This window comes from Ceratotherium simum, chromosome 17 (genome assembly GCF_057802395.1).
Source record: "Ceratotherium simum simum isolate JZ-2026a chromosome 17, ASM5780239v1, whole genome shotgun sequence".
Lineage (NCBI taxonomy): Eukaryota > Metazoa > Chordata > Mammalia > Perissodactyla > Rhinocerotidae > Ceratotherium > Ceratotherium simum.
The window spans coordinates 44,407,104-44,537,116 of record NC_141916.1 but is presented as its reverse complement, the minus strand read 5'-3'; the positions used below and the strand labels follow the sequence as shown (position 1 = coordinate 44,537,116).

General features: G+C 37.2%; 1 protein-coding gene across 1 annotated transcript; it reads right to left on the bottom strand.

Moving 5' to 3' along the window:
* Positions 1-24,309: 24,309 nt before the first annotated feature.
* On the bottom strand, positions 24,310-116,743 carry SLC15A5 (solute carrier family 15 member 5). The gene is given in 13 exon segments (XM_004435506.1): positions 24,310-24,457; positions 29,302-29,410; positions 49,738-49,824; positions 49,827-49,868; positions 59,580-59,768; positions 82,903-83,013; positions 83,016-83,088; positions 87,149-87,252; positions 87,255-87,367; positions 96,899-97,073; positions 109,066-109,286; positions 114,165-114,537; positions 116,704-116,743. Coding segments are annotated over 13 exon segments (1,785 nt in total).
* Positions 116,744-130,013: the final 13,270 nt, after the last annotated feature.

Here is a 130,013-nt window from a genome sequence, read left to right as displayed (position 1 = left end):
CCTGATTTCATTTCTTTTGGATAAATACCCAGGGGTGGATAGCTGGATCATATAGTGGTTCTATTTTTAATTTTTTGAGGAACCTCCATAATGTTTTCCATAGCAGCTGCACCATTTTGCTTTCCCACCAACAGTGTGCAAGGGTTTAAATTTCTCTACATCCTCACTAACACTTGCTATCTTTCGCTTTTTTGATACTAGTCATCCTGACAGGTGGGAGGTGATATCTCATTGTGGTTTTGACTTGCATTTCCCTGATGATTAGTGGTGTTGAACATTTTTTCATATACTTGTTGGCCACTTGTTTGTCTTCTTTGGAGAAGTGTCTATTTAGTTCCTTTGCCTATATTTTAATCAAAGGATTAGTTTTTTTTACTATTGAGTTGTAGGAGTACCTTACATGTTTTGGTGTTTAACTCCTTATCAAGTATGTGGTTTGTAAATATTTTCCCCCATTCTGTAGCTTCCTTTTTCATTTTGTTGACAGTTTCCTTTGCTGTGCAGAAGCTTTTGAGTTTGATATAGTCTCTCTTGTTTATTTCTGTTTCTATTGTCTGCGCTTTTGATGTCATATCCATGAAATCATTTACAGACCAACGTCGTGAAGGTTTTCCTCTATATTTTCTCCTAGGAGTTTTACAGATTCAGGTCTTATGTTTAAGTGTGTAATCCATTTTGATTGATTTTTATGTATGGTGTAAGATAAGGGTCCAACTTCATTCTTTTGCTTGTGGATATCCAGTTTTTCCAACGTCATTTGTTGAAGAGACCATTATTTCCCCATTGTGTGCTCTGGGCACCCTTGTCGAGGATCAGTTGGCCCCAGAAATGTAGATCTATTTCTGGGCTCCCTATTCTGTTTCATTGGTCTATATGTCTGTCTTTATGCCAATATCATACTGATTTGATTACTGTAGCTTTGTAATATATTTTGAAATCAGGAAATTTGATGCCTCCAGTTTTGTTCTTTGTCAAGACTGATTTGGCTATTCATGGTCTTTTGTGGTTCCAGTGAATTTTAGAATTGTTTTTTCTATTTCTGTAAAAATTGCCATTGAGATTTTTTTTTCTGTCCCTATGTATTTGTTTATTGTTGTTATTATCTACTACTTAATGAAGGAAATCATACGGTATTTGACCTTCTCCCTCTGACTTATTTCACTTTGCATTATACCCTCAATGTCCATCCATATTGTCACAAATGGCTGGATTTCATCGGTTCTTATAACTGTGTAGTATTCCATAGCTTCTTTATCCATTCGTCCCTTGATGGGCACTTAGGTTGCTTCTAAGTCTTGGCTATTGTGCATAATGCTGCAATGAAAACAGGGGTGCATGTACCTTTACAAATTGGTGTTTTCAAGTTCTTTGGATAAATACCCAACAGTGGAATAGCTGGATCATATGGTAGTTCTATCCTTGATTTTTTGAGGAATCTCCATACTGTTTTCCATAGTGGCTGCACCAGTTTGTACTCCCACCAGCAGTGTATGAGAGTTCCCTTCTCTCCACATCCTCTCCAACACATGTTGTTTCCTGTCTTGTTAATTATAGCCATTCTGACGGGCGTGAGGTGATATCTCATTGTAGTTTTGATTTGAATTTCCCTGATAGTTAATGATTTTGAACATCTTTTCATGTGCCTGTTGGCCATCTGTATATCTTCTTTTGAGAAATGTCTGTTCAGGTCTTTTGCCCATTTTTTAATTGGGTTGGTAGTTTTTTTGTTGTTGAGATGCATGAGTTCTTTATATATTTTGGAGATTAAGCCCTTCTCAGAAGTATGGTTTGCAAATATCTCCTCCCATTGTTAGGTTGTCTTTTCGTTTTGTTGATGGTTTCCTTTGCTGTGCAGAAGCTTTTTAGTTTGATGTAGTCCTATTTGTTTATTTTTTCTATTGTTTCTCTTGCCCGGTCAGACGTGGTGTTTGAAAAGATGTTGCTAAGACCGATGACGAAGAGCATACTGCCTATGTTTTCTTCTAGAACTTTCACAGTTTCAGGTCTTACATTCAAGTCTTTAATCCATTTGGAGTTAATTTTTGTGGATGGTGTAAGGTAAGGGTCTACTTTCATTTTTTTGCATGTGGCTATCCAGTTTTCCCAACACCATTTGTTGAAGAGACTTTCTTTTCCCCATTGTATGTTCTTGGCTCCTTTGTCAAAGATTAGCTGTCCATAGATGTGTGGGTTTATTTCTGGGCTTTCAATTCTATTCCATTGATCTGTTTGTCTGTTTTTGTGCCAGTACCATGCTGTTTTGGTTACTATAGCTTTGTAGTATATTTTGAAATCAGGGAGTGTGATACCTCCAGCTTTGTTCTTTTCTCTCAGGATTCCTTTAGCTATTCGGGGTCTTTTGTTGTTCCATATAAAATTTAGGATTCTTTGTTCTATTTCTGTGAAAAATGTTGTTGGAACTTTGATAGGGATTGCATTGAATCTATAGATGGCTTTAGGAAGTATGGACATCTTAACTATGTTAATTCTTCCAATCCAAGAGCACGGAATATCTTTCCATTTCTTTGTGTCTTCTTCAATATCTTTCAGAAATGTTTTATAGTTTTCGGTGTACAGATCTTTCACCTCTTTGGTTAAGTTTATTCCTAGGTATTTTATTCTTTTTGTTGCAATTGTAAATGGGATGGTATTCTTAATTTCTCTTTCTGCTAGTTCGTTGTTTGTGTACAGAAATGCAACTGATTTTTGTATGTTGATTTTGTATCCTGCAACTTGACCATATTTGTTTATTACTTCTAAAAGTTTTCTGGTGGATTCTTTAGGGTTTTCTATATATAAAATCATGTCATCTGCAAATAGTGACAGTTTCACTTCTTCCTTTCCAATTTGGATCCCTTTTATTTCTTTCTCTTGCCTGATTGCTCTGGCTAGGACTTCCAGTACTATGTTAAATAGGAGTGGTGAGAGTGGGCATCCTTGTCTGGTTCCTGTTCTTTGAGGGATGGCTTTTAGTTTTTCACCATTGAGGATCATATTAGCTGTGGGTTTCTCATATATGGTCTTTATTATGTTGAGGTACTTTCCTTCTATACCCATTTTATTCAGAGTTTTTATCATAAATGGATGCTGGATCTTGTCAAATGCTTTCTCTGCATCTATTGAGATGATCATGTGATTTTTGTTCTTCATTTTATTAATGTGGTGTATTACGTTGATTGATTTGCGAATGTTAAACCATCCCTGCATCCCTGGAATAAATCTCACTTGATCATGGTGTGTAATCTTTTTAACGTATTGTTGTATGCGATTTGCTAGTATTTTGTTGAGGATTTTTGCATCGATGTTCATCAGTGATATTGCCCTGTAATTTTCTTTTTTTGTGTTGTCCTTGTCTGGTTTTGGTATCAGGGTAATGTCAGCTTCGTAGAATGAGTGAGGGAGCTTCCCCCCCTCCTCAATTTTTTGGAAGAGTTTGAGAAGGATAGGTATTAAGTCTTCTTTGAATGTTTGGTAGAATTCACCAGGGAAACCGTCTGGTCCTGGACTTTTATTTTTGGGGAGGTTTGTGATTACTGTTTCGATCTCCTTACTGGTGATTGGTCTATTCAAATTCTCTACTTCTTCTTGATCCAGTTTTGGAAGGTTGTATGATTCTAAGAATTTATCCATTTCTTCCAGATTGTCGAATTGGTTGGCATACAGCTTTTCATAGTATTCTCTTATAATCTTTTGTATTTCTGAGGTGTCTGTTGTAACCTCTCCTCTTTCATTTCTGATTTTACTTATTTGTGCCTTCTCTCTTTTTTTCTTGGTGAGTCTAGCTAAAGATTTGTCAATTTTGTTGATCTTTTCAAAGAACCAGCTCTTGGTTTTATTAATTTTTTCTATTGTTTTTTGGTCTCTATTTCATTTATTTCTGCTCTGATTTTTATTATTTCCCTTCTTCTACTGATTTTGGGCTTTGTTTGTTCTTCTTTTTCCAGTTCCTTTAGGTGCATTGTTAGATTGTTTATTTGAGATTTTTCTTGTTTGTTGAGATAGGCCTGTATCGCTATAAACTTCCCTCTTAGAACCGCTTTTGCTGTATCCCATAAATTCTGGCATGACGTATTTTCATTTTCATTTGTCTGCAGGTATTTTTTGATTTCTTCTTTGATTTCTTCATTAACCCAGTCGTTGTTCAGTAGCATTTTGTTTAATCTCCACGTATTTGTGGCTTTTCGGATTTTCTTCCTATAGTTGATTTCTAGTTTCATACCGTTGTGGTCAGAAAAGATGCATGGTATTATTTCAATCTTCTTAAATTTATGGAGACTTGTTTTGTGGCCTAATATGTGATCAATCCTGGAGAATGTTCCATGTGCATTTGAAAAGAACGTGTATTCTTCGGTTTTTGGATGGAATGCTCTGTATATATCTACTAGGTCCATCTGTTCTAGTGTGTCGTTTAAGGCCAATTGTTCCTTATTGGCCTTCTGTTTGGATGATCTATCCGTTGGTGTAAGTGGAGTGTTAAAGTCCCCTACTATTATTGTGTTACTGTCTATTTCTGTTTTTATGTCTGTTAATAATTGCTTTATATATTTAGGTGCACCTACGTTGGGTGCATAGATATTTACAAGTGTTATATCCTCTTGTTGGATTGTTCCCTTGATCATTATGTAATGCCCTTCTTTGTCTCTTTTTACAGTTTTTGTTTTAAAGTCTATTTTGTCTGATATGAGTACTGCTACCCCAGTTTTCTTTTCATTGCCATTTGCATGGAGTATCTTTTTCCATCCCTTCACTTTCAGTTTGTGAGTGTCTTTAGGTCTGAAGTGTGTCTCTTGTATGCAGCATATATATGGGTCTTGTTTTTTTATCCAGTCAGCCACCCTATGCCTTTTAACTGGAGCATTTAGTCCACTGACGTTTAAAGTAGCTATTGATAAGTATGTACTTACTGCCCTTTTTTAACTTTTTGTTTTTTTCTCAGTATTTTAGTTGTCCTTCTCTGTTCCTTTCTTCTTCTATACAGAATTGATGGTCACTTTAGTTTTACCTCTGTCTGAAAGCTGTACTCTTAACTCCCCTCCTCCCTCCTTTTATGTTTTTGATATCATATCTAACCTCTTTTTTGTGTATTTGTATCCATTACGTTCTAATTATAGAAATAGATAAGTTTTCCTATTTGTGGTCTTTCTTTTCCCCTTAAATCAGTCCCTTTAACATTTCTTGTAGCACTGGTTTCTTGGTGACAAACTCCTTTAATTTTTGCTTGTCTGAGAAACTTTTGATCTCTCCTTCCATTCTGAATGATAACCTTGCTGGCTAGAGTATTCTTGGCTGTAAGTTTTTTCCTTTTAGCACTTTAAATATATCATGCCATTCTTTTCTATTCTGTAAGGTTTCTGCTGAGAAGCCCGCTGATAGCCTTATGGGGTTTCCTTTGTATGTAACTTGACTTTCTCTTGTGGCTTTTAGGATTCTCTCTTTATCTTTAATTCTGGGCATTTTGATTATGATGTGTCTTGGTGTGGGCCTCTTTGGGTTTATCTTGTTTGGGGCTCTCTGTGCTTCCTGTACCTGGATGTCTGTTTCCTTCCTTAGGTTAGGGAAATTTTCATCTATTATTTCTTGAAATAGATTCTCTGCCCCCTTGTCTTGCTCTTCTCCTTCCGGGACACCTATAACACGGATGTTAGTGCGCTTGATGTCCCAGAGGTCCCTTAGACTGTCCTCGGTCTTTTTAATTCTTTTCTCTTTTACCTGTTCACCTTGGGTAATTTCTTCTAGTCTTTCTTCTAGCTCACAGATCCGTTCTTCTGTATCCTCTACTCTGCTTTTGAGTACCTTTAATGAATTTTTTATTTCCAGTATTGTATTCTTCATTTCTGATTAGTTCTTTTTTATATCTTCCATTTCTTTGTTGACATTCTCACTGAGTTCATCTATTCTTCTCCCCAGATCAGTGAGCATCCTTAACATTCTTAGTTTGAACTCTCTGTCAGGTAGGTTGCTCATTTCTGTTTCACTTAGTGCCTTTTCTGGGGTTTTGTCCTGTTCCCTTACTTGGAATGTATTCTTTTGCCTCCTCATTTTGCCTCTTTCCCTGTGCTTGTGTCTACGTATTAGGTAGGTCAGCTACGTCTCCTCTTCTTGGATAGGTGACCTTATGTAAGTGATGCCTTAGGAGGCTTCCAGTGTGCTTCCCTCAGTTCTCAATGTTCCAGGGGTGACCCCTATGTGGGCTACGTGTGTCCTTCTGTTCTGGCCTGTTTGCTCTCCCTGTAGGTGCCTAGGGAGGCTGAGTTATGCTCCTGGCCAGCTGTTGTAATGCTCAGCTGCTTGTAGTTGTTGTGGGCCCTTCAGTCTCTTTATCAGATGTGGGGAACCCCAGCACATTTGGCTGCAAGTTCTAATACCACATTTGTGTTGCAGTATTTCTTTTAAGTGAGTAGTCCCCCAGGATGGCAGGTTGTTAGGCTCAGGGCCTTACAATTGCTGTAAGCCTCTAGCCTATTAGGTCTCTTGTCAGCTCTCTGAGGATTGCAGCTGGGTGGGGCTGGCCTCAGGCACAGGAGCACCCAATTGTTTCAGGCCTTGCAAGGTGGGGCAAGCCTCCTATCTGGGTCTTTGAGAAGCACAAGTTTTCTGCAGCTGACAAGCCCTGCCGCCCACAGGTCCACACACACAGTCAACACAGTCCTGCCCTGTGTGAGCGCCCCGAACTCCCCAAGTGGACCCAGTCTCTCCATGGCGGGAGCCCCACACACTCCGCCACTGCCCCACACTCTCCACCCGCTCCTTGTGCACACCCTGCCCCGCTCAAGTCGGCTCAGTTGCCAGGCTGCAGAGAATCCAGTCACCAATCTATGCAGGCCCACACGTTGCCTGAGGGCTTGTTATTGGGTGGGGCCAGTCTCTAGGGAGGGCTGCCTGCCCTGGCTGAGCTGGATTAAATCGGTGCTCTAGCGGGTGGGGCAGACCCTGGGCTAGTAGGCCCCAGGGAGAACTCCAATGGCGTCTGTGTCAGCATGCCCACACCAGGCCACAACAATGGCCGCCGCCAATGTCCCAGTCCCTGGAGAGGTCTCACCCCTCACCAAGATACACTCAGGGCCTATTAGGTGATTCTCTTGTCACCGAAGCACTGTTCACCTTTCTTCCTGGTGATTTTAGGATGCTTTCTGAAACGGGTGAGTTTGTGCGTGGGCCCTTTAAGAGCCAGTTTTAGTTTCTTTGTGAACCGGGTTTTCTGGGGGTGCTCCCCAATGCTTTAGTAGCAGGCAAAGTCAGATGTTATGCCACTGGTCTCAATTGTGCTTGGTCCACAAAATGCCCACAGTGGGGGCGCTCCCCGACTCAGGGCCCTGCGCCTCCAGGGAGGCTGCGTACCTGTGAGCTGCTCCCGGCGGCCGTGACGCTGGCGGCTTGTGAAGGCGGCGTTTTTCCTCTCCAGAAGGGAGTCTCTGCCTCTTCCACCTCAGTTAGGATTGTCCATTGTTGCAGGAGTTCCTCTTATCCAGTTTTCAGTTCTGTCTCAGGGGTAATTTTTCCACCAGTAGTTGTAAATTGGCTGTGTCCACGGGAGGAGGGGAGGAGGTGAGTTCCGAGTCTGCTTACGCCGCCATCTTGACTCCGCCCACCATTGAGATTTTGAAAGTGATTGCACTCAATCTGTGGATTGCTTTGGGTAGTATGGATATTTTAACAATATTAAGTCTTCCAATCCGTGAATATGGATTGTCTTTCCATTTGTTTGTGTTTTCTTTAATTTCTTTCATTAATGTTTTATAGTTTACCGTATGCAAATCTTTTGCCTCTTTATTTAAATTTATTTTCAAGTATTTTATTCTTTTTGTTGCTATTATAAATGGGATTGTTTTTCTAATTTCCTTTTCTTATAGTTTGTTGTTACTTTATAGAAATGGAACTGATTTTCGTTGATTTTGTATCCTGAAAATTTACTTTGTTTGTATAAATTCAAAAATTGAATTTGTTTATCAGTTCTAATGTTTTTTTTTTTTTTTATGGAGTCTTTGATGTTTTCTGTACATGAGATCATGTCATCTGCAAACAAGGAAAATTTTACTTCTTCCTTTCTGATTTAGATATCTTTTATTTCTTTTTTCCCCTATTTGCTCTGGTTAGGGCTTCCTATACTATGTTGAATAGAAGTGGTGAGAGTGGGCATCCTTGCCAAGGCCTGATCTTAGAGGAAAAGCTTTCAGTTTTTCACTATTGAGTTGATATTAGCTGTGGGCTTTTCATATATGGCCTTATTGTATTGAGGTAATTTCTTTCTATCCCTACTTTGTTGAGAATTTTAACCGTGAAAAGGTGTTAATTTTGTCAAATGCTTTTTTACATCTGTTGAGATAATCATATGATTTTTACCCTTTATTCTGTTAACGTGGGGTATCAAATTAATTGATTTCCATATGTTGATCTATCCTTGCATCCCAAGGATACATCCTTCTTGGTTATGGTGATCCTTTTAATATGCTGTAGGATTTGGTTTGGTAGTATTTTGTTGAGGATTTTTGCATCTGTATTTATCAGGAATATTGGCCTGTAATTTTCTTCTCTTGTGGTGTTTTTGTCTGGCTTTGCTGGCAGGGTAATATTGGCCTCATAAAATGACCTTAAGGAGTTCTCGCCTCTTTAGGTATTTGGAAGAATTTGAAAAGCATTGGTGTTAATTCTTCCTTGAGTGTTTGGTGAAACTCACCAGTGAAGCTATCTGTCCTGTGCTTTTCTTTGTTGGGAGGTTTTGGTTACGAATTCAACCTTCAAACTAGTTGTAGGTCTCTTCAGACTTTCTATCTCTGCATGACTTAGACTTGGTAGGTTGTATGTTTCTAGGAGTTATCCATTTCCTCTAGGCTATCCAGTTTGTTGCTGTCTAATTGTACACAGTAGTCCCTTCTGATCCTTTTAATTTCTGCAACATAAATTGTGATATTTCTTGTTTTCATTTCTGGTTTTGTTTATCTGAATCTTCTCTCTTTTTTTCTTAGTTAGTCTAACTAAGGGTTTGTCAATTGTTTTAATCTTTTCAAGAAACCAATTCTTACTTTCGTTGATGTTTTCTATTGTCTTCTATTTTCTATTTCAGTTGCTTCTGCTCTCATTTTTATTTCCTTCCTTTTGCTAATTTTGAGCTTAGTCTGTTCTTTTTCTACTTGCTGGAGATGTAAAGTTAGATTGAGATCTTTCTTCTTTTTTTAATGTAGGCATTTATTGTTATGAAGTCCCTCTTAGCAGTGCTTTTGCTGTATCCCATAAGTTTTGGTATGTTGTGTTTTCATTTTCATTTGTCTCGAGGTGTTGTCTAATTTTCTTTTTTGATTTCTTCTTTGACCGAATGGTTGTTCAAGAGTGTTTTATTTAATTTTTATGTATTTGTGAATTTTCCAGTTTTCCTTCAGCTACTGATATCTAGCTTAATTGCATTGTGGTCAGAAAAGATATGTGGCATAATTTCACACTTTTTAAATTTGTTAACACTTGTTTTGTGACCTAACATGTGATCTATCCTGGAAAAAATCCATGTGCACTTGAGAAAAATGTTTATTTTGCTGCTGTTGGGTACAGTGTTCTGTATAAGCCTATTTGGTCTGTAGTGTTATTCAAGTCTTTTGTTTCTGTATTTATTTATTTATTTTTTCTTTTAAGAATAAATTTTATTTATTTTGAAAACTCTCTTAGGAACAGCTGATTCTTTTTTCTGGTGCATTTTAAAAATTTTTACATTTTTTATTGAGGTAAAATTGACATAGCATTCTATTAGTTTCAGATGCGTAACATAATGATTCAATATTTGTATACACTGTGACGTGATCACCGCAATAAGTCTAGTTAATGTCTGTCGCCATATATAGTTACAAAAAGTATTTTTTCCCTGTTTTTTCTTGTGATGAGGACTTTTAAGATCTACTCTCTTAGCAACTTTCAAATATGCAATACAGTATTGTTAACTATAGTCTGCATGCTGTACATTACATCCCCATGACTTATTTGTTTTATAAGTGAAAGTTTGTACCTTTTGATCACCTTCAGCCATTTCACCTACTCCTTACCCCTCACCTCTTTTTGGCAGCCACCAATTTGTTCTCTGCATCTATGAACTTGTTTTTGTTGTTGTTTGCTTTGTTTTTTTTAGATTCTGCATTTTAGTGAGATTATGTGCTATTTCTCTTTCTCTGTCTGACTTACTTCACTTAGCAAAATGCCCTTGAGGTCTACCCATGCTGTTGCAAATGGCAAGATTTCATTCTTTTTTATGGCTGAATAGTATTCCATTGTATATATATACCACATCTTCTTTATCCATTCATCCATTGATGGACACTTACGTGGTTTCCATATCTTGGCTATTATAAATAATGCTGCAATGAACATAGGGGTGCACATATCTTTTTGAATTAGTGTTTTTCTTTTTTTGGATAAATATTCAGAGGTGGAATTGCTGGAACATATAGTAGTTCTATTTTTAACTTTTTGTGCAACCTCTATACTATTTTCCATAGTGGCTGCACCAATTTGCATTCCCACCAACAGTGCACAAGGGTTCTCTTTTCTCCACATCCTCACCAACACTTGTTATCTCTTGTCTTTTTGGTAATAGCCATTATAACAGGTATGGAGTGATATATCATTGTGATTTTGACTTGCATTTCCCTGATGGTTAGTGATGTTGAGCATCTTTTCATGTGCCTGTTGGTCATTTGTATGCCTTCTTTGTCTATTCAGATCCTCTGCACATTTTTTAATTGGAGTGTTTGGGTTCTTTTTGCTATTGAGTGGTATGAGTTCTTTTTATGTTTTGGATATTAACCTCTTATCATATATATGACTTGCAAATATTTTCTCCCATTCCATAGGTTGCCTTTCATTTTGTTGATGGTTTCCTTTGCTGTGCAGAAGCTTTTTAGTTTGATGTAGTCCTACTTGTTTATTTTTTCTTTTGTTGCCTTTGCTTTTGGAGTTAGATCCAAAAAATCATCACCAAGATCAATGTCAAGGAGCTTACCACCTATGTTTTCTTCTAGGAGTTTTATTTTTTCAGGTCTTACATTCAACCCTTCAATTCATTTGAGTTAATTTTTGTGTATGGTGTAAGACAGTAATCTAGTTTCATTCTTTTGCATGTGGACATCTGGTTTTCCCAATGCCATTTACGGAAGAGGCTGTCCTTTCCCCATTGTATATTCTCTTTTGCCATAAATTAATTGACCATGTATGTGTGGGTTTATTTCTGGGCTCTCTGTTCTGTTTAATTGATCTATGTGTTTGTTTTTATGCCAATACCATACTGTTTTGATTACTATAGCTTTGTGATATAGTTTGAAATCAGGAAGCATAATACCTACGCTTGTTCTTCTTTCTCAAAATAGCTTTGGCCATTCAGGGTCTTTTGTGGTTCTGCACAAATTTTAGGATTGTTTATTTCTGTGATAATGCCATTGGAATTTTCATAGGGATTGCATTGAATCTGTAGACTGTTTTGGGTAGTATGGACATTTTAACAATATTAATTCTTCCAATCCATGAGCAGGGAATATCTTTCCATTTATTTGTGTCTTCTTCAATTCCTATGTTTCCTTATTGATCTTCTGTTTGGATGTTCTATCCATTATTGGATGTAGGGTATTGAAGTATCCTACTATTATTGTATTGCTATCTCTCCCTTCATTTCTGTCAATGTTTGCTTTATATATTTAGGTGCTCTGTTGTTGGATGCATACATATTTATACTTGTCATATCTTCCTGTTGAATTGACCCTTTTATCATTATGTAATGTCCTCCTTTTTCTCTTGTGACAGTTTGGGACTTAAAATCTATTTTGTCTGATATAAATATAGCCACCCTTGCTCTGTTTTGGTTACTATTTGCATGGAATATCTTTTTTTCATCCCTTCACTTTCAGCTTAAAGTGAGTTTCTTATAGACAGCATATAATTTGGTCTTGTTTCTTTTTTTTGTTGTGAGGGAGATCAGCCTTGAGCTAACATTCATGCCAATCCTCCTCTTTTTTGCTGAGGAAGACTGGCCCTGGGCTAACACCTGTGCGCATCTTTCTCCACTTTATATGGAATGCCGCCACAGCATGGCCTGACAAGTGGTGCATCTGTGTGCACCCAGGATCCAAACCCGGGCCGCCAGCAGCAGAGCACACACACTTAACCCCTACGCCATGGGGCCGGCCCTGGTCTTGTTGGTTTTTTATTCATTCTGCCACTCTATGTCTTTTGATTGGGGAATTTAATCCATTTACATTTAAAGTAATTATAGATTGGGAAGGATTTATTATGGTCATTTGTTTTCTGTTAGTCTTGTAGTTCTTTTGCCCGTATTTTGTTTTCTTGCCATCTTCCTTTGTGTTTTGGTGATTTTTTAATTTTTTTGTATTGATATCTGTCTTTTGTACAGGCAAAATAAGAGAGTCGAATGAGGATGTGGTGGGAATCACCACCCCTGCATCTTTCACATCCTTGATGGTGGCACTAATTTCTGCAATCCCTCCAGGAATGTAGCATTGCTTTCAGTTTACTATTTTTCTATGTAGAAGCAGTTCTAATGGCTTCCACTTGGCCTTTCCTACCATAATAACCCTCACTGTACAGGTCGGTGGGGATTCTATCGGCTGCTAAGTTCCATATTCCAATTATGCATTCTGGAACTGGGGAAATAATCACAGGATGGATTTGGAGACACATTGGACCCACTGTGAGACAGATCTGAGCTGAAACTCCATTGATCATCTGGCCTCCATAAGACCCTACCCAGATTTGTGGGCCACAGTGACATTTTGGGTTTCCACAATGTCTGTTCAGAACCAGTGTCCAGTAGTCTCCAAAAGGTTGATTATTTTCTTTTCCCCAATGTACAGCTACTCTGGTAAAAGGCAGTGGGTCCCTTTTGGGGAAGGCTAGGAGGAAAATTAACAATATAAAACTTCTGTAGTGTGCTGGGGTCATTTCTCAAGGGGACCTGGCCTCCCCTTCATCAAAGTGGTTCTGGGTCTATAAATTGGCCCAAGCCTGAGAATTAATTGAATGGCTGTGACTCTATTTTTATGATTCAGGTTAGACTTTTGTTCATTTGACCAGAAATTTTCTGCCTATATAGATCAAGTAAGAATTTAGCATTTCTCATTTAAGAATACCATTATCAGCCAGCCAATGCTATAGGTCTGCATGAGTCAGGTTATTCTGATTGCTGCTTTGATCTTCTGTACATTATGGTAATCATGCCTACCTTGACTTTGTTGGTTGAGTGCTGCCACTTGGGCCCTGCCACCCTGGGATCTAATCACTCTCATTGCATTTATGTTTTCCAATTCAGTGACTGAAGTTCCCACTCTAAGGTCTGGCCTACAGAGGATAATGATCACAAAGTTCTTCAAAGATACTGGGGCTCCCTCACAAATTCATTTCTTATAGTACTGGTGCTTTACCAATGCCTTATGGACCCTCCCAGTGTGGATGAGTAGGTCTTAAATAACAAGTCCACACTAACATTCTAATCTCCCTAAGTCTTTGAATCCCTTCCTATACATTAAACCAAAGCAGGTTGGGCTTTTCCAGTTTGCTCACTGTGGACCACCTTTGGTTGATGTTTCAGCCAACCAACTGAACAAACTGTTAGAGAGCCCTTTCTAATTCTCTGAGCTGCAACATTAAAAGCAGAATCTTGGTTTAATGAACCCATATCAATAAATTCTGCCTTATCCAACTTTACATTCCTTCTACCATTATCCTGTATCCTTAGTATCCATACCCACACATGTTCTCTGATTTTCTGACTGTATAAACTAGAAAACTCAGGTACACTCTTCTAGGGTGTAGTATATCTCCTCCTGGGTCACACCTTGTCCTGAGGATACTCAGCATTGTCTTGGATGGCAACTACCTCAGGGGAGGCCATTACAATTTCCTCAGGGAATGCAGGGTGAATCCTCTCAGACTGAAGTGGGAAGTGGAAAGGGCAATACTATTATGGATAGGGAGGCTGATTCCACTGGGAATGGGGAGGCCTTTTCCATTGGCAAAGGCTCATCAGAATTTAGAGACTCAATGTCCCCAGCTTCATCAGGGTCTTTCCACATGGTCTAATTCCCATTTATAGACATCCATTCATTCCCAATCAATGCTCTCATGTTAACAGTAGACACTCTGCAAGGCTAGGAGTTCAACTTGCATTGTAATTCAATCAGTCACAGGATGGTTCTGCATTTGATTTCCAGCAATTTCAACCCTGCAGCTACAAGAGATAAGGATCTTCTTCAGGGCACTCATAGAAACTCTTAGGTCATTTATGTGGTGCTTGAACTGGCAGTTCAAACCCCTGAGCTCATTCTTTTCTTGCAGTATTTTGTCTAGCAACATTAGCAGCAACCAGTCAATGTCATTATATTCATTACTTTTTCTAAAATATTTTAAAGTATCATATACAGTTACCTAGATTCTTGATTCTTATAATTAGGAGTATCCAATGCAGATGCTTTGCATATCTCTATTGCCAGATCATGCCATAGACTATCAGTGCTCTCTTAACTACTAGGTACAGGGTCATTAGCATCTTTAAATCTAATCAGGTTAGACAGCCAATTCCAAATCAGATTAGACAGCCAATTCCAGAAACTCCAGAACCAATTACAAAAACTCATTTGTAACATTCTGTTCCTCTAGAACCACTCTCAGTTCTGTAGGGGAAGAATACAAATCCTCTACCCTCTGGGTCCTTCTGCCTAGGCTACAAATTAAACTGACATGAGACAGAATAACAGGAGAAAATCAAACAAAGCTTTATAACATGTACACATGAGAGAGACCCAGGAAAACTGAGTAACTCAGCCAGAATGGCAGAGATTGTCATCTTAAATGGCATCTTCAACTAAAGACAAAGGAGGATGGTTGAGGGTAGTGGTTTTCGACTTCAAAGAGGAGGAAGGGAATTCATGTGGAAATGGAGAAGCAAATGTTTGGTAAACAGAACTCTGATAAGGATTAGCTTAGCAAGGACCCTCAGTCTACCCAATACCCAGTGTTATCTATGGTGATGGCCTGTCCTGGGGACAGGGCTTTTATCTTAAATTCTTTTAGGCAGCTGGGGGGAAGGCCAAAGTCTCTTTCAGAGTCTTTTGTTCTTAAAAATAATCAAGCCAAGGCAAAGAGACACATTTTGGGATGGTCAATTCTGACCCCCCACAGTACCAAAACCTGTATTAGTCAGAGTTCTCAGGGAAATAGAACCAGTAGAATACACATATGGAGATTTATTATGAGGAATTGGCTCACACAGTTATGGAGGCTGAGAAGTCCCACAACCTGCTGTCTGCAAGTTGAAGACCCAGGAAAGCCAGTGGTATAATTCCAGTCCAAGTCTGAAGGCCTGGGAAGCAGGGGAGTGATGGTGAAAGTCTCAGTTCAAGGACAAGAGACCAATGACCCAGCTCAAGTAGTCAGGTAGGAAAGGGATGAATTCTCCCTTCCTCTACTTTTTGTTTTATTTTGGGCCCTAAGTGGATTGGATGGTGCCCAACCACATCAGGGAAGATAATCTACTTTACAGAGCTCACTGATTCAAATGCTAATCTCATCCAGAAACACCCTCATAGACACACCTACAAATAACGTTTAATCTGGCCACCTTATGGCCCAGTCAAGTTGACACATAAATTAAACCATCATGGTTTCTTTCTATCTTTTATAGTGATGATCTGTATGAAGCTCTAACTCCATTTATAATTCAATTATGAGTACCAGGGAAGAAGAGACTTGTTAATTGTATATCTGGAGAAATTCCAAATTCCATGAAGTGTAGACTTGTTATGATGAACCATCAGGGACTTCTTGTTCTGACAAAAGAGATTTCTGCTTCTCCATCTCTTCTAGCCCCCAATTGGAAGAATTTGGGGTCCAGTAGCAAAGTGATTGGTATTAATGGATAAAAAATTTATTTGGAGTAAAATAAATAGAAAAGACTAGATGCTTTTAGTTTTTCTGAAATAATAGTGAGGAATATAATATTAATATATATTGTGAATGATTTGGGGAGTATAGAAGATATCCCATAAATGTTTGCTGGTTGAAGAAGAAGAAACAATAGTAGGTGTCTAATTTATGTTGACCATGTTCATGTCTGAGGGTCTTTGCCACATGCATTATATATGTTGGTGTACAAAGTACCGTGAAGAGTATGTTCTTACCCTATTTTGCAGATGTAGATGCTAAGGCTCAGAGAGATTAAATAATATGTCCAAGGCTTCCCAGCTGCTACTCAGTGGAAACTTAGTTCAAATCTGGTCCTATCTGATTTCAAAGCCTATGTATTTTCCACCCTACCAGGATTTCCAATGCATAGCAAGAAATTCAGTGCTGAGAAGTGTTTTCTGAATAAAGGATGGTGTGAACGCGTGAATTTAGAAAATTTTGAATAGCAAATCTGTTTCTTAGCAATTTCCAATGTACATAATAAAGCTTCTGAGAAGTCTTGAAAAAATCAAACTAAATTGTTAAATCCAGCATTTGACTATGGACACTTTTCTTCTTCCCTAATAATTCTTTGGAGAATCCCTACTCTACTGAGCTAGACTGAAAGTCAGAAGTCATGGAAGCTGTACCAGCTAAATAGGTATTTATCTATGGGCAAGTTGCATCACCTCTCTGGGCCTAGATTTCCCCATTTATAAAATAAAAATTTGGGTAGATGTTCCTTAAGGTCCTTTTTAATTATAAATATTTGATGACTCTGATTCATTTCTATATGAACAAAACCCAGTATGCCTTGTATAGATCACAACAGGGTTTGTTGTGATTCTAAATCTCCACTCAGTTTCCTACAGACACCTCAAATTCATTGTCTAGAAACATGTTCATATCCTTTCCACTACCCTGTTCCCCCATCCTCTTGTATTTCCTTATCTAGTTACACGGCATTAACAGTCACTTAGTTACTCAAGTCAGAAAACTGGTGATGATCCTGGACTCATTTTCTTCTGTCATCACCACATTCAACCAGTATAGCTTAGTAATTAAATATGTGGGCTTCAGCATCAGACTATGAATCCTAATTCTAGTCGTGGGAAAATGGGCAAGTAGCTTGGCTTCTCTGTGTCTGAGTTTCCTTATGTATAAAATGAAGACAATAATAATTCCAAGACCGTAGACTTATTGTGAAAATTACATGAGATAATTAAATGCACAGTGGAAATTCAATAAATAGTTTATTCCTGTTATTCTGCCTTTGACCCTCTTGTGTTCTTCCCTTTTCTCCCTTCTCAGTACCATCACCCTAACCCCAGACCTCACTATCTCCTACCAATATTCACTTATAGATAGTCACCTAACTGGGTGAACTCTGGTCTAGTTAGTCCCAGCCAATTTATCCTCTACATTTTTGACTGAGTGTTCTTTTGGAAACACAAATCTATCGTATTCTGCCCTTGAGTCTTGTGCTCCAGTCGACCAACTGCTCGTCAAAAGTCCAAATGACTTGCAGTTCTCAGGATAAGCTGTGCTGTTTCACACTTTGGTGTTTTGCTTATGCTACTTCCTAATGTTACCTGAGATGCTCCTGCCACTACCCTTTGTCAAACAGATATCTGTTTATCTTTAAACTTTAAACGTCCACGGCAACATTTCTGGTCCCAGATGAATTTCTAGAATCTTGCTACTTCTCATGAAGAGATGAAACCTATTTCCTGTCTCCTTAAATCCAGACAGGACTTTCTGATTGCCTCAACAAATAGAATGCAGTAGAAGTGATGCTGTGTAGCCCCTGAGGCTAGGTCATAAAAGGCAATAGAGTTTCTGCCTGGCTTTCTTTCTTTTTTGGGATACTTGCCCTTGGATACCAGCTTCCAAGCTCCAAAGAAGCCCAAAGTAGCCCATGTAGAGACACAACATGAAGAGGCCCACATGCAGAAAAGCAGAGACTCCTAGTGGCTAGCCAGCATCAACTACTGGCTGGAACTCTTTATCTATCTATCTATCTATCTATCTATCTATCTATCTATCTATCCATCTGCCTATCTATCTATGTATATGTGTATGTATATATGTGGAGATATATAGCTCTGCAAAAATCTGTGCCTTCATGGACCACATATTCTCTATAATCTTGTGGCCAGGTGTCGGAAATAAGGATACTGTCGTAAAAGAGATGTCCTCAATGAGGCAAGAAGAGAAAAAGTATCCTTTTAGATAGACTTACTCATTAATGTAAAAGACCATTTACAATTTAGCATGCATTAGAAGAGAGAGCTGGAGGGAGGGAAGCCCTTGGATTTCTTCCACCTGTTCATCTAACCAGTGAACTTCAGGGGCAGTTATGCAGTCAAGCTTCTTTGTAATTTAAGTCTTCTCTTGTGTGCTGCGTATGGCGATCTGGGCTAGCCGTCTGGGATGTGACTCTTGCTTCAAGAGTAATGATCAAGTTTCCAGCACTCACTGTCATTGTGGAAAGCAGACTGTTGTTGAAGTGTTATTATTATTGAGAATTACTGCTGGACAGCTTGAACTCGAGGATAATTTATTCTCCGTGAACTTCTAATTGCAGTAACACGGCTCGTTCACTGCCACACTTGTCCATCTTGTTTGTTCCTGTCTTTCAGGCGCGGTTGGCTGCAGTGAAATAAGGCAGAACTGCACAGGCTGCACGAGAAACAAAAGTCTGCATTTCTGGATACGCCGTGGAAACTGGTCAGAAAGGTTTAACTCGTGTGAGAGAGGCTCGGGAAAATGGTACAAGGCATTCTGGCATGCTCAAGGGGGTCATAATCAATTCACGTGAATCAAGGCAACCTACTACGTGCAATGCATTATGCCGAAATGGGAAACCAGTGCTTCCAGATGGCCTCTCACTGCTCTTGCTTTTGAAGCTCACACTTCCTCTCCGGCATTTCTGGTAGAAGAGCTCTTTCTCTCATTCCAAAATTTAGCATCTCCTCTCTCTCTTTCTTGTTTTTCTTTAAGAAATTGCTTTGGGAAAATGAAAACTGTCCGTGATGACGTGTGTGCTTTTTTGGTAGTATCTTTGATGTTATGGAGACTTCTCCTTGTTTTTTGCCAAATTTACGCTTCCCACTGATTCCATTTTTCTCCATCTTTTGTCTCTGCTAGAACTGCTGCCTTGCTTTTTCTGTAAATGTCATTAAATGTGCTCCTGACTTGCTGCTACCGTAGTAATAGACACTTTTCATAGGCTATTGACTCATTACTGTATTTATATGAGATTTGGTCACTTGTGGTTTAACAGGCTTAAGAAACAACCTGATTCCCAGCCAGTAAGTGGATTCAAACCTGTCCAAGATGGATGATAGATTAGCATTTGGGTGCTATTATTATCTAACAGTTAGTAAGGTCTCTGATTTGTCTAATGACAGTGTATCACCTGGGGAAATGATCTTGGCTGTCAGATAGCATCCATTCTACTGTAGACAACCTTAGTGGGACACACAGCCAGAGAGAGAGAGAGAGAGAGAGAGAGAGAAAGACACACACAGAGAGACAGAGAGACTGAGTCTTGTCATTACTATCCTTGATTATCTTTGGCAATTTTACACTCGCTGAAGAACAGGGCTGGAGGAATCCCAGGGAATATCTGTGCAGATGCTAAGGAAGTGAAGAGCCTAGTTGACCTCAGGTTCCATCTTGATCTAATGATGACTGTTTTATTTGAGGAACAGATGGCTTACATTGTGATTTTAGGAACACTGGAAAAGTCCTCATACAACTATTCTTAGATAGATGTACAAACTCACTGCCACAGAGCCTGAAATTCTGCCCTTAGAGTCATGCCTTTGGGTTAAAGCAGGAGTCAGTAATTTTCACGGAAGGAGAGGGAAGGGACACCACCCAGGGGTGTTAAGAATCACTGTTGTTGTTGGGGCCGGCCTGGTGGCACAAGCGGTTAAGTGTGTGCGCTCCGCTGTGGCGGCCCGGGGTTTGCTGGTTCGGATCCCGGGCGCGCACCGACGCACCGCTTGTCAAGCCATGCTGTGGCAGCGTCCCATATAAAGTGGAGGAAGATGGGCATAGATGTTAGCCCAGGGCCAGTCTTCCTCAGCAAAAAGAGAAGGATTGGCAGATGTTAGCTCAGGGCTGATCTTCCTCACACACACACACACAAAAGAAGCGCTGTTGTTTCAATCTAGCAATTACTGGTGGAGGAATTCATATTGTGCGTTGAGACAGAAAAAGACAAATCCATGGGGCTAAAGCATGTTCTTCCCTAGAATCACCCTGAGAATACATAAAAATCCATTGTAGACATCACCTATACTGAGAGGCAGTTATATAGAGAGGGCTAGCCCCCAGAATTTGTAATCAGACTCCCTAGGTCCAAATTTTTACTCTGTCCACACTGCTTGTATAACTTTTGCAAAGTTATGAACTCCTCTATGCTTCATGTTTCTTATCTGTAAAATGGGGTTAACAATTGTACTTAGCTCATAGGGCTGTTGTGATGATTAAGTGAGCTAATATACCAAAAGACACTTAGAACACTGTCTTGCACTTAGCAAGTCCTACAGGAGTCTTCACAATTACTAATAATATTCTTTGGGGTAGATTTGTTTTTCTCACATTGTTCTTTTCTAAGGCAGTTTGGAACTGACTGTAGCACATCTAGGGCATTTTGATAAAAGGAGAAGGAAAGGACATTTTTGAGCCTGAGACATCCCCCCAGTGTGGTCATTGTGGGTGGATCTTTTCATTGGGTGCTTCTCACAGCCTGAGGTCCACACGTGGCCAGTGTATGGCTCCTTAGAGGAAGTGGAGTGAGGGGGAAGAGATGGTAGAAAGGTGCTTGTTTTGGTTACCCACTTTGTCAGGATCTCTAATCTTGACATGGTCTCTCCTCTCATTCTTGTTCCCTTTTGGATGACGTAGAGAGTGCTTTGCCTAAGTGGTTGGGGATGATCCAGTGTTGGTGACAGTATGAGTGCTGTTTGTAGAAGGAGCTGGCACTTTAGAGACACACAGACCAAGGTTCAAGTCCTGTCTGTGCCATCTACTATCTCTGTGACTTGACAAACCACTTAATGTCTCAGAGGTACAATTTCTCATTTACAAGATGGGCATGCCAAAATGTGCCGACCTCCCAGGGGTGTGGCACTAATCAGATGTGATGATACGTGTGATGGCAACTTGTAAACTGTAAAGGGTGACATAGATATGAGTTATTATTAGTGGTTCCTGTTTTTTTTTTTTTTTTTAAAGATTTTATTTATTTTATTTTTCCCCCCAAAGCCCCAGTGGATAGTTGTGTGTCGTAGCTGCACATCCTTCTAGTTGCTGTATGTGGGACTCGGCCTCAGGATGAACGGAGAAGTGGTGCCTCGATGCGCACCCGGGATCCGAACCCGGGCCACCAGCATCGCAGCGCGCGCACTTAACCACCAAGCCACAGGGCCGGCCCATATTAGTGGTTCCTTTAATTCCCCTGCTCCCTACAAGCAGACCTGAATTTTAGCAGCACCTGTGTGCTGTCATCACTTGGCTGTTGATTTTATTTGAGGGCTTTACTCATAAGCCTGTGACAGGTAATTGTACGCCAGCTTCTCTTGCAGGGGAGGTAGTATATGCCCATTGCTGGACTGGTTGAAGCTACTAATGCTGAAGCTCTCTTCTTGTAAAACAAGGAATCTTGACAGTGTTCAGCAGGGGTGGTTCTCCTTCCTTCAATTTGTAAATCACACAATATTAATAGGAAACTTTTTGGAATCATGAGCTATTTTTTGATGATTTTGTTACTCTGATAGTCGATAAAACACTTTCAGAAACCAAGAGAACTAGAGGTTGGCCAGGGTGGAATGAATGCTATAAATCAAGATTACCTGAAGGGGATATGAGAGATAAGGGATTAAGCTGAGTAAAGAGATAACAAGAGGAAGTATCCTAGGAGCTTGGAAAAACTGACCAACTTCCAGGAACAGATTTCTGAGTGTTATTAAAAAAATCACTCTAATGGAAACCTTTTCACTAGCAAATTTGTGTAATAAGAATATGGTTTTCTCAATTTCGTATACAGGCTCAGTGTAATAGACTTTTGGATGTATTGGATTAAAGTGTTACAAAAAAAAGGAAGAGGAAAGAGATGTCACTGTCAGTTGTGGACAGAATCAGATGGGGTCAGACCTGTGCTCTGCGGGTCACAAAAAACATTTTCAAATACCTTGCCTTTCAGGTCTCAATCATGGACAGAAATAGAGCACAGAAGGTACTTCTTAGGGAAGACTTCATTTTTCCAATCTTTCACAACTGAAAAATGGAGCAAATGAGTGGCTGGGGTACAGACCCTTGGCATCAAGTAACTGAGAGTAAATGGAACACTGCAGGGACACAGAACTTTGCCTGCCACTGAGCATGTTACTGGAGAAATACAGTACAGACCCAGCAGGCTTCTGCAAACAACGCATCCCTTTAAGTTAATTGGTGTTATATAGAAGCTGAAATGCTCTGCTTATTTACAAAGCTACAGATTTATGGAAGGCAAAACCAATTACACTTAATGCCTAAACTATTCCAGGTGCTCAATGATCATGTTGCTAGGCACTAGAGAAGAAACTGCTGTGTGAATGCATCCTGTTCCGAATGGAAGCATGTTGTAGTTACTGCAATTTAGCTAATCACGAGTGTCAACCTCAATGTGAGAATTCTAAGCTCTTCTGGTCTTTGCTTTGGGTCAACTTTATAATTCTGTAGATCTCTTTTCATCTCTAAGGACGAGTGAAAGCATAATGAGTACTTTTTTCTATTATGATGTAGAAATTAAGGAGACGAAGGCAAAGTTTAGGGGAAAAAACAACAAAAGGCAGACCCTTCTAACGGTAAGAGAGACTGATAGAGTTTCTCACTTGTACTGAGGTGAGGTGTTTAAAGACTTCTTGATCTTTTGAGTGTTCATTAACCCAAAATGCAAACTTGGCATTTAACCATTTGTGGCAAAGAAAGCTTTGATGGGCATATCAGGGGTTGGCTTCATTGTTTTGTCAGAGAACAAATACTAAGAAAAGAAGGATTTGAAAAAGTTACAGGGCAAGAATTTATGTCTGTAAGAGCTAGTCTTTTTATTTGTCCTCACAACAAACAAGCAAATAAACAAAAAATAGTTGGAGTAAGAGAAACACCTGGTGCTTTACAGCTGCTCTTTTGCAATTAAAAATGCATATCATATCTAATCAAGATGAATAAATTTTTTATTCTGCAGGTCTAAAATATTTTACATATGCACAAGGGAGGTGCTTAATTGCAGGATCATTTGCAATCAGCTGATAAACCTACCCATCCTATCCAGCATGAACTGTCTGGAAGGCAGTGGTGCTCCAATTTTAGGGAGCCTAAGAATGATTGGTGTGTTCGTTAAAACCGCTGATTCCTGGAAAAAGAGTTATGTTAAGGCAATCTTTGGTAGGGGCCAGAAAGATTCGCCTGGAGCAGGTGGTTCTCAACCAAACTTTGACAAGAGCTGCTACAAAGGTACAGGACATTAGTTTTATTTGACACTAGTCTATTATTATTATTATTATTATTGATAAGTTTCCACATTTCTTTGCTTTTATGGGAAGACTCTCTTTTGGAAGACGATTTTCTGAATGCATCTGAAATGACAGCAGTAGAGACCAAAAGATGTCATTTGGGTTAGAGGATCCCTTTAAGCTTCTCCATTTGATTTGATCCCTAACCCTCCCTTCCACACTCATTTAATCTTTCTTAATTTTCTTCTTTCCTCTAATCTCAATAATTCCATCGTTTACATTTATTTTGTAACTTCTTCAGTATGTGAATATTCTCTCTTTGTTAAGGACCTCTATTTTAGTAATGTTGCTTTTCAATTCAGAGAAAATTTCCTTAATCAATTCATATCTTGATAGTGTCATATCAAGATCAAATATATTAAAATCATATATAGATTGATTATTTACTCAGACAGCATATGATCACGATGCCCGACATGTAATAAGTACTCAATAAATGTATTGAAAGGAAGAATATTAGCATACTGTTATTTTGATTCTAATGGCACGTTAAAACTAAAAAATATCATATATGTTGCTTTTAATGGCTGAACCGTTGTAAAAAGTTGTAAAATATTGTGATGTATAGGAAACTGACATTTTATTGTCATAGAGTAATCACGGAGACTTTGAAATTACTTTATTAATTCTAATGCATAACATGTCAATGCAAAAGCATAATAGTTCACTAGAGGAGTCATAATTAGTCTTTGTAAATAAAGCACATAGATGATATTCATAAAGCCACTCCCATACATATTAGCTCTTAAACTGAAATCCATAAAGTGTTCAGCTGAAGAAAACTTTGCGCATAAGACAGGTAGAGTCAAATATAGTTTCATTGGGCTGTCTCCTAAAGATCAATACTTGAAGAAAATTCCTGTGTACTGCCATAAAATTTCAGAGACTTTTCATGGAGGAGAAATGTTTCTTCAAGATTACTTCCACTGACGTTCTGGGCATTAAAATGATTTAGATTACAACATCTAAAAAAGCAAGCAAGCAAGCTTTTTTTAGGACCACATGCAGATGACTGGATAAATCATTTGCTTTGCTCTCGTGCTTGTCTATCTTTTATTACGGGCCCATAGATACTGGCGCAACAGTGATGATTATTTAAGAGCGCTCCTCACCAGAACAGTCTTTATGAAATAACAAAGAGTTTTAGTAAATATTAAGGTGTCTCATAAGGACCTTTAGATGGCACTCTTACAACCTGCAGTGAGTCTGTTAGTGAGAGAGACGGGAAAGTCTGGAACCCTATCAACTTTACAGATTCATGGTGGCCAGCACTCATGAAAAGTTTTTCAGATGTACTGGGAATTTGTAAATTGGGTGCTGAGACTATGTGGAAAAGACCATTGTCAAGAAGAAATCAATGAATATATTTGTAGAATGTGTACTCTCCACCCCACCCCGACCCAAGAAAAACCTTGTTTTCCTGAGTGTCTTCTAGGTACCAGGCACCACGCTAGGGTACTACACTCACCCTAACTAATTGAATTCTCACTACGACCCTGGAGGGATGGAATCACCTGCATTTCACAGATGGGGAAACTGAAGTTCTTTTTTTGTGTGTGAGGAAGATCAGCCCTGAGCTAACATCCATGCCAATCCTCCTCTTTTTTGCTGAGGAAGATTGGCTCTGAGCTAGCATCTATTGCCCATCCTCCTCTTTTTTTTCCCCAAAGCCCCAGTAGATAGTTGTATGTCATAGTTGCACATCCTTCTAGTTGCTGTATGTGGGACGCGGCCTCAGCATGGCCAGAGAAGGGGTGTGTGGGTGCGCGCCCGGGATCCAAACCCGGCTGCCAGTAGCAGAGTGCGTGCACTTAACCGCTAAGCCACGGGGCCGGCCCTGAAACTGAAGTTCTGAGAGGTTAAATTACTTGTTTAGGGTTCATATGAATAGTAGTTGGCAGAGCCTGGGTTTAGAACCAGAACTCTCTTATTCTGAATCCTGGCCTTTTCCTTCTATGGCATCTAAAGACAAATTATTTTCTTAAACACTTTTGAGCAAGCTCCAGGAGGGTAGGAATTTCAGAGTCCTTTATTCACTGCTGTATTCCTAGTGCCTTGATCAGTGCCTGGTAATAGCAGATGTCCAGTATGTATTTGTTGAATGAACAAATGAATATGGGCTACAAGTTTTATTTTATCAAAAATATATAAGTTCTGGGGTCAGATATCTATTTTTTTATTTGTGAAGGTTTCCAAAGCTAATTTTACCTTCTTTTCCTTCTCTCGATATATCACTAAAAATAACTGTAAGAGGAGAATATGCTTGAATAACTGGTCATTTGCCTCTGATTTATATTGCTTTCGATAATTGTTACAGGTTATGCACAAAAAATTACTGATATCATTGACAAAATAAGTGCAATGATATCAACTTTATAAGATGTGTTTAACAACACTGGAGGGACAATGGTGTCGTTATAAAAACAAATATCCTTCTGTTCGCTTCCCCCAGAAACATCTGTAATACCTTTTTATTTTAGCATCCAATGTAGGATTCATATTTATATTAAGCACTCTAGAGATGTTTATATAAAACTTTTCAGCAAGGAAAACACATTTCATCTACGTACTTCCTTCTCCCCCAAGCTGGAGAGCCTTGAATATGACATGCCACCATTGCTCTCTTTCAGATTTGACTGAGGAGAAGTCTAACATAGACAGAGGCGAGGGGCTGGGGCTTTTTGGCTACAAATGAAAGGTAAGTCTGGCCTGACATTCATGGATAATTTTAACTGTATTCAGGTGATATCCCAGTGGCCCTCACAAGATTAGTTTGGTTCTAGAACTTAGACTAGGATTGCATCACACTAATATAAACTTGGTATGGGGGTACCCTCAGGACTAACCAGACCTAATTCCATGTGTATATTGGTAAGGATGCTGTTTTATAATTAATCTACTGCCCTCAAGATCTTGGGCACAAGAATAACTTGGGACTGTCCTGTTCTTGATAGATATTTCACAATTATCCAGCTTTGAACAGATACGCCTTTGAGTTTGGTAAAAACTGGATGTGTATTGAGATCAAACACTATCTGATTCATAAATAGTATGTTTCAATAGTGCTGTCCCCGGGACACCTGTGTTTCCTCCTGTTTCTTTGCATACTTATTGTTCATTCATGTTTGACAATAACAATCGGTACAGAAATAAATCGGAATCAGGCACGCCACACTGTAGACACTGATCTTACTGCCTTAGATTCCATACAATATCTTGTCTAACCCTTCTGTCTTGGCTCATCCAATCCCACTGGCAAATAGATCCTTATGTGTGCTTTTGCACGAATGTAGTTGGTTTTAACTACTTAATCTCTGCTGGCAAATTTTCCAGACTCTTCTTTCTTCTGATATGTGACATCCATTCTTTTCCCGTGGAGTGGCTGATTAACAGGTGGTGGTGAGTATAGTTACTTTAACTGAAAGGACTGGTTTCCTCCCTACCCACCAGAGTTAGGGGGCTGTCAGAGAGCAGGTAGAGGTCTCCTCTATGGCACCTAGAAGCAGCACAGTACAGGAGAAAGTGTATGGGCTTTGGAGACAAACAAACTTGGGTTTGAATCCTAGTTGTGTGTAGTAAATTTACTTACCCAAATTTTCACTTTAGTTTTCTTATATATAAAGTAGAGTGATAAGATCTATGTAACAGGAAGGTGGTGGACATTAAATGAGGTTATTGGTGTGTCTAAAATGCTGCCTAAGACACAGGAGTGCTCAACTCATGCACAATTAATTTATTTCCTTTCTGCTTTGTTTCATCCTCTCTCTCTTTTTTCCTTCTCTCAAAAAGTATGCAAGAGAAAAGAAAGTATATCGGAGATGGAGAAGATTTTGTAAGAATCAGATTTACTTCTAAATAAATCCTGCATTATTACTTAGTCCCTTCTCATCTTTGGTTCCTCCGGTCTCTGGTGCTTTTATATTTTTATTTTTGCCTCCTTCTCTGTACCACATTCTACCATCCTTCAGTTCTTTATAGTAACTCACTTGCTTGATAGTCATAGAAAAAGAATCACACTTAAATATTTTAATTTGAGCACTAGATGTTAGCTCCATGTAGACTGGTACTTTGCTTTCTTCAATTCTATTTTTCTAGTGCCTGGAACAATGCTCAGTATATTGGTTGAATGAATGGATGAAAGAATAAATGAATAAGCTAATAGATTCTGGTTCCAGTGCTAATTCTACCTGAACTCAGCCCCTAATTATGGTCATTTTGGCCACACTTCAGTATGAGTCTAGAAGAAGAATAAAAAGGAGGAAGAAGGGAGCATAAGGCATAGTATGAGGCCGTTATTATTACTATTGCTAACATTTTTAAGCCTTTACTCACCCTCGCAGCAACTTTATCGCACAGCTACTATTCTTATTGTTTCTAGTTTAGAAATGAAGAAACTGAGGCTTAGCAAGGTTAAACAGCTTGCTGAAATTTGCACAATTAAGTTATGGAACTGGATTCAACGGAGCTGACTCTAGAGATTGCCTTTTAAACTACTTCATGCAAGACAAGGGTCAAACCTTACAGTGGGAGAAAAAGTAGCAATTGAGAAACAGTACAGGTCTGTGAGAATTGGCAGTTGGGCACCACTGGTGTGTTTGGAGGCAACGGATGGAGGGGCAAGAGGCCTTGCTTTCAGCTTCCGTTTTCCTTGTTGACTGTATTTTGCCATAAAGCTAAGGACATTCCTGCTGGATCCTTCTGCAAGGTTCTCTGATTTTCTGATTTGGTTTTCAGTCTAAGAATGAGATGGGCATTTTAGAAAAATTATACACTGTGGAGAGTCCATTTGATAACTTATACACTTTGGAAGGTAAGAAATTTAAAAATTCAAGGAGCCATTAAAACTTTTGATTTTGTCATTAATTCTGCCTTGAATGGGATTTAAATGCCTCTCTCTTATATTGGATCATAAGCTCCATGAGAGCAGGAACATAGGTGGCACTAAACATTTATTGACTTACCGACTTTGTGTTCTTCTAGTTGACTGCAGTACCCATCACATGACTGATGTTCCAAAAGAGATTTATTAGATGAATAAAAGAATGACTTAGGCAAGGGAGAAGTGACAACAGATGGGATAAAATACTACTACATAGATAAATGAATGGAGGAAAGTGAGGAAAATGAAGATCTGTTTAGTTCCCACTATGTGGCAGACATTGTGCTCTGCCCTTTATCAAAATTCATCTCCCTAAAGTCCTCAAAAGGTTGGTATTACTGTCTTTATTTTATATGTGTAAAAACAGAAGCTCAGAGAGGTTAGACAGTTTGCTCAAAAGCACACAGCCATCCAAGAATATGTCAGTGAGAGAGAGAGGTGGGCTGGCGATGGACGAATGGTAGATGATACATATTAAGTCACTGAATGGTCTCAGGTGACTGACTAAATGATTTTGCATAGTGATTGACCTTGAAATGCTACTGCTGATTTAAAGGCCTGAATGGAATCCAAATCCTAAGCATCATTACATTTCTAGCTATTTGTTTAATGATATTTGCTTTTAATGATAATGACTCATTCATTCTTGTTATCATTATGGTTATTTCTAATTCTAAAATGGTACTAGATAGTTGGAAAAAAATCTTGTTTTAGAACATGTTTTAGAATTGAGTAAAGCACTCTTTTATTATAAGGATCGAAGGAAAAAGCAAAGTCTAAATTGAAATTTCTTGCTCTGAATAATCTGTTAAATTTCTCTAATATGCTAATTTGTCCAGTCATGGTGTACGGGATTCCCATTGGCTCAGTGATGGTTCCCAGATCAATATTTCATAGATTCAGAAATTGTTCATCTTACCACACACTTACCTTTGTGAAACACTCCAGAATCCCAAGATGTTCAACAATGTTAATGATGCCAAGAAGAAGAAGAAGCTTTCTAAATTGCCTTTGTTTAATGTGTTTGGAAACCAATTGCCTGTTTGGAACAAATGTAATTGTTATTCAACTGCAGAATTGTAAGTTTCTGTGAATATTTTATCATTCCACAATTCATAGAGCCTTATTCGCTTCAATAATATCTACAAAGCAAAAAAGCTGATTTGAAACTCATAGTCAAAATTCACTTAATTCTGTAATTAACAGTAAAATGACAAGCAAAGCACCCCAAATATTTTGAAGGTCAAAAAAATTTAATTTGCATAGCACAATGTAGGTGTCAGAAGAACTGGGCTGTAAAAGTAACCCTGATTATGCTATTAATTTGCAGGAACCATGTTTGTCTTATTCATCCTTGTATTTCTAGTAACTATAACAGTGCCTGGCACATAGGGATTGTTCAGTAAATATACATTGACTGAATGAAAAATATTTGCCATGACCGGAAAGTCTATTGCATATGCTAATTGTAAGGTTAGTGAGATAATATGTGTAGATGTCAGATGTTACATTATTTTGACAACTTAGATAAATCCAATGTTACCTTATTATAATATCATAGACCCTATTGGTCAAATTACTTGTAATCTCTGGTTGCCATGAAAATATTCTTTTGACCTGATGAGTAATTCCTTCAATTTAATACTTCAAAATAAAATGTCTCCACTTCCTTATGATATCAAACTGGTATATATGAAACTATTACATGAGTATATATGAAACGATTACATGAGTATATATGAAACTATTTAGGATTCAAGGTAATTGCTTTTACTTTGCTCCTAAGTTTTGACTTTTGCTTTGGATCTTTGCTAGAGTGCTCTCTCTCTTTCCATATCCAAATCTATATCTATATCAATATCATCTGTATCTCTATCTTTACACACACACTCAATTTTTCTTCAGTGGGTTTTGAGATATTATTATTTAACACATTATATGAAATATAATGTATTATGCATGCAACACTTATATACTATACTTTTAAAACAGCAATGGTATCTCAATATTAACAAATATATTACAGATATATAGTATTACAGAATGTTTAAAAGGCAAAATCTATGTTCACCGAGAGAACTTAAATTCAATGCTGTTCTGAATGGGCAGAATATTTCCAAAAAATATTATGCATTATGAGAACAGGCACTGATCATCTTTGAATAGTCAGATGCCAAGGTTTTTGGCATTTTCTTTCTTTTTTATAAGAGCAGCTCCTACAATAAGTTGTGAAGAGGGGTGTGGGGCCAGAGCAATCATTCTATGTGCCAACAGACGTGGTCTTCAGTGCCATCTTTGGCACAAGGGTTGCAGCTTGCTTCCTGAACTAGAAAATGGTTCTTTGCCTCTCCCTTGACAGTGCATACTTTTAAATGGGATTTGAATTAAATGCTCTGTTCAAGGTTGATAGTCAGCAAGTGCATAAGTATGACATCTATGATTAATTGTGGCACTTCCCATTTAAAGCTGTTTCTCGTCTGTCCTTTAAATTCCCAATGACTATTATTATGAATCAACTATGAAAATTAGCTTGTGCCCATTATAGTCTTGGACCTATAAATGGAATCTGGTATTGAGTTTAAAGCTATTTTGTAGTTTTGTCTTCCCCATTTTATTAATTTGTGTTCCATTACAATAGAAACTTATGATTTTATTGCTATATTGACATGATGCCTTCATCTGTATTTAGGAGCAGTTTCACTGAATGTTTCTCTCTATGTCCTTCTATTGGGTATTGTATAGTCCTCTTAATGTATGTGTGTGTGTGTAGAAACTAAACATTTGATTGTTCTTGAATGGGGGACGTTGGGGTGGATGTAGAGGTAAGATGAGATAACATCACACTTATTTTCATGAAGAATTAAACCATCCTTCTAAGCCTATTCAAACAGTCCTATTTTCTTATTTCTCTTGAATTAATATCCCAACCATATTTCTCTCCTTTTCATTTCACATCAGCACTTTGTGTGCCATGCGATTATACCATTTTATCACTGTGTTTCTCTGGCAAGAGTAAGACGAGTTTGCACAGAGTATGTGAAGTCTCAGAATTAACATGACATTAATTCTTCTTGGAGCATGAATTTTGGTCCATAATAAGTAATTGAAAAGACTATCTTTATGTTATAACAAAGTCAGATGAGGGAGAAGAATATAAATTTTATAAGATCTTTAAAGGTAAAACATAATATTTCTAAGAAATTGTGCAATTACAACAATTACCAGCGTATCAGGAGACAGAACCTCTGGGCATGCCAGTGTGCTTGTGTCTGTCATTGCCGATACTGTGGTAGGCACAAACGAGAAGCATTGTGGCTTGGTGTTACGGGCATGTGAGGTGACAGAAGGATGTTATACTAGAAAAGTTAGAGAAAGGCAGTGGAAATTTACTAGTAACACAAAACATTTTTTGAGTGGAGTTATTTAAAAAATAAAATGAAAGATTGCCATATCAACTACTCAAATGCCTGATAACGCTCTTATATTTCTTCTTGAATATCATTTTTAGTGCTCAGCTTTCTTCCTAATGCTGATCTTCATTCTAGTCCCCCCTTTTTTTGCCTTATTTAGCTATAATTTAACATTCTCTATGTAGCTAATTCGTATGGTGGGCTTCTTGGTAAAGAGAACAATCACTTGAATTGATAACGTGGAACAAACACTAGCATCAAGTTGAACAGAGAGATTCTTCATGAAACATAAAATTTGCTTTATTTATGTAGAAATTATCTGTCTATGTAAAGAGATAACATTGAGTATAAAAAGATATAGAAAGAGCATGGGCTTCAGAGTCAGGGAGAGTTTTGAAGTCATTGTTTCTATTATTTAATAGTTTTGTTGTTGGGCATTTGCCCAGCTGGATCACTTCAACATCGGTTTCTCCTCTCTAAAATGACAATACCTCTCTCACGGAGCTGTTATGAGAAGTAAAAGAGATAATAGATGTTAAGGGTTGGAGACACTCCATTAATATTAGATGATCATCTCTCCCTCCCCACTTTAGAGGAGCTCATACAAAATCATGGAGACTGCGCTTGATCTTGGGCCCATTTCCTGTCAGATATTTCTTCATGTTCTGTCTGCTATTTTTTTTTTTTTTTATCATTATCCCAGGACTGGTCGTAAAATGTTTCATTTAACATTGTCAGTTGACTCAGCTCTTAGGTACTATAACTTTATTTTAGTAGCTTATAAACTTTTATTGTCATAATTCACATTTGTGCCATTTTTCACCTGACATTTCTCGCAGCTGATTGAAATCAGGAGCATCTTTGCAAAAAGGAGACAAAGTGAAGACTTTAGCTCTAGAATGGGACTAGCTAAACTCCAGATCATAGCTTGGGTGGACAGGAAGGTTAACAACATGAGAAAAAAATGTGCCACACAAAGATTCTGGGGGATCACCAAGTGCTATTTGTTACTGCTCACGGCGAAGCCTGGTTATATGCTTTAATAGTGTAACCAGCTAATTAGCAACGATTGTTAGACTATTGAGGTGATAGAACACTCCCAAAATATATGGCATTGTTAGAATTCCCCCAAATATCCTCTCCTCAGCTAGATTTATTTGTCCATTTGAAAATCATTTGTTAAGAAATTTTCATGTACCAGGGAGGGAATGGGCATTCCAAGTTGCTTAAGAAAAGGAGCTCATCACTCCAATGAATCTTCATTTATACCTCAAAAAAAAAAAAACAAAAAAAAAAAAAAGGAAAAGAAAAAGAGCTCATAGATTAGTAGGGGAGACATGCTAACAGGTAATTACTATGGAGTATTAGACCTTATAGATATGAAATAGAATGTTTCTATTCATCTTAAATTATCATGGTCATTTTAGAGACAAAAGGACTACAGAATTATCTAGACTAGTTCTTGTATTTTACAGATTAAAGAGTAAGAGCACAGAGAGGTAAAGTGAAGCATTGCTCAGTAGAACCCTCATCTTCTTACTCTTACAGCAAGAGTTTTACGACTTTTATGACTTTCTTTAACATCTTCTCAACAGTTTAAAAACGTCTGGACAGAAGTCTTTGAAATAACCTATCCATATACCTCTAAAATACCTGAGACAACGTTTCTACCTAAATCCTAGGATTGACATTCAACCTATTGTGAGATTCTTGGAGTAATTTACCCTAAATTTAAGGCTGTTGAAATTGGATTAGGAAACACATATAGTGATCCCCACATGCCAAGATATTATAAACAGCACAAAGTTGCTAATATGAAAGAGGAATATACTTTATTCCTGTCCCATATTATGCCCTACATTGTAAGACCCCAAAATTCATGTGCTGCCTTTATGTCTTTGAGTCTCACAGGGCCCCAAAGGCCTAAGCGTGTGTTTCCCTGCTCTTGTCAGGTATGCTCCCCACCCAGCGGGAAATTCTCCCCACCTGGCTAGCTCCCCTATTAGCCAGACAAGCTACACTCTACCCAGTCCTCAACCTAACAGGTTTCACTTCTCTACCAGCCTTCAAATTGTTCAAACAAGCAATCAGATCCTCCTGCAGGAACCAGAGATCACCTCACCTTTTTGTTACTACAAAGCCTGCCCCCCACAGACCCTGCTTGTTCACTCTGTTCCCAAGTACAACCCCCGTGTGGCTCTGCAAGGCATGTTCTCCTCCTTGGGCTGTGACTATATGTGACTAAGAAACTGCTGTCAGTCTCATCTGTCCAGTGTCAGGTGTCATGTTTTCAGCCATTTTATACTATTTAGGGTGGAGGATCCCTCCCTTACCAATGCGGTGGATAGAAAGTAATCAGAGCATGCCCTCACCACAGAAGTAAAGGTCAGTTCTAGACAGAATACTAGTAGCTGCTGTTCCTCTACGCATAATTACTGTTTTGGAGAAGAGAAGATCCCTCCCATATAGCCATCTAACCAGTACCTGGCACCAAGTACCTCTGCTTCTAAACTACACTGGGGAGTGCAGCTCCCATAAACCATGAGACAAGAAGTAACGGGAGCATGCCATGGTCGGGGGGACACTGCATCAGGAAGTGTAGTTCCCAGAAGTAGAGCATTATAGATGAAGTGAGTTCTGGGGAGCACCTGATAGTCATGCATGCTTATTACTGCAGTGTATAATCACACCACTGATCCGAGTGTTGCAGAATGAGAATATGGTGTAAAGTTCTCACTTCAGCCCAGCAGTCTGCCTGTTGCAGTAACTTGGGTTTTAATGGGTCACTTTAACAGAAGACTTTAGCAAAAATATGGAAAATGACTAGGGCTAAGGAAATCCATTCACATTCTCAGCTGATAAATACTGCCTCTCAGCAACTCTCCTCTTCCGAGGATAAGTATTAGAATAAAGGCCAATATGAGGAAGGAAAAGTGACTATAATATATATTATAACTGTTGCCTCCAAAAAAATGCCCCTAACACAAAATGACAAAGGTTAAAATAAATAATAATAATAATAAGGAGGAACTCGTAAGGAAAAGACAAAAATGAAATAGTGGAAAATACTAATTTTAGGCAAAGTGATTCAAATAAAAAATCATGTCAAAGGGACATTAAGGACCTTTGATATTCATAAAAAACCATCCAAATTGAAGATATATCAATTAACATTCCTTAAGTAATGAAAACATAACAAAATCTGTTGGAAATACAGGGATAAAAACAGATAAATAATTCTTGTGAATGAGTGATATTACACTTTGATCAATTTTTCATAGAATAGGCAGAAAATGAAATGATGGAGGAAATTAGAATAATGTAGTTGATAAGAGTTTGATAAAGATTACAACATCGTTTAGTCCAAAGAAAGAATATACTCTCTAATAGAAGTTTAAATAACATCAGAAACAAACCAAATCTCCTAGAAATTGAAGATACTGCTCCTAAATAACTAGTTGGTCCAAGAGGAAATGAAACCCACAATCACAAATTACTTAGAAAATAAAGAAATGAGGAAATTGCATGTACAACTTTAGGGATACTGATATAACTTCTACTCAGAGGCACATTTAAAGGCACACATGTTCTCATTTTTAAAGTAAGAATGAAAATAAATAAACTAAACATTCAACACAAAAAAACTAGAAAACAAGACAAATCTAAGGAAAGTAGGAGAAAGGAAATAACAAAGAAGAGAGCAGAAAATAAATATATTAAAGTATATTACATATCATAGTTCTAAGAACTAATTTATTGCAGGAAAATGTAACCAAAAAAAATAAAACTGACAAATCCAGTCAGAATACATACCAGAAGGATGGGAGGAGATAAAATGTTTAGTTTTGAGTATGCTATGTTAGTGTCAAAAATCTTATTGTAAATGCAGTGCTTATTTAGGAAAGCATTAATTATGAAAATTAAACCAAGAAAAAATGAAAACTCTTAATGGCAAGAAATAGTGGGGAAAAGTTACCAAGAATTATTTCTAAAAGAGACATTAGGTCCTGAATGTGTCTTTTAATGTTCATGGAAGAAATGAATCTTTCCTCTAGATCTTTCCAGAGAGCATAGCAAAAGGATCATCAAATATTGACACTACCAAGTATTGTTGATCCCATGTATGTAAAGATGATTTAATATTGAAAATCTATTAATTACATATAATATAATGTGAGAATCAGTAAGAAAACCAAAAGATGATCTCAAGAGCTGCTTAAGAAGCATTCAATAAAATTTAACCTGATTTGTTTAAATCTTAGAAAGCAAGAAATAGAAATTTTCCTATGATAAAGAATATCTTTTAAGATTATCTTTATAAACCTACAAATATGCTTACTAGACAAATAAGAGAGATTCATATTAAGGTCGTATTAAGATTATGATCATGAGATCATATCTTTAGAAACCTACAAATATGCCTACAAGACAAATAAGAGAGATCCATATTAAGGTTATATTAAGATCATGATCATGAGACCATATCTTTATAAACCTACAAATATGCTTACTAGAAAAATAAGAGAGATTCACATTAAGATCATAAGATAAAACATGACTGTATTCTTGTATTAACATTACCCTGGAAGTTCTGTGTCTTGATAAAGAAGCAACGCATAGGAGTTAATATTGGAAATGAGGATAAAAAATTATATTTATCTTTAGATAATTTTGCTGTAAACTTAAAAGGATCAACTGAAACACTCTCACAAATTTACTGAGAAAGTTTATGAAGTTGGATGCAAGATAAAGACATAAACATTAGTAATCTCTCCATATAATAGTGATTATCTCAGTGAATTGTGATGAGGCAAACCGATTCAATTCATAATAGCAAAAAGAAAAAGAGCATAAAATGCCTATAATAGCTCCGACAAGAAATGTTCAGGATATAGGTAAAGAAAAGAAAATCTTACTGAACTGAGTTTGTAAACATTGAATAAATTAAAAAGTTATGTTATATACTTAAATGGAACACTAAATATTGTAAAAGCTTTATTTTTTCTAAAATTAACTAGCAAGTTTTATTCATTTAAACAAAATAAAAATGGGATGTGGGGAAAACTGATAAAATGATTCTAAAATTTGTCTGGAAATATAGACTATAGGAAATATGATTTTTATAAATGAGGAATAACCAAAAGGAGAAGTATGATTAGTAGTAACTGATACGTAATATATACCATGAAATTGTAATAATTAAAAGAAAGGTGGTACTAAGCTAAAATCAAGAAGCAGCTGAAAGGAACAAGACAGAAAGGTAGCCCTAAAACAGTCTTAAGTTCACTTAAAACTAAGAATATATTAAAATAAACATCACTAACGGATTATTTTCATATAATGTGAAACTAACTTCACAATACGTCATGTTATGTTGTGAAACTTGGTTATTTGAAGCAAATATGTTTTCTTTACTTAACACAAAAATAAAGTCCACATGGGTGGGAAAATTATATTTAAAATATTAAACTGCAAATATTTCCACAACCATAGGTAAATACTATGAAATTAATCCCAATGAAAAAGGTTGATAGATTTGATTACATATATCAGCAAAACTTGCATAAAACAAACTCATCTATAAAATTAAATGTTCAGTTAAAACTGGTAAAATATTAGTAATAAACATGACTAAATGGTGATATCCCTAAAGTTTAAAGAACATATAAATCAATAAGAAAAAACACAAAATAGACCAAAAGAAAAATGGACAAAGAATATGATTAAGCATTTCATGAATGAGAAAAGATAAAAATGCTCATAATGTTAAAAATTTCAATTTCCCATTCTAAAAAATACAAATTAAAGTAACAATGGAATATAATTTTTGCCAATCAGATTGACAGAGATCAAAATATTATTATGTTCAGGGTTGAAATTAATACATTGAGACATGTACTATCTTACGACAATGGTGGCGTGATTGATGCAACCTATTAGAAAATAATTTGGCTTTACCTCTCAATAGTCTTTAAAATATTTATCCTCTTTGAAAGACTAATCCCATTTCCAGAATTCTATTCTGAGACAGTAAGTGTGTACTTAACGATTATACAAAAGAATGTCACCTTAGTAATATTTATAGCATTGAAAAATTGGAAACAACCTAAACATTCCTTAACAAGGAAAAGGCAAATTAAATCGAATATACATCCATCCAATGAAATATACCATATAATTGTTAAAAGTGAGCTTTCTTCATTTTTCTTTGGTAAATAATTTATAATGACAAGGAAATATGCTCACAATATTTTTTAAAAAATCTTTTTAATTCTGACATTCTCTGACTTTTTTTTTTTTGCAGGGAAAGATTTGCCCTGAGCTAACATTTGTTGTCAATCTTCTTTTTTTCTTTCCTCCCCAAAGCCGCCAGTGCATAGTTTTATATCCTAGTTGTAAGTCATTCTAGTTCTCCTACGTGATCTGTCACCATAGCATGGTAACTGACAGAGAGGTGGTGTGGATCTGTGACCAGGAAACGAACCTGGGCCACCGAAGAAGTGAGCACCGAACTTTAACCACTAGGCCATAAGGGCTGGCTCTCACAATATTTTTAAGGGAAGAACAAAAGGTGAGTACTTAATACAAATTTGTTTCTTGAGCATTCAGCAGGGTTTATTCAGACTCTAATTTTGTTTAAAATATACGTGTATAAATTTAATACCTACACACACATGAACACAAATAGAAAAATATTGAAAGACAATTTACCCAAATAATTGCCATCATCCTTTCGGTCTTTTCTTCCCTTCCTTTGATAGTTTGGATTTATTTCATCATATATTACCCTTACAGCAAAAAAAAAAAAAAAAAAACCCATAACTGAAAACCACTTCATCAAACATACTTTTGGGGAACTTTGACTTCTAAAAATCATTTCTGATTTATTATAAAACAACAGAAAGGGGTGGTTTTCTGTCACAACCAGCTCTTCTTCAGCATCAAAGTACTGGACAGCAGCCTCGATATTGCAATTTGGAAGTTATATGCTATCTATAAAACTGTCCGAAGATATTATTTTGGAAATCATAATATTCCAAGTAACAATAACCAGTTGATTCTTAACCCTAAGATTCACTCACTTCAGTGATATGTCATTGTATTCCCTACTGAAATCTCAGATTTACCAAATACCTCAAGTATACAAGGCATTATTTTAAGTGCTATAGCATATTGCTTTTGATTAGAGGCAAATTTCTGCTATCTCTCTTTTTATTTTGCTGAGGAAGATTCACCCTGAGCTAAAATCCGCTGCCAATCTTCCTCTTTTTTGTGTGTGTAAGCTGCCACCACAGCATGGCCACTAACAGACAACTGGTGTAGGTCTGCACCGGGAACTGAACCCAGACCGCCAAAGTGGAATGCGCAGAACTGAACCACTAGGCCGCCGGGGCTGGCCCTCTGCTATCTCTTTTTGGAGGAAGATGCAATATTTCCCCCTTTTACTAACTACTGTTTTATTTTGAATGTAATGGAACTCGACAATCTTAAAATGTGTCTTTTGGAATCTCTTCAAATAATAGTTGGGCACAGCAAGCAATCATTTCCCTTCAGACTTCATTAGATTTTTTTTAAAGTTACTTTTTGTAATGCTGGTGATCTCGCAAACATCCAAAATTGTTGAGACAAAACTGAAATGGGTTTTATACCTTACTTTATCTAGGCACATCTATCCCTTCACTATGTGCTTTTTACTTGGGAGGGAAGAAGTATGCAATTAAAAATATGTAACAGTCCTTCTCCAGGGTGAATGCGCTTCTGTGCCACGGGAAATAAACCCTGTGCAGTGAAAAGAGCTTTGGAATCAGGAATCCACCATTGCTATATGATTTGGGCAACTTATATAACTTTCTGAGCTCATTTTCCTCTTATATGTGATGGGGCTACAAATATCTCCCCCCAAAGAATTGTTGTGAAGATTTAATGAAATATCTTTGTGAAATTCATATAGCAAGGTCTGCATATAACTGACACTTAATAAATGTTAATTTCGTTCCTTCCTCCTTTCAGTAACCTGATTTAAATGCTTCATTTGAGATTCACAGCTCTCCTACCTGAGTTAATTTTTAAAACACATTAATTTTCATGATACCTGAAGGAAATAATACCTAACAACTATATTCTAACTTTGGCTTTCCTACCACTTTTGTGTATTTATCTAATAAGTACTCAAATTATTACTATCCTCAGTTTACAGACGAGGAAACAGAGGCACAAAGAGGCTGAACTGTTTGCCTTAAGTCATGTAAAGGAGACAGAATAAATATTTGTTGAATGAATGAGTGAACTGAGATTGGGCCGTGGATCTACACATGCTCAATACTTTGTTCTCATAACAATGTCTGCATGGAGACTTTAATTTGCATTTCCACTTCTTGGGAATTGCAGATAAAAATGAAGTCAGGTTGCTGTTTCCAGGAAGGGACACTGTGTCTTTCAAAATTGTAGAGAAATCACTGTGCATTGTTCACCTGAAAACTGCAGAAAGAACGGTCATGGGTGATATTTGGAATAACAAGCTTTCTTATAAGGGTGAGTTCATTCTCTTGAAGAGCATTGGGAGGTAAAAAGCCATCAAGATAGTGTGTTCTCATGATGATTTCAATGAATTATCATGGAAATGAGTTTTAGACGAGAGGTAATGCTTTGTGATAATAGCGCGATAATGCCATTAGCTATGAACTGTAATTGTAATAGCATTAGTCAAATGAATGTATCTGATATTAATTTGAGTGTCAAATATTTCTATAAGGTTCTTCTTGTTAATTAAACATCAGCCTTGGTATTATTAATTCAGTATCTAGCCAGTGCTTGCACATAGTAGGAACCCAATATGTGTTTGTGGACTGAATTAATAAATCAATCTCTAAGTGGAGCTATTTAAAATAGTAAAATGTTGAGTTTAAATAATAGCATGGATATGGCAGGAACTGATTTATGCCCAATATCTACTTGCTTGTACAGTCTGTTCTTTCATTTGCAACTCCAGTTAGCTAATGGTGTAGACTTGTTAATTTCGGAATTTGAGAAGAAAGCTTTTCTCATTGTTTTGCATATTTGGAAGGAAATAGCCTATAAGATTTACCTCAAATTACTTTAATTCAAGAGTAAAGTTTGTGCCTTTCCTACTGTGTCTTGTGGTCTTTAGACTATTTTAAATCTACCAGACAGCTTCATGCCTGCATTGAGCACCTGAATATCACTGGGCAAAATCATGCTTCAGGTAGTTTGGTGTCACTCTTCGTGATCACCAGCATCAATTGGGCCTTCAGCATGGCCAGCAATCTTGACACTTCTCTTCTAAATCATCTTGTCTTGCTCTTGCAATAATTAGTTTATATGTCCCTGCTCTTCCTACTCCTTATTCTCATCCTAATCCTCTTTTGCTCTCATGAATGGTAATGGGGAGCAGAATATGCCACCTAGAAATGTGCCACTTTGGCATGTGGATTATTTTGAGCTGAAGGCAGTCAAGACCCAGAAGACTTAAGAAAAAGTTTTACCTCTCCCTTAACTGCCTAAAAGAATTTGGATAGGGGGCCTGGCCCAGAAAGAGAGCTATTACCAGAGATAACTTTTATCTTAAAGACTTACCTGCATGGCAGGGCAAACAACTGATTGCCAAATATCTGCTCTTCTTATCTTCCTGTGAATTGCTCTCCTCTCTTTTGAAGCTCCTGTCCCATTCCTTAGCTCAGGATGGCATATAAGCCTTAATTGCCTGACTGCCTTTCAGTCTCATATTTTTATGAGGCTCCTGTACATATGAAATTAAATTTGTTTTTCTCCTGTTAATCTGTTTTATGTCAACTAAATTATTAGACCAGTCAAAGAACCTAGAAGGGTAGAAGGAAAATTTTTCTTCCCCAACAATGGCTTGCTGCATACTTCATAAAGCAAATTGGGACCCTTGAAGGGGAGGCCGTAGCATCTTTCCAATAGCAGAACTATACTTCTGCTTGTACCTGCACCCATCCTCTCCTTTCTCTCTTCTGTTTCAGTGCAGGAAAGAAGTATTCACCTTCAGAAAAAATCTCCTTTCTTTCTCTTGCATTTTTAACTTCTCCATTTATACCAGGTATTTTCATCAATTAAATACTGTCAAGTAGCTCTCAAAACAAAAAAAAATCTTGAATCCACATCTAAGCTTCCCAAATAAAATACAGTTAAATTTGAATTTCAGAATAACAATGAATTATTTTTTAGGATAAGCATGTCCTGAATATTACATGAACAATTTTTTTCTGTGTAAAGTATGTTCACAATACTTCATGGGACATACTTATACTAAAAAAAATTATTCATTGTTTACCTGAAATTCAAATTTAACTGATGTCTTGTATTTTTATTTGCTGAATCTGGCAAATTACCCACATCCCCATCTACGCAGCACTTTATCTCTTAAATCCTCTTCAGTGCCAAGTTCTTTAAAAGAGGTTTTTACATGTGATACCTTTATTTCTTCACTTACTAGATACTCTTTACCCTATTCCAATCTGTTTTTCATTTCCTTCTCACCATTGAAATGACTCTTGCTAAAGTTATCAGTGATCGTAATGTTGCTGAATCTATGGATACTTTCCATTCTTCATTCTACTTGATCTCACAGTGACGTTTAACAGAGTCTACCATTTCCTGTTTGAAATAATCCTCTCTTATCATCGGTGAATATATATATGCATATACATGCACATATTTATGTATATGTATATTTTTTTCCCACATCTCTGGATGCTACCTTTCTTTCTTTGGCAGGGTATTTTTCCTCCATCTAACCTCTAATATTGAGGCTTTTCAGGTCTAGGTCCTGGGCTCCTTTTTCTACTCATTCTTAATATTCACACCAGGTAATTTCACTCACTTCTATGGGTTCAACTGCTATTTTTGTGCCGAAGTTCTCATATTTATATACGTCACTCAGATCTTTTTTCTGAGCTCCAGATATTTCTATCTGGATGTCTCATAGGTATGTCAAACTTAATGTGTTAAAAAATGAATAGTAAATGGAATCTTTGCCCACCCAGTTGCTCTCAGCAGAATCTGGGATTCTTCCTTGATACCATTCCTGTCTCCTGCATCCTACTGCCTCCTGACTATCAAAACCATCACTAAGTACTATTGATTCTACCTCTAATATCAAGATTATATCCATTCATTTCTCTCCATCTACCTACTTCCTCTCTAGTTCATTACTACTCTATACTTGCCAGGATGACTTCAACTTTGCCCTTCCTGCTTCTCCCAAACCGTTCTTTTACTCTTCCAAATTATACTGCATCCACAGTCATCTTAAAACACAAATAGATCATGTCACTCACCTGATGCCTTTATGATTTCCTATTGCATTCAAGTTAAAAAAATCCCTGTAAGCAAAGGTCCTGCATGCCTTTGCTTCTAACTCCTGAGCCTGACTTCATGTGATTCTCTTCTTTGCTGAGCATTTTCAAGTTTCTAATCTTCTCTGGGTTCCTCTGATGTACCTAGTGATTCTCCACTTCCAGGCCTTGGTATATGTGCCCTCTACCAGAAATACTTCACTCCTATGCTCACCAAGACAAATACCACTTATCCTTCTAGTGTCAACTTCAGTAGCATTTCCAGGCACTCTTAGTGTGAACATGGATGTGTATCTAACTCTATCTACACTTATAAATGTGCCATGCAAAGGAAGCTCCACTAATGACGTGGGTCCGTGAGGCCAAGAAGAATCTCAGAGCGCTTCTTCATTTCATCTCATCTCAATCTGAACCTGGAACTGAAGCTGAATAGGACAACTGAGCTCTGCATTTATGGAACACATTCTTTTACTGAAGTGCCATTATTAAAGTGCCATACCAGATCATCACATCCATGATAATACTAGCCTACTTGGAAAATGTTGAGATACCACTCAAATTACAATAACCACCACAACACAAATCATTACTTTTGTGCACCTTTGTTTATCTGGTGCTTTATGCCTGTTTCTTCTTGTCCTCAAAGAAATCTCGGAAGTTTTAAGTGACACCATTTTAGAGAAGGAGAAACTGAGACTCAGAAAAGTTAAGTAATGTGCTCGTGATCTAATAGCTTATTAAGGGCTGAGTTGAGTTTGAACTCAGGTTTGTCTGAGTCAAAGGTCTGCCCTTTCTTCCTCTTCTTGTGAGCCAACAGCAATGTATAATTGCTTTCCATGGTCTAAAGGGTAATTTGGGCTCTGCTCTAATGTTGCTGTGAACTCTAAGGCCTCTGAGCAGGTCCCAAGGTTTCCATAGAGCCAAAAGTTGAGGGTATGGAATAAATTGTTCCTGAAATACATAACCCTATTTTACAAGGAGAACTCTGCGTCTAATTCTGACTGAGGACCACGAGCAGGATTTGCCTGTGGGAGCTACTGGGGCCTGAAGAGTTAGCCATGGGAGCACTGGCACTAAACCAGTTGACAGACAAGTAGAGTACGCGCCTGGCTAATGGTAGATTATGGGGTAGCAGGCCACTTCTTTTCCCCTTTGGCTCTAAAAATCTGTCATCTCAAAATCCATATGAAGTGGACCCGAGGCATTGTGCTGAGTTTGAAGAAATACATCTCTTAGAAAATAGGCATGGGCCCATGAAATCCACTTGAATAGCTTTCCAGATGCATAAATATTTTCTTCTTTCAAGTTTCCTGTAACTGCAAATTCCTGTTTCAAAAGTGACTTGGTGATTCATGCTGACATGGCTGTCAGTGGCATCAATAGTCACAGATATTTAAATGAGAATTTTAAAGGATCACATTTTTAATTTAAAATGATCTTGATGGGAATTAAACAGCTAGATTCTTTGCTCCTTTCCTGAAATCTGAGGAGGAAGGACTAGCAGGGACAAGAAGATGTATACCACGACCTCTTGATTCTGCCCAATTATCCCTTTTCTTTTAGATGTTTTCTTTTGATCTTTCAGTCACCTGCATGTCCATAACTAAGATGTCATTTTTCACTGAATTCTATTTTGTTATTTTTGTCAAAAGGTAAGCTCGAACTCATGAGTGTGAGAAAATTGATATGGTCACTAATGCGATATAGTCGCAATAAGCAGTTTGACTGACTTCTTCACTCCCTTATATTAGCATTGCTACTTTTAGATAAACTATTCCTGAAATGATTAGTGTAGGAGGATGGGTTTAGTCTTGTATCTTCTCCTTTAAAGCACTCAGAGTTAGAGATCCCAGAAGGATCAGTTTTCTCGCTTGTACTGAAAATGTCACTCTAACAGTTATCTGTCTGCACAGTCAAGTTTTGAGAACTCTTTTGAATTTACCACATTCACACCATTCTCCATCATGGTGCTAAAAATGACTAATGCAGCTTGGAGACTGGGAGACTGTGATAGCTGATCATCTTTTCCAATCATACACTAACACTGACACACACACTCACATACACACATGCTCAGCTGACATGAATCCTTAAAGGTTTAAAATATCCTATATGCTAAATGGAATGCAGAGGCACATGGGATGTCTAGACTTATAGTGTTGGTCTCACTACGGTCGTTCTGTCAAAAAAATTGATCTGGTTGTTTGACTAAATAGACTGATCTTGTTTTTAACTAAACGAACCACTGTTAATGTATGACAATTTTTAAAATGATCTCTAGCATTAAATTATTCAAACACCTTATTTAATTTTATCCTTTCATCATCTCTGAGAAGAGTGAAGTGCACCATTCCCTTTTTTAAATAAGAGGAAAAAGTCTTGGAGAGATGATGACCTACCCAAAGTCATGCATATAGTCAAAGGATCACTGTCTTTTAGGGGCCAAAATTAGTCACTATAAGCCAGTATTGGGTTACTTGAAACAAATAACCTAGATGAACTTCATTTCCTTTCTTGATGAATGCTATTCTGATGGCTAAAGGGACTGTCATGAACACAGATATATCCTACTCCCAGAAAACCAGATGACAAAGTCTCCTGTGATGTCATTCGAGGAATGATGGAGAAGTATGTGGGCTGAATGGTAGTAATTAGGTGAAGTGGGAGCTGATTACATCCAAAAGGGGAGGATTAGCTGATTGTCATTAACTTGAAGTGAGGTCTCTAGGAATTTTCCATAGGGCTCTATTTTTGGTCCTGTCCAATTCCGCAGTTTATTAATTACCTGGAAGAAGTCTAAGAACTTGCTTACTAAATTTGCAGATGACACAAAGCTAGTAAAGAAGTAAAGACTAGTAGTTCACTGAATGACAGAATCAAGTTTTAAAAATGTCTGTTATTTAGGAGGGTGGGTTGACATTTATTAAGGGTGAAGATAAAGTCTTGTATTTAATTAGGAAAAAAAATTGTGATAAAATGAGTGGAACTGAGCTGAGAGCAACTACTAAAAATAAAAAAAACTTAAGGTTTAGTTGACCATAAGAATCATGCAACTACTGAAAAAGTCAACACAGTCTCTGTTGGGATCCAGGGAGAGAAAGAAATTGAGAGAGCGAGAAGAGACCAGGTTGATAAAAGTAACATCTATTCTGGTTGTACCCATCTTGAGTATTGTGTTTAATTCTGGAAACCATATTTTAAGAAAGACACTGGCAAATTTTTATTTGTTTTATGGGTGGAGGGGCTTTGATAGTCAAAAGTCAGGGAATCATGCAATATGAAAAACTGGAGTGGTTTGACTGTAAAATAGAAGGTGATCCTAATAGCTATCTTTATCAAGCACTTACTGTCTGTATTAATTACATAATCCTTGCGACCACATGATGAATTATTTATTGTTGTTATTGACGTGGAAACTGAAGACAAATATCTAGACTACCTGGATTCAAATCTGGGTAGTCCGACTATAGAACCTACTCTCTTAATATTGTACCATGTTATTTCTCTGAATATTTATCAAATGTCTGAAGAGTTGCTATGTGGATAGAAAATTAGACTTATTCTGTAGAGCATAGTTATCAACAGGTGAGCAGACTCAGGTGATATCTCAAAGTAGAGAATTTTTCTGGGCAGTAGAAGATGCTAGTACATCTTCTAGTTTTTGGTACAATGGTAGACTAGATGACCTCCAAGGTAACATCCAATTATAAGAGTCTAACTTTTTGGGATATGATTTGATGTAACACAATATTATTATAAAGAGAAAAAAAACCCTTAAAAGAAGAAGTAAATCAAGTTAATTAGTGGTAATTTAAACGGTGTTCTCTTGAATACAAGTTTAAAGAGTGCCCCACCCCACATCCCATGTTGCTAAGATGTCCTTACCACGTGTCCTTGGTAAACCTCCTTTCATGAGCACCAAACTCTGCCAAAAGTGTATAAACTTTTGTTTATCCATCTTTTACTATATTTAGATATTATCAATAATATCCTATATGCAGACCCCCATCCGTGGAGGTTATATTGTAGAAATAACAATGTCATTAAAAAGGCCTTACATTGGGTGACTCCTAATAGCTGTTTGGTGTATGGAAATCAATGTTAGCATTGGTTTCAGAATGCTGAGAGTGTCAGATCTCCATCAGATACCAGTTGTGATGACTGGAGCATTCCACTTCTTTTTTCTGCCTTAATTGTTACATTTAGAAAATAAGGATAATAATACTACCTTTAAAGATTGTTGTTATAGATGCGATAATGTATGCAACAGCTCTTAACATACTGTGACAATTCTCAATAAAAATTTAGATTTTCCCTGAAATGTATTTGCAAGAATAGTTGTGTGTAATAAAGAGTTTGCCTGACCTTTGTCCCTGGCTCCTGGGAGGTAAACTCTAAACCCTTTGAATTTCTTGAGTGGTTGGAGTGTCTTTATATTTCATGGTGGGCCCGTCAAGTCCTACCTGATGGTTTACACTAAAGAGATGACTCAGAATGGGGGCTGGCAAGCCAGGAAGACCAAACATCTGATTAGAGGATTGGGGCTTTGTGCTACATGATATCAGCCCAATCTCTGGGAAGGAAGGGAGGCTGGAAATTGAGTTCAAACACATCGCCAATGGCTCAATCAATCCTGCCTACATAATAAAGCCTCACTAAAGACTCTGGACACTGAAACTCAGGTGAGCATTCCTGGTTGGCAATACTCTGCATATTGTCACACATTGATGTGCCAGCTGGGTACTACAAGGCTGAGGATGAAGAAAGTTTCACTTTTGGACCCTCCCAGACCTTGTTCTATGCACTTCTCCCTTTGGCTTTTTCTAATTTGTATTCTTTGCTATAATAAAGCTGTAAACATAAGTATTGTGTTTTCCTGAGTTCTGTGAGTCGTTCTACCCAATTATCAAACCTGAGGGAGTCTGTGGAGACCTCCAAATTTATAGCCAGCTTATCAGAAGAGATGGCAGCCCTGGGCACCTCCAAACTTGTGGCTGATGTCTCAAGCGAGGACAGTCTTGAGGAGAAAACCTGTGAAGTTTGGCTTAACTCTGGGTAGGTTGCTTAAGCATGCATATGAAAAATTTAGATTTATATAAAAGATAAACTAGTAGTAATATTTGACTTTTCAGTTCTTCTAGAATATCTCAAATGTGGTTTGATTATAGAGATTTATTTTTTTTAGCAAATTTTCAGAAACATCTTCATTAAATAACATGAAGAAAAGAAACATATGTTCAACACCTAAAATGTTTTAGGTAGAGATATAGGCAAGACTTTTCTAGGTTGTCTTATAAAATCCTAATACCAATGCTTTGTTCCTTATTTACATATAGAGAATCAAATCACCAGAGAAGTCAACAACTTGCTGCAGTTCACACAGTTAGTTATGGCAGTTTAGATTTGAGACGCTTGAGAACTGGAACCACATCTCACATAATTCCATGTAGTGTAGAGCCTGGCACTTAGTGAGCATTCAGTACATGCTTTTGCTTAACTTTCTCAGTTAAGTAAGAAAAGGGAAGGGTTTGATCTTGTTAATAATCAATCAAGGATTGTAAGTTTGTTCCCTAGAACTCTACTATACCTATCATTGAATTTATTACTCTTAATTTTATCGCTTCCCTGCACCCCTGGAAATTTTGTGATGCATTGGAAGTGTTTATTTTGCTTGCCATGATATCGCCAGTGCCCACTATGGTGCCTGGAACAGACTGTATCCTTGATAAATATCTTTCTTATGTTAAAAGGAGTTTCTCATTCACAGAAGTTAATTTTTCCACAGCTTGAAAGTAGGTAAATTAAATTTGTTTGTTACAAGAGAACATAAACCAACACTTTCTTTACAGTATTTTAAGTACACAACCATAAGTATTTTTGAAAGTAAAGAAGAATAAGCTTGTGATATTTTTCATAAAATAAGCAAAAGTAAATTTTTAAAATTTAAGCTATATTAACGTTTTAGCGCAAGTAAAGGAAAAAGTCTGTGGATTTAAAATGCAGCCAAAGACATTTCACTGTGACAGCTAGTCATTATTGTCGTCCTGTCTGATTTTTTCCACCAGCACATGTAGGAGTAGAACTTTTCTTTTGCATGTGAATTTTTCAGATTTGTTATTTCTCCTGACCAAATTCTCCATGAGGAAAATTTTCCAAGATCATTTGTTATTCAACTCACAGTTTCTCTTTGGTGCCACAGACAAGACTTCTGGCAATTACGAGGAAAAAAGATCATCCAGATACCCCATCCTCCTATATTTACACAGGACTTACTGTTTCTGAGGATTATCTATGCCAGCTATGAGGTATGATTGAATATGGCCTTATTGAAAGACCTAATAAGAATATAATGACCTGTTTGTTTTAAAATACACTAAAGAAAGACAGCAGACAGGGTCTCATGAGAAGTGACATTCTGTAATTACCTCCTCCTATCAAAAGAAAAACAATTCCCAGAAATTAATGAATACAGCAAGAGTCTATTTCCTATCTTAATTCTATCTTAATTGCAAAAGTGGATCAATTAAAAAAAAAGACTACAATGGCAAAGCCCCTCTCTTAAGGTTTTCTCTAGTCATCAAATCAATATATACATAAGTATACGGTGAACCTATTTTTACCTTCTGAGATGAGATACACCAACTCCACCAGCAGTGCCCCCGTGGAACAGCCGAATTCATTGAATAGTGTCAAAAAATTCATAGATGTCCTCTGATGGTACTCGGAACAAATCTGTATAATATTACAGAGACTGAGAGAAAAAGAGGTCAGAATTTAGAACATTCTCTCTAAAATACTTTTATAGATACTATTCAAATTAGTGCTGATCACACCTCAAAGAAAGTTTACTGATGCAGTCGAAATTTGGGTTGAACTTTGTTAAAGTTACTACAGTAAGGTATATTATGATGTTACAATTTACAGATGTCTACAAGGAATAAAATATGGTAAAATATACTCTTGTACAACTACAAGGAAAATTCGATTACTTGGTGGTTTAGTGTCTAAATATATTCACACAAACTTCACCACAAGCTGAATATTTCTGATATATTTTGGACTGAGGTGAGACTTGTACTAGATAATATCATGACAATTTATCAGTAAGTCTCTGACACTGTGACTCAATGTAAATCATTAGGTTCCCTATGCAAAACTTTAATTTATCATTTGAAATTAGCATAGAGGTTAAGAGCATGGACTCTGGAGTTAGACAGGATTTTACTACAATCCCAGGTCAACCATTGACTACCTCTGTGAGGTTAGGTAAGTTACTTAAACTTTCCAAGCCTCAATATCCTTCTCTATAAAATGGGAATAATATCATTACTCACCTGTAGAAGGGCTGTGACTCTTATCTGCTATAATATATGCAAAGTGCTTATTACAATACTGATTTGTAGGGACTGAATAAAGTTTAGCATTTTTTTTTTTTTTTTTGCTGAGGAAGATTAGCCCTGAGCTAACATCTGTGCCAGTCTTCCTCTATTTCTATGTGGGTCACCACCACAGTATGGGTGACGAGTGGTGTAGGTCCACACCTGGGATCTGAACCTGCGAACCCGGGCTGCCGAAGGGGAGCACACTGAACTTAACCACTACGCCATGGGGCCAGCCCCAAGTTTAGCTACTTTTAACAATATTAATCTTACCTAATCAAATGGCCCCTACTTGTGCAAGGCATTCCATAAAGCCCTTTATATTGTCCCATTTAAGGAGAGGGTACCTAAAGAGAGACAATAGCTTAAACATTGGGTCTCCAAATGGTTATCTCTTTTCCCCTAAGTTGTTGTTGGTGTAATAGTAATGATGGTGGCAAGAGGTTGAAAGAAAATCATGGAGGTAAATTTTTTAAAAATTTCAATTAAAAATAATTTTTTTGATATCAGGAATAGATGAAAATAAGTATGTATGATTTTGTACACACTATATTAACACAACTATCCTAAAATATGATGGTAGTCTTAGGGATACATGCCAAAATATTTACAGTATTTATTATAATACAGCGTTTTTGGATTTGCTTCAAAATTATACGGCAAGAAGGAAGTAAAAGAATGACAGTAGAGATGAGAGAAGTTTGGCTATGAGTTGAAAATTATTGAAGCTGGAACATGAACACATGGGAGTTTCTTGTACTACTCTCTCTCTTTTGTATACGTGTGGCAAAAAATGGGAAGGAAATACGTTAAATAACATGAACAGTTTTCGCTTTGAGTGGTTGAATTATTGGGTTTTTAATTTTTCTTCTCCTTATTTTTTTGTACTTTGCAAATTTTTCTACAATGAGAGATCATACATAAACATCAAAGCTCATTTATAAAAGAAAAATGGTGATAGAAAACCAAAATACTGTAAACACTAGACCTTTAGTTTCCTTCTCTGTAAGAAGAAAGAGGTCTTATCTCCTCCCTCTGTCTCAGGAACATTTCACTCCTGGTTTATTTGACTTTACCCCAGTGAAACTCTGCATTTGTCCAGCACTTTTAAATAAACTTACTAATACATGATGTTAACTATTAATATTCCTTCCTGCATTCATTTAGCATTTGTTTGCTTTCTGTGTGCCCTCCACGTGTTTTTATTTATCATCCAATGAACATTTAAAGGAGTCCCTCTCTGTGCTCCAAGAAAGGTGCTGAGTGCTGGGGCTGAGGATGGGAAAAGACGTTAGAATATCTTTCCTGGATTTTAATCTCTGGGGGGTGAGCAGAGAGCAGAGATATGCCCAGTACTAAGGGCAATGCTAAACAGGCACTTAATGCCGTAAATACTTATTGGAAATGAAGATAATGATGGTGATAAATAAAAAACTGTGGAGAAGGACTTCACATATTGGCAGCAAGGGGTCGTGGGTACCACAGCTCTCTTGAGCAGTGCAAATCACCAGGGGATCTGGAGGTGAAGCTTGCAAGTGTTTTCAGGAAGATCCAAAGGAGAGTATGAGGGAAATGCTGAAGAGGCTTTGGGAAGAAGTGATTCACAATTTTAAAAAGGATTTGGCTTATGAACTTTCTTCTCCATAAATATGAGGAGACAAACTATGGGCAGAAAGACTAAGTAGGCCGATTTCTTTCACTGAGAAAAAGCAGAACATACAAGCCCATTATTACTCTGCTAGTTAATTATTAATCCTATGCTTTTCTCTTGCTAGAACTTCTGGTGTGGTATATAATTCATGAACATACTTTGCCAGCTCTCTGCCTGCTGGTTAATCTCTCTTTGGTGTCATTTTAGTCGTTTTGAAGGCCTCTGGTTCCCTTTTATAGGACTTAGCTTTTCAAGTCCTCGAATCTCCATTTTCAAGCATCTACTTGCATGTTCTAATCTTTTTTGGCTTTATTGATCATCGACTTGATTTTTTAGGCTCCATGATACTTCTTGTAGCACATTATAGTATAGATATTATCAACAAGTCTGCCACTATTCTAAAATTCTCATTTTGCTGTGAAGACACAGTAAAAAATATTCAAAGTATATGTGGAAGCTGGTCTTCTTGCCAATGAGAGCTGAAATATGCCTCCAGGTGGAGGCTGGTTAGTGTTTGCAAAGATGCCCCATCACAGCATATGTGGAATCTATAAACTTTAGGGCTGTAACCACCTTCCTGAGGCACTTGGTACTGGGGACTCATTGCTGGAAATTTCTTTTACTCCAATTGTTCTTAATCAGTTAAAATATGTGTATGTGTTTGCTGAGAATTTATTTTGAACATGCAGAGAAGTACCACAGTCCCGGAAAACAGAACCTCATCCTATTACCACTTTCAGATCATTATTTCTTCCTCATCTCTCAAAAGCTTCTGCTTTGAATCTCATGTTATCCAATTATATCACCTAACACTTCTCTTTTGTGCTGTGGTCTGCCAATCTCTTGGACATTTTCCTCTCTTATTCAAAGTCATCAGCTCCTTTCTCATGGTCGCAATCTCCAGTTCTACTCCTGTCTTAATTTTCAGCAATTTTAACATACATATAGATCATCTTCCAACCTTCCATCCTTCCAAATCTTGGTTTCTCAGTTCCTTGACCTCCTCTCCAATGTCCTTGTCCTCCACTCTACCTTAGCCACTCACACCCATGGTCACACCCTGAACCTTGTACCCTGGACCAGAGGTTGGTGAACTATGGTCAGGTGAGGTTCAGCCTGCCACCTATTTATAAATAAAGTTTTATTGGAACACAGCCACACTCATTCATTTTATATTGTCTATGACTGCTTATATACCACAGTCACAGAGTTGAGTAGTAACAGAGATTGTCTGGTGTGCAAAGCCTAATTATTTACTATCTGACATCTTTCAGAAAAAGTTTGCCAACCCATACCCTAGACCAATAACTGCATCCATTCCACAATCTCAACTTTGTGCTTCCCCTTTTGGCAACTACCTTCTGTGTTTCCAGCTTACCGTCTACTATTGAGCCACAAAAAGGCTTGTACTCCTCCCAGACCTCCACTCCATTGCTCTTTTCATTATTTTCACCTCTTTCATGCACATCATGTCCCCACTACTCTTTTTACCCAAGTTAAGTTCCATGGTCAATTATTATAATCATAGCCTTCACATACCCTCATTCCTTTGCCTTTCTTTTGCTTTCTGGACCATGATTAGCAAAACAATTCATGGTCTGCCCCATCGCTGCTTCTATATCCATGCAGCTTAATGTGGATGGAGAAAAACACACAACCATGTAGACCAACTTATTTTAAATTCCTGCCCACAAACCTTAAATGGCCTCCTAATGCTCTCTGGTAACCTATATCTCCCTAGTTCATTCACTCTCCCGTTATCATAGACAACAACTTCATACCTTCTTCTCTCTTCAAATCACCAAAATGACCTTCCCCATCCTCACTCACAGCTCATGGCCTGGCTTCGTACTTCACTGAAAAAATTGAAGAGAATTTCCACAGAATCTCCACACCATATTTATGCACCATAAGTTTCTGCACCTACATACTCTGCCTTCCAAACTGTTACCATTGATGAACTCTCCTTGCCACTATCTAAAGCCAAACCGTCAACTTGTAAATTAGATCTCAACCCCTCTCTCTCCAGTATTCTCATCAATTTTCTTTCTCTATTGAATCATTCTCACTAACACACTATATTATGCCATTATTTTTCCTTCTTTAAAAACAAAGAAACACAAATAAAAAACCTTTTCTTAGCCCCATTCCTTTATTAGCTACTGCTCCATTTCTTTGTTCCCCTTTGCAGCAAAATTCTTCAAATGAATTGTCTCCGATTTTCTCTTCCCATTATCCCTTAAACTTATTCCAATCAGGTTTTATGCCCCTCATGAAAAAGCTCTTGTCAAATTCACCAATAACTATTGCTTAATCCAATTGTCAATTCTCAGTCCTCATCTTACTTGATCTATCAGCAGCATTTGGCACAATTCATCACTCCCTCCTCGATACCTTTTTTTTCATTTGACTTCTAAGATTGTTCTTTCAGTTTTCTTCTTTTCTCACTAGTTACTTCTTTTCTGTGTCCTTTGTAGATTTCTCCTCTTTTCCTGATATCTTAAGGGTGGAGTGCCTCAGGCCTCAGTTCTTGAATCCTCTTCTCTTTCTACACTGACTACCTGTCCACGCTTGCTACCTTGATGATCTTGAAGTGACCTATCACTTTAAATGCCGTTGATATGCTTATGACTCTCAAATTTGCATCTATCCCGTATCTCATTACCAAAGTCCAGACTTGGATTTCCAATTGCCTATTTGATATCTTTATTGGACATCTCAATTTCAACATGTTCAAAAATAAACTTGTGGCCTTCTCCTCAAAACTTGCTTCACCTGTAGCCTTTTATCTCTCGGTAGATGGCGACTTCATCCTTCCAGTTGCTCAGGCCATACGATTTGATGGCATTCTTAACCCGTCTCTTTCTTTCAGACCCTGTTGGTTCTGTCTTCAAAATATAACTAAACTTTGACCACTTCTCACAACCTATACTGCTCCCTCCCTGGTCAGAGATACTTGTTTGTGTTCCCTGGATTACTGTCTCAATTCATCTATCTTTTTCCTCGCTACAGTATATTCTCCATGGTGGAGAGAGGGGTTCTTTAAAAGGGTAAGTAATATTATGTCACTCCTTTTCCCATTTCATTCAGAGCCCAAGTCAGAGTCTTTACAATGGCCACTCTGACTCTTCTCTTACTGGTTTATTCCTTCCTCACTGTCCACCAATGGCACAAGACCCTTTGCACTTTCTTGCCAGACACACTCCCATCTTTGCATTTACAGATTCCTCTGCCAGCCGTGATATTCTTTTCATATATCCTGTGGCTGACTCCCTTAACTCTTTCAAGTCTTCCCTCAAATGTTACCTCTCACTGAGTTCTATCTTAATTAGTCTCTTAATGCTGCCACCTGCTCCCTCATATGCTTGGCATGTCTGATCTCCCTTATCCTGCTCTATCCTTTCTTTTCTTATAGCACTCATCATCTTCTAGCATGCTCTGTAATTTAATTATTTATTACATTTATTGTTTATTATGTTTCTCCCCTTGATAGAATGTAAGTTCTACAACGGCAGAAATTTGTGTCTTTTTTTTTTGTAACTGATGTGTCTTAAGCTCCTAGAGCAGTATCAAGCACATTGTAGACACCCACATAGTATTTTTTAAACAAATAAACAAACACAGGTTACGAGGTAGCTGGGGTATACATTGCTATAATTTTTTTCTGTTTTTCTTTTTTTTTTGCTGAGGAAGATTCGCCCTGAGCTAACATCTGTTGCCAGTCTTCCTCTTTTTGTACGTGAGCCACTGCCACAGCATGGCCACTGACAGATGAGTGGTGTGGGTCTGCGCCTGGCATCTGAACCTGGGCCGCCAAAGCACAGAGTGCCGAACTTAACCATTAGGCCACCAGGGCTGGCCTTACATTGCCACAATTATGACATAATTTGAAACATTTTCTATATGTTTTTTTTTCTTGTAGATCAATGATCTCCAAGGTACAACATGACTTAGTAGGGTAAAAAATTTCCACTGAAATTTGGGGAACTATTTACTGTGCTTCCTTGCTCAGTGCCATCAATGTAGGACATTGTCAGTAATTTGAATAATATGTTTTTTTTTTTTAATTTTTTGTTTATTGCAGTAACATTGGTTTATAACATTGTATAAATTTCAGGTGTACATCATTATACTTTTATTTCTGCATAGATTACATCATGTTCACCACCCAAATACTAATTACAACCCATCACCACACACGTGCCGAATTATCCCTTTCGCCCTCCCACCTCCCCCCTTCCCCTCTGGTAACCACCAATCCAATCTCTGTCTCTATGTGTTTGTTTATTGTTGTTATTATCTACTACTTAAAGAAGGAAATCATACGGTATTTGACCTTCTCCCTCTGACTGAATAATATGTTTTTAATGTACTTGTAGAGAAATAGCTGTAGATGTCATTCATTAATTTGTTTATTCAATCAAAATGTATTTATTGGTTACCTACCCTGTACTTGCACTTTTCAGGAAGGAGGAACACAGAAAAATACAAGGATGAAAAAAAGGATAAGAATCTTGACTTCAAGACTATACAGTCTCATAGTGAGGGGCAGACAATAAACATACACATATAAATAAAATAATTTCAAATTCTGACAAGTGTTATTTAAAAAAAATGAAACAGGGCTATGAATTGGAAAGTGATAGGATGACCAGAGAGGCTTCTCTAAAGAGATGGTCTTTGAGAAAACTCAATAATGAGAAGCCAGCCGCTTGAAAACAGAGGAAAGGGGATTCCAGACAGAAAGAAGAGCAAGTGCAAAGGCCTTGGGGCAGAGATAAATTTGACACCTTAGAAACACAAGATGAAGACTGTCAAATTTCTAGTGAAATGTTCACTAGAATGTTACAAAATGTAGGGGAAGGATGTTACAAAATGTAGTTGGAGCAGTACATAGAGGCCATATCACGTGGAATCTTATTCATCATTTAAGGAATTTATCTCCAAAATCCTATAGTGTGATTTAAAGCAGGGGAATGATAGGACTTGTGTTTTGGAAAGAGCATGAGAGCTGTTTTGAAGAGAATGGATTCGTGGGGCAGGAGAGGAAGCAGGGAGACGAGTTAAGAGGCCCTGACAGAATTGGGACTAGAGGCAATGGTGACACTGACGAGGTGGATCGCAGAGGAGATGGTGAGAGATGACCAGATTGAGATTATATTTCAGAGTAAAGATTAGATTTTTTCTTGGATTGAAGGTGAGAAGTAAGGGGAAAAATGGGATCTAGGATGACTCATGTGAGAAAGACACAATTCTGCTCACACCGCCTGGTGTCCTGGTGTTTGAGTTGTGGTAGGTGTGGTAGAAAGAGCTATGAGTAGCACACCTGTGCTTGAGCCCTGAGTCTGGCACTATTAATTTGGGTGAAAGATGATAATAGTAATAATAACAACAGCACACATTATATCTGCTCATTATTGAGTGCTGTCTAGATGCTAGACACTCTGCTTTTTCCTTTACATAAAATATTTCACATCTTTCTTGCTATAACTCTTCCTCATTTTATAAATGATGAGACAGGCTTAGAAATTCAGAATAATTTTCCCAAGGTCACACAGCTCGTCAGTGGTAGAACTGGATTTGAACTCAGATCTGTCTGACTTTCAGACCATAGATATTAACCACTATGTTGTACTGCCTCCCAGAAAAGTAATTCTTGATTTTACAGTGCAAAACACCTTTCACACTTTATGTCACTTGCTTCTCAAGGAGTAGTCTCTCATTTCCATTGATTCTTACACTGATGCTGAGCTAGAAGGGATAATTATAATTATTTCCAGTTTAAAGATCAGAAAGGTGAAATTTAGAGGTTAAATGAATTCTCAAGGTCACACAGGTGGTAAGGGATAAAGCTGGAAATCGAAACAAAGTCTTCTGGTCCCTACTTCATGATGTCTATACCGAGCAAGTCAACTGACTTAGCTGGACTTCTGTGTCCTGATGGGTAAATCAAGGAGGGGTGGACTCAGTGATTTATATTGCATGCTCTGCCTGTTTAACAGCCTGCACTCTCTGGCTTTTGTGTGTTGAACCACTGTTGCTGAGCTGGCTGGGAATTTCCTGGCTGTATTCATTCATCACCTTCACTCATTACTTTGTTCACATCTAGTCCAGAAAATTTTGGTTGACTACTTCCAACAATTTTCTGGAAACAACAGCAGGGGAATCACAAATGTTTGTGTAGTGGCCTTTTTTAATACTTCTTTTGTATTTTTTGCAGTGTCAAACAGTGATATCCACATCTTAGAATCTCATGAAATAATTTATTCATGCAAAATATATGGAATGAAATGATATAAAGCAGAAGTCTAACACACATATATGACTATAATTACTTAAGCTTAATTAATTAATTTTATTTTGACTTTTCAATGAATTGCTTTGGTGTCATATATAGTTTGTGTATGTGAATATATGTATCTTTATTAAGCATATATATTTAACGAATTTGGAAATAACGATGAAGACAATAGAATAATTTAAGATTTTAGACACAAGTGAAATGATTAGACTTGTCATTTAGGATGATTACTCTAAAGGTTGTGTGCTGAGCTGATAGAATGAGAGCGATATTGGAGGTAGGAAGGTAGTTGGGATGTTAAAAAATAATCTTGATAAAGTATAATGGGGGCTTGAGTTACAATCGGGGCTCCCATTTCAGGGAAATATAAGGAATGTAGAAACATAAGATGCAATAGATTACACTGATAAATACACACACACACACACACATATATTACTGTATTGCAAAAAGTCATGGAAATATTTTGATAAATTTTAAAGTGGTTGATTTAATTAACATAAGCCATCTAGATAATCCAGAAAATGCCTGATATTTAATAAAGTTTATTTTGAACCTGTCTTATGAAACACTAGTGATCACATTTAATTTAGTATAATTTAATTTAAAGTCATTGAGTTATCTGGAAAATTGGCTCAAATTTATATTTCATTTGCATGTTTATACACTTTCAAAGTACATTAAATGTTATTTTTGGAGGGAGTATATATGTGAGTTTACCTGTGAGTGAGAGTTTACCTGTGAGAGAGAGGGAGGTGGGAAGAGGGAAGGTAGGAAAGAAGACGAGAGTTTTCATCTGAGTATGTTGGAGTTGTCTTCTAGGGTTTAGCAGAGTTTTCTCCTCCTGTAGTGTATATCAACATATGGTTACTGCCTTTAACCAGCTTAATATTTCATTCCATCTACATTCAGATAGAATTAATAACTGTTCTGTATGTGGTAGAAGAATGAAGAGAAATTAAACTTTTCTGTTTTTTTAAATGAAGATTAAATAGGCTTGTTCTGAAGCATTGTGGGAAATCTCCAGGGAGTGAATAGATCACCAATGACTTGAATTGTTCCCATTGAAGTGATGTGTTCTGTGTAAAGGCTCAATATTTTCCAACATGAGCTGATAAAATTGTTACTCACGGGCTTGGTTGACCAGTGTTTCAGCCACTCCAAGTAAAACATACTGAAGAACCAGGTGGAAACAGGGCATGGAGGAAACGGTGAGAACCTTGCCTGAAAGTGGCTGTTCCACTGGAAGGAAGTGTTTCCTATGTATTTCAAAGAAGCCAGCTATCATCACAGACAATGCAGCAGAAAGATTTCCAGGAACTGAAGAAAGAGAATGCAAAAGAAAACAAAATTAAAGAAAGAGCTAGACATAAGTGTAACAGGCCATAGTATTTCTTATACATTGACACTACAGGATGTTTCCTCAACTTTTTTATTTTTTTGCCCTGGACTATCCAGTTGTCAGCTAACTATCTTGTATGACCATCCTGTGTTTAGGCCCTGATCTCTCTGAAAGGGCTGCATTGACTATTTCCTGACTTACCAGCCATATAGCCTCAGGCAAGTTATTATTTTTTTTTTTTTAATAATTTTATTTATTTATTTATTTTCCCCCAAAGCCCCAGTAGATAGTTGTATGTCATAGTTGCACATTTTCTAGTTGCTGTATGTGGGACGCGGCCTCAGCGTGGCCGGAGAAGCAGTGTGTCTGTGCGCGCCCAGGATCTGAACCCGGGCTGCCTGCATCGGAGCGCACGCACTTAACCGCTAAGCCACGAGGCCGGCCCTCAGGCAAGTTATTTAACCTCATTATCACTTTCCTTGGTGATGCTTACTTTGCTGAGTGACTATGAAATTTAAATAAGTAATGTACTGGTATTATTATAAAGGTTCCTGCTAGCAATTAGTAGCAATTATTATTGAAGATAAAGCAATGGTTTTGAACTTTTATCCCCAGATAAGATATATTGTTCTTGATAAGCTTTTTAGATATATATGAGTCAAAAATGATTTGGGGGAAATTTAAAATAAAATGATCTCCTCATAAGGTTTTAATTATTCTTTAAAAATGGTTTTGAAATAACCTGTATGCATCATCAGTCCTCAGTTTTTTGACGTTTCTCTAATCTTTGCAGAAAAAGTAAAGCAGCTATTAAAGAATTAAAGACTAGAAACTTTTGTTTAGGGAAAAAAATTTTAAGGTAGATTAGCTAGGTTAAGAGTATAAATGGAAGAAATTACTCAGATAGTGGTCCAGCTCTTCTCTGCCTTTTACTTTTAAGGAATTATCTAGGAAATTTTGGTTGGAAATGAGTAGGGATTTCCTTACAGTTTTCTTATAGTTTATATCTCCTGCAGCCATTCCTATTCTCAATTTCTCATTCATATTACTGGATTTCATCCCATCGTTAGAGCACAGGCAAACTTTAGCTTGATGGAATTTACTTGAAATTTAGAGATAGTCATATTTTGCTAACTTGCATAAAATTTCAGATAAAGCAAAGCTTTGAATTCAGAAAAATCAATCTAATGTTTAAATAGCTTAGTGTTTATTTTGGTTGATAGAGAAACTGGTAGGTAAATTTTTTGATTATATCTCAGCATTTAAATGTATGCATAAAGTCTGCTCTTTGCTGAGTCCCCAAGGAATAGAAGGTATAAAAAATGAGGAAATCTGAATTATAGATTTAAAATTTGAAGCATTTTTTATTTATTACTATTTTAAATTAAGTTCCATAAAAGCACATCCATAGTTAAGCAGAGATTTTGGTTCTACAAACATCTCACATAAAAAATATGAATTTCAATATTATCTACCTTTAAGATTAAATTCATCACATAATTGCATTTATCTAGATTTGACACATCACAGACTCATCAGAAAGAGGCTAATATGTCAACTCAATTTAATATTTACTCTGTTCCTGCTATATTCAAGGCAGTATGCTAGGTGCAGTTGGGATATAAGATGAAAAATATCTATTCTCAGTCATTGCAGACTCATATTCTATTGGGGAATGTAAGAAGAACTTATTTCTAGTTGGAGAGGTGAGAGAAATCATTTTATGTTTTAAAGAAAGAAGTATTTCAATATGAAGAGGTGATAGCAGCGCAAATGGCATGAGCAAAAGCATAGAGTTGTGAAAGTGTCAGACAAATTTTCAGGATGGTAAGAAACTCAAGTTATTTGGGAATCAGGGGATAAGATAGATTGGGGTCATATCATAAGAGGCATTTAATATATTTTTAAGGAATTTGGAAATTACTCTGAAGATAATGGAATCATTGAAGATATTAGACACAAGTGAAATGATTAGAATTGTCACTTAGGATGATTACTCTGAAGGCCATGTGCTGTTTGATAGAATGGGAGGGATACTGGAGGTAGGAAGAAAGTTAGGAAGTTAAAAAATCATCTTGGTAAACTATAATGAGGGCTCAAGTTATAATCAGGGCTCCCACTTTTGTGAAATATAGAGGGTAGAAACATAAGATGCAATAGATTCCACTGATAAAACCATGGCAACTGAAGCAACGAGCAAGGGGGAAGAGATGTCAATGCTGAATATGAGTCCAGGTGACTGGAAAGATTGTAGTGACAACAATATAAATAAGAGCCACAGTAGATATGGACGAAATGAATGAGTTTTTACTTGGGTTAGAGGCATAAGGGAGTAATCTAAAGAGAAGTGCTCAGAAAACAACTGAAAATGTGAATCAAAAGTCAGAAGATTGGTTGAGTCAAGAGAGAAAGATTAATGAATCATTTACATAGGGTTGGAATTTAGGGTAGGGTGAAATTGAAAGATAATTGGAGAGGGAAAGAAGTGAATGTCTAAGCAACACCTTCAAATATATTTGTATTTATGGGTGAGAAAAAGAAGTGCAACCACTGAAAGAAAAGTCAGAAAGGTAATGTCTAAGGGAAGTTTTTAAAGAGGAGAATACACAAAAGAGTACTTTTGATCTTTTCCCTTAATTCTTCTCTTATGCTTTCCCCAGCTCCTCCAGTACCTTCATGTACTCAAGGCAGAAATCGGGGATCCTCTTTCCTTTCCCCTACCTCCAAATATATTGTTAAGTTTTCTAGATTTTATTTCCAAAATACATTGTGAATCAATCTGCTTCTCTCTATAGCCACTGCCATCATTCTAATCTAAGTAAGCATGATCATTTTTAAACGAGACTATGTGCAATAACATATTAACTAGTCTTCCTGTTTCCACTCCTGCCCACCTGTAGCCTATTAAATACCTAACAGTCAAGGTAATCTTATGTAAATACAAATTCAGTGTTACTCATCTGCTTACATTCTTTCTATGGGTTTCCATACAGTCAACATGAAATCCCAAATCCTTAACATGGCTGTATGATCTTGCCTGTGCTTATTGCTTCACTCTAATAGCTTGCCATTTTCTCCTCTCTGACCATGTTTCAGCCATATTGGCCTTCCTTGTCTCTCTTGACTATTTTAAACTCATTCCCACCTTAGAGCCTTTGCTTTGCTCTTCTCTCTGTCTGAAACATTTTCCCCTACTAGATACCTGCCTACCTATCCTTCAGGTATGCATTTCATGATCTAAATTAGATCCTGCCTAATCTCCCCATAAAATCCATTTTGTTTACCACACTTACCACAATTTGAATTTAAATATTTTTGGTGTGTTCATTTTTACCACTTCGGTTTCAGAGACTTGATTGGAAGCTTGATGAGAATAGGAACCAAGTTTGTTTGCATACCAATCTTTACTACCAAGAATTCTTTACTACCAAGAATACTACCCAGATTCACAGTAAGCAACACACAAACATACATGCACACACACACATGCACATACACATATGAATAAATAAATAGATGACCACAAAGCTAAATATTTTGAGATACAGAGGATAATGAAACATGTAACAAGTCAACTGTATTGGTGAATGGATTATTGGTTATCTTTTAACTCAACAGAACTCCTGTGATGAAATCAGACAGCAAGGAGTTGAATCAGTAGGTGGTAAATATGTGTAAGTAGTGTCATCAATTCTTTTAAGAAGCTTGGTGTGTAGAAAAGGAGAAAGCTAAACAAGTTGCTTAAGGAGTTAGCAGGATCACAGGGAGCTGTTTTATGAGACATGTAAGGCTTGGCCATGTTTGTATGCAGAGAGGAAGAGCCATTGGAGGTGGGAAAAATTTAAGATATAAAAACAAGAAATATGAAAGTGTCCTGAAGTATATAAGAGAGAGAAAAGGATCAAGGCACCAAAAAGTTTAATCATAGCAAGGAGAAAAAATTCATCCTTTAAAAGAAAGAGAAAATGTACAGAACATTTAGAATACAGAAAATATTGAAAAATAGAAAGGTAAATTTGAGGAGATATATACCATATGGCCTTGAGCTTGTAACTTTGGGGGACCAGTCACTTGCCAAGAGTGAATGGATGGGGATGAAGTTGAGGGCATAGAGGGGAAAAGTTTTCAACAACCACTGTTGATGGGTTTAGCTGAAGATGGAGAATCTAAGGTAAAATTAGAGTGGTGGTTGTGATTTGCAGCTTATATTAGTGAGCCTTTATTTGAGATATAAAATTAGGTTGTTTATTTGATCTTTTTTTCTTTTTTAATGTAGATGTTTATCACTATAAAATTCCCTCTTAGTACTGCTTTTGCCATATCCCATAAGTCTTGGCATGTTGTATTTTCCTTTTCATTTGTCTGGAGATATTGTCTAATTCCCCTTTTGATTTGTTCTCTGACCCAATGGTTGTTCGAGAGTGCGTTGTTTAATTTCCATATATTTGTGAGTTTTCCCATTTTCTTTTTGTTATTCTTTCTAGTTTTATTCCACTGTGGTCAAAACAGATACTTGAAACAATTTTAATCTTAAATTTTACATCTCAGGGAGCTAGAAAAAGAACAAACTAAGCTCAAAGTTAGCAGAAGGAAGAAATAATAAAGATTAGAGCATAAATAAATGAAATGGAGAATAGAGTTTTCAATAGAAAATATCAACAAAACTACGAGTTGATTTTTTGAAAAGATAAACCAAATTGATGAACACTTAGCTGGATCAACTAAGGAAACAAGAGAGAAGACTCAAATAAATAAAATCAGAAGTGAAAGAGGAGACATGACAACTGGTGTCACAGAACTATAGAAGATCATAAGGCACTATTATGAACAACTATACTCCAAACAATGGGACAACCTAGAGGAAATGAATAAATTTCTAGACCCTAACAGCCTGCCAATACTGAATCAAGAAGAAATAGAAAACCTGAACAGACCAATAACAGTAGGAGATCGTATCAGTAATCAGAAACCTCCCAACAAAGAAAAGCCCCAGGACCAGATGGTTTCACTAGTAAATTCTACCAAACATTTAAATAATTAATACCAATCCTTCTTAAACTCTTTGAAAAAATAGAAGAGGAGGGAACACTCCCAAACTCATTTTATGAGTCCTGTGTCACCCTGATGACAAAGCCAGATGAAGACACCACAAGAAAAGAAAACTACAGACCAATATCCCCGATGAACATGGATGGGAAAATCCTCAACAAAATATTAGCAAACCAAATTCAACAGTGCATTCAACAGATCATACACCATGACTAAGTAGGATTTATCCTTGGGATGCTAGGATGGTTCAACGTCTGCAAATCAATAAACGTGACACATCACATTAACAGAAGGATAAAAAAAAACACCTGATCATCTCAAAAGATGCAGAGGAAGCATTTGAAAAAATTCAATGCTTTTTCATGATAAAAACTTTCAACAAAATAGGTATAGAAGAATTGTACCTCAACATAATAAAGGCCATATATGAAAAGCTCACAGCTAACGTAATACTCAATGGTGTAAAACGGAAGTTTTTCCTCTAAGATTGAGAACAAAGCAAAGATGCTCACTCTCATCCCTTATATTCAATATATTACTGCCAGAACAATTAGGCAAGAAAAAGAAATAGAAGGCACCCAAAGCTGAAAGGAAGAAGTAAAATTATCTCATTTGCACATGACATGATCTTATATGTAGAAAATCCTAAAGAATTCACACAAAAAATTGTTAGAACTAATAAACAAATTCAGTAAAGTTTCAGGATACAAAATCAACATATAAAAATCATTTGTGTTTCTATGCACCATCAATGAACTATCTGAAAAAGAAATTAAGAAAACAATCTCATTTATAATAGCAACAAAATAATAAAGTACTTAAGAATAAACTTAACCAAGATGATGAAACTCTTGTACACTTAAAACTCTAAAACAGTGATCAAAGAAATTAAAGCAGATATAAATAAATGGAAAGACATCATATGTTTATAGATTAGAAGAATTAATATTGTTAAAATGTCCATACTACCTAAAGTGAGCTACAGATTCAATGCAATCTCTATTCAAATCCTAACGGCATTTTTTACACACATATGAAAAACAATTCTAAAATTCATATGAAACCACAGAAGACCCTGAATAGCCAAAGCAATTTTGGGCAAGAAGAACAAAGCTGGGGGCATTACACGTTCTGATTTCAAAATATGTTACAAGTGTACAATTATCAAAACAGTGTGGGACTGGCATAAAGACAGACATATAGACCAATGGAACAGAATAGAGAGTGCAGAAATAAACCCATGCATATATGGTCAACTGATCTTTGACAAAAGTACCAAAAATACACAATGGGGAAAAGATAGTCTCTTCAACAAGTGGTGTTGGGAAAACTGGATATCCACATGAAAAAGAATGAAATTGGACCCTTATCTTATACCATATGCAAAAATTAACTCAAAGTGGATTAAAGACTTAAAAGTTAAGACCTGAAACCTTAAAACTCTTAGAAGACAACATAGGGGAAAAGTATTGGTCTTGGCAATAATTTCTTGGATATGACACCAAAAGCACAGACAACAAAAGCAAAAATAGACAAGTGGGACTACGTAACTAAAAAGCTTTTGCACAGCAAAGGAAACAACAAATAAAGATCTATGGAATGGGTGAAAATGTTTGCAAACCACATATCTGATAAGGAGTTAACATCTAAAACATATGGAGAATTCCTACAACTCAGCAAAAACCCAAATAATTTGATTAAAAAATTGGCAAAGGAATTGAATAGACATTTCTCCAAAGACACACAAATGGCCAACAGGTACATGACAAGGTGCTCAACATCAATAATCATCAGGGAAATGCAAATCAAAACCACAATGAGATATCACCTCACACCTGTCAGGATAGCTATTGTCAAAAAGACAAGAGATAACAAGTGTTGGCAAGGCTGTGGAGAAAAGGGAACTCTTATACACTGTTGATGTGAATGTAAATTGGTGCAGCCACCGTAGAAAACAGTATGAAAGTTCCTCAAAAAATTAAAAATAGAACTACCATATGATTTAGCAATCCTGCTTGTGGGTATATATCCAAGGGATTTGAAATTAGAATCTTGAATAGATATCTGCACTTCTATGTTCATGGCAGCACTATTCACAACAGTCAAGACATGCAAGCAACCTAAAAGTCCACCTATGGACAAACGGATAAAGAGAATGTGGTATACACATATAATGGAATATTATTCAGCCTTTAAAAAGAAAGGAATCCTGCCATTTGTGACAGTATGGATAAACCTGGGGAACATTACGATAAGTGAAATAAGCCAGACAAAGAGGGACAAATGCTACATGATACCATTTATTTGTGGAATATAAAATAATCAAGCTCACAGAAGCAGAGAACAGAATGGTAGTTTCCAGGGGCTGGGGGAAGCGAGAACTGGGGAGCAATTAGTCAAAGTGTTCAAAGTTCAGTTATGCTAGACGAATGAGTATTAGAGATTTGCTGAACAGTATAGTGCCTACAGCTAATAATACTCTATTGTATACTTAAAAATTATCTAAAAGGGTAGAGTGTATATTGTGTTTTCATCACAGACAGAATTTTAAATTATTATATTTATATATGTTATATGTTTTATAAATATAATAATTAATACTATTATTATAAATGAATAAATAGGGCAGAAGAAAACTTTTGGAGGTGATATATATGTGTGTATTGCATAGATTATGGTGATGGTTTCATAGATGAATATATACTTATCTCCATACTCGTCAATTAAATATGTACAACTTTTGTAGATCAATATAGGGTTTTTTTTTTTTTGAGACTTAATGGACTATTTTAGGAGGGTCCAACATCAGATCAATAGGAGTTCCAAAAAGAAATACAGAGAAAATGGAGAAGAGGAAGTTATTTTTTAAAAATAGGAGAAAATTTCTCTGATTGAAAGAGCCCAGCGGGTCAATAGTGTGATGATTGAAAAGACCTTCACCATGGTGCAATAACATGACATTTTGGAACATTAGGGATAGAGAGAAGAGCCTTCCAGTTAGGAAAAGAGGCCATAAACACAGGAATGAACATCAGAAGGGCACTGGGCTTCTCAATAGTCATTCAAGTTGCTGGATAATGATGGAGCAATAGCTTTAAAATTCTGAAGAAAAATGATTTTCAACCTACAATTCTATATACAACCAATTAGTCAAGTGTAAGGGTAAAAGGAAGACTTTTTAGTCATCTAAGTTCTTGGAAACTTTACCTCCCCAAATTGAACCCTTTCTTAGGAAGTTGCTAAACAAAGACTTCCAAGTCTGCAAGAAGATCTCCAGAGGAAAAGGAGCCTTTGGTACATTATTACCCCATGTGTGTTAGCACTGGCAAAAAGCTAGTGGTAATATGGGGGAAACTGGCAGAGCAGTTTGTAAATTTAAGGAAAACAATTTTTTTCTTTTGTGCGGAAGGTCTGCCCTGAGCCAACATCCATGCCAATCCTCCTCTTTTTGCTGAGGAAGACTGGCCCTGGGCTAACATCTGTGCCCATCTTCTTCCACTTTACATGGGATGCCGCCACCGCATGGCCTGACAAGCAGTGCATCGGTGCGCGGCCAGGATCCGAAACCGGGCCGCCAGCAGCGGAGCGTGTGCACTTAACCACTACGCCACTGGGCTGGCCCCTTAAGGAAAACAATTTTTAATTAAATAATTGAGAAAAATCACATACTTATTAAGTACAGAAAAATAAATTTTTATATGATAAAACTGAATCAAATTCTTTTTTTAGTTTTGCAATTAGTAATATATATATTCCTGATTAATGTTTTAAATAAAAATATACTTATAATCATATTATTTAGCAATATTAACTTAGACAAATAACACCTAAAGATTTAAAAATGATTTGTCTCTGGAAACTGTGACTGGATGGTGCCAGGACTGAAGACTGTTACTTATTGTTAAAAGCCTTCCAGTACTATTTGTTTTCTAATCTACCATGTTTCCCTGAATCTAAGATTAACTCAACTAAAAGAAGAAACATGTTCTTATGTACCACTGAGAAAGGAAAAAAATGTTGCCAATCTAGCATAATATGTACCCAGTTTCAGAGGTGAATTTATGTATATATAGTATTGCCATATACTGAATTGTGTTCTTTCTTTTTTTTTTAATTTTTTGTTTATTGCAGTAACATTGGTTAATAAGATTGTATAAATTTCAAGTGTACATCATTATACTTTTATTTCTGCATAGATTACATCATATTCACCACCCAAATACTAACTACAACCCATCACCACACACATGTGCTGAATTATCCCTTTCGCCCTCCTCCCTCCCCCCTTCCCCTCTGGTAACCACCAATCCAATCTCTGTCTCTATGTGTTTGTTTATTATTGTTATTATCTACTACTTAATGAGGGAAATCATATGGTATTTGACCTTCTTCCTCTGACTTATTTCACTTTGCATAATACCCACAATGTCCATCCACGTTGTCACAAATGGCTGGATTTCATCGTTTCTGAGTAGTATTCCATTGTGTATATATACCACAGCTTCTTTATTCATTCGTCCCTTGATGGGCACTTAGGTTGCTTCCAAGTCTTGGCTATTGTGAATAATGCTGCAATGAACACAGGGGTGCATGTATCTTTATGCATTGGTGTTTTCAAGTTCTTTGGATAAATACCCAGCAGTGGAATAGCTGGATCATATGGTAGTTCTATCCTTGATTTTTTGAGGAATCTCCATACTGTTTTCCATAGTGGCTGCACCAGTTTGCACTCCCACCAGCAGTGTATGAGAGTTCCCTTCTCTCCACATCCTCTCCAACACATGTTGTTTCCTGTCTTGTTAATTATAGCCATTCTGACGGGCGTGAGTGATATCTCATTGTAGTTTTGATTTGCAATTCCCTGATAGTTAATGATTTTGAACATCTTTTCATGTGTCTGTTGGCCATCTATATATCTTCTTTGGAGAAATGTCTGTTCAGGTCTTTTGCCCATTTTTTAATTGGGTTGGTAGTTTTTTTGTTGTTGAGATGCATGAGTTCTTTATATATTTTGGAGATTAAGCCCTTATCAGATGTATGGTTTGCAAATATCTTCTCCCAATTGTTAGGTTGTCTTTTCGTTTTGTTGATGGTTTCCTTTGCTGTGCAGAAGCTTTTTAGTTTGATGTAGTCCCATTTGTTTATTTTTTCTACTGTTTCTCTTGCCCCGTCAGACATGGTGCTTGACAATATGTTGCTAAGACCGATGCCGAAGAGCGTACTGCCTAGTGGTTTTCTTCTAGAAGTTTCAAAGTTTCAGGTCTTACATTCAAGTCTTTAATCCATTTGGAGTTAATTTTTGTGTATGGTGTAAGGTAAGGGTCTACTTTCATTTTTTTGCATATGGCTATCCAGTTTTCCCAACACCATTTGTTGAAGAGACTTTCTTTTCTCCATTCTATGTTCTTGGCTCCTTTGTCAAAGATTAGCTGTCCATAGATGTGTGGGTTTATTTCTGGGCTTTCGATTCTATTCCATTGATCTGTGTGTCTGTTTTTGTGCCAGTACCATGCTGTTTTTGTTACTATAGCTTTGTAGTATATTTTGAAATCAGGGAGTGTGATACCTCCAGCTTTGTTCTTTTCTCTCAGGATTCCTTTAGCTATTCGGGTCTTTTGTTGTTCCATATAAAATTTAGGATTCTTTGTTCTATTTCTGTGAAAAATGTTGGAACTTTGATAGGGATTGCATTGAATCTATAGATGGCTTTAGGAAGTATGGACATCTTAACTATGTTAATTCTTCCAATCCAAGAGCACGGAATATCTTTCCATTTCTTTGTGTCTTCTTCAATTTCTTCCAGCAATGTTTTATAGTTTTCCATGTGCAGCTCTTTCACTCTTTGGTTAAGTTTATTCCTAGGTATTTTATTCTTTTTGTTGCAATTGTAAATGGGATGGTAGTCTTAATTTCTCTTTCTGCTACTTTGTTGTTAGTATAAAGAAATGCAACTTATTTTTGTACATTGATTTTGTATCCTGCAACTTTACCATATTCGTTTATTACTTCTAAAAGTTTTCTAGTGGATTCTTTAGGGTTTTCTATATATAAAGTCATGTCATCTATAAATAGTGACAGTTTCACTTCTTCCTTTCCAATTTGGATCCCTTTTATTTCTTTCTTTTGCCTGATTGCTCTGGCTAGGTCTTCCAGTACTATGTTAAATAGGAGTGGTGAGAGTGGGCATCCTTGTCTGGTTCCTGTTCTTAGAGGGATAGCTTTCAGTTTCTCACCATTGAGGATGATATTAGCTGTGGGTTTCTCATATACGGTCTTTATTATGTTGAGGTACTTTCCTTCTATTCCCATTCTATTCAGAGTTTTTTTTTTTTATCATAAATGGATGCTGTATCTTATCAAATGCTTTCTCTGCATCTATTGAGATGATCATGTGATTTTTATTCTTCATTTTATTAATGTGGTGTATCACGTTGATTGATTTGCAAATGTTAAACCATCCCTGCATACCTGGAATAAATCCCACTTGATCATGGTGTATAATCTTTTTAATGTATTGTTGTATGCGATTCGCTAGTATTTTGTTGAGGATTTTTGCATCGATGTTCATCAGTGATATTGCCCTGTAATTTTCTTTTTTTGTGTTGTCCTTGTCTGGTTTTGGTATCAGGTTAATGTCGGCTTCGTAGAATGAGTTAGGGAGCTTCCCCCCCTCCTCAATTTTATGGAAGAGTTTGAGAAGGATAGGTATTAAGTCTTCTTTGAATGTTTGGTAGAATTCACCAGGGAAGCCGTCTGGTCCTGGACTTTTATTTTTGGGGAGGTTTGTGATTACTGTTTCGATCAACTTACTAGTGATTGGTCTATTCAAATTCTCTACTTCTTGATCCAGTTTTGGAAGGTTGTATGATTCTAAGAATTTATCCATTTCTTCCAGATTGTCGAATTGGTTGACATATAGCTTTTCATAGTATTGTCTTATAATCTTTTGTATTTCTGAGGTGTCTGTTGTAATTTCTCCTCTTTCATTTCTGATTTTACTTATTTATGCCTTCTCTCTCTTTTTCTTGGTGAGTCTAGCTAAAGGTTTGTCAATTTTTTTGATCTTTTCAAAGAACCAGCTCTTGGTTTTATTAATTTTTTCTATTGTTTTTTTGGTCTCTATTTCATTTATTCTGCTCTGATTTTTATTATTTCCCTTCTTCTACTGATATTGGGCTTGGTTTGTTCTTCTTTTTCCACTTCCTTTAGGTGCATTGTTAGATTGTTTATTTGAGATTTTTCTTGTTTGTTGAGATAGGCCTGTATTGCTATAAACTTCCCTCTTAGAACCCCTTTTGCTGTATCCCATAAATTCTGGCATGTCATACTTTCATTTTCATTTGTCTGCAGGTATTTTTTGATTTCTTCTTTGGTTTCTTCCTTGACCCAGTCATTGTTCAGTAGCATTTGTTTCATGTATTTCTAGCTTTTCTGACTTTCTTCCTATAGTTGATTTCTAGTTTCATACCGTTGTGGTCAGAAAAGATGCTTGGTATTATTTCAATCTTCTAAAATTTATGGAGACTTGTTTTGTGGCCTAATATGTGATCAATCCTGGAGAATGTTCCATGTGCATTTGAAAAGAACGTGTATTCTTCAGTTTTTGGATGGAATGCTCTGTATATATCTACTAGGTCCATCTGTTCTAGTGTGTCGTTTAAGGCCAATGTTTCCTTATTGATCTTCTGTTTGGATGATCTATCTGTTGGTGTAAGTGGAGTGTTAAAGTCTCCTACTATTACTGTGTTACTGTCTATTTCTGTTTTTATGTCTGTTAATAATTGCTTTATATATTTAGGTGCACCTACATTGGGTGCGTAGATATTTACAAGTGTTATATCCTCTTGTTGGATTGTTCCCTTGATCATTATGTAATGCCCTTCTTTGTCTCTTTTTACAGTTTTTGTTTTAAAGTCTATTTTGTCTGATATGAGTACTGCTACCCCAGCTTTCTTTTCATTGCTATTTGCATGGAGTATCTTTTTCCATCCCTTCACTTTCAGTTTGTGAGTGTCTTTAGGTCTGAAGTGTGTCTCTTGTATGCAGCATATATATGGGTCTTGTTTTTTTATCCAGTCAGCCACCCTATGCCTTTTAATTGAAGCATTTCATCCATTGATGTTCAAAGTAGCTATTGATAAGTATGTACTTACTGCCATTTTTTAACTTTTTTTTCTCAGTGTTTTAGTTGTCCTTCTCTGTTCCTTTACTCTTCTGTACAGAATTGATGGTCTCTTTAGTTTGACCTCTGTCTGAAAGCTGTACTCTTTAACTCCCCTCCTCCCTCCTTTTATGTTTTTGATATCATATCTAACCTCTTTTTTGTGCATTTGTATCCATTACCCTCTTATCATGGAAATAGATAATTTTTCCTATTTGTGCTCTTCTCTTTTCCCCTTAAATCAGTCCCTTTAACATTTCTTGTAGCACTGGTTTCTTGGTGACAAACTCCTTTAATTTTTGCTTGTCTGGGAAATTTTTGATCTCTCCTTCCACTTTGAATGATAACCTTGCTGGGTAGAGTATTCTTGGCTGTAAGTTTTTTCCTTTTAGCACCTTAAATATATCATGCTATTCTCTTCTAGCCTGTAAGGTTTCTGCTGAGAAGTCAGCTGATAGCCTTATGGAGTTTCCTTTGTATGTAACTTGACATTCTCTTGTGGCTTTTAGGATTCTCTCTTTATCTTTAATTCTGGACACTTTGATTATGATGTGTCTTGGTGTGGGCCTCTTTGGGTTTATCTTGTTTGGGGCTCTCTGTGCTTCCTGTACCTAGATGTCTGTTTCCTTCCTTAGGTTAGGGAAGTTTTCATCTATTATTTCTTCAAATAGATTCTCTGCCCCTTTGTCTCGCTCTTCTCCTTCCGGGACACCTATAACACGGATGTTCGTGTGCTTGATGTTGTCCCAGAGGTCCCTCAGACTGTCCTCAGTCTTTTTAATTCTTTTCTCTTTTACCTGTTCACCTTGGGTAATTTCTTCTAGTCTTTCGTCCAGCTCACAGATCCGTTCTTCTGTATCCTCTACTCTGCTTTTGAGTCCCTCTAGTGAATTTTTCATTTCCAGTATTGTATTCTTCATTTCTGATTGGTTCTTTTTTATATCTTCCATTTCTTTGTTGACATTCTCACTGAGTTCATCTATTCTTCTCCCCACATCAGTAAGCATCCTTAACACTCTTTGTTTGAACTCTCTTTCAGGTAGGTTGCTCATTTCTGTTTCACTTAGTTCCTTTTCTGGGGTTTTGTCCTGTTCCCTTACTTGGGATGTATTCCTTTGCCTCCTCATTTTGCCTCTTTCCCTGTGCTTGTGTCTACATATTAGGTAGGTCAGCTATGTCTCCTGCTCTTGGATAGGTGGCCTTATGTAAGTGATGGCTTAGGATGCCTGCCATGTGCTTCCCTCAGTTCTCAATGTTCCAGGGGTGACCCCTATGTGGGCTACATGTGTCCTTCTGTTGTGGCTTGTTTGCTCTCCCTGTGGGTGCCCAGGGACACCGAATTATGCTCCTGGCCAGCTGTTGTAATGCTCAGCTGCTTGTAGTTGTTGTGGGCCCTTCAGTCTCTTTATCAGGTGTGGGGAGCCCCAGCACAGTTGGCTGCAAGTTCTGATACCACATTTGTGTTGCAGTCTTTCTTTTAAGTGAGTAGCCTCCCGCCTTTAGGTGTCTTGTCAGCTCTCTGAGGATTGCGGCTGGGTGGGGCTTGCCTCAGGCACAGGAGCACCCAATTGTTTCAGGCTTTGGAAGGTTGGGCATACCCCTATGTGCATCTTTGAGAAGTACAAGTCTTCTGCAGCTGACAAGCCCTGCTGTCCACAGGTCCACACACACAGTCCTGCCCTGTGTGCGCGCCCCGACCTCCCTCTCTCCACTGCGGGAGCCCCACACACTCCACCACCGTCCCACACTCTACCCCCGCTCCTTGTGCACGCCCTGCCCCACTGAAGTTGGCTCAGTTGCCAGTCTTCGGAGAATCCAGTCACCAATCTATGCAGGCCCACGAGTTGCCTGAGGGCTTGTTGTTGGGTGGGGCCAGTCTCTAGGGTGGGCTGCCTGCCCTGGCTGAGCTGGATTAAATCGGTGCTCTAGTGGGTGGGGCAGACCTGGGCTAGCAGGCCCCAGGGAGAACTCCAATGGCGTCTGTGTCAGCACACCCACCAGGCCACCACAATGGCCACCGCCAATGTCCCAGTCCCTGGAGAGGTCTCACCTCTCATCAAGATGCACTCAGGGCCTATCAGGTGAGTCTCTTGTCACCGAAGCACTATGCACCTTTCTTCCTGGTGATTTTAGGATGCTTTCTGAAACGGGTGAGTTTGCGTGTGGGCCCTTTAAGAGCCGGTTTTAATGTCTTTGTGAACCAGCTTTTCTGGGGGTTCTCCCCAATGTTTTAGTAGCAGCAAAGTCAGATATTCTGCCACTCATCTCGATTGTGCTGGGTCCACAAAATGCCCGCAGCGGGGGCACTCCCGGCTCAGGGCCCCGCGCCTCCAGGGAGGCTGCGGACCTGTGAGCTGCTCCTGGCGGCCGTGACGCTGGCGGCTTGTGAAGGCGGCGTTTTTCCTCTCCTGAAGGGAGTTTCTGCGTCTTCCATCTCAGTTAGGATTGTCCGTTGTTGCAGGGGTTCCTCTTATCCAGTTTTCAGTTCTGTCTCAGGGGTAATTTTTCCAGGAGTAGTTGTAAATTGGCTGTGTCCACGGGAGGAGGTGAGTTCAGAATCTGCCTACGCCGCCATCTTGACTTCCTCCTCCTGGATTGTGGTCTTTCAAAATTCATATATTGAAGCTCTAATCCCCAGTGTGACTATTTGCAGATAGGGCCTTTAAAGAAGTAATTAAGTTTAAATGAGGTCGTAAGGATGGGGTCCTAATCCAGTATGACTGGTGTCCTTATAAGAAGAGGAAAAGATACCAAGTCTGTGTGTCACAGAGGAAAGGTCATGAGAGGGCACAGTGAGTGGGGGGCCATCTGTAAGCCAAGAAGAGAGGCCTCAGGGAAAGCTAACCCTGCCTATGCCTTGATCTCAGATTTACCATCCAGAACTGTCAGAAATAAATTACTGTTGTTTAATCCGCCTAGTCTATGGTATCTTGTTATGGCAGGCCTAGCAAACTAATACAGGTATGTTCAGATATTAGATTAAAATTAAGTTGTTCAAATTGCACAAATTATATTATTCATGATAATTATATGAACTTTAAAGAAAGTGTTGAGGGGGGTAGGAATAAGTTTTCAAGCTGTCTTTGCTTTCTTGTTTTAGAATTCAAAATCTACGAGTATCTTCTATGACACCCCTCATTCTAATTAATTGAGGATAATCTAGATGAATAACACCAAGCCCCCCTTTTTATGGTTATCACTAGTGCTATATAAAAAGGCTTATATTTTATCCAGGAAAGTTTATGGTATTCGAGGCAATAATGTAGACAAGGGATCAGCAAATTTTTTTCTGTAAAAGGCCAGTAATAAATATTTTAGTTTTTGTGGGACAAAAGGCAAAATTGAAGATATGTAGGTACTTATACATCAAGAGAGGGAATAAATTTCTGCAAATTTTTTTATGGATGAAATTCAAAATAATAATTCTTTTGAGGGAGGTGATGCAATTTCATTTAACTGGTGTTCAAAGATATTGTTTCTTATCATCAATTCAATTGCAAATGTTCATCTGTGAAAATAATTAGCTTTCAGGCCATGCAAAAACAGATGGCGGGCCAGCTTTGACCTATGAGCTGCCTTGGTTGGCCAACATCTGGTTTAGTCATCAGCTTCTATTGCCTGCTCCTGAATTTTAGCTCTGACTTGATGAGAAATTGCAGCATTTTTACCTGGGCCATTGCTGCCTGTACACAAGTGTGAAATTTCAGAGAGCAGACTTTTGGCCTCTTCCTCTGTCCTTGATACTCAAAATATAGTTCCTGACCAGTAGCATATGTAGCCCCTGGGAGCTTGATGTGCAGAATCTCAGGCTCCACCCTGGATGACTAAATCAGATCTGCATTTAAACAAAATCCCTAGAAGATTCCTACACACATTAAACTTTGAGAAGCACTACGCTAGCACAGAGCACTGAGACCTGATCTAGCAAAATCCAACAAAAGGCAGTTCTCCAGACAATTTCAAACAAAGCACACATATTTAACTCATTTTCCCAGATGTTTTAGGGCAAGGTACATTTTACCTGAAGGATCTAGATAACCATATTCACTTTTTATTTGCTACTGCACTCTGGTGCCAGGGAAAAATGACTTTTTAAAAATTCAAAACAAAGTTTGATTCCAACTTAAATTTAACCTGCTCCATTTTTATTCTTAACTTCTATGAGATCATAAAATGTCCAAAGCAGAGTGTAGTTTATCAGAATGTACACATTTTAAACCTCTAGCAGATCTCTATTTACAAGATAAAGCACAATGGTTCCGAAGGAGGTATTATATTCAGATAAGTAATGTATGTTTTAATATTGGCTATGTGGTTGCAGACAAGTCCATAAGAATCTTACAGCTCTTATAGTTTATTCCATTATCCTACCATGTAATAATTTTCCAAATTAGACCACAATGAAATAAAAGAAAGTCAGAATTTATTCAAACATTAGCATTGCACTTGCCATTTCATACTGAAGCAAAGTCTAATGCTAAAAAATAGATATGTTAAGATTCTTCAATTATTGGCTAAATTTACTCACTGAGAAAACTATGGGTTTTTTTACGGGTAGTCTGATGTATGAGTCTCTGATATATAAGCTCACAACCCTAAGTATAAAGTTCTATTGAGTCCTTGAGAAATTGTCCTTGGATCCATGAATTTGGCAAATTCCCAGACTAGGAAATTCACTCATGTGAGGACATATTGGTGTCCATTAACCACTCTCACAGAGACAGCTATAATTTTATTGTCATTTGTATCTGCTGCCTTGTGTAAGACGTTTCTCACCCACTGTAAGAGTGGCATATGTTTTTTACTTCTATTGTTTCTCCTATTAGTGAGGTGTTCCTGTATTTGAACTGAGCTATCCATCTTTTGTTTCTCTTTAGACCCCTGGAATTCATGTCAGGAGATTCAGCTTCAGTTTGTGTTTTATTTTCTGCGTATGAAACAGGTTAACTCATTTACATGGAGATCAGATACACAAATGTATCTAGAAGGCATCGATTATTGCTTCACACTGTGTAGTAGATGGTCTACTGCACCTCAAATTTAATTCCAATGTTGACGTCAACTTTCAAAATAAGAACCTGAGAACACTAATGTGCTTTTATTAAACAAATGAACAATTGAATGAATAAGTTATGCAGGCTAGGTATTTACATGTTACCTTTTTGGTGTTTACACAGTTCCTCCTATCAGGTATTTTGCAATGGGTAGGCACTGTGGTGTTTCTTGGAAAAGTAATTCTAAACCATTAAGAGAAAAAGTAGTTTTCCCAAAATCATCTTAGTTTTGACAAAGGTGATTGGATCTCTGACTCAGTTTTTAACTTTTTGAGTTTGGTTACAACCAAAAAAGACACTTCATATCATTGGCAATTATAAGAACTAGTAGAAGTTACTGGTTATGTAAAAAGGGACCCACACCTTGGCTATACTTATAAAGGACTTTTAGTTAGAATTTGAATTTTCAGGTTTTTATTTTAAAGAAGAAGGTCTGGCAGATATTTGACTATTTTTCATCCACATTTCAATTTAAATGTTATTTAAAAGCCAGGATAATTGTTACTTACTGTGTTGTACACTTCTGCTTTGTGTAAGACTTAATAACAATCTTAATTAGGCTAATTTTAGTCAGATCAATACTTGTGTGTGTCAGCGCTAACTACTAAAAGCCGCATACTGAAGGATTTTAATTAATGTTAAGGAAAGGAAGTACTCACGGAGTAAACATTAATGAACTAAAAAAGGCTAATATAAAGTATGTCCAATTATGACAGAGGATAAATCACAATGATATCACTGATTCTAGATTTTTGGTGAATTAAGATTGATTTTTAAATAGATAAATCTGCTCACATATAATGTTAGGAAAATACAGTCTTGATAAAATACTCCGAGCATATCGAGCCTTTGCCTTTCACAGTTCTGGAAGGTTTGGAGATTTTTTATAGATGGTTTGGTGATACACTTCTTTTTTTGTTTTTTTGTGAGGAAGATCAGCCTTGAGCTAACATCTATTGCCAATCCTCCTCCTTTTTTTTTCCCTTTTTCTCCCCAAAGCCCCAGCAGTTAGTTGTATGTCATAGTCGCACATCCTTCTAGTTGCTGTATGTGGGACGGCACCTCAGCATGGCTGGACAAGCGGTTAGTTGGTGCGCGCCTGGGATCCGAACCCGGGCCGCCAGCAGCGGAGCGTGCGCACTTAACCGCTAAGCCATGGGGCCGGCCCCGGTGATACACTTCTTGATTTCTTTAGGTGATAAACTCAGGAATGTCATATCTTGAATCAGAAACCTCTCTTTTGTTGCATTGTTTATGAGCTAGATAAAAAAAGTAAGTTTATTTCGTCCTTTATTAAGTTTCTTGCTGGACCAACTGAGTGAGATTTTGCCATCCCTCACTCTTTGCCTGGTCTGTGATTATTCATGTCAATCAGCGGGCGTTGCCTGCACCATCTGTCTCCTTAAACGCAACGATCCCTGGAAGGGGAATGACTGAATGTGGAAGGGAGGGGGGAGTGGGAGGTCTAAGGAGTAACTGCTCACTGTGGTGATGAAATAATTTTTTCGTTCACTTCATAGCCTCAATTGGAAAGAGAAGTAGAGATTCCAAATTAACACTGATCATTTAACTTCTATAATCTAACAGCTATGTATAGCTGGTAAGTGGAATAATAATAGTAATAATGCAATGGCTTTAGAATTAGAAGACCTGAATTCAAATGACACTTATCTTTGTGACCCTTGACCTATTTGATAGCTTATCATGAGGTTAATTGGCTATGTATACAAAGGTGCCTAGTTTCAAATTAGAAACTCATAAATATTTGTTTGTTCATAATTTATATACTTATATTCTTTACTCACATTTTCAAGGCACTTGGGTTTAAAGTGAAAGGAAATTTTAATATTAGGCTAATTCACTTATATAAATTATTATCAAAAAGTATCCTAAGTTTGTGCTTATGTGTTAAAACTTAATCTTTCATAATCATAAGCAGAATATGGAAAACTTAAACAAACATCTAGTTAAAAAGATGCATATCATCACCTTTTTTATATTCCCATAGCAAAATATTATGCAAATAGATGAACAGGTATGTAAATGAATAAATGAATGGATTCTGATTTAAAACAACTGAATTCAGTATTCTGTACTCAGAGGAACATAGCTCAGTTTTTAAAAAATGAGTCTAGTTTTTTTTTCCCTGCCCAACAAGTCTTGTTACTAATCTTGAAGGGGAATATTTAGTCCATTAACATAAAACAATATATTAGATAACTCCATCTAACTTTCATCTATCCAGAAAAAACATATCCTTCTTTAACAACAGACATGATTTCAAACACGCAAGAGCAGAGAATTGTCCAACAAGAAGTCGCTCCTAGTTTTCTTTTTTTTTTTTTTTTTTGTGAGGAAGATCGGCCACGAGCTAACATCTGCCAATCCTCCTCTTTTTGCTGAGGAAGACTGGCCCCGGGCTAACATCCATGCCCATCTTCCTCCACTTTATATGGGACGCCGCCACAGCATGGTTTGACAAGTGGTGCGTTGGTGCGCCCCGGGGATCCAAACCGGCAAATCCCGGGCCACGGCAGCGGAGCGCAGGCCCTTAACTGCTTGCGCCACCGGGCCGGCCCCAAGAAGTCGCTCATATTTAAAGTGAATTTAAGATTCTTTATTTTCAGGAAGTATTTCTAATGTAGTTCTTTCAGCCATGTTCCATAACAATTTTTCCTAAAGTAGCCCAATTCAAATACATTTTTTAGTAATTAAGCATAATTTGGGAGCTCAGACTAGATTTTCATGATACTGAACAAGACTGCCAAAGTTTTGAGCATTTTGCAATATAAATTTACTCTCATTTTGTCCTGCATTCATTCTGTTTTAATAGTGTACGTGCTGAGGGTTTAATAGTGTACTTGCTGAGTGGACTCACTTTTCTTTTGTATCTTCAAATAGTGCTGGGCATTCAGTAAATACTGATTTTGGGATTTTCAGTAAATACTGGTTTTGGGATTTCTACGTTGGCAGACAAAAGAGCACTTTTTTAGATTTAGGGATTGTCAAAACCTATTAAGATTTGTAGTTCGCCTAAACCTATTACAATAAATAATGTCGGGGTTACTGTCTCAAGAAATAAATTTTAAAAAGTTATGTACTAAAGGCCTCTATAATTGAAGATAATGGAATAAACTAAAGTGAGTTAAGTCACTCTGAGTTCTTTCCAAAGACAGATCTACCCTGTGGTGTGATCTGGAGTGACCTTGTTGATGGCTTTGGTAAATAAGAGGAAGCACACACTCTAAAATGTAACTTCTATAAATAGAGAAACAACAAAAGGTATAACCATGTGTTACCAGAAAACTGCATGGTCTCCATAGATCTTTAAATAGGAGGAATTAAGAATAAGAACAGGTTAACCAAGAGAAGAGAATCTTCTAGATGCCTGATCCTAACTATTTCAATGAAATTATTTCTCAAGAAGAGGATAAGACATTAGGTTACCATTACAAGATATTTCTTAAGAGTTTCAAACTCCCTTTGCTTTCTGTTTATGTCCACCAAACAATGAGACCTGTCCCCTGCAAATGATGACTCACAATACGAGCTAACATTTATAGAGCTTCACTATGTGTCAGGACTACACTCCAGGCACTGATGTCATCCTGAGTGATTTTAAATGTCTGACAGAATGAAGGGACCCAAAATTTATCTAGGGTATGCCCCTCAATGAGGAAAATAAGTGAATTAGAACACAAGAAAGGCTAGGTGGCTTTTCAAAGCCACCCAGCAGCAGCTCAATGGTAAAGCAGGAGCTGAGGCCCACATCTCTGATTCTTAGACTGAGCCTGTCTTTTCTGTACCAGCCCTTGTCCTCTTGTTCCATGACAGTGCCTGAGGGACCAGAGCTAGGCAGCACAGTGTGATCAGAATGGACTTGAGTGCCTTCTCTTCCATTTTAATCAGAGAAATTTTATTTTATGGTCTATTGATTGTGTTCTGAGTAAGATGCGTTAAATGTTTTCACTTTAAAAAACGAGACTAGACAGGGCTGGCCCAGTGGTGTAGTGGTTAAGTTCGTGAGCTCTGCTTCGGCGGCCTGGGGTTCGTGGGTTTGGATCCCCGGCATGGACTGACACACTGCTTGTCAAGCGATGCTGTGGCAGCATCCTACGTATAAAATAGAGGAAGATTGGCACAGATGTTAGCTCAGGGCCAATCTTCCTCAAGCAAAAAAAAAAAAATAAATGAGACTAGAGCTTTAATGTTCTCACCATAACAACAACAAAATGGTAATATGTGGTAAACGATATATTAATGAATCTGATTGTGGTAAACATTTTGCAATATATATGTGTGTCAAATCATCGCATTGTACACTTTAGCTTATGCAATGTTATAAGTCAACTATATCTCAATAGAGCTGCAAAAAAAGTTTGAAAATCATTGCTATACACCTTACTATTTGAAGAAGTACTATATTGAAACTGTGAATCACAGTACTAATTTTTAATAAATTTGCTGCTGGTTCAGAAGTGTAGCCAGGCATTATGTCTTAGGTTTATTACCTGTGTTAATTTTTAGGAACACAGTCAGTATTGACTTAGGAGTAAGGACCACCTTACTTGAAGAAGGATAGGCCTTTTGGTAGTGCTGGAAGTTTCAACATGTGTTTACATCAGATGTATCTTCTGAGGAAGGATAAAAAGATGGAAAGAAGGTGGGAGACTGATGTCTGGGTGAAGATTTGAGAAGCTGGATGTTATCACTCACAAATTCACCTTCTCCCCAATTTGTCAAAATCTGACCCTCCTCCAGAGCATATAGCTAGCTTAGGTCTTAGCAGAGTGTTTTTATTTAAAAAAAGTTGCAAACAATTCACCTGAGATGGTCAATTGTACTTACTAATGCATGCCAACAGAAATGATCCATTTCTCTTAGAGAGAAATAGGCAGGTGCTGAAATACTCCATAAAAGGAGCCAGAATTAACAGTGGTAGGATGCAGACGACATTATTGCTGCAATTGGCAGAAGAAATCCATCCAAATTCAGGTGGGAATTCATGGTCTGCAGATAATATCCTGAAGGAATCTGTATTTGAGGTGGGGAGCAGTGTGCGTGAAGACAGTGGTTTAACTTTGGAGAAAGCATCCTTCAGCACAAGACTTGCTCCTTGCATGTACTCTGTGACAGATGAGCTGCATGGTCTCCAGTTCTTCAAGATTCCAATTATGGGCAGACAAAATGCAAGAGGAGCTCTATTTAGCCTATTGACAATACTACTGATTCTTTATGGAGGAATCTTTTGTCATCTAGTCTATCTTAATTTTCCTATGAAAAGTAAAAGTAGCCCTAATTTTGTGCTTAGGATGACACATAAGAAAGCAAATAACTTAAGTTCTGCATATAAGCAAGTAAACTTTTTTTTGAACAATAAAGCAAAAACCAGCAGAAGGTATTGAGAACGTTTGTTTTCACCCTGATGGAAAAAAGTATTGGGCTGGAATAGATCCCTTAAATAACATCTAGTTTGGTGGCAAAATATATAGGAATGATTTTTTTCCTAAGAAGAGGGGCCCAGTGTTGAAACATATTACTTGTGTGGGCTGTCTTTGTGGGCTCCTTGGATTGGCCTTGTTTCTGACATGAGCCAAATAACATGAGAAAAAAGATAGAAAACATACTTGTGTCTATACTCTCCTTTTAAACCAAGTGTGTGGTTCTAGTGGACCACAAAGTAAACTACATGAAAAAAATAAATAAGTAGCAGATAAAAAATGAAAAAAAAAAAAACAAAACCAACCCTCTGCTCTACCCCAAACCTTCAATGTAGTATTAGAATTTCTTCATTTTTAAAATAACCCCAGTACTAACTAAAATCCCAACGCTAACTTGGAGCCTCTTCAAGTATTTTAAACCTCTTGTTAGGTTATAACATCAGAACTAGAACACAGTGTCACAGGAAAGGGGGCGTCTCTTCTTTTTCTAGAAGTTCATGAGCTTTGTTTCAATCATCACATCTTCATCATTATCATTGGTAACACATAGTATTTCTTTAATTCCCAGTGGCTCGCAAAGCTACTGAATGGCTTGGAGAGGAAGTCAACCTGAGTCTTGTCCTTGAGGAATGGAATCTCCAAACTATATTTCTTATAATGCATGAATTACATTAAGATTCCTGCCTTACCGCCATCCTGGGAGAGCATTTCTGCTCGAACATCCAGATGACAACTCTCGTTAGAAACATTCACTACTTCTCTATTATCAAATGTACAATTTAAGAAGGTATACAGAGAATCAGAGCCATAAGTCAGTACAGCTGTAAACAAGCCCACTACTCTTAAAATGAGCCTATTGCTAAGTTAACTGTCTAAACCCAGGAATGGACCACATTTTCATTGACACTCTTTCTATTTATATAAAATATGTCCTGGTGATAATTTATATTCCAGTCTTTAATTTGACCCTGAGGATTGTAAACAATAATTGTTTTGGTTGGGTACAGATGGCAAGAATGAAGGAACATTAGCTAGTTCTGCCCTAGTTCAATAAAATTATTAAGCACGTATCCCCCAATCAGAGGAAAATGAATAATGTTTCTTAAAAAAAAGTGCTGGCAGCAGAATTACTCTAAGACTGAAAGGCTCCCAGCACAACTTGGAAGTTTCTGTTACTGATTTCAAATGAGAATTATTGTTAATAGGAATAAAGTTATTATCGGCATGAATCACAGACACAGAAACCTGTTAACTTAATAATGTGGCAAATGTACTATTAATCTTTAGTGAAGCAATATTAATATATTGCCTAATCTAAGAAAAGTCCCCAGTGTCTTGAAAGCTTGAAATCATTTCTGCTTCTGCCTCAAGTTCTGAAATCATCCCCTTTTAAAATTTTAAATACTTTTATTTCATACAAGCCTCTGAGTATTCAGAAATAATTGCTGTCAATAGAGATTCATTTTCACCTTTGAATGGCCAGTAATGTCAAATGGCAACATCATTGGCCTTAATATCAACATATTTTAAATGTATGTCTTGGAACTGAAGGTCAATAATGGCTATTAAATTTAAAATATGGAATTCTACGATGTTTTATTCTTGGTACATTGATTGCCTTTATCCTGGTGATTACTTCATATGGAAGCAAAGATCTAATTCCAGCCTATCCCAATGGAAGTTTCCTCTGCCTCCCTTGAGAAGTACATTCTAACCATTTTCTTTGAAGTTTCTGGCGTAATACTACTGTATGTAATTTTGGAACCTATATGGTTTGTATCAGGGATTTTTAACCCAGCTGCAAGAGAGGCATTGTGGGTAACAGTGAAGTATGGGCATTGATACCAGTCCTAAATTGGGATGGCTGCTTTGCCATATACTAGTAGGGTGACCGCTAGCAAGTTGCAAGTTACTTAATGTCTCTGAGCCTCAGATTCAGGATGACACTATCAGCCACATAGGCTTGCTGCGGGAATTAAATTAGGTACCATGAAGTCATCTTTTAGAAGCTATAACACATATAGGTGATCAATAAGTGTTAGTTTTTGTTCTTTGCAATAAACTGAGCATCTAGATTTACTGAGATGTTTAAAAATTAGTTTATCAAAATTTATTGTAGTTTATGCTAAATTAAAAAATATATGACACTTTGCAGAGAAGGCTTCAACTTGGTCAAAAGAAATACCAGCTGTCACTGTATTATGAAGATAAAAAATCAGTAATTTGTGCTATTTGCACAGAAGGTTCAAGGCCAGCTAGAGACCACATAGTAATTTTGTACTCATTATTAATTTCTCCATTCTAAGACATTTTTATGATATAAATGAACATATACATGGGTAATATTTTTCTGTTTGTGTGCCAGCTATTACTATTGTGAAGTCAGGAGGGAGGCTGAATCTGCTAAATCACTCTAGCTTTCATGCATTGTTTAGAGGAGGGGTTGGCAAACTTTTCTGTAAGGGGCCGCATAGTAAATATCTCCACATATGGATTCTATTGCAACTACTCAACTTTGCTGTTTTCACGCATAAGCAGACAGTACGACAAACAAACGAGAGTGGCTGTGTTCAAATAAAACTTTATTGATGGACATTGAATTTTGAATTTTGTATAATTTTCATGTGCCACAAAATATTTTTCTTCTTTTGATTTTTTTCAACTACATAAAAATGTGAAAGCCTTCTTACCTTGCAGGACATACAAAAAAGGGCAGTGGGCTGAAGTTGGCCTGCAGACGGAAGTTTGGTGACCCCTGGTTTAGAGGAGCAAGCATCGTGCTAAAGGTCAGAAGTCCTTTCACTACTATTAACAGTGCGAGCTCCCCACTCCTCTGAAATAATTTAATTTTCCTGATCGTCAGCCTCCCCTTCAAAAATGAAGTAATTGAGTAAATTAATCTCTAAATTTCGTTTCAGATCTATTGTTCTATAATTTGTGAATATAACTCACTCTAGCTTTCTAAATTCCAAGTTGGGGTTAGCAAGAAAGATAGTCCTAAATTTCTTCAAAGACTTTTATAATCATTTATATTTCTTCATAGGTAAATTAGTCTTTGACCATTACCACATTAAAATTTTTTTTAAATCACATATATTTATAAAAGGTACTTTAGACTTAGTGCTTTCCCTTTGATTTCTCCACAGCATAGAGACTGATTCACCAAGGAACTAAGAGTGGGTGGGGAGAGAATCACTTGCTCATTAGTACTTATACCCAAGAGTACGGTGGAGGCTGTACTCAAATCAGTCAATTTGCTACTTGTTAGTACCAATTTTTAAAGGCTTCATGAAAGAGGAAGGCAAAACCTTTGGCTAAAGGGAGGTTGGGTAATTGCCCATAGATCTCATATTTTCCTGCGCTACTCTTTTGCCTTATGACTATGCACTCTGAAATATTGTCTGCACTTACTGACAGATGTTTATAGTTCTACAGGAGAAACAACATCCTCGGATTCTCCTCGGGTATGCCTCTGCCTGACCACACTTAGCTCTTGAAATTAGAGCCCGTAATGATTAGAACCATTTATAGGATAACTGCCTGACAAAGTGTATGGGAAAGCATTTGTTGGGGTGAAAATAAATGTTTACTTGTCATGTTAACATGCAATCATTTTATTGTTGCGGATGGTAGTGTTAATTACCCTTCCTTACCTGCATAATGCACATTCTGTATAGGAGCTGAAAAACGAAGAGAAGGAGAAGGGTCAAGAACACTTTTGTGTCTTCTACATAGAGTTTACTATAGCAGCCACCATATTTTCCTTGGCATGGTCTAACCAGCTTGTCATGTCTCTGCCAAGGTGGCAATATTGCAGACAGCATGTTTTCGGTGCATTAATAAACACCCCAAAGGTTGTCAGGAGGGAGCAACTTGCAAATAATTGGAGATATTATGTATTAGTAAAGGAATTGTTCTTCAGTTTTCCAAGATGTCAATCAGAAAGATGACAATCGCAAGGATGAAGGGCAGTAAAGTAACAGACGGTTTTAGCATCCAAGGCGTTGAATTCAAAGGAACAAGCTTCTGACAAGAGTTCTGGCTTCACGGTGACCAGCCCAAGGTGGTGCCTGACAGCTGATGTAAAAAATGAAAAAGGTAAGATCAATGGGAACATATTAAAAAGGGAAAGAAAGGTAACAAAATAAAACACTAAAGTAAAAGATTTCAGAATCTCTCAGAAGTCTCTAACTTAACTCATTAATGAATAAGACAACCTGAACTTTCTTCTACAGCCTTAACACAAAGAACTGGTACTATTTTTTCATATAAATGGTTATATAAATAATCCTGACTTTACTTGTCAGGGAGAGGATAGTTTCTTATTTTGACATGGAGATGAAGGGAAATGTATTCTCTGCTTTGACTTTATCCTTGAATTTCAGACATAATGTTAAACTTTGAACTCTTTAAATGATTTTATACATGTTGATAGTGTCACTAAAAGTTCAGATTGGATTAGTTGGCTTTTGACTTTTCCAGGAGTTTCCTCTGGGTTTATATGGCTGTTGCGTTAGCATCAGAAGCATTTTATCACCTTAGATGTTTAAGTCACTTACTGCTGGTGATTTGCAACCTCATTGTTGCTCCTTTTATGATCTTTCAGATTTCACCTTTTCTTTGACTCCATTAGGACTTCCTGATACAATGACAGATAAGAGACCACCGTTTAGTTAGCAGTTCAGCTGTGCCATCATAATTGTTACAATTTTTCATAGCAAAATTCTTTTTGACCAGATAAATCTTTCCAGAAATTATATAGACACCATACCATGGTTGCAGGATAAATGGTGTAATAAATGTGAAAATGTTTGAGTTTCCCCAAAAAAGGCTGCTATAGATACTCAAAGTGTAGTTTGACAGTCATTTTGATTATGTTCAAGTTTCCTATAATAAAATTCTAGATGAAATGCATTCTAACCAAGTTCATTTATATGCCACAGAGTATTGGCTTTTATATTTAAATAAAGAATATTTATTAATATTTCTTTTTATGATTATAGAGTGATTATATTGATTCGATCTCTTTTCTTTAAGAGTTGTAATAGAGCTATTATGTCAGCCTTTGATTAATTGAGGAAGCTGGGGCCCTGGTAATTGAATATGGAGCCTTTCACTTCCAAGTCACTGAATCAAATCCAGCCCAAATTGGTAGTGACCAAGAATGATTACAGCAATGGCTCTTTGGTGGCCGCTGTGAAGTGTATTTAGGTCAAGTGGAAGTGTGTCGGGATGATTGCTGACAGATGGGCTCATATCTATAGTCACTTCTTAGTGCCTGTTCTTAGTCACTATTGCCAGACACAGATGAAAATCCAGGGACTGAGAAGGCCAAGGGGACAGAAGCACCTGTGAGTGGCCAAGGTTTGTACCTCTTAGAAAGAAGTAATAGGGACTTTTCCTTATTATTGCAGGAATTATGAGACTTTCCACGCTATTTCAATTAGTTTACTTAAAGTTTTAGTAAGATGAGAACTGAGAATGTCTTGATGAACAGTCTAGATACTGAATTTGAACAGGTCTGGGCTAGGCGCTTAAATTCCTGACCTTTTCCTATGATCTTGTCTCTGTTATTCATCAACTGTTCTCTGCTCAACTCTTGCAAAACTGTGCTGTGTAGATAGTAGGGTTATTACTGGCATTGATACAACTTAGTCTGTGCTTTCAAAGAGACTTTATTATGAAATGGTAACTATTTGCATGGTGAAAGACTATTTCCAAAGATATCTTCCCCAAGTTCCCCCTTACTTTTTAAATTCATTATATTGAATATAATATATTTTAAACTCCCTATTCCTTTTTTGTGTAAACAAATCACTATCAGTTGCAAGATAAATTTGGATCTGCTTTTAATTCATGGTAAATTGATACCTTCAATCTTATTAAACAGTTAAATATTGTTATCATATTATTTCTAAAGGAAGATAGCTTAGATTAGTGTTTCTTAAACTAGCTGTGTTAAAAGATCAGTTTTTTAAAAAAATTTCTCAACAATCATGGTCAATACATTTCTGAAGTATAATAAAAATGAAATACATAAAGAATAAAATAAAACAAAGGCATACAAAATATGTCTTGATATTTTTACTGTTAGATTCAACAGACAAAAAAATAACTTTCCATAAATATTTCTACACGTTTTCTCTCAGTGTCTGGATTTATTTTGTTGCATACCAATAACAAACAGTTCATTGATCAGCACTCTCCATGGACTAGACTTTGAGTAGCACTGGCTTCAATTGAATACACATTTTGAAAAATGAAATTTATTCAAACAAGTAAAATTGTATCTAATATGGTGATATGAAGACAGAAAAACAAAATTGTTAAGAACAAGAAATGGTTAAGCATGAATGAGGTCTAAAATTTTAGCTAGCACTGCAAGTGTACATAATTGATGCCAAACAAATGTGGATGTAATCAATTATTCACTCAACATATTTATTAAGTACCTACTATGTGCCAAGGACTTTTCTAGGCCTTGAGAGTACAGCAGTGCACAAGACCTGTAAATCCCTGAGTTTTTTTTCTGGTAGGGGAGACACTAAACAAGCAGAAAAATAGTATGGCAAGTTCAATGATGGAAACAAAATGGACTGATAGGATAGAGACCCTTTGTAAGGTGGAGTATAAAGGAGACCTAAAGAGTTGAAATTTGAACTGAGGATTGAATGACTACAAGTAGGTAAGAAGACTTAGAGGAAGCATATGCCAGGCATGACGAGGTAGAATGAGCTGGGAGAGGTTCAGGAACAGTAAACGCCAATGAGGCAGTAGCCCAGTTAGTGAGAAGAAGATTGGAAGGAGATGAGGTCCAAGAGTTGGTCAGGGGTCAGACTTTACAGGCCAAAGTAAGAAGCTTGGAGTTTATCCTCAGTGTTATGGGAAACCATTAAGTTTTATGAAAAGTAGAGATATCATATGAGGTATATTTTTAAAAAGTTACACTGGAACTGTGTTAGCTGTATGGACAATGGATTTTAGGGGACAAGAGAGGAAGTTAGGGGACAAGCAAGAGGTGGTGGTGACTTGGACATAGTGGTAACAATGAGAAGTGAACAGAATAGCATGCTTTTTTGAATAATCAATGGGATTTTCTAACATGAGGGGAGGTTGAAGAAATGAGAAGATTTGAAGAAGACTACATTTTTTCCCCCTTCAACAATGAGGCAATAGTGACTTACACTGAGATGGAGAAGACAAGAAAGGAGTCAGTTTGCAGTTGGATGACTCAGGAGTTGAGTTTTGGTCAGGTTATGTTGGAGATGTCTGTTAGAGATCCAAGCCAAAATGTCAAACAGGAAGTCGGATAGGTGAGTTTCAAGGTGAGGGGAGAGGTCAACATAAAATTGAATGTTTGGTGTGTAATTGACATTAAAAGCCATGGAACTAGAGATTCTTAGGCAAAGAGGATGGGAAGAGAAGAGATGAGTTCCCTGGAATAAATCCTAGGGCTCCCCATCAGTTAGGAGACTATCAGAGGAGAAAAGTTAGCTAAGGAGACTGAGAAAGAGTGGACAGTGTGCTAGATGGGTTGTAAGTCAGAAGGAAGGAAGGGAGGGAATAAACCTAAATTGATTAGCTGGATTGAGAGGGAGCCAATAAGCTAGCAGAAAGGGCAAGAAAAGGAACTATCTGGTAATATGTCTACCGAAGGGAGCAGGAGTTGTCCCGTCAAACTACAGAGTTATCACTGAAGGTTAGGAAGGATATCCTGTTGAAAACATCTACATCTAAATATCACACCACCTCTTTGGATTAATCCGTTAGACTTAATAGAAAACTTATGCCTTCTGTACAAATAATTTTGGGTGTCATGTAGACTCAGCATTAAAAAAAAAAATCCATTGTCATTATAATTCTCAAATTGCTTTTCTGCACCAGGAGCAGAAAAGAGAATTTGAAAAAAAACTGGAATGAAAATGCAACTGAGACTTCAAGTTCCAGTTTAAACTTGCATGGCAAACACACCAGGCGTGCACATTTTAAAATAAAACAGATGAGCTATTTTAAACGTTTTATTGCAAAACTTAAAGATTGTAGCTATTACTATTAAAAAAAAACTTTGGAAAGCAATTTTTCTATTCTTTGTACCTTTAAGTCCTTGGCTCTGATGTTCTGCTCCTCTGACCTTGATCTAATCATGAATATCTATGCTACTTAATTATAATAAAAAAAGCCTACATTGCACTCTAGATGGTAGATGCACATTTTTTCTTCTTTGGTCACCTGCCAGTTCTCAAAATTATAGCAGTGGGAAGAAATGCAAATGAAGGCTGTGCTTGACAGCTAAACATAATGGAATGCATGGTCCACATTTGAAAAGTTACCTTAAAATAAAAGGTAGCATATGAAAAATCATTTCTTTAAGGTCACCTATGGCTTTGAATTACAGCTTTGAGGAATTTCCAATTTAGTCATCAGAGAGGAAGAAGCCAAAATAAGGATTATATACTTTGCCAGAGGGAAGACAGAGTTTTACTTCATCATAGTTGGTGATCTTATAAGTTGGAAATAGAAAACAAAACAAAAAATAACCCCAAAATATTAATTTTATAGAGTATTGTGTAAAGTAAATGACTGGTGAACATTTTCTATTATAATTTTACTTGCAGCTAATAATAGTTTTTCTTATAAATGTCCAAAGAAAGGTTAACTTATCGCATGTTAAAATATGTAACATATGGACTACAATAGGCTGGCAGTAAACAGAATTGATCATATAGATCTGTATTATATGAAGAATTGTACTTCTTTATTCAGATGAATATATTTTCAAATAAGAGATTGGGAAGCAAATGGATGGATGCTGAATAGCTATTTAGAAAACGGGAATCTAAAAATTATATATATGTACATATTGTATATATTTGAAATACCCAGAATTATTTGATATTTGATAATGACACACATCAGAAAATGCTAAAGTGGTCTTTCAATAAAAGTTTATACTTTATACTTTCCCCTTTTTTGCTATTCAGGGCTGACAGAGACAATCTCTCAGACACCTTTTTGCATATTGAACCCATTACACAGACTACCAGGAGGGTGTGTGCTCCTTAGCTGTTATCCACAGACCACAGAAGCTCTGAGAAACAGGGGCAGAGGCTTCTGTGGATGATATTTTCCCTGCTTTGCTGCCTTAGTATGAGGTGTAATAAATGAGCTCTAGCCTGAGAAAAATAAGGCCTGGGTTCTGGTTCCACTTCCGTAATTTTCTGTGAGGTCTTGGACAAGTCATTTAATTAAATTATGTCTCAGTTTCTGCACTCAGTTTAACAAGAACAAACACTGATTGAGCATTTGCCATATTCCAAGTATTTATAAGACACAGGAATTGCTAATTGTATTCATGAAGAGATCATTTCAACATAACGTGGTGGATGAAATGGTAGAGATATCTCAGAGTGCCACAGGAGCAGAGGCAAAGCGTATGGAGTCCGGTCTGTAAAAGGATACCACAGTGCCCCTCCAGCCTACCTCACAGGTGTGTGGCGAAAATGAAGTAACTTTGGTGAATGTGCTTAATTTTTAAAAATACGACTCATTGCATTACTATCAGTGCTAGTTGTATAGATAAGTGGTAGAGATAGTGGTAGTAGTAAAAGTACCACTAAAAGTAAAATATGTTAGAAATTAAGTTCAGAGTTAAACAAGATAGACAAATAGACTGACCAAAGGAACAGAATAGAAACTTCAGAAATGCAAGTGGCAGTGTGCAACGAAGGTGACATCTCAAATTAGTAGGGAAAATATAGATTTTTTAATAAGTGATATTAGATAACTTGATAGTCATATGAAAAAAAGATAAAATTGAGTTCACTCTTAAAACCTATTCTAATATAATTTCCAAATGGGTCAGAGATGTAAAGGTAAAAAAAAAAAAAAAAGAAAGAAAGAATATGAGACAAAAGACAAAGACAATCTCAGTGAATTCCTTTATAATCTGGGAGTGAGGAAAACTTCCATCATGATTCAAAATCTAGAAGCAATAATGGAGAAGATTGATAAATTTGATTATAAACGTAAACCTCCCCAAAAGACAAAACCAAAAAACCCAAAAAAGCCTTGTGCTTGCAAAATAAGACGCGAAGTTAAAGAATATATGACAAATGGGAAATATTTGCAACTTTTATCATAGACAAAGGGTTAATATCCCCAATATATAAAAATCTTCTAAAAATTGAAAAAGTCCACAATCCTATAGAAAAAATGGACTAGATATATGAACAGATAGTTCACTGAAAAAAACACAAATTACAGCAATGAAAAGATGTTCAACTTTCCTCACAATAAGAGAAATGTCAATTAAAACTTCACTGAAATACAATTTCCCACCCTCAAATTGGCAAAAATCCAAAAGTTTGACAATGTACTCTGTTGGAGAGACTATGGGGAAACAGGTATTCTCATACATTTTTGTTGGAAATGTGACATGGTCCAAGCACTACAGAAGGGACTGTGGAAACACAAAGCAACATTATCTATGGATTTACTTTTTGACTTAGCAATCCTACTTGTAGCAATCTATCCTAAAGGTATGCTGGGGAAAAAAATGCAAACAGAGATCTGCACCAAGATCTTCATTAGAACCTACTTAACATAGCAAAAATAAAGAAACAACTCAAATGTCCATCAATATAAGACTGGTGAAATAAACAATGGTTCACCACACAATGGAATACTATGCAGCTATAAACAGGAATGGAGAATATTTTTACACAGAATTGAATCAATCCCTAGGTTATATTAAATGAAAAAAGCAGGTAAGAAAAGTGTGAATAATATGCTACTGCTTATTTAAGAAGGGCAAAAATAATGCATATACATAGAGACACATACACACATATGTAAAATTTTAATATGTTCCTTTATTAAAATAATGGAAGAATAATTCTTTAAAAATACATAAATGGACACTTAAAGGACTAGGAGAGGATATATGAATATAGTAGAACTTGTTTTGTACATGAATTTTAGATACATGAAACTATATATATGATGTAAAACAAAACCAAATTTTGAAAATACTTCAAAGTATAAAGGAAAATGGAACAAATGCACTTAATTGTGTATAAAGTTAGTGGCATAACCAGACAGAGAGGACTGTACCAAGTGACTTTAAAACATAATAATTTTAGTATACATTCCTGGGGATTATAACATAAAAAAAAAAACTTCAAGAAGAATCCTGAAACTGTTTTCAACAATCATATTGCTGGTGGTAGTGTTAGTCTAGGTAGTGCGTCCTTCGGATAAAGCAAATGCGCAGATGCATTGCTATCATTGAGAACTGGGATTTTTGGCGTGGGAAGAAGTAGAAAAAGATTTTAATTTTATTTATTTATTTATTTAAATTTTATTTATTTCTTTTTTTCCCCCAAAGCCCCAGTAGATAGTTGTATGTCATAGTTGCACATCCTTCTAGTTGCTGTATGTGGGACGCGGCCTCAGCATGGGCGGAGAGGCGATGCGGCCGTGCACGCCTGGGATCCGAACCCCGGGCAGCCAGCAGCCGAGCGTGCGCACTTAACTGCTAAGCCATGGGCCGGCCCTGAGGAAAAGATTTTAGTTTGGTAAGGTTAAACAAAAGTCTGTAGCACTGGTTTGGATTAGGGTATTAGTATCATCCATAATGTATATTATCTTAGAAAGAAAAAAACATTTTCTAGCTTTGTGCACTGAAAAGACCTAGAAACTGTGATAGACTAAGATAGTGGTGAACATTCCCATTGCCAAGATTGTAGTTTATAAATACCATCACACATGAAAAGGAAACATAGTTCTTTGGAAAAAGAGATGATGCAAAGTTTAGGGAAGGAAATAGTGCCCACAGAATCTCTTGGTAAACCAGAGAGCAAGCAAGCAAAGACAACAGAAGCTTGTCTGAAGGACTGAGGATCGGCATGAAGAGGACCTCACTGTCCAAACGTGGAACAATTTGAGCATCAATAATTGTAGTAGAGTGAAACACATTGAAAAATTTAAGTCCATGAATTAATAATAATAGTTTAAAAAAAACAACTAGGGGCCAGCCCCGTGGCGCAGCCGTTGAGTGTGTGCGCTCTTCTTCTGCGGTCCGGGGTTCGCAGGTTTGGATCCCAGGCATGGACCGACACACCACTTGTCAAGCCATGATGTGGCAGCGTCTCATATAAAGTAGAGGAAGATGGGCACTGATGTTAGCCCAGGGCCAATCTTCCCCAGCAAAAAGGAGGAGGATTGGCAACAGATGTTAGCTCAGGGCTAATCTTCCTCAAAAAAAAAAAAAAAAGCAACTAAAGGTCACCTTCGGAAGATGTTGAAGATCAACTCATTATTTTGAAAATCTAAAAATAGATGGGAAGAATTAAACATTTGTCTTCTTTTTCTTACATAAACTGTGACTCTGCATAATTAAATTGTTGATAAGGAGATATTTTTATTATTTCAGGTAATAAAAGAAGAAGAAATATAGACTATCACCACCTTGCCACCCCCAGTGGAGTAGCGGATTTAGGCAAAAATCATCAATGGATGCTGACACTGCAAAAGCTGAGATAATCAGATATTATGCCTCTTGACTAACGTACATATTGCCATCTATGAAGGAATTTTGCCAAAAAAAAAAAAAATCTGAATCTGATCAAGCATCTAGGTCTAGCAGACAATTTACAGGAAATACAGAGGGGGAAAACCTGTTGGATGAAACCATGTGGATGTAATCAGCAAGATCTAGACTACGGGAAATGCTCTATGAAATGTTCATATTTCTTAAAAAAAATATTGAAAAGAAAGAGACAGAGATGAAGGGGGCAATATATATGGTTTAAGGGACATATCTTCCATTTGGAATGTGTGGGACCTTTTGGATTTGATTTGAACTATAAAACAAAACAAAATAAACAAATTTTAAAAATGTAAACAGACAGATTTTAACAGTGACCAGATATTTGATGTTATTAAATTCTCTCTCCCTCTTTCCATACATGTGTGTGTGTTATATATAAGTTAAATACTTTAAAAAAGACATAATCACAATGTCATTATTACACACATGCACATAAATGAAATGCTGTAATATTTAGGTTTTGCTTCAAAATTACCAGGTGAGATGGGGAAAAAGTGAGTGGAGATGGGTTGATAATTGGTGAAGCTAAGCGCTAGATAGATGGGGTTCATATATGATATTTTTCTACTTTTGTTTATGTTTAAAATATTCCATTATTAAAACTTTTTTAACAAGGGAAAAATAAAAGAAGATAGAGATTCTTGATATTCTGGCAGACTCTGTTGCTCTCAAGTGTAATAACTGGCAGAATCTACAAATTCTGTAAGTTGAAAGAGAAGTTATACGGAATCAGAGAAAAGAGACGTGTCAAGAAAACCATAAAAACAAAAAGTTAATGTAAAGTATGATTTACTTACATTTTTCTAGTTGATAGATCAGGCTATATTGCATCATATGAAGAGTTATCAGAGCCATAAGTGTAGACATAAAAGGAATAAGTAAAACCAGGGCCCAAGCCCCTGAGTGCTAGATGTAAGATAGTCCCAGAAAGACAACAGTTGCATTCAGGTTTATGATCCAATAAAACCGGGGGTATATAGACAGACGAAAATAAATATACCATTGAGTTACTTCCAATAACAATTGCTAATTTTAATGCTTTTATAGAAATATAAGCTATAAAATAGTGGCATGTTAGCTGAACTAGATTTTGCAAATATTGTTTGTTAGATTTCTTAATAAGTGTATACACATCAGCTATGTCTTATCAGTTTCATTATCTCTGTTTCATTCCTATTTGGAATAGATGTAGAGTGTGTTCTCTTCTATCTAAAGCAGAAGTTGACAAACTTTTTCTGCATAGGGCCTCATCATAAATATTTAGGCTCTGCAGGCCATACGGTCTCTACAGCAACTACTCAACTCTGTTGTGGCACTAAAGAAGCCATAGACATTACTATCTAATTGAATACACCTAATGACCTGGAAAAGGTAACATGGTCAAAGAATTGAATCTTCCTATTTATTCTGCTTTTCAAAGTATGGGAAAACTCAGGAATACTCAGATTATATTCAGGCCATGTATTAAACCAAAGAAATGAGTGTCCTTTGAATCAAACTTTCAGTCTCCTCCTAATGAATAGTGTTACAAAGAAGTACCTATCCAGTAGTCTGCTGTGCAAATTCTGGAGAAATAACTTCTACCTCTCAACCTGTCATTGTGTCTAAATCCTGCTGTTAGAATCCCATTGCTGGGGGGTGAGGGTAGGGGGGTGTGGTGTCTTAACATTAAATTAAAAAAATTATTGAGGTAAAATTAAATAGAATAAAATTTACTCATTTAAATATATAGTTTTTTGAGTTTTGGTAAATGTTTCTGTTGTGCAGACACTGATAGATCTAAGGTTTAGAATACTTACATTATCACTAAAATTTAAGGGGCTTACCTGATTAGATCAGGCCCACCCAGGACACCAGGATAATCTCCCCTTTGATTAACTCAAAAGCAACTGATTACAGACCTTAATTACATTGCAAAATCCCTTCACCTTTACCATACAACATAACATAATCAGGGGGTGATATCCTGTCATCTTTGCCACATTCTATTGGCTATAGTCAGGTCACAAGTTGTTTCCCTCACTCAGGGGGATGGGTCTATCAAGAGTGTGACCCATTGGGGATCATCCTATGGCATTTCTTGTACATCTTCTAATTGATCTTTCCTCCCCTCCTTCTCCCTTCCTTCCCTCCCTCTCTCTTTCCTTGTTTCCTTCCTTCCTTTCTATTTTCCTCTAAGTGAAAGAGGAAGCAGAGTCAACAGGTAACACTGGCTATGGGAAGGGGATACTGAAGGTTTGAGAAGAAAGGAAAAGATTAGAAATAGTCATATGAGGAAGAGGAGAGAGAATGAGTGGATACTGTAAACTTGCTAGGCGATGGTAAGAGGCTACTTGCGGTTGGTCAGGAATTTAATGTGAACATAGTCAGCGTGATTTTTGCATTTTTCTCCAGACTTGTTTGGCTGTGCGAGTACAGTAACGGAACAGGTGGAGAGTTGAATTTTAACCAGGATAGTTTCCTTCGTGACTCAGGAGAGTACCACAAAATGAAGGGAGGGCGAGAGAGGAATTGAGGACGTGGAATTAGATTGTTAATTGATTGAAGAGCAGCATCCTCACCCCATCTCATTCCACTTGCTGATTGGGGATGGAGGCTGGTTTCCTGCCGGGCCCAGCTGACACTACCCAGGACGGTGGATTGGAGCACTGCCTGTTTCCACTAGGCAGAGGGTGGAAAATCTCTCTTCACTTGGCCCCACCAACACCACTCAGGTTGGGGAATCGGTGTCCCTGCCTGCTTCTGCTAAAGTGTGTGTGTGTGTGTGTGTGTGTGTGTGTGTGTGTCTAAAACATTAGATTCCTGTTTCCTGCTGAAACCGTAGGGCCAGAGGGCTGGGGGTAATGAAGTTTTTCCAGAATGTTTGGCTGAAGTAGGGCAGGTATTGTCAAACAGATTTTTTCTTATGTTAGGCTACCCTTTTCCTAGAATTTTGCCTAAGAGGAGCAGACTTTTCTCGGAGCTTCCCTAACTCACCCCTCTCCTCACCATGCTTGTTGGTGATTCCAGGTACCAGGCTTCTCCACTGCCCCAACTCCTGGCAAAAAGAAAACTCATTGCTGTCCTCTCTCAAGTTCCAAGGTTTCTAGGTAGTCTGTCTTCCTTCCACCTTTCAGAATTTTCCTATGTTTGTTTGTTGTGTTATGTCCAGGGTTTTTTGGCTATAAAAAGAATGACCTGGAAGGAATGGGGCTACCCTCTTGGCCTGTCCTGGAAGCTCTCTCTGTTTTTACAGTTGGGTAGTTTGTCTTTCTATTATTGATTTGTAAAAGTTCTTTATATATTCTGGATACATGTCTTTTGTCAGATATGTATTCTACAAATGTTTTCTCCCAATCTGTGCTTGCCTTTTCATTTTCTTACTAAAATCTTTTGATAAGCAAAATTTTAATTTTAATAAATTTCAACTCTTCAATTTTTTTATTGGTTCATACTTTCTGTGTCCTAGGTAAGGAATACTTTCTAAATGTAGGTCATAAGTATGTTCTCTCCCTCTCTTCTTTTTTTTTTTTTTTTAGCAGTTGTATAGTTTTAGATCTTATGTAAGATCAATGATCCACTTTGAATTAATTTTTCAGTAGTATGTCATGAGTCATTTTTTTTCTGTATGATATACATTAATTCCAGCACAATTTATTGAGAAGATGATCTTTTCCACAGTGAATTTTTTTGGCACCATTGTTGAAAATCAATTGACCAAATAAATGTGGTTTTTATTTCTGATTCTCAATTCTTCCCACTAATCTATCTTTATGCCAATACCTTACTGTTGTTATTACTATCACTTTTTTTCCTGTTTTTTTTTAACAGCTTTATTGAGATATAACTGACATATCATGAACCACATGTGTTTAAAGTGTACAAATGGTAAGTTTTGAATATGTATGCACCCGTGAAATGATCACCACGTTCAAGACAGTGAACATATCCATCACTCCCAAAAGTTTCATCATGTCCCTTTATAATCCTTCCCTCCTGCTCCTTCTTGCTACCCTCTCCCCATATCAGGAAACCACTGATCTTTCTTCTGTTACTATAGATTAGTTTGCAATTGATAATTTTTTTGTGTGAATGTAATTATCAAGTCTTTATTCTTTTGATCTGGCTTCTTTCACTTAGCATAATTATTCTGAGGTTCATCTATGTTGCTGTGTTTATCAGCAGTTCATTCCTTTTTATTCCCAAGTAGCATTCCATTATATAAATATACGACAATTTATTTATACCTTTATCTGTCGATGGACATTTTTTCCAGTTTATGGCCATTATAAATAGTGCTGTTATCAACATTCTTGTACAAGTCTTTGTATAGACGTGGATTTTCACTTCTCTTGGGCAAAAACTTAAGAGTGAAATGGCCGGGTGATACAGTAGATGTATATTTAACATTTTAGGAAATTTCCAAATGGTTTTCAAGTAGTTGTAACATTGTACATTACCACCACCTGTGTATGAGAGTTCTAATCCCTCCACATCTTGGTCAACACTTGGTGTGGTCAGTCTTTAATTTTAGCCATTTTGATAAATGTGTATTGGTATCCCATTGTAGTTTTATTTTGCATTTCCCTAACAACTAATGATATTGAGCATCTTTTCATGTGTTTATTGGCCATCTGTATATCTTCTCTGGTGAAGTTTCTGTTCTAATTTTTTGCCCATTTAAAAAAATTGCGTTTATTTTCTTATTATTGAGTTTTAAGAGTTCTTTATATATTCTGGAAACAAGTCCTTTATCAAATATGTGATTTGCAAATATTTTCTCCCAGTCTATCACTTGTCTTTTCATTCCCTTAACAATGTCTTTTGAAGGGCAGAAATTCTTAATTTTGATGAAGTTCAATTATTTTTTTTCTTTTATGGATCATGCTTTTAGTGTTGTACCTAGGAAATCTTTGCCTAACCCAAGGTAATAAAAATTATCTCCCTCTTTTCAAAGAAGAAATCTAAACACTGGAGAACTGAACAGACTTATCAAATTCTCACAACTGTGTTTTTGCAGAGCCACAAGTAGAGGCCATCTATTCTGGTATAGCCTCGAAGGAGGGGCTATCTGGGCTAGGTGTCCTTTTTATACTTCTTTCCAGTTAGTGATTTCATGGCCTCATTTCTTCATTAATCCAGGCTTTAAAATTTAAAATTACCTTTCACTCATGCCTCTAACCACGTTTTACATATCATTATTTATAAATATTGCCTTTTCTCTTCAAAATGGTGGTCAAAAGACATGAGTTTGAGTCACAACTCTGATAATCACATGATCTGTGATCTTAGGATCTCTGGAATTCTGAGTCTTTATCTTTAAAATAGGGATCCTACCCTCCGGACAGGGTTTTTGTCAAGATTGAATGAAGAACACAGACTGTAGCTGTAGAGTGCCAAGCAAATGTTGTTGCTGTTCTTCATTTTTCTCCAATCTTGATTTCAGGAACAACAAGAGAAGTGAAGTTGGAGCATAGTGAGCAAGGAGTAGAGCATTAGAAGAGAAGATGGGGCAGTTAAGCGTGGTCCAGATCATTGAGGGCCTCGAAGCCCATCGTATACAGTTTGGGTTCTATTCTTGTGCATTGGGAAACCATTTGAAGAGAACTGAGCAGGGGGCTGAAATATTTGATTTTAAATGGAAAAAAAAAAAAGAGTTTATTGTGTCAGCTCTATGAATTATAGATAGGGCCTGGTTAGGAGAGCAATCACAGCTATTGTAATAGTCTGGATGAGAGCTAAGAGTGAAGTGGACCAGGGTGGCAGCAAACGAAAGGGAGAGATATAGATAGACATGTGATATATATTTGGAAAAGATATGTGTCCAATTAGGCTAGTCCCTTCACTGTCCTGTAAACAAGCTTGCTCATTTTTGTTCCTATAACTTCTCACGTTCCTTGGCTTGCCCTGTCTCACTTTCAAAGTCCCATATCAAATCTCTTCCTTTATTCAATACTTTCTTGAATATTCTGCTTGTTTTCTTCTCTGAACTTCTAAAGTAAATATTCATTCTCCAACTATTTCGCTATGGTCAGTTTCGTCTTCTCACTTACAGATTGTCAAGCTCCCTGACAGCAGCGCTTTATTCTTTATCTTCACTTCTTTGTCTCCGTGGGACCCGGCACAGTTTTAGGTCCACAATAAACAGTAAACAACTACTTCATAAATAATATGGCATCTCATAAAAAATCAACCAATCGAACAAACAACATAAAAAGATAAACTTTCATCAATTGACCTAGCAAAGTAATCGAATATCAAACATGGCCGTGCTGAGGAAACTGATTTACTGTAATCCACTAATAGAAACCTGTCACAGTGGGGGTGTGGTACAAAGTTAGAATCTTCTAGAACAACTGGATAGAGTCCCTAGGCTCAGCCTCAGGTCATCCTTTCATGCTGTTACAAGCTGCACACTTGAATTGTGGCTGTAGCCATTGAAAGCAATGTTATAATTCTATCAATCTTTAGGAAACCCCCCCTTTTTTTTTGTGAGGAGGATCTGCCCTGAGCTAACATCTGATGCCAATCCTCCTCTTTTTGCTGAGGAAGACTGGCCCTGGGCTAACATCTTTGTCCATCTTCCTCCACTTTATGTGGGACGCCTGCCACAGCATGGCTTGACAAGTGGTGCGTCGGTGCACGCCTGGGATCTAAATTGGCGAACCCCAGGCCACTGCAGCGGAGCGCGCGCGCTTAACCACTATGCCACTGGGCTGGCCCAGGAAACCTTTTTTTTTTAATGCTAAGTATTGCTGAGAAAATCCAAGAGGACACTGTGTGACTCTTCAGTACACCACATGGTGATGTAAACTGAATTGCTCTGAAGAGAGTCAAGGAAATTTACAATTATTCCAAGAATTAAATCTTGTGAAAGGTAGTTAGAAACCAAAGAATTATAGTGCTGAATATCTATGTACGGAAAGAGATTTCACACAAAGTACTAAATGTGTTTAACAAATGCCACCCAACCTATTTGATTGTGTAATTTTCTGAAAGAATTACTTAGTACAGACATGTTTTGTATATGTCTTTGTTGATCCATGGACAGGACAAGCCATAGATAATTAAGGGTGAAATTGTATATGTATCAACTGTAAAAAATAAAAGAAATAAAAATCCACAGTCTTCAAACTCACCATTAAGTCTCCTTTCGTCTCATAGCTCACTAGCAAATTGAATATATAAAGCACCTCTCACCCAGAAAGTCAGGGAGCAAAGCACTAAAGCAAAACAAATACCAGTGATTAAGGAAAATTGAAAGCAGCAGTAAAAATATGTTTCTTTAGTCTACTTTTAAATACAGACTGGGAACTGCAAATAAGAGGTAATTTTTTTTGTCTTCATGATTCTATGGTGTTGAATACAAATAAGGAAACAAAACGTTGCTGCAAAACTCAGCAGTCCTTTTGAGGTTACTTTAAACGTTCACCTTAATTAATTTATTTAGTAATAATTTTTAAAGCCACTCAGATATTTTGTCATTTCTCAGACTAACCAATTTTGACATGCTTCAGACTTCTTTTAAGTGGTTTTAGGAGAAACGGTTTAAAATGATCTTTCCTAACCTGAGAAGGTATCAGAGAGGGGAGGTGCTTTAGGTCTTCATAGCAGTAGTGGACAATTTAAAGAGTTCAGAGAGAATATTTTATTCTGCATTGAACAATATTAAGATAATTCACCAGGAGATTTGTGACTCTTCAATGGGATAAAATTGAACTGTTTTGAAGAGTTGGGGAAACACTTGGGCTCTGATTTCATGGTGGATGGCTGTTGTCAATGGTTGCTTCTCTTAGCATAACCATTGGCCCATTGAAGTTCTTCAAAGAACACTCCGGCCACCATGAATTTGGAGAAAAAAGGAGCAAATGGAAATTTTACAGATCTCACTTTTTATCTATAATTTGTTTTCAACAATGCTTTAAAGAAAAGGCAGTTCAAGCAAGGAAGATCATTGGTTGGTGAATAGACAGCAAGATTAAAGTAAAAGTTATATATATATATATATTTTTTTTTTTGAGGAAGATTGGCCCTGAGCTAACATCAGTTGCCAATCTTCCTCTTTTTCTTTTTTCTCCCCAAAGCCCCAGTACATAGTTGTATATCCTAGTTGTAGGTCCTTCTAGTTCTTCTATGTGGGACGCCACCTCAGCATGGCTTGACGAGCCGTGAGTAGGTCTGACCCAAGAATCCGAACCCCAGGCTGCCGAAGCAGAGCACGTGAACTTAACCACTAGGCCACCAGGCCGGCCCCAAAAGTTATATTTTCAATTAAGAAATTTGGGGGCATGCTTGACGCTCTTTCTCTTCCTCTCCCTGCCTCTCTCATTCTTTGAACTTGCTCGCATTCCTTTTCTCTCTTTTTTCCCTTTCTTTTGCCAGCATCCCAATTTTAATAGTTGTTTATGTATATCATTTTCTCATTTCCTGAGTTTAAGATCTTTGAGCCACTGCCTGTTAACTGATGAAAATAAGTCTCTACTCATGCACCTACCAAGTTTAAAAGTGACCACCCAGGGCTTAAGAAAAAGCAGGAGGCAGCAGGAGCAGTAAGAAATGTAAGAAATTTGTCTTTCTTCTTTTCTTCCTCAATATTCTTTGGTATCCACGGTTATATGTTGGACAAGAATTCTGAGTGTATTTCCTGAAAGCTTACAATTTTGGCAGAGGTAAAGAAGGAGGTGACTGTTGTTATTAGGGTGAGTGGGTAGCATTTGTTAAACTTGGCTAGAGCTCATGCAAGTAGAATTTTGGAAAGTCTAGTGATTTTTTTTAAAGCTATTAACAGGCTATTCCTCAGTATGCAGCTCACAGGATATTTTGAGTATTAATGTATATTAATAAGATTATTCCACGAACTGCTTTGATTTTGGCTGAAATGTACTTTATAAATTATGACTTTACTATCACAGAACTATGTAGATTCATATTTTGTTTCTCTTCTAAAGGATTAGGTAGAATTTTTCAATCAGGTAGATTCTAAGTGTGGTGAAAAATTGCTGTGTATCATGAAAAATTTCCAAAGCAGCCTGGTGCACAGGAGATACACTCAAACAGTATTTAGTTCCATTTCTTTTCAAAGATCTCTCTAGACCACATTTGGAATCCTCTTTCCTCATGTCTTTGGACTTGTTTTTTAAATTCTGAAGCACTTGATAAAAAGGTACATTGACCAGCTATGCTCCCAGGAAATTCTGATCTAGGAAGTTGGGGCTGGGACCTGGGAAACATTCTTAAACGAAGCCCTCATGTGATTCTTAAAATTAGGCAACACTGCTTGAGAGCAGTGCTTCTCATACCTGAATACTTAGGCAGCTTTAAAAAAACTCTTGGTCTCTAGAACCCATCTCAAACCAATATAATCAGAACCTCTGATGGCAGGGCCCAGGCATCGGTATTTTTAGAGAGTCCTCAGGTGGTTTTCACATACGTCTGTGATTGAGAATCACTGCTTTCAGACAATGCTCAAATGAATATTAAAACAGCTTCTGGAAAAATATTGTGGGATAATAAATTTACCTCTAGTGTTTCCCAAAGATAAAAGATATTAAATTCGAGCAAGTATTAAAATCAAAACATTTTAGTATGAGGCAGATATTATGTACGGTCAATTTGAGTACCAGATATCCAAAATTTCTGGGATGGAATAAGTCAGTCTCTAGACTTTTTCAAAAACTTTACCTATGTTCTATTTGGTCCTTTCTATACCATTCTATTTGGTCCTTTAAATCATGTATAATTCACTCTGGTAACTGGTTAGCAACAGACTATGATATGCAGATGGGATGCAAATTATCAGGTGAAGTAAGTAGAGAAATGTGAAAGCAAGATTTGAGGTTAATTGTGGTGGAATTTAAAATTATGGTCATGAACAGACTTAATTATCCACCTTTATTTTTGCTTCTGGAAAAGACTCTGCACAGGTGTATTTACCTAGATGATCTCCAGTGTGGTGGCTCTTAATTGTACACCTCAGATTTTGGAAAATGCTGAAAGAGCCAGGTTCCGATCTGGATAATGGCACAAAGATGTTGGCAGATTACTATGCCTCTTTATTTCAGGGAATTTAGCTTTATTCTTTCAATGAGGTGCATAGTTGAGGAAGATCCAGTACCAGATGGTAATGTTGGCTGAGTGGTTTTCTCACCTACATTTGGCAGCTCTACTCGGAAGTAGTGCTTTCTGTGCCTGAGACTTCTAGTCTATACTATTTAACGTGATCATTGGGAAGCTTTAGGTGGTGTAGATGCAATGACACATCTCATTAAAGGTCCTGTAACTATGAACATCTGACATCTGTGCTGAAAATAGAACTGGATGCAGCCTTCAAGTGGTTATAGATTCAAGTGGTATGTTGTTTTTTAAAGACACAACTGAAATTCATAATATTAACCAGGCTTATAATTTCAAGGGGCATTTTTGACTTGGAGAAATAGATTATAAGTTAATGGGCTGCCCATTTTAAAGATGACCTCCTCCAAAATGGGTTCTCTCTTTCCCAGAATTAATACAATGATTTTAGCTGCTGACTTATTGGCCACTTAGTAATAATAGCAGTAGCTATCATGATTTGAATACCTATAATGTGCTAGGATACTTTATATATAAAGTATCAACAGCCCTCCAAGGTGGATGAGGGACCTGGGGCTCTGAGTGGTTAAGGAACTTGCTGAAGATCGTAAAACCCCTAAGTGACAGAGCCAGGATCCTGCCATCTGTCTGGCTGCCCAGCAGGGTCTCTGTCCATCTTGCCACCAACCCCTGCAGTATGTACAGGAATAGAATTAGCATTCATTTCTATAAACTGCAACCACTGGCTGCTCATGAAAGTTTTCCTGTAGTTTGGTTTTTAAACTTCAAAAAAAAAACCACAAAAAATGGAAACAACCAGATTCACCATTCAAGGACTTACCATCCTAATAGTCTTTTATCATATTAAAGAATAATACCCTGATTCTTTATGCACATTTCTAGGTGCTTTAATGTTAGGTTTTAAAAATACTGCATGATCCTTTTTCTCAGAGATTTTAATGACATTAGGAAATAATAAGTAACCAAATCAAAACGTGTTTATTCCGAATTTGCCCTGGTTCCACACAGCCACAAAAATTCATTTTCATTCCATTCCTCATCGTCTCCCTTTCTGAAGTCCTAAAGCACAAACCCATTGGGAGTCCCCTCCATTTCCCAAAGGAAATATTTCATTCATATAATGTCTCCTTTGTAATCAACACTGAGAAATGTCACTTTGATTAAACACAACTCTGAATGACTAAGACCACAGTACAATAAATTCTCCAGAGCTATCTTTCAGAACAACCGATTGCTCTGCAGTCTTAATCCTCCAGAGTCTTATTTAATCAAAATGATGTTGCTAATTAAGGATTAAAACCTCTGAATAGAATAAAAAAGAAGGATTTTTCTTTCTCCTTTGGGCAGGTCAAGGAGGCAGAGTTTGCTATAAGGAAGTCAAGAGTCCCTTCCACCTTCGGTAAAACTGCATTATTCTCTGATGTTTGGACTTAATCCAAAACAAGCCTGAGTGCTTTGTAATATTAATACAATTGGAGAAAGAGAGAGAGAGGAAGGGAGGAAGGGAGGAAGACAGGAAGGAAGGAAGGAAGGAAAAGAAAGAGAAAGAAAGAAACAGCCTTGGATAGTTACATGTACCTAGACAACATTTATTCTAAATTTTTTCCATTTAATGCTTTTTTTTTTTTTTTTTTTTAAAGATTTTATTTATTTATTTTTCCCCCAAAGCCCCAGTAGATAGTTGTATGTCGTAGTTGCACATCCATTCTAGTTGCTGTATATGGGACGCGGCCTCAGCATGGCCGGAGAAGCGGTGTGTCGGTGCTTGCCCGGGATCCGAACCCGGGCCGCCAGCAGCGGAGCGCGAGCACTTAACCGCTAAGCCACGGGGCCGGCCCCCATTTAATGCTTTTAATATGAATTTTCTTCAAACATTTTTCCTGATAGTGTTTGTGCATTGGTTTTATCTATTGCTAGTACTGATGGAAAGACAGAATATTTTAGAAAAATGTTAGTAATCTATTTCACAGAAAAGAGGAAATAAAAGACAATGTATCTCAGATCTATTTGCCATCCACTGATGAGTAACAGTTACAACAACATTCTCTGCTAAATGCTGAAATGCTCTACTTCAAGATCAAAGTTTCAATTTTTTTCTGGAATTTGTATTTGATAATAAAAATTTGTTCCTTAAAAACATGTAAAACTGCATATGAACACATTGGGAGAGACAAAGAGTCACAGAAAGGTGGTTTTCATGGAATACAAACTATTTTAGGTGTTGGGAGTGAACTGGATGCAAAACAGAGGTGCTGGTTGATGTTTTACCAAATTTTTAATTATTTTTTCCACCCATTTCATCTTCTCTCTGCACTGACTTGTGAATTTCTTACCCCTGTCAAATTTGTCTATTACAGTGTAATAACTAATAATAACAGCTACCATTTATTGATCACCTATTATGTGCTAGGTTCTCTGCCAGCAATACACACATTGTTACTTCTACTAAAACTCAAGAAGAAGTATTATTATAACCCTTTAGAAATGATTAAACTGAAGCTTATAGAAAAGAAATGACTGGACCAAGGTCAGGCAGCTTGTGTTAAGTGGAGTTGAGACTTTCACCCAGGCCTGTTTGGCTTCAAAGCCACATTCTATTCAATATGACAAGCCACTTCACACTTGTTTACTTGGAGGAAAGATTTATCAACGTGTTTCAAGAAGGTGCTGGTAAGCTGTGTTGGTCTGTACCTGACTCATACACTCCTACGATTTCTGACTAAATCAGTGTCGCCAGGCATCATCACATTGTCAATTACCCAGCCAAATCAATGGCAAAGACTGAACTACTACTGTCAAAATGGGACCAGAAAACAAACAATGAGAAATTCCAAAAAGGAGAGGAATGTCATAAACCTCATTTTTCTCTCCTAGCCAGCGTTACCTACCAGTTAAAAAAAGACATTCATTTCTGTGATCTGTACTCCTGAAGGCTGTAACCACCCAGTGGACAAACAATGGCTCTTATTCCTCCCGCGCCGAGGCAGACGGCCAACAGTGCTACATAAAACAGCCTGCTCTGCTCCTTTTTTGGTATGTTGTTAATCAGATGGTAAGTACCTACATAGAAATCTTCCAAGGGAAAAGCAACCACAGATAACAAAGCAGTGCTTGTAGATAGAGAAAAAAGGAGAATAAATATGGCACAGACCAATCGAATCACCAAATCACATCATAAATAAGGTTTTCCCTCTGAAAGTAGCATCATTATATGATTGTCTTATTAAAAATATTTGTTGGGTCAGCCTGGTGGCGCAAGTGGTTAAGTGCAAGTGCTCTGCTGCGGCGGCCTGGGGTTCGCCTGTTTGGATCCCTGGTGCGCACCGGTGCACCGCCTGGCAGGCCATGCTGTGGCAGCGTCCCACATAACGTGGAGGAAGATGGGCACGGATGTTAGCTCAGGGCCAGTCTTCCTCAGCAAAAAGAGGAGGATTGGCAGATGCTAGCTCAGGGCCTATCTTCCTCATAAAAAAAAAAAATAATAATAATAAATAATAATAATAAAATAAAATATTTGTTAATCATTGCAATTCAGGAGATAGCATGATTTTTCTAAATGTGAAAATTTCCTTCAATCTGTGTTTTTTTTTTGCAGGGAAAGATTTTCCCTGAGCTAACATGTGTTGCCAATCTTCCTCTTTTGTTTTCCCTCCTCAAAGCCCCAGTACATGGTTATATACGCTAGTTGTAAGTAGTTCTAGTTCTTCTATGTGAGCGCAGCCACAGCATGGCAACTGACAGACAGGTGGTGTGGTTCCGTGACTGGTAAGCGAACCCGGGCTGCTGAAGCAGTAGGCAACAAACTTTAACAACTAGGCCATCAGGGCTTTCTCAATATGTGTTTTAACTAATCCAGAGTACAATTTTTTCCCCAACTCAAGCTTGAACTATCTTTTCCTCTCAGGATGTATAAGCAAATCACATCCATTTTAACAAAATTAAAACAATTCATGAATACATCACATAAGAAACTAAAGATTCCTGTAATCCCATCCCCAGAGAAAATCACTGTTAACAAGGGCTGTTTGTTCTTAATCAACAGAGTGATAGAAAACTCAATGATCTCAGACATCTTAGAAGCCTGCTAAATAAAACATTTTAAGGAGAACAGTATCATAGTTAGAGGAGAATATAGACTCTGTTTTCCTTTTCTACGTCTCTTTCTCCTTTTAATGTTATTTCTGTCAATTCTCAAGCAGCTGGGTGGAGTTTTCTTTGCCCCACACAGAGGTGGGAAGGCTGGGGAGAGGGACATGAGGTAGGTGACACAGTACAACTCAGAAGGAGGGATGGACAGGAAGTGACAACAGAGGGTGAGCATTCTTCTCACTTCCATCTCGCAGGGACCACAGTTGAAGACTTTTCTTGTCTAATAGAAATTATAATTCAATTCTATACTTTTGCTTAGCTCTTTATGTTCTGCAAAACATTTTTGCGTACTATATCGTTTCATCTTGGAAAAACTTTGTGATGTCAGAGTATAGATTTTCTTTTTTATGAAAATATTTATTTTATTGCATCATTTTACTGACTAGAACCAGACTTATAGTGGATATAAGTATAAACATAACTGAATTCTTACAAATAAAACTTTGCTGCTACAGTACTGAATAATTAGTGGAGGTTGCAATTATAGTACAATTTTAAATAACATTCTCATACTGGATTTAATACAATCAACCAGGGTCTAAGGTTTAAAGGTTTGCAAAGAGAAATTCAGGACAATGTGAAAACTCAAAAAGTTAATATTCCAATCACATACTTCTTTTAACCATAAAACCGGCAACACAAACATTAATAAAACTCATGGCAACACATGATGAAGCATCTTTTTTTAAAGAAAGAGGCCAAGGTTCAATGAGGTTAAGTGACTTGACTAATTTTACAGAATAACCCAGAAGTAATCTCCCTCTTCTTAGAATTCCTTTTGTCAAGTGGTCAAATCATCAATTTTTTTTTTCAATTTGATTAGTGAAAAATGGTTTCTCCATGTTAGTATTGTCTTCCATTTTATTAATGTGGCATTCATATTTTTTTGTATAAAGTTTTTATACGGTTTTCTGTGGTTAGTTTTCTCTATTAGACTATAAGCTCCTTAAAGACAAAAACTGGGTCTAGTGTTTCCATCTCCCTTACAGTGGCTTTCATTCTGTGAAGAGTATATGCACACAGTAGTTATTTGGTAACAGATTGATTTACCATGAGAGTAGGTCCCTTAAATGATTGAGTTTGAAATGTTTCCTATCGAGGTTAGCCAGATGTGGAACTAACTGCTCTCTCTCTGCCACTCAATCCTTGTCTCTGGAAGTGTGATGTGAGTCCTGGCTAGGCTAAAGGTTATCCAAAGAGGATGGGCAGAGAAATTGCTTCTTGCAGCAACCATTTATTTAAAGACAAAGCACTTGAGTGGTACCTTCGTGTAAGTTAGAAAGGCACTTTACTTCCACTTTTGAGAAAATGTCAAAATATACTGATTTTATTAGATCAAAACTTTATTTCTATCTGCTGTAAAATTGATGTAATAAAAATACAAATCTATGACATTTATGATAAAAAGTTTCCTCTTTGATGTGTGCTATTGTGCACTGCAAAATCAGCATGCCTGTACGTGGTAGCCCTGTATAAAGCACCAGGATGTGTCAGATCCTGCTAGGTGGTGGGGATCCCCGGGCTCTTTTGTCCAGAAGCTAATGAGTCCATCAGAGAAGGCAGACATGCAGGTAGACAATTATATTATAATGAAATAAATGCAATCATAGAGGTATGATCAGAGTGTGGTTGAGCACAGAGAAGCGAGCAACAAACACTACATGGGTCTGGAAGGAAGAGCAGGAGATTTCACTTCTTGGATATAGGATGGAAAGATAAAGGAAGGTGACAATTTCGGGCATAGAAAAGAGCACATGTAAGATTAAAGGAGTAGGAAAGTAGGCAGTAGTAGCTCAGGGTGGTTGAGGTCGTATATTGAGACAGAAGTCTGGAGAGGTAAATTTGGGACAGATTGTAAAGGTTCTTATGTACTAAGTTGGATTTTATTTTTTAGATAATAGAGCCAATATACAGATTTACTCTTTCAGGGAGTCAATGTTGTTTGTAGAAAGGTGTACGGACGAATCACACTGATGACTTACAGTCCAGTAAGTAGGCCGTTGTAATTGTCAAGAAAAACAAAGTTGCATTTCTGAGTTAAGGTTGTAGCGATTCAGACAGAAGATATATTTTTGATAGAACCTCTGATACTTAGCGACTAGTTGGAATTTGATGGCAGCCGTGAATCTGCGACACAAGAAAATAACTTTTAGTAAGAAAATGAACGGACATGGTGTTGACTTAGGTCTTTTGTTTGCCAAATTCCAAAGTTGGGCCTTTAGTCCTGGTCTGATGACTTACACAGGAATTTAGACTGACAGGAATGACATGTTAAACAACAAGTTACCAAGTGCTGCTGATATGGCCTGTTACCAAGGTAAGAAGAGTAGATCATTCAGCCCTTGCTTAAATGTCTTCTTATCAGAAAACATTCCTCACTACAGAATAGCAACCTTGTCACTGGCTAGTCCATCCGGTCCCCTTACCCAGCTTTATTTTTCATCATAACACGCATTAGCACCTGGCATATCTATTTACTTGTTTCTTTTCTCTCTCCCTGCACCAGAAAGTCAACTTCAGCAGAAAAGAGACTGCTTTATTCTCTGTTGCATTCCAAGATCCTGGAACAAGGCCTGGCACAGAGTACTCAATGGAGAATATTTGTCGAATGTTGCATGAATATTTGCCACGCAGTGACTTAATTTTTATTTCAAATTATTCTAATTTCTAAAATTATTCTAATTTTTACAACTGAAGCAGTGAAGAGGTTTTTAAGTACGAATCACTCGCTAATTGATTCTGTGAATGGTAAGTTATCACGTGCCTGAAATGTGTGATATGTTGAGTACCTGATATCCATCCCTCCTTCACTCATCTCCTCCTCTGTCCCCCAAACCTGCATTTGTGCTGTCCTTCTCAGTATTGGTGAACAGCACACTACCTTCCTAAGTTTCTCAGCTCAGAAACTTGGAGTTAATTTTTATTCCTCTATCATATTCGTGCCTTTATTTAGTTTCCAAGTTTATATGGTTTTTTCCCATGTTCTCTTCTGGATCAACACTTCTCCATTGTCTAGACCATCATCCTGAGATTTCTGGTCTCTCTCTGTTAAACCTCTCACTGTGGTTGCCCATCCTGTTTATTGAAGAAAAGCATTTCCCAAATGTTTCATCATATCTTCAGTGACTCCTTGTTGTCTAGAAGAACAGCTTTAACTTTTCAGCCTAAAATTCTAGACTGTTCATCAACTTGCTCTCTAAATGTCAAACAATCCTGATACTTCCCCAACATTTGTAGCAATCAATTTACTCCCAAACTTCTGTGAATATATTTATTTTTCTCTGTGTAAAGAAGCACGGTGTAGTGTTTGAATTCATTCATTTTTTTAGCATAACCATAGTTCATAATATAGAAATCATGTCTTCCTATGCAATCTTAATTACTATATGATTAATTAAAAGACTACCTTTTGATGAAAACACTCCTCAATTATTCTACATGAACTTCAAAAACCTTTTTAGCACATTTCATCTTAGTTGTGAAGTAAATAAACTTCATGTTTCACATAGAATTTGTCATAAATTTGGACTTGGAGTAGGAAGGGGGAAAGGGAGGGCTTTCTAAGGAGTACAGAAGACAGACAGGTAAAGAGGTAATTATTATGAAACGTAAGCAGTGCAATGAGATAGGTATCAAAGCATCCTCACACACACACACACACACACACACACACAAACACACGTGCGTTTACTAGCATCCCTCAAATAATAGAATGAAATAAATGGAAACAACATTCATCACATTTTATGCTAAGAGCAAGGTAGGAATAATATTAACTAAAAATTCTAACAAAAATCTATTCAATTAAGTTGCGAAACAATACAGTCAGAAGAGGACACTCACCTGGAAAATGTAGAAATAAGCAACTATATTCCAGTTTGTTTCTTCCTAGACAGACATCAGCAAGCCATCCCACAAACACAGGGGTGAGTATTAAAGTTCTGACAAAGCACAAGTTCAAAATGGCTGCCTGGTAGTTGCGATAGCCAAGCTTGATGGTGCAAAAAGTGATCATATTACAGATGACTTCAAATAAAGTGGACTTCTCACACAGCTCCACCAGAAGCAGACAGATTCCAACCTGAATTTTTTTCACAGAGTATGATGAAGATGAAGAGAAATAACCAATATGTCTTACAGTTTTCTCCTTTCCAAAGCTGTGATTTAAGGGTATTTTCTCATCAGTTATTTTCAAGTTTGTAACAGACGTGACTACCCTCCTTGAATACAGCTTATGTTAGTGACTTGAACTTGGTGATTTTTACTCCCACCCCTCTAATGAAAAAATAAATAATATCTTTGCTTTCAATTTCGCAACTCCGTGCTAAAGTTTCATAAGGTTTTTTGCACATTAATGTTGTTAATTTTGATGATCCAAGAGCACAAGTGAGGAGACATGAGTATTGAAACATTCATAGTAACTCAGGGTAGCAAAATCTAATTTGTATGTCTAATTACTTAGAGGCTAAATTAGGCTCTTCCTCCAAAATTATATTGAATTATATGAATCCAGTTGTATACGTGTGGAAATGCATCTGCCTCACACTGATAAAGGTTTAAATACTGAGGCAGAAGAAGGAGTTTTTCAGGAGAATTTGAGCACTAGATCAAGAAATAATTTGAGTCGAATAATTTCTGATATTTTAATTAAACAGGCCAGAACAGCAGGAAGAGATAAAGTGCGAAAGCAAATCTATTTTGAGGGGGCAGGATACCTTATCGTTATTACATTTCTTGTTATTTTTGGTTGGAATTTTGATAAGAAACCTAATTAGGTAACAAAAGTGCTAGTACATTTAGGTAACAAGCAGAGTTTGCAAGAAAGTAATTTAAGTGCACTAATGAAAGGAGAAAATATTAAACAAAAACCCTCTTCCTTTAAGTTGACCCCATGCTTGTAGAACAGCCTCTCGGAGGAAATCAGAATCAAAAGGCGCTATTTGACTCCTTATTGTTAGTCAGCAGTAGGGACGCAGTAACTCTCCTACACGCGCTTTGGGGAATGTTGGATCTGGTATCACCCTAACCCTCCAGCTGGGTGAATGGATGTTAGCATTCTATTTTGGAAAGCAGGAGGGCACCAATTAAGCTAAAAAAGCAGCAGTAAAAGAGAACACTTTAACTTTTAGGAGTTTAGCTGTAAGGACATAGGAAGATAAGGGAATGGAGCTATTGGGTCAAAGTCATCATAATTCAACACATAGGGAGTGAGTATAGGAATGTTCTTTTCGTGTTGGAGTCAGAAGCAAAAGACTGATAAGGGCTTTTGACTCTGGTTCTTATCTCTTGACCTGAAAGATTAGGAGCAAAATACTTTGTTTTGACCCCTTCTAAGAGTCTCATTGTAATGGTAGCTACTTTCATCCGCTCAGCATCACTTCCTCCCGCTTTGGTAACAATGCCCTATTTTTCCTTTGTGTAGAGTAATAATGCAATTTATTTTCCAAACTTGGACACTTTTGTGAGTGAAAGTGATGCTATTTATAGTTATTCCTGAAAAATAGATATAAATTGGGACTGTCTAGGGCAAACCCCAACATGTGGTCATCCTACCTTTGGAGAATAATTCCATCTATTACCTAGATCCTGGTGGGGCTATTAATCAAGGTATCCCTTTTATTCTGGCCAAGGGGATCAGCACTTGGTCAAAGACAGTCCTTTTACTTTTTCTTCCCAGGAACTTTATTCGCGAGTGGAAGACTAAAGATTGGACATGGTACAAGCTGAGTCATTCGGATGGCAGTACCCAAAAAGGGTACTTTTTGCCCTTGAGGATCTGATGGAGAACTCAGGGCCTCTCTAGTTCTTATCCTTCAGGAGGCATGATTAGCTTTTCCTTCTGTAAAGGACTCAATTTCCAAACAATTTTGGTTTGATTAAGTTAGCCACATTTGGTTTCTGTAAGAACCCTTAATGATACTTTATGTCTGCTCCAGATGCAAAGGAAAGTTGTTCCCTAGACACTGGCTGATGTATTTAGCCAGCACCTGACAGAGGACTGCTGCAGTGTTATTTCACAAGCGAAGTTCTGCTGCCCCTTCCCAGGGCCTGAGGATGATCACATTTGCATTCTTTGGCTCCTCTGTGTATCCTTGCCCAAGAACAGACCACAGGTGGTGGAAACCTGTGGTTTGGGGGTGGTTGAGTTAGGGAGAGGAACAACATTTGCTGAGTAGAGTTGAGGCAACAGGAAAACACCCCTTTCTTATTGGTATTTCTTAATACCAAGCTCAAAGTGAGCTTACAGGACAAGTACCAACTCCACTTGAGAATAACACTTGGGAATATTGAATGACATGGTCTTTACCAATAAACTGGAGCCCTTGAGTGGGGATTATGTATACTTTTATTTTATGCAACTCTCCCCATACCCCCTACCCCCAGGCTTGTTCTCTGTCCCTCTTCCTCCACCTTCCATGGTCCCCCTTAATAAAGTGATATTTTTCGTCCATTATAGAAGCAATGTCTGTACGTTAGGTAGAATTTGGAAAATATCTAAAAATAGATATAAAAGAAAAAAACAGAGAAAGTTTTTGGAGTATTTCTTTTGGTGTATTTCCCCTCATGATTATTTTTTATTAGCAAGCTTTAAATATTTAAATTGTATAATTGTATACAATTACAGTCATGCTTTGCTTAACAACAGGGATACATTTTGAGAAATGCATTATTAGGTGATTTCACTGTGTGAACATCATTGAGTGCACCTACAGAAACCTAGATGGTATAGCCTACTACACATCTAGGCTATGTGGTACTCAACTTATGGGACCACTGTGGTATATGCAGTCTGTCGTTGACCAAAATGTCATTATTCAGCACATGACTTCTACTGTATTTTATGTTTTCTACCTCTTTTGTAGATAGTGTTATAAGCTTTTTAACATGCCATTGTGAACTCTTTGTAAACATAAATTTTTATGGTTGCATTAATAGATACATCATTCACTTAACTATTCCTCCATTTTTGGTTAGTTACATTTGTATCACATCAGTTGTAAGCAAATCTTTCTTTAACTTTTGACTGTGAATCCACATCTACAAGAAAAAACACCTTAATAAACAATGCTGGAATGAATATATGTGCATAAATCTTCCCCTATTCTCACATTATATTCTTAGGCTAGTTTTTCAGAAGCGATATTACTTTAAGTGTAGGCAAGTTTTTATGATGGAAAGTTTTACAGATGATGTCAAATTAAAATACAAACTTCAGGAATTTTTTTTTAACTGAAAAGCCCATATTATTTTTGGAATGCGAAGACTGTACTTAAGACTAGAATTCTTCGTTGGAAAGACAAAACTCGTAAGTCAACGTGTGGGGTAATAATGTTGATCACACTTGTAGGTATTGGGAAATGTATCTTATTTAATAGAGAAAATTTGTCAGAGTCCTATTTGATGAACTAATGGCTGTCCATAATTTTTACTGAGCATCTAGAGCATGAATGCGTCAGATCCCGTAAGGGTTGCATTGGGAGGGTACCAGAAATGCAAGCCCTACTTTTAAGGAGGCTTTTTTTAACTATGCAGGGTTAAAACGCACTCCTATAAGACATCTCCAGGTTTATTATGAATTTTGAGGAAACTGTAGTGTCTTCTAAAATGGTTTTATAATACGTTGCTGTCACACTTGCAGATTTGATGTGTATTTGCAGAATAACTTTTGATGGGTCCTCTAAACACTTAAGCATTTTTAAGAGAAGAGCATTCCTAGCTCAATAATTCTCTGTAAATGGTATGCCCAAAGGTCAGTTGAAGATATTTATTCTTTTAGGCCTATCAATTCCATTTAATTCCATTGACTATGAATTAGTCCATTCCATTGCCATACCATGTTTGGTAGATGGTTTGGAAACATTGTCAGTAACATGGGGATCTGTCTTACTATAATTTAATTATTAAAAATTGTGCATCAATGACTTGGAGTGAAATTTTTGCTGCACCATTCAAGTTGTAAAGTGGAAATGGAAAAGTACATATTGGGTGATAGTTTTTGTTTCGGGAAAAAGACATTCTCTGCGTTAACCCTTACTCCTCCATTATAAAGAGGCTCTGGCAATTGATAATATCTATTCCCTTGATCCTTCTGTCCAGTGTGAAGGAGAATTAATTTAGCCATAGCAGATAATAACTTATACAGCCCCAAGAACATAGAAGATGTTCCATTCTTCTCCTTTCTCTGAGGATGGATAAGAATGAAGACCATTGCACTCGTAAGGGGTTTTTCTTCCATACCAGGCAATGACTATCATGAGCCTTGCTGTTGTGTTAAACTCTACATAGAAAGGATATTTGTATAAAGTAAGTAAGGTGGGAATGAGTTGTCACATAGGTATTGTGATAGTTAATTTTATGTGTCAACTTAGCTGGGCCACCTTGCCAAGATATTTGGTCCAACATTATTCTGAATGTTCCTGTGAAGGTGTTTTTGAATGAGATTTACATTTAAACCAGTATCTTTGAGTAAAGCAAATTGCTTCATCCAATCAGGTGAAGGCCTGAAAGTACAAAAGGCTGACTCTCCCAAGCAAGAGAGAATTCTCCAGCAGATTCCTTTTGAATTTCACCTGCAATATTAGCTCTTCCTGGTTTTTCCAGCAGACTGCCTTTGGACTTGAACTGTAACTCTTTCCTGGTCTCCAGCCTCCCAGCCTCATTGAGCAGATTTTGGACTCACCAAGCCTCCACAATCACGTGAGCCAATTGTGCAGATTTTATTTCTCTGGAGAAGCCTGACTAATACAGACACCAATCATATTTCCCCTAGTTTTCTTTCTTTTCTTTCTGCTTTGATCATGAAGAAAAAAGGAAAAAGAGGCTTAAGAATATGGAAATAATAGCTCCCACATCTATATGTTTAACTGAGACATCTTGCCTGAGTTCCTGGTAAATTAGTGGACATCTCCATCTAGATTTTCCCTTGAAAATTCAAACTCATCATGTCCTAAGCTTAGCTCATTATCTCCTTTCCAGGTTCTATTCCCCTTGTTCTTTCTTTATAGTTCATGACATCACCACTTACCCAAATATTCAGACTAGAAAACTGTGAGATGCCCTAGATTCTTCCTTCATTTCTCCCTTACCTGTTTTATCTACCTTTCTCTAGAATATATGTATTGAGTACCTACCATGTACCAGGCACTGTCCTAGACTTTGGGGCAAGGGAGTACTATCAATTCAACTTTCTAAATATTTCATGAATCCATCTTTTTCTTCACCTTTTCTACTCTGATTTTAGTTTGAACTCTTAACATTTCTCCTTTGTACCACTGCCTCCAACATTGCTTCCTTCTATCTCAAACTTCAGTCATTTGTGCATCATTTTCGTCGATTTGCCACAGCTGTGTACTCTTTTGTCCCTCTGATCGTCCTGGTTTTTGCCATATCTTATATTAGTTCCTTAATAGTATTATTTAAAATGATTTACTCTTTAAAATCAAGTAGGTCTATTTAACAAGGAAATTTTAAATTATTACAAGTGGAATCATAATGCCACAATTCATAATTGCCGTAAGTAGAAAGTAAAAATAAATATAATAATACTACTTAAAAATAATAAAATAGGGGCCGGCCTGGTGGCATAGTGGTTAAGTTCACGTGCTCCGCTTTGTGGGTTCGGGGTTCACAAGTTCAGATCCTGGGTGCGGACAAATATACCGCTTATCAAGCCATGCTGTGGCAGGCATCCCACATATAAAATGGAGGAAGATGGGCACTGATGTTAGCTCAGGGCCAGTCTTCCTCAGCAAAAAAGAGGAGGATTGGCAACAGATATTAGTTCAGTGCTAATCTTCCTCACCAAAATAAATAAATAAATAAATAAATAAAATAACTGTTAATGTTTATTAAGTGCTTTTTTTAATAAGGCTCTGCTCTGAGTATTAATTCATTTATCTTTGAAACCATCTTATGAAGCAGATACTAGTTTTATGAACCCAATTTTACAATTTTGGAAACTGAAGCACAGAATGTAAATAACTTATTCAAAATCATTAATAAGTAGGAGAGTAGGGACTCAAATCTAGGTAGTCTGACTCCATAGCCTACACAACAGAGCCTTTTTCTTTTATATAATGAAAAAGATCAAAAGGTCATGTATAAACAGCTGCTTTTTCACAGGATTCCATGTTATTTAGTGCCCAAACAACATATCATCTAAAATCATTTCCAATTCCAAGATATCGGGAAGCACTCTTCTATTTAATTCTCCCTAAAGCCTCCAGGGACTTTTTTTTTTTTTTAATCTGAAGTTGACCGGTGTGCTCTCCTCATTAAAGTCTGTAAACAGCTTTTTTAGACTGTGGGGTCAAGTTAAAAATTTTTTGCTGGCACATAAGGCCTTTAATGATCAAGTTCCTGCCCTGTGACAAGAGTCTTCCCTTGCCATTCTGCATGGAGCTGGATAACATGCTCACTTAGCTATGCTGTGCTCTTTTCTCTCTTCGTGCTTCTTTACATGCTATTTCTTCTGCCTGGAACACTTTTCTGTTCACTTAGGGAACCTCTTTTCATTCTTTAAACCTAAGCATAAGTATGTCATCCTCAGTCTGTGTTCCTCTAAATCTCAAAGATAGTCTTCTCTGTTTTCTTAAAACACTATATACATTTCTCTCTTTTAATACACATTATTATATTACATTAATTAGTTTGCGTGCCTGTTTTCCTCACTTACCATGAGTTCTTTGAGAACAGGGGTGGTTTCATACTTATCTTTATACCCCCGCCGCCTGGAACAGTGCCTGGAATGCGCTAGTTATTTCAGTGTGTGTCTTGTGACTGAGCGTGGCTGTGCCGTGTGACATACCCAGACATAAATAGCCTGCATTCACACAGAGTTCTGCGAGAAGTGCTGCTTATTTAGTTTTTCCCGATCTGCTACCAGGATCTTGACTCTAATAACTGGGTAAAACCCACTTGATCCCTATGTATTAAAACATTTTGAATGAACAAATGACTAGTCGACTTCCTGAATGGAATAAATGAAAGAAGGGTTTAGAATTAAATGTTCTCAGGACATCATGAAGGAAACAAAAGCGTTAACTATGCACCAAGTGCACCCTATCTGACGATTAATAAATATTTATTGGGCACCTAGTAGAAGCCAGGCCCTGGAGATCCCATGATGACAAATACCAACGTTGGCTTTATGGGGCTTACAATATAGTGAGGAATACCAACAGTTAAGCAAGAACTACAGTCCAGTGAGCTATGGGCTATGATTGAGGAAGAAGAAAGTGCCATAGAGCATACAGCTGTGTTTGTATCCTGACCTCGGAAAATCCACAGAGAGATTTCCATTGAAGTGCTATCTATGCTTGAGTCCTTTAGAGGGATAGAATTCAGCTTAAGGAAAATGTATAAGGTAAAGATTGCTCCTAACAGAGAGCACGCACTCTGTAATACAGAGCATGTTACTCTTGAAGGACCTAAAGAAGTTGTTTTTAGGGCCAGCCCCAGTGGCCTAGTGCTTAAGTTCAGCGTGCTCCACTTTGGTGGCCTAGGTTTGGTTCCTGGGCACCACTCGTCTGTCAGTGGCCATGCTGTGGCGGTGGCTCACATACAAAAAGAGGAAGATTGGCAGCGGATGTTAGCTCAGGGTGAATCTTCCTTAGCAAAAAAAAAAGAAGTTGTTTTAAATGTTTTAAGGCAGGAGCAGATTCAGAAGGCCTAGATCAGGGAGTTACAGGGATGTGGGGAGAAATGAGTAATGAAGTTGAAAAGAAAAAATATGGAGATCATAAATGGCTTTATAAGACAGAATTTTGACTAGTTCTTGAAGTCATTCCTCTTTTACATGCTGGACCTGTCCAAAAAGAATGAATTTCTACAGTTAAAGCAGGGTATAAAGGGCTAAAGTCTTTCATACCAGATCATTTTTTCTACTTGATATCAGAAGTACTGGTACCAGTTAAGAGGTATTGACAAGACTCAATAATTCTTAGCTACTTCTTTTACTACCACCACCATCTAAAGTACTATTTTTGTGTAGTAATCTACACAAAAATGAATGGAAAAAAGAAATACTAAGATTTGGTAGAAAATTGGGGGTAGAATTTTTAGGGCTGATTGGATGTGTGGCGTGAGGAAGTGGGGCATCAAGGATCATGTGCAAATTTCTAGTGTCGACATCTTGGTGGATACTGGTGCTATTCAGTATAAAGGAACAGATCTGGGGTAAATGAAGATGACTTTACCATTTGACACATTGAGTTTGAGACATCTATGACATATCCAGTAAGTGATGAAAGTGGGGAATCAAATTCCCATTTTTGTGTGTGGGAAGTTACTTGGTTTGAGTGGAGGTGAAACATATCCTCCAATGGAGCATTGTGTAACAATGTTAAACATTCTCAAGGCAAAGCCGGCTTAGAACATTACTATTTAATCACCTCTACTGAATACCATTTGAATTTCATGAGAATTTATGGGGACATTGTGCTGTTCCTATGCAAAGCACCTAGAGATGGCTGTGGGAGACTATAACCAGTGTTAAACATAAACTGTAGAACAACAATAAACTTTTTCGAGAAAAAGTTAAAGTTTTTATTAAAATAGGAAAATGTATATGTTTTAATTGTTTTGAAATTAATTACAAAATGCTAATCTAATTTTAATTTTAATTTCTTTGAGCCTCTTCCTTTTTTATTTCTTGGAGTAAACTAAACAATTTGGCTGTTATTTTAACACTGTATTTTCATTAACAGAAAGACATAAGCAGTTGGATCACGTACTATGTCAATCAATGTGAAGGTAAAAATTAATTTCTTGTCATTCTTCTCATATTTGAGTTTTGCCTGCACCAATTTTAGGGACGATATGTAGGAGGAAATAATTCACCTCTATAGTACTGGGCTTGAAGACTTAAAACGTTAATGAATGTTAAAGCCCCTATTTTTAAACCAATCATTTGCTTAGAATATGAGCCTGGACATAAATTAACAGATATATTTTTGGGGAATGACGGCTCCATTAAGAAAGGCATCTTAATATAGGGGGAGGGAGGATTAGAGATGGTGGATACAGAGGTAGGACTGATGGCATCTGATGTTAAAAATTCATAATTTTAGACCAACTGTCCCCTAATTTCAAAATTATACAATTTTAGATGCAGAAGAGGGCATTTTGACCAAGCTCCTTGTTTTACAGTGTTTTACAACTGAAGGTCTGAGAGGTGAGGTGATTGGTCTAGGCTAACTTAACTAATTAATAGCTTGTCCTGCCATAAATTCATGCCTCTTTGCTGCCAGTCCAATTTTATTTCCATAACATTATAGTTGGGTAAAAATCTGTCTTGCAGCTTTGAAGTCTGAGTATCTTGAAAATTAGAAACTGACCTGGACCACCAATACAGCTAGTTTATGCTTAATCAAATCCGTAATATTGTAGAAATGCTTTTAGATCCAGTTCTTCCACCGTCTACACAAATTTGTACCATAAGCTTCTTAGGACCTCAGTTTTCTTATACAGTGACTAAGGGCTTTGGATTCGATATTTAAGGCCCTTTCTGGTTCTTTGATTCCAATTTCCCCAGCTAAAGGTCCTGGAAATTTACAAGAAATATATTCTTTTCACAGAGGTAATAGAATTGTCTTCCTATAAATTTTACTTTTCAGATACGTAAACATGCAGAAAGCATAAGTAAAATTTAATTATTTTAAAAGATGCAATTACCATGGCTATAGCTAGATTTCTGTCTTTGTAGTACTGGCCCTGTGGATCCAATTCGAGATGTGGGGAAGGTGGAAAGCAAAGGAAGAGCATCATTCCCCCTCCCTGGACACCAGAGTTAAAAAATTATCCCTAGCCTTTCAAAATTTATGCAGGAGAAAACCCAGAAAATTCAAAAAACGTATCTTTATAAATAGCACTTTGGGTCTGATTTCATTGTTTCTTCAAACTCTGCAAATTTTATTCTGGGGACTTTATTCAAACACATGTAATTACCTAAGCTAAGCAGTTTTTCATACTTTCAAAGCTCTTGCGTTATTGCACCTGTACCACGGCTTTATAATTCAGCAGTAATTGAACAGCAATTATTTTTCATGATGCATGTACATTTTTATATCAGATTGTTGGCAGATATTCTTTACGATGATGTCGTTTTCACTAATGAGGAAATTAGAGCGAGTTATTTCATAGAGTGTGATGTCTTTTTCTGACTCATTTCCTAGCTCTTGACATGGATTTTAGGAAAGTTTTTGTATTGTAAAACAGCACATACAAATGGGAACAATATTATTTCTGAATCCATGGAGGGCACGGGGAGTGGTGAACTATTTTGGAGGGCTAGGAAGATCCTGTCTCATTTATTTGATGGACTCTCATACTAAACTTATATTTGCATCAATGTATATAGTTAAATTGTAAAATTCCAAGAAAACAAAGACAAAACCTTTTAAGCTTTCCACAGCGCTCTGCCCACTGTAGGTCCTCAAATGACAGACCGGCAGACTAACTTACTTGATAGTTTGACATAGGACAAGAGAGCAGAAGACTACCATGATTTTCCAGTGAACTCAGGCACCAAATCAACTCAATCTAGATCATTTAGGACCAAACAAAATTCAACATTTATTGAACACCTATTGTATGTCAGACACTCTGCTTGTGGCTAGGGATTCAAAGGTGAATAAAGTCTTATCTTTAACTTTCAATTTCCTCCAATAAGTATATTATGTATTTTAGGTATGCCATATATGTACATACAGTCATGTGCATAGCAACATTTCAGTCAATGATGGACCACATATACAACAGTGGTCCCATAGGATTAGTACCACATAGCCTAGGTGTGTAGTAGGCTATACCATCTAGGTTTGTGCAGGTACACTCGATGATGTTTGCACAACGACTAAATCACCTGATGACGCCTCTCTTACAACTTATTCCCATTGTTAAGCAGCATGTGACTGTATAGCTATGATGAGATTACTTCAGTAATTCAAGAAATATTTATTTGGTATCTGTTGTGCGTAAGAAAACTGTAATAAGTAGAGAGGACCCAGAGAAAAAGACATAGATTTGGCCTTCAAGGAATTCATAGTCTGATAGTAGAGACCAAAATACAAATACAATTAGAAAACCATGGCAATTGTTCTCATAGAAATATACACAGGACACTGTGGGATAACAGATGAAGTGCACCTTAACGAGATTTTACAGAAAAAACTTTCTGGAGGAGGTAATGCCCGAGTGAAATCTTGATGGGTTATCCAGGTCAGCAATGAGTTATCCAGGTCAACAAGGAAGAGAAGTGCATTCTGGGAAGAGTGAGAAGTGGGCCACAGGCAATGACATGTGAAACCAAATAGAGAGTTTGAGAACTGCAGATATTTTGGTAGTGCTAGAGAATAATGTGAAGGGAAGGAGTGGCAAGAGATGTGTTAGGGCAAAATTGTGGAGACTCATGTGTCATGATAAAGAACTTAGATTTTATTGCGAACTCAGTAGAAAGCTATCAAAAGATCCAGCTGTGATGGAGTCAGAACTATATTCTAGAGAGCAATGAGGAACATTTTTCTAGCAGTAATGGGAAGAATGGACAGGAGCCCATAGAAACTGGTTAGTATAGAAGTAATCTGGGTGATACATGATGAGAGTCTATTTATGGATGTTTTAATGGGGATAATCAGATTAGTGAGTCATTAAGAAGGAAAAATTTACAAAAATTTCTGGCTGATTTAAATATCTGTGCTAGGGGAGGGGAAATCAATCTTGACTCCCAGGTTTCTGGCTGGAGAAATTTTACAACTCTATTTCCTGTCACATGTTAGTGGAGGGGGTTTGTAGAGGGAGACTTGATGGGGTGGTGAGGGAGATAATGAATTAAGTTTTGATATATTGCTTTTGAGAAGCCTGTGGGACATATAGAAAGAGATGTCCAGAATATTCACATCGGAAGTTGAGGAGACAAACCTGGACCAGAGATACAGATTAAGAGTCATCTGTTTACTGATGCTAGATGGAACTATAATAGTGGTTGAAGCCATTCAAAGAGTGTGGGGAGAGTAAAACAAAGGTGAAACAAAGCATCTTGGAGGATTTCAATATTTAAGACAGAAATAGAGTTGCTTATGTGGGAATGTAGGTAGAAAATATGAGTGGTAGGGGTGGGATTGCCTGGAAGATTGAGGAAGAACGGAATAGTCAAATGTCAAATTAGAGAAGAAATAAAATGTATCTATGTGATTTAATAATATACAAGATGTTGATATCTTTGATAAGGGACCAATTTCATTGGTACATTAAGTGCTATATTGAAGGTGTTTTCAAAGTGCTCAAAGCATGTTACTTGATGCCTATATAAGAGGGAGGGATTAATTCCCTTGAGGTGAGGAAACAATCAGATGATATTTGACCTGGGCCTGAAGAAAGTGGGAATTTACCTTATGCAAAAGGTAAAAAAGTGAATTCTGTGCAGAGAAACATTATGAGCAAAACCCTGCAGACTGATAAACATGGAGTATTTGGGTCCCTGTGTGGCTGGGAATGACTTGACTCTCCACCTTCTCCAGGTCTCCAGTTTTCCCCATGTGCCTCCTCCCTCACCATTGATCAGATTGAAGTAGAAGCCAATTGGTAAGGGAGCTTCAGAAACAGTTTTCAAAAGTCAGTCCCCAGTGATATAGAGCAAAGTAGGCAAAAGGCTGGGAATGGACCTGAGAGAAAGTAATACTGGAAAAGGACAGAAAGAGATAAACTCAATAAACATGTCATAGGTATTGATGCCTAAATATGCCAATTGGTTGGAAAGGGCCAGGGATACTGGCCCCAGAGGGTTGTATAAAAGGAGACTTCATCTCCCTCTGCCCCTAGGTCCCCATACACATTTCGGTGAGTGATGTTATCTGGGGTGAAGAATATGCAAGAAAAAGCAGGTTGGGTTCAGCTATTTAGCTTCACTTTAGGCATATGGTTGAAGTTACTGGGAAACATTTAGATATTGATAGAAATATGGGCCTGGAGCACAACAGTAAGAGCCATAACAATGTTGATTTGGGAATCATCCATGTATAGATCATCATTAGAGCCAATAGAATGGATGAGGTCATCCAGGAAAGGTGTGTATACTAAGGAAAGAAGACCACCAAGGACACAACCCTGTGGGGAACTCAACGATTTTGGATTAGATATTTATAATATCTGTTTTCACCAATCACCCTTCTAGATTCTGATGTTATTGTTGCCAAGGGCATCTATGGCAAGTAGGTAGGTGAAGAGGGAAATCAAGGTTATTCTAATATTGCTATGTATTCTAATATTTCTTTTTAAAAAGAACTTCTACTACCGAGAGAAGGAAAAGACTGGATTGTTTAAGTCTTTATTTGCTCTTATTTTTTTATTCTTTTCGACAAAAAAACCACACTGATGATTTGGGTTGACTTACTTCATTTCATCATCTAATTTCCAAATACCTCCTTTTTTTGGCTTGTGTACTTATAGTCATACTCAGTTAATCTGCTTTAAAAAATCTACTTTGGGCCTTACTTTGGCCACCTCTACTGAGAGAAATCAATGACTATTTCCCAAATCTCTTTGTGCTGTGCTGACAGTCTCCATTTAACACCCGGAGAGAACAGAACGTTTAGTTGTTGCATTCCCTTACATTTGCAATTCATTTTCTGTGTCAATTCATGTGGTTGATATTATAAAAATCATTTTAAACCTAGTTTAACTTTTCTTTTTTAACGTTTGGCTTATTCATAATTTTATGAGCTATAAATTTTATTGCACTGTGAATTGCCTTTCCCATCTGCAGATAACTCTGAGGAAGTCCTTGGAGGAATTGCTTAGGATGTGTTAAGAAATGAAAAGAAAGGGACTTCTGTTGTGATTTGGTACATGTTAGGCCAAAATGTATCCTTGAGTGGAAAATGACCAGAGAGGAAAGATTTGGGCTCTGTAAATCTTGTTTTATCTGAAGTATTCACTCTAGCCGAACAGATAAACACTGTCCACGACGTGCAAAATGAATACGAAATTTAATACAATTGCATAGTTTACTGAAACAATACCTCTAATTCATATGAAGTCCTTCTCAGCTAAAGATTTCCTTCAGTGTGAATTATCCAGATAAGCTGTCAACAAGAACCGAAATAATGAGAAAATGCAAGTTTCTGTTTTTCTTATGAAATGCTGACAGTCTTGGTATGGATTAAGGCTGGGGTTAATATGGTCATACTGAATATTTATTAAATGTTTTAGGATTCCCCCTACCCATATTTTATTATTAAAGCAAAGGCCAAAATATATAGAATAAAAATTATATTGATTGTCTTCGTGTTGGTTTTCTGTTGGCTTTATTTATACTGACAAAGTTTAAATGACTCAAAGGATATTAAAGAATAACTAAATGAACTTTGAGTCCAAGTTTCTGGTTGGTTGATTCAGTACAAATATAATTTTATCCAGTCACCAGCTACTTAAACCTATTGTTTTTATATATCCAATAATGTATAATTATTCCCCTAGAGAGTTTGGAGCGGTCTAATACCAGAGTAAAAAGAAGTAGAAGATCCTGGATTTGAATACTGCTCTCCTGACTCAACCTCACTCTTAATTTTGCTCCCTTATAGGCATAGTCTGTCTGTGATACATATTTTCACTATGTCCATACATACTAAACATGTCCCTGTCATAGAGCCTTTTCCTCAGCTCTTGCCTCTGTCTAGAATGCTTTCCCCCCAGATATCCACATGTCCAACTTCATCACCTCCATCAAGACTTTGCTCAGATATTGTCTTCTCAATGAAGCCTACACTGAGTTTCTTTAAAATTGCATGCTCTTTCCCTACTCCACACTCTAGGGTGACCAGCTCGTCCTGGTTTGCCTGGGACTTTCCTAGTTTTAACACTGTGAGACTCACATCCTAGGAACCCCCTCAGTCTAATATTCCTTACTCTGTCCAAGTTTTTAATCTATCTATCTACATTATCTATCTATCTATCTATCTATCTATCTATCTATCTATCTATCTATCTATCTATCCATCCATCTATCCATTCCTCCACAGATATACCACACACACACGCACACACACACACACTGAATTGAATATTTCCCTGTAGTAGAATTAAGTTCCATAATAGCAAGAATTTTTGCTGTTTTTCCCCCCACAGAAACATTCAAGGACCTCAAAATAGTGCTCAATGAATACTTGTTAAATGAAGGAAAAGATTTATATGTCAGAGCAGATTAGTAAAAATTAGAATAGAAAGGCCATGTTGATGTTCCATTTGTTCCATAGCTACCAAAATTACGTTTTGCTTTTTATCATTTTCCTAACTCATGCTTAGAGATAAACTCTGAGTCAGAGATTCCAAATGGCAGGAAATGTAATGCCTCGTATACAGGTAGTTTGAACTGAAAATTGAGATTTATATAATGAAAATGCTGATTCATATCAGCACTGTGCTGCAGGATGATCACATTGGATAGAAACTTTCAGTTCTGCCTCAGTCCATTGGAGACACTGATAGAAAAATAGAAAAGAGAAGGAAGTGGTGGGTTTTAAAGAGCATTATAGAACTAGCTTGACATCTGACGTTAAAGAAGGCATGGCACAGTGAGTACTAGCAGATTTAGATTCAAATTCAATCAACCAAATTGTGCTTAGGCATTTTTATATGTGGCATACAAATATATGTTGTTTAGTAAAAAAAAAAAAGCAACAACAACCCAGAAA